We start from the raw sequence: 142,384 nt of genomic DNA, 5'->3' as shown, positions 1-142,384 counted from the left end.
CAGACACAGCTTTGGAGCTCCCAACCATACTCTGGACCACGTCTGGGAATTACTTCCCCCTTTTTCAGAGGGATTTCAGCTTTCCCTGGTGCAGGAGCCCTGTTTTACCAGCTGAAATAATTATAATAATTAACATAATTATGAAATAATTCACCTACAGGCTCCCTGCAGAACCTAAAGTTTCCCGTCCCTCCCTTTAAACACGGCTTTGTTCGCTGAGGACTGAAATCCTTTATTCCAACAAAACTCCTTGGGCTCTTTAAAGGGTCATCAAGTGAAACCTGAAGACCTGAGAGAGACAAAGGGATCCAATTCCACCTTTGGGACTGGAATTTAAGACCACCTACAGGTGTAAGTAGTTCCAGCTTCCTCACATCCCGGGAATTTATTGTCTCACTTGGAATTTCTTCGTACGTGAACATCCTTCGGTTTCTTCCTGCAAAACCTTTGTAAGAATTCTGCTCTCAGTTGAGGCTTTTCTGAGTTCCTTTCAAAACCATTCCTATCCCTCAGTTTCTGGTCATTTAGGGAAATAATTGGAGGTACCTCGATTTATTTTAGACGCTGTGGAGTATCCTGGTTTCCAGATGCTGCTCCAGAAAGGAGGGTAAGTTGAGGGAACAACTCTCCAGAGTTATCCCTCACAGGATTCCTGGCTCCTGGTGGGATTTCTGATGGAATTACTGGTGACCAAGTCGTGGAGCTCTGCTGGTTTAATGCGTGATGTGTGTGTGGGGAGGGAGGAGATGGAGAGAGAAGGTCCTTTGGAAATCTAGGGATTCTGGGCATATGGGATCTGTCTCCAGGAGTATTAGTGCCTGCAAAAAAGCTGGACAAGGGCTGGAGGGACAGGACACAGGGAATGGCTTCCCACTGCCAGAGGGCAGCGATGGATGGGAGATTGGGAAGGAATTCCTGGCTGGGAGGGTGGGCAGGGGCTGGGCTGGAATTGCCAGAGCAGCTGTGGCTGCCCCTGGATCCCTGGCAGTGTCCAAGGCCAGGCTGGACAAGGGTTGGAGCAGCCTGGAATCGTGGGAGGTGTCCCTGCCCATCCAGGGGGTGGCACTGGATTATCTTTAAGGTCCTTTCCAACCCAAACATTCTGGGATTCTGTAATTCCATTATTTGGGCACCCCTCCTCTATTTAAGTATCGCAAATCCTATTGGTATTTCATTTCCTTCCCTATTTTCCTTTTCCTTAAAGCTTTTACGCCTTTAATATCATTCCATGCCAGATCCTTTTATGCAATCCCTCAGTAGAACTGAAACAAAACAATTCCATGACTCAAGAAATTTTAGGGCAGTTCTTGTATCCCAGAACCCCAGAATCCCAGAATCCCAGAATCCCAGAATGCTTTGGGTTTGAAGGGACCTGGAAGCTCATCCAGTTCCACCCCCTGCCATGGACAGGGACACCTGCCATTATCCCAGGTTGCTCCAATCCCATCCAGCCTGGCCTTGGACACTTTATCAGGGTGCTCAATTTTGATCCAAGGCATCATTTATTGAAAAATTTATCCAACTCTGAATTCTTGGGAACGAGCAGACCGGAGAAGTTGACCTGAACTCAAGTTTCTTTCCACCAGCAAGTTTTGCCTCTGATCCACAAGGAAATGTGTCATGGGAAAGGGAAGGAATGGAAAGAAAACAAAGCGAGGATGGAATACACCAGGAAGGAAAGTGGGAGTCTCGTTAGGAGAACACTTGGATTCATCCAGGCCTGATCTGCTCTTCCTGTTTTGGAGTAGGAAGGTGGAACAGCAGAGCCACCAAGAACTGCAGGAGATGTTTTGGAGCTCCTCCTATTTCCAGAGATAACGGCTCAGACCTTCCATGGGCCAACACGAAGTGGAATAAAAGTTGGCAGGATCTGATTCAACTCCAGGGAGTGCCTCCTTCCATGTTTACCTTTTTTCCTGGGATCAGAGAGGCTTTTTCACGGCTTCTTTTCAAGTGGGAGTCACCCACCCTCCCCAGCAGCCTCTTGCCAGCGCGTCCCAGGTGTCCTCCAGTGAAAGCAGGACCATGGAAGTGGCAGTGAGGGATGTGGAGACAGCTCCAAGAATTAAATTTACATCTCCCAGGCTGCCTCGGGGCAGCTGTTTCCTATTTGGGTGTTTTTTTAAGTTGACATTTAGGAGAAATTGGAATATTTTGTCATTTCCCTCCACGCAGATGTACAGGAGGGAGGGGGCCGCTCAGCTGGGAACTCGGGATCAGCTGGAAAGGGGGAATTTTCTCCATTTTAAAGGGTCAGATTAAGGAAAGAGGAACCTGTGTTTGACTCCTTGCTCTGAGGGCAGGCTCAAGTTCAATCTGTTATGGGAAAAAAGGGGAAAATCCCAATTTTCTTGGCTTTTTTATCCAGTGAGTGGTTTGCAGAGGGCTTTAAGGAAGAGCAGCTGGGGCTCTGAGTATTCCCTCTTCCCTACAAAATTTTAGTTCTCAGGGGAAATATCCTAAGTTGGGTTAATTTGATTTCTCCTGGAAATTCTGGATGGCTCCGAGCACGGTGTTGATGAGCCATAAAAATATTTGAGACACCAAAGGGGGAAAAAAACCCCAAGCAAAATCAAAACCAAACCCAAAACCCCAAACCAGTCTTGCAAAAATCCCAAAAACCCAGTATCACCTTGCCAGTGATTCCCAGGATGACCTTGGCAGACTCATCTGAGCTGTAATCCGGGAGAATCCACTGGGAATGAGTCCTTGCACCATCTTGTCCCAGGAAAAAACATTCTTTTTTGGGAGCCCTGTGGCTTCCAGGAAAATCCTTTCCTGTCCAGATCAATGGCCAGTCATGGGTTTGGAACTGGGGAAAAAACCCAGATGATTTAAGAATGGACCAGCTTGGATTCAGGAACGATGAGTTACATGGAGACAACATCTCCTGCTGTAATAAAGGGTTTGGAGAGCTCCTCTTCCCAAAAAATCCCTCGTGGAGCTTTGGTTTATTGAGCCTGGCCAAGGAAAAGCAGCAGGGAAAAATGTTGTGGCTGAACTCCAAGGAACAAGGAGAGTGCCCAATGTCCTACACCAATTCTGGAACAATCTAATGGAAAAATCTAATGGAAAGAAAGGAGCTGGATAGGAGGAAGAGGCTGTGATAAGAGGAACAGGATGGAAAATCCAAGTATTTTGGTGATTAGACAAGAGCATTCGGGGTTTGGGGATCGGATCACATGGAAGAATCTTGAACAGAGCTTGGGGGTCAGGGAGTTCCCTTAAAATTCCCACTTTTTTCTTATCTAATCCATGGGGAAAGGTTTATTTGGGGTTTGATAATCCCAGAGCTGTGACGTCACAGGAATTACACCAAGGGAATGTTACTCCAAGGGAATGTGGGGACGGATAGGGAGAGAAACAAAATCCTACAGTCAGACACCATTTCAACTCCCTCTGGTGCCAGAAAATCCAGGAGAAAAAACTTTGGGACAACATGGGAATGAAAACAGGGAATCAATACCATTCAAAATCAAAAGCAGAGGGTAAGGCATTAAATGAGAATCATTTTTCCTCAATGGATCCGGACTCCGAAGTGGGAACAGGCTCTGAGCTGTCCCAGCAGATTTTTTGACCCAGAGCCCCAAATCCCAGCAGTGCCTTTGGATAATGGAATATGGAGCACTCCTTATCCCAATCCCTCCTCCCCTCCCGTGCATCTTCCCTGGTCTCTGCCGTGTTTAGTCTAGACAAGATAATCCCATTATGTTCCCTAATTCCTGAGCCTTGCTAAAATCAACCTGGATAAGATTCTGTGCCAGATAAGGCGGAAAATCCACCCGAGCCCGTTTGACCTCATTAAATGATGCCTTAATTCCTATCTCAGCTAATTAGAGGGATGTGTTCTGTGGAATCTCAGGAAGGCAAATTCCATCGGTTCCTTCCCCATCTCCTGATTTCTCATCTGGCTGCAGCCAAGGATTTTCAGTGATGAGGTGGTTAAGGGTGAAAGTCACACTTTAAAGGGATCCATCCTCATCTCCAAGGCCTTTTTTCCCTTCCTTCCCCACAGCTGGGAACTCCTCCAGATGCTCATCTTGTCAAAGAGGATTTTCTTCCTTTATTTCACCTGCTGGGAACGTACTCTGGGAAAAAATGGGATTTTTCCAAGGACATTTTTGCTCTGTGCTAAATGAAGAGGGTGTAAAAACCTGACGCACAAATAGACAGACACATACGTGGCATTCCCTGTGTCCCGAGCCAATTCCACCTTGGATTCAACACTCATCTGTTCAAGCACCCCTTGCACAGACTCCGAGGATAAATAGGATCAATCCCAGGATAAAGGGATGAGTTTACACCGTCCTGGAAGGGATAAACAAACCCCTCTTTATCCAAAGCTGTGAATCAGCTTTAAAAGTGCAGAATCAATTCCTGCTCCGAGGGGAGAATCAGGATCCAGCTGTCCTGGCTGCTGCTCAAACAGGGAGCAAAGAAACCTGGAAAAACTCCAGGATTTGCCTGAGACCGTTTGCTCCCAGAGGGCTGTGAGGGATCAGAAGATCAGAGGGAGGAGAGAAGGGCTTAGAGACACTAAAACCACTTAAATTCAAGAGCTGTCAAAGCTCAACATCTTCAGCGCCGAGTAAAAAATCCGATTTATTTCCCTGTGGCTGCTGAGCGAGGAGGATTTTGTGCTGCAAAAATAAAAGGGGTTTTGAGGGAATTTCGGTTCGAACACTTATGGATCATGACAGGTCCAGCCAGGGGCTTAGGGAGAAGGAGTCCCCTCTGTTTGGAGCCTAAAGGAGGTTTCCAAAGGGAGCAGGTTTGAAAGGAATACTGACTTAGAATCACAGAATCGTCACGGAAAGGTTTGGGTTGGAAAGGGATTAAAGCCCATCCCATTCCACCCCTTCCACTATCCCAGGTGGCTCCAAACCCCAATGTCCAGCCTGGCCTTGGACACTTCCAGGGATCCAGGGGCAGCCATGGCTTCTCTGGGCACCCTGTGCCAGGGCCTGCCCACCCTCCCAGCCAGGATTTCCTTCCCAAAATCCCATCTAAATCTTCCCTTTTTCAGTTTGAAGCCATTCCCTGTGTCCTGTCCCTCCAGGCCTTGTCCCCAGTCCCTCTGCAGCTCTCCTGGAGCCCCTTTAGGCCCTGCAAGGGGCTCTGAGATCTCTCTGGATCCTTCCCTTCTCCAGGTGAACATTCCCAGCTCTCCCAGGCTTTAGCAAAGCCTTCATTCTCTACCAGACATTTGGAACAAACCAAACTCTTGCAGAAGGAAAATCTTTTAAATTCAGAAGCAAAAATGAACCAAAGGAGCCCCAGAACCAAGTTCTACATGATGCTAACGTGGCCAGTTTGAGCCTCCGGGCCAAACTTTGCTCCTTTTTAATCACCAGAGCCAACAGCAGCTAAAAACAGAGCCCTGGGAAATCATTAATCACCGTGGGACACGCGGGGGGTGGGAGAGGAGGTGGCTGGATGGAGCGGGAGGCAGGTAAGTAAACACGGAGTTATCAGCACCGTATCATTTCCCGGAGCGAGAACATCCGTGCTCCTGCCTCCTCTAAAATTAGCAGGGAAAGGGATGCCAGGGTTGCTTGGCTACCTGGAGGTGGGAACAGGATGGAGATGGCATTAATGAACTTCTCCTTCCCTGGATGTTCTGGAGAAAATAGAAACTCGTCATTAACATCCTGCTGGGCCACAGGTGCCTTTCCTTCCCCACAAAAAAAAAGGACAACGTCGTCCCACAGCGGGATTTGAGGATATTGCAAACTGAGAACTCACAGCTCGTTGCATGCAGGATTGGTAGGAAAACCAGGATGTTTCACCTGGATAAAGGCTCCCCATCATCTTCACAATGCCTTGGGCTGGTCGTTGTGTTCATTTAGAAATCAGAACAACCTGCACGTGATTTTAGGTTTGTTCTGAGCAATAATTGTGGGGTGCACAGGAAATTCGGGGAGAAAGAAGGAGAGAATTGCAGGAAATCAGTATTTTTTTAGTCACTATCAAAGATAAGAAAGGAATAAATTTAATGTTGATGTCTGGACGAGATCTTGCCTTGCTGTTGATGGAAAATGCACAAAAGGCAGGACAGAGAAATCTTTTGAATAACCTGCACATGATTTTAGGTTTGTTCTGAGCAATAATTGTGGTGTGCACAGGTAATTTGGGGAGAAAGAAGCAAATCAGAATTTCTTGGAGCCACTACCAAAGATAAAAAAGGAACAGATTAAATCTTGGTTTCTAGATGAGATCTTGCCTTGCTGTTGATGGAAAATGCAGTGGGTGCACAAGAGGCAGGACAGAGAAATCTTTTGAATAACCTGCACGTGATTTTAGGTTTGTTCTGAGCAATGACTGTGGTGTGCACAGGTAATTTGGGGAGAAAGAAGGAGAGAATTACAGGAAAGCAGAACTTTTTTAGTCACTATCAAAGATAAGAAAGGAATAAATTTAATGTTGATGTCTGGACGAGATCTTGCCTTGCTGTTGATGGAAAATGCACAAAATGCAGGACAGAGCCGGGGAGCAACGAGATCCTGGAGCTGCCTCCTGCCCCCACGGAGCTGGAGGAGCCTGGGCAGGGCCTGGCTGTGCCTCTGGAGCTGCCTTTTGTTGCCTACGGAAGGAACGGGGCTGATTTTCCCTCATTTCTGAGGACTCATCTGAGGTTTGGGCCTCGGGGGCTCGCTTGGGATTTGTTCCCCCCCTTCCCTCCACCCCTTGGGAATTCAGACCACGAAATGCCTCCTCTTCCCCAATAAACCCTGATATCAAAGAGGAGCCAAAATCTCCAAATCCAAGGCTCTGGCTCATTCCTGCTGCTCCCTCTGCATTTCCAGGAGCCACCGTGGCCCCTCCAGCTGGGATGTGCATCCATCCCTCGCCTGATTTCATCCCTTTTCCATCCAGCACCTCTTCCCATGTGTCCTGCTCCAGGTTTTCTCCGTGTTTATCCTCATTCCATGCACCAACAAACAAAGGAGGCACTTCAAAGCCAAGGATTTTTTAATCACCCAAAAGTGAGGGACAAGCCCTGCCCTCCCCCCAGGGGGAGCAAGAATTGTTGACAGGACTGGAAAAAATGTTCTCCTTGGGAATATAAACAGGCTGGAAGGAATTCACGGAGCCAGATGTGGCTGGGAAGTGTTTAGGAGTTGGGACAAGGCGAAATTTCCATCCCATTTTTATTAATAGGGAAAAGGGGTTGGGGAGAGGATTTTTTTCTTCTCCTGGTCCGTACAAAGCTGGAAAACTGATGTCCACAACATTCCTCATTTTTTTTTTTTTGCCTTTCTTCCTGTCTCTCTGCCCATTCTCCAGTTTTAATTGGGATTTAAAGTGAACTGGAGACAGTCTTGGGAATGTTCTGGCGGAAATAATTTGCTTTTCCCATGTTCTGGTGGTTTTCTTCTCCTTTCTCCAAGCTGAGCATTCCCTGTGTTTTCAGGCAGTTACACCCCCCCCCTTCCTTGACTCATTCCCCAAGGGAATGGATCCCAAGAAGTTCCCCAAGGAAATGGATCTCGAGAGTTCTCCTTTTACACTATCTGGGATGCAATGCCAGGACTCCAAAAAAAGCAGTGGGAATGGGAGATGGATTTAGTCCTGCTCTGTTCCAGTCTTCTGGAAAGGTTTCAGGTTGTGAACTCGTATTCCCTGGAGATTTTGAACTTCTGGGATCACTGTTCCCTGCAGTAAAAATTGGGAAATGCAGGCACAGAGAAGAAATTTTACTCATCCTGCCCTCGGAATTCATCCTGACTCCATAGCTTGGAAATCCTTGGACTGGGAGAGCTTTGGAGACCAAGGCGTTTAAAAGAATGATCCCCCATAAATCTTATCCTTTGGGCCAAAATTTTGGGAAAAATCATGGCAAAATGAACTTTTGTTTTCCTTGGAAAACAGTGCAAGCTGTGGAGAAGAGCCTCCGGATTCGTGTGGTGTCCTCAGGGAACACGGAATATTGTTCCCTTTAACAATTCCACAGGAGCCAGGTGCCACATCCCTGTTTGGAGAAGGACACTGCCATGAAGCTGAGGAACGTTAGCTTGCCAAAATTATCCAGGAATCTTTCCCGCTGCTCTTCTTCCCTCGCTGCTGGGATAACAACAGATGAGGGCGTGAGGGCTCAGCACATGGAGAAAAAGAAGGATACACGTGGGATAACGAGTGGGTATTGTTTCCCACATGGTGGGAATTGTGTTATCTTTGCAGTGGGTTGGGAATTTCCCATGGATTATGTGTGTTGATTCCTGCCGTGCTTTGTCCTCCCTCTCCAGCCTTGTTAGGAATGGCAGAGGAGCTGAAATATCCTTTCCCTTGGACTAGCCCCATATCCTAATTTTTATAAGGATCCTTCCTTCTTTCCAGCACGAATTCTTCCCAAGGTCAAGGATTGAAGGCCGGGTTTGCCTCCGCTTCTTCCCGAGTCAGAGAGCTCCGAAAATCCCTCTGGATCCACTTCTCCAATGAAAGAATTCCCACTGTTCTGCTTTGGTTTGGAAACAGTTCCCAAATTAAAAGCGGGGTGTTCTCCGTGTATTTAGGAACAGCAGCTGCCCCACCCAGCTGAGCATTATTCCATGGATATGAAACTTTCACTATTCCTTTCGATTTTCATGTTCCATCAGATTTCAAATTTGGATTATTTAAAAGAATCATAATTATTACTTATTATTATTTAATTATTATATTTATTTATATTATATATTATCTATATTTATTTAATTATTATATCTATTATTATATAATTATTGTTTAACTTATTAATTATTATTTAATTATTATATTTACTTATATTATATATTATTTATATTTATTTATTATTACATTCATTATATGTAATTATTACTTAATTTATTAAAATATTTATATTCTTTTTATATAAGTAACAATAATTATTATTTTTATATAAAATATTTTATTATATAATTATTTAATTTATTATTATTTAATCATTATAGTTATTTATATTATATATTATTTATATTTATTTAATTATTATACTCATTATTATATATAATTATTGTTTAATTTATTAAAATTTTTATATTATTTTATATAAAAATACTTATTATTTTAATGTATTACTTAATTAAGTATTTTTTGCATGTTTTATTTATCTTTAATTGTTTAATTATTTCATTCTTTTTAATTATTTTAGAATTTAATTAGTGTGCCAAAGTCTGTCTGAAATAAGACACCAACGGCTTATTTTCTATAATTATACAAGTAATTACTATGCAAATTGATTTAACAACCAACTTTAATCATAAAACAGGAAGAAAAAAAGATAGGAAAACATATTCCATGTTTTATATTCTGGACATCATCTTTAAATCAGCCTTTTTTTCCAACAATATCCAGTGCAGATGAGCAAAAGTCATCCCAAATTTGCTTTATTCCCACATATCTGTCCCCCTCCATTTCATTCCTACACCCCCTGGTGAAATCCTTGGAAAACCAACAAATGCTCTGAGACCGGAGAGATTCTGCTCCAAATCCTGAAGTTTGGAGCTGGCATTAGCAATATCCCAGAGAAATCAGGGAGGATGGAATAGGTCCGATTATTTTTATCTCCAACCCAAACCATTCCAGGATTTGAGATTTTTCCATTCAGATTTTTCGTTCGGATTCCAAGACTGGAGTGATCGGAAAAAAAAACCTGATATTTCCCTTCAGATTTTGGCAAAGCTTACACAAAATTTATGGAAGATACAACAGGAACATCCAAAGATTTAGGTGACCACATTTCTGGGAGAGTTATCCCAGAAATTCATTCCACACAAAGCCTGGAAAATCAACTTGTGTCTCCTAAAGTCACAGGTACACAATAATTGAATTGGCTCCCGAAATTCCTCTCTGGCTCCTGAAATTCCCAGCTGAAGTAGGCGCTCCTTGGGGAATTTTAATTCCTCTGCCATTGGAATGGCCAATCCACACATTTGGGGCTTCGGTTTTTACTTCGGCATCATAAACCTGAGGCTGGAGCAGCTGAGGCCTTGTAAAGGCAGATTTGCGACTCACCCCCACGCCCAGGCAAAATATTTATTTAAAGGATGCTGGAATAGGATCCCAGCGGGAACAAATTAAGGGAATTTGTGCCTGTAGAGTATTAGGGAGACAGGAAATGTTGTTTTTGTTTGAGTTGTTTAATTATTTTAATTTGGGAAAACGATGTTTTGAAATGATGAGGATAAATGACCGGCAGGAATAGGGCTCCACGTTGGCAGGAGGAAAAGAAGGAATAACAGGATCTGGTCACACACCAGAAATGGTGTTTTAATTGGGAATTTAAGCATGGAATCCCAAAATTCTTCATCTTTCTTCACAGACGCCAGGTTGGATGGGATTTGGAGCACCCTGGGATAGCAGAATATGTCCCTGCCCATGGCAGGGGGTGGAACTGGATGGGTTTAAAGGTCCCTTCCAGCCCAAACCATTCCAGGATTGTATAATTCCCAGTCTTTTCACATCCTTGGAAACGGCTGTTCTTAATCCACTTTTCCCTTTTCTTATTTATTTATTTATTTATTTATTTATTTTCTCACTTTCCATCCCCATCTGCCAGGACCTGGGGATCTGAGCACAGAACAAGTGACCCATTTTTCCCAAAAGTGAGCATCCCTCTTTGACAGGAGCAACCCAATGGATCTCAAAGATGCTCCAGGGCTGGGCAGGGAGCAGGAATTGGAGACTCCAGCACCTGGAGTAGCTCGTTCAGTGCCCATGGAGCAGGAATGGGAGACTCCAGCACCTGGAGTAGCTCGTTCAGTGCCCATGGAGCAGGAATTGGAGACTCCAGCACCTGGAGTAGCTCGTTCAGTGCCCATGGAGCAGGAATTGGAGACTCCAGCACCTGGAGTAGCTCGTTCAGTGCTGCTGGAACAGGAAATTACCTTCCCATAGTCTGCAGCTCCTTCTGCTGGGCAAACTTGTCTCTCTCCTCCTTGTCCAGGATAAAATTAAACAGAATATCACTGCAAGTCGTATTTATTGCTTAAATTGATGGAATTCCATCATAATCTTTCATCCTCAGAATATTTCGGAATGAGATAAATATTCCTCAGAAGATTTAGGACTTGAAATGTATGGCCAAGTCCAGGGAGCCTTGGGCAGCTGTTTAGCAGCTGTGCCCACGAGAAGAGGGAGGAGATGCACAACATCAGCTCCCATGGTGAGGAAAATCCTTTTTGTTGGGTGCTGAAAGCTCGGTGCATCCCAGGGAATTCCTTTATTAAAAGTTTTCCATGCACTGGCGGCGCTATTTATTCCAGTCCTCATTACCTGCTAAGCCGAGCTTAGCTGTGCTAAGACACATGAACGCATCATTCCCAAAACTCCTAAGAGATGAGGAGAGAGAGGAAAACAACCCCAGAGGGGCTGAGCCCAGCTCCTCTCAGCCCTCCTGGCTCCCTGGTCTTATTTTACACCTTGAGTAAGTCAGGTTCAGGGCCAGCCAGGATTAACAGCACCAAAAAGCTCAGCCTAGCACAAAGAGCAGAAGGGCACCCAATTCCTCCTCTCCCAAAGCAAGGTCTCCATCTGGGCTTTAAACCAGGCTTAACAGGCAGGATCTGTTGGACCTGGTCCCCATCCCACATGGATTAGTGAGGACCTATTGATTTATTTCTACGTGGCCCGGAAGAAGTGCTCAGAAAATGGTTTTTAAGGAGTTTTTTCTCTTGATACACTTCCCTTTTTAAAATGTTTTATCTCCCTGAATAGCTATCAAGGATATCAAGGGCCTCAGCACCCTCACAGCCAAGAATTCCTTCCCAATATCCCACCTAAACCTTCCCTCCATCTTCAGGCCGTAAGGACTTCGGGAAGGGCATTTTATTTTGTCTTTGGAAGGTGAGCCCACCATGGATGCAGCGCCCACGGAGAGAAGGAGAATCAGTGTCGGAATTACCTTCCTGTGCTGGTTTATGATGTCTGCACAGTCCTTCCCTATCCCTGCAGCAGACAGGAGAGAAAGGAATGTCCAATCCCAGATTTAGCGCCCTAACATCCAGGATTTTGGGCAAAAGGGGCTGTGATCCTTCTTTTAGTGGTTTGCCTTCCTTTTATAAAGCCAAAAAATTCTCTGGACAACGGTCACAGGATTTCTCAAGAGCACTGCTCCCAGTGTTGAGATTCCTCAATATTTGATCATCCTCTGGAAAAGAATTGGAGGTGTGGGAAGGCAAGAATCCATCGTGGGGATTTGTCTGGAGTTTCTCCAAATTTGTGGAAGAACACACAAATCTCTGATAAACCTGACACCCAACCTACCCATCAAACACCCTGGACTGGAGCCAAGGTGCCGAGAGAGAGGAAAAGAGGGAGCAGAAGGTTCAGATTCTTCCCAAAATTTGTCTTTTTGTTGCTAAAATCCCCTGCCTGAGCATCTCCTCCCACTGGAGCTAAAAAATTCCTGTTTGGCACTTGTCAGGTTCGAAACACGAGCTGCAGGTGAGCCAGACTCAATTCACTGACGGGGGAAGATCTTTCTCCAAAGCCTGGAATTTTGGGGGATTTAGGACAGAGGAATGGGCCAGGCCAAACCTCCACCTGCCACAATATCCCATTTCCTAAAGCTGCAAATCCCAAATGAGTGCAAGGAATGGATGGAATCAAATACTCTCACAATCAATAACAATTCCTGCCTTTGGGATTTCCTAAACTGGACACAATTTCTGGATGTTTTAATGGTTCTCTCTGTCACTGATTTGGTTTTTTTTTTTACCCAGGATCAGGGAGTTCCACACCCCCGCTACCCAGAGTGACCCCACGTTTGTGAGAAACCCCCTTGTTTTGGGGGTTTTGAGCCTTAAATTGTTGGGGTTTGCAGTGGAATGCTTCCCTTTGCTCCAGACGGGATTCAAATTTATCCTGAATTCAGGGCGTTTTTTTCACTTGGTTGGTTTTTTTACTTCATTGTACCAAGGTCATTTGAATTTTAATCCTGGTTTGGGACATACCTTGAAGTCCAGAGCGGATCCTTCCCTTTTCCACCTCCCCTGTCCCGAATGGACGTGTGAATACCAGCACAGAGGCCAAAATGTCCCAGCTGGATTTATCCTTCCTTTTGGATAACGAACCCTTGGGAGCTGCCTTCAAATCCAATTTTATCGCTGCTCCTGCATCCTACATTCATCTGGGTCCTGTTTTCCCCTTTTCCTTGTAGAAATGGATTTAAAAGCCGTGTGGATGTGGCACCTGGGGACAAGAGGTGGTCTTGGCATTCCAGGGGAATGGTAGGACTCAATCTTTGCCAGTCCCTTCCAACTCAGCTTTTCCCGGATTGTGGATCCTGGTTTTCTCTTACTCCTTATTTATTAAATAAGAACTCCGAGAACTCCCCTCTCCCACTGATGAAGGCAAATTCCTGTGGCTGCTTTGTGACCCAGAAAACACCTTCTGTCCCCCAAAATAAGGCAGATGCTGTCACCTACCTCCTGCAATTGGTCCCTAAGTCACACCCACTCCTCACACCCACCTAGGACATGTTTTTTGCACCAAGGGCTGTTCCCAGTCGTGGTTGAAATTTTTGTGTTTAGATGAAGGTTTGAAGTACCCAAGATTGAGATCCAGCATTCCAAGGGGCTTAAAAAGGGGAAAAAAATTGCATTTACTTAGAGTTTGTCTTTCTTCCCATTTCCGGGGTGAGTGTGAATTGTGGGGTTTTCCTGGGCAGGAAATTCCTGAAAACCTCTTCCTATTTGTAACTTTCACAGCCCAGTGTTGTCACCCTTCCCCAGTGTCCTGGATGGGGACAGGCTGGGGCTCAAGATTTGGGGTGAGCTGGGGCACCAGAGGGTGGCTGGTCCAGATTCCCTGTGAGGGTGGGCAGGCCCTGGCACAGGGTGCCCAGAGCAGCTGTGGCTGCCCCTGGATCCCTGGCAGTGCCTAAGGCCAGGCTGGACAGGACTTGGAGCAAACTGGGATCAGAGAAGGTGTCCCTGCCCATGGCAGGAGGTAGCAATGGATGAACCTTGAGGTCCCTTCCAGCCCAAACCATTCCAGGATTCCATGAGAGGCTCATCTCAAACTCTGTATAATCAGTAGGGACAAAAATTCCCTCTTTAATGGACCTTTAAACCAGTTCAGACAATTAGAGATTTTTAATAGGATTATTTTTCCTCAACAGACCCATAAACTGTGAAAATCCACCTTTAAGCTGGTCGAATATGGAATTTTTCAGCTCATGGATTCTCCTAAGAGTGTTTTATGTGCCCTGACTGTCAGCTGAGATAGTTTTACAAACCAGGAGCGGGTCCTGTTTGGATCAGAGCCGAGCTCAGCCACGAGGAGAACCTGGGCTCGAGTTTAGTGCCACTCCAAACAACAAAATCCAGGAGATGTGTGAGATATTCCCCCAGAGAGGAAGGGAAAAGCGTCAGAAACGATGAAATGATTCCTCCAAAATGTGCTTCCCATGGCTAAGAAATGTCAAAGTGCTACGAGGCCTCGTGAGCACGGAAAAGGAAAGGGACAAGATACCAAATTCCTGGAAAAGCAACAAAAAAATCCCCTGACCCGGAAGCCCCAGCCAAGGCTGCCTGCGAAGTGTTTGAAGGAGAGATCTGGTGACAGGCAATGGATACTGTGACATGATTCCTCCTAGGTGCCACTTCCACGATGCTTTGGATGGATCCCAGAAAACCGCCGGGTAGGAGGGACAGGAGAATGCGTGATGCTAAAAACAAAGCGCTAAACAATGGGAGGAAATGCCTCGGAGATAATCCTGGGAGCTTGGATATCTCCTTACCTAAGGCAATTCATTTCCCTGGCCTACACGCGTTCGCTGAGCCCCCTTTTGTCCTGGCGCTTGTCCACGCCTCGGGAAAAGTATCCAAAGGTTGTTGACACAAATGGTTTTCCAAAGAAAGCTCGAGGCTGCCTCCTGTCTTTGCTCGGATTATGATTTCCTATTCATTCCGTGGGAATCCACGTGGGAAGGCCTTTCCAAAGGAGGTGACACAGGAAGCTGCTGACACTGATCTACCCCAGGGTCTTTAATCACTCAAATCAAGGAGCCCAACATCTTCCCTTGCCCCAAAGTCTGGATCTTCAGCTCCATCGGGATTCTCTAAGGTGGAACACACGGAAAATATTGGAATTCCCAGCAGAGCCAAACATGACTCGTCAGTGGAAGCACTCCTGTGATTTGAATCCATTGATGTCAGAGCTTTTCCTTTCATTTGCTGCAATCTGGAATGAAATTCCATTAAAATTTTCCATCATTGTCCAGTAATTTTGAGGACGGGTTCCGCCTCCAGTATCTTGAATAAATATGGTCAGAACGAACAACCTCCAAAGTCCATTCCTGATTTTTTTTACCATTCTCTGGTAGGAGACGATTGTGTAAAAACGGATTTGGGTTCTTTTCCTGCTGCCACCTGGAAATTCCGAGCCATACGCTGACATCCAAGACATTCTTGGAAAGGTCAAAACTTGTCACAAGAGTCTAACAAAATATGACTTAAATCCAGCTTGGAAAAGCCACGGAAATGTGGCTGTGATCTGTCCTCTTGAGTTGGAAAAGATGAGCACACCCAACGCAGGCATCCTAAAAATTTAGGGATAAGAAAGCTTCTTCATTCCCACTGACTAAGGAATGTCTTGAGTTTTGCTTCTCTCCCTGTATTTGCCGTTTTTCCAGGAATCAGTGGTTTATTTTGGAAGCCACCTAGATTTGGGATAAATTCCATTTACTTATGCGGGTAACAACTGAAATCATGGATTTGCCATGTCCAGGGAATGATTCAATCACATCTAAGCACATCTACCTTAGATCCAGCACATCCCACCTAAGCCTGACCACTGCCAGGCTCTGTCCCTTTAAGCTGGAATGGCCACAAATCCATGAATTTCTGCTCCCTCAAGCACAGAAATACGCACCCGGTGTCTACCTGAAATGAAGGAAATTTGGCACAAAATGGGGTTTTCCTCCCATTGGAATTCGGCTTTCCAAGACCCCCTGGGCTGGCCAGGAATGGGGGGTGCTGGCTCTGCTGGAGGGGTGGGAAAAGAACAAGGGAGAAAAGGGTCTGGGCCCTTCTCAAGTCATGGCGACTCAGGTGATTTTGGAATCATGGAATGATGGAAGGGTTTGGGTTGGAAGGGACCTTTAAGGATCAGTGAGTTCCATTCCATGGGCAGGGACACCTCCCACTGTCCCAGGCTGCTCCAAGCCCCAGAACCCAGCCTGGCCTTGGGCACTGCCAGGGATCCAGGGGCAGCCACAGCTGCTCTGGCAATTCCATCCCAGCCCCTCCCCACCCTCCCAGCCAGGAATTCCTTCCCAATCTCCCATCTAACCCGCTCTCCTTCTGTTTAAAGCCATTCCCTGGGAGAATCCAACAGAGGACCTGAACTGGGAATCTGGGACATATGGGCCGTGCAACACCAGCTGTTCCCAGGATTTAAAGCAATTCCTTCCAAACAGAAGCGGCTGCTGAATCCCAGCCAATATTTGGAGGGAAATCTGCCTTGTTTGGGGTTAAACATGGAAAAGCATTCTGGGATAAATGTGAAAAACTGAGTTTTAGGAGCTGTGGATAAATGATATTTCCATCCCACCTCCACATGCTCTCACATCCAATCAGTAAAGCCGTTAATAAGGATTTATTGGATAATTAAATCTCTTCCAGTGTGCAGAGAGGGGCAGGAGCTCCCTGGTCTGGGTTTGAAATCCTGATTCCAGGAAAAGTCAGCGACAAAGTTCCAAAGCACCGGGGGCTCCCCGCGAGATAACGGGGCCAGTTCGCACCTGCTGAACATCTGTCCCTATAAACACAGCCAGGGATCCTTGAGGTCCATCCCACACTCCCCCCAGATATCACACCCCCAAATATAATTTTTAGGATCAAAAATAAGGAAAAGCTCCCAGCAGTGCTGAGAAGGGATTTTCGGGAGGGGGATTTTTGAAGCCTTAGGGAAATGGTGTGCAGGGTTTCTGCTCCTGATCACAGAATCATGGAATGGCCTGGGCAGGATGGATGGACCTTAAGGATAATCCAGTTCCACCCCCTGCCCTGGACAGGGACACTTCCCACTAGAGTCAGGCTCACACTGGAGACTTAAGTGGCAGAACAGATCCCAAGCCCTCGTCCATAATTTTCCACGATTCTGGGATTATCCAGGATACTCCCTTATGCTCCTCGCCCACCCAGAGATGTAATCCTCCTGCCTCGGGAAATTTCCAGCATTCGGAAGGAATATTCATGTGTGAAGCTGTTATCTGGAGGATAGGAAAAAAGCCCCAAACAAAACCCCACAAGTTCTCAGTTCCACCTTGTGCTCACCTCAAGCCTTTTGAATGTTCCAGATGTTAAACTCACTCCCTTTATGGGATCTGAATTTATCAGGGATTTATTTAAACCAGCAGCCTGTCCTTCCTTTCCGTAATTCCAGGGATGTCAGGATGGCTGTAGGGTTCTGTTCACACAATTTATTTCCATAAATTGCCAATATCATTCCCAAATCCAGATGCCCTGGAAGGCTTTGGATAGACAAAGCACAATGATAATTCTCCAAATATTCTCCCAACTCCCAAAATTTTACAGCTCAGGTTGTCCCTAGAATACAGGGGATGTCTTTTTCCTCAGTAAATCCCTTGGATGTTACTTCAGTATCCAAAACATCCCTTGGTGAGGATTTGGGATCTTAATAATACATTCCCTGCTCTGTCTAGGATTTAACTGCAGGTGTTCCTCCCCTCTATCCAGGTATGTAAGGAATAACTTGAATTCCTCAGGGATTTTGATGGCATTAGAAGACTCTGAAGACTGATTTTCCGGATTCCAGGAAAAATCAGCAGCAGCGTAGATGTCATTCCAACCAGCAGATTCCATGATGGCCATTGGAACGTCATCCCCATTATTCCTGCAGCGAATTCCCCAGCACGGGATCTGCTCCCGTGGCTTTTCTGCAGCTCTGCTTCCCCTCCTTCCCGATGGAGGTGCCAGGGATTTGATAAGAGCTGTATCTCAGGAAACACGGACACACTTTGCCTTTTCCTCCCTCCTTGGGAGCGGCCGCCAGGGAAGTGATAAACAGGCACAACGAGCAGCCTCCCACTTGGATTGGGATCCTGCAGGAATACGGGAAAATGCTTCCCCCACCCTGGGAGAAGAGGGGTGTGAAGGTGGGAGGGAAAGGACACGTTCAAAACCACACACGGCCAGATCTCCACGTCACCGCTGCAACCCTAAAACACCCGGATCGGGATCCTGATAAGGCACCAAACACGATCTGGTTTAAACCCAGAAAAGCAAAGCAAGCTAAGTCTCTGTGCATAAACCGGAAAGAACTTAGAAGGTTCAAAATATCCCCAGAAACGAGATTAAAACCAAACGAGGTTAGATGTTGTTGCCAAAAAATTGATGTATTTTATTTAATAGTAGAGAGGCAAACAGAAGGGAAAAGAAAGAGAGAAAGAAATAGAAAAAGAAGTGTGCTTGGGGGGTGGGGGAACAGGGAGAGGTGACAGGGCTTAGGTGGAAGCAAATCACCCATCCCAGGGTCCCGTGGTTCCCCTCCATCCGGTCTGCTGGTGGTGAGGGTTCCCTGTTGCTGCCATGGCCACACCGCCACACCACACGCCGCCACACGCCAAAGGGTGCAGAATTCCATGGATTAATACACACTTCGGGCCAGCTGGGAACGCCCACGTGCCTCCTCTTGCAGGGGCTGGCTTGACACTGTCCCTTGCAACACTGAGGGTCTGCTGCATCATCTCTGGTGCTCTGTGCAGGGTCTGGGGACCCTTTTGAGGGGAGCCCCTGTGCTGGGCCATGTCACCCCCTCCTGCTGTGGATAAGCTTCCCTCTCCTGGTGAGGATCCCTCAGCTGGGCTCTGCACAGTGGAGGATGGGCGCTCACTGCACCTCTGACCAGAGGCTTTCCAAGATACCCAAAGCCTCTCCTCCCTCCACCCCTTGGTGCAAGAGTCTGTGCAAGCCTGGCAGCTGATAGCCCTGGGGATGTGGTCTCCACCTTGGAGGTGTTAAGCCTGTGCTTTGTGAATGTCCCCAGCCCTGAGTGGTTACTTTATCTTATCTTCATCATCAAGCGGTGTCAGGCCTCACTCAGGGCCCCATTCAGGGTGTGGTAATCTTCTCTGCAGCTTTTGTAATGCAGTTTTAAAAGTCCTTCAAGAAAAGGTTTAAGTCATAAATTATAATGTTTCAGTCTCTGACACACGGAATCCTGGAATATTTTGGATTGGAAGGAACCTTTAAAGGCCATCTGGTCCAACCCACCTGCAACGAGCAGAGTGAAGCATGCGCTGCTTCCCTCCTTCTCCTGAGGGTGAGGTCCCTCAGCCCAAGGCTGTAGGAATGGGAATTGGGGTTCACATCAGGCCCAAGGTGATGGTGGAGCAGAGGGGATTCCTCCCTCTGCCCCCAGCCAAGGGCCGGAAACAGAGGGAGAGAACCAGGCCATGGTGCCAGGAGCACCTGGGATGGTGCCAGCCAGAGCCTGGAGGTGCTGCCTCCCTCTGTGTGAAGAGCTGACCTTCAAAACTGCTCTGCTGTTCCTCCTCGGAGAGATTGGAGTCTCCCGGAAGGATCCTGGCACCTCTCAGGGATGGTGCCAGCACTGGGATTGGGAAGTTCCATGAAAATCCAGGTTGGACGGGGTTTGGAGCAACCTGGGATAGTAGAAGGTGTCCCTGCCCATGGCAGGGGTGGAACTGAATGATCTTTAGGGTCTCTTCCAACCCAAACCATTCCAGGACTCCATAAGCTGCACCTCTGGCACCTCTTTCAGGCCTGTAGGAAGTGCAAAGCGCCTCCAGCACCAGCTGTTGGAAAAGGGAATTGGAGGAATCCCCACAAGCCGGAAGAGTTGGAGTAAATCAGGTGTCAGAAGATTCCAGCTTTTCCCACCTGTCCTACCCCTTCCCTGCCAGCCCACAGCCCCCACAGCACCTCAAGGAATGGTGTCCAGATGTCTCCTCCTTGCCCAGGAATAACAAACACCTCCAGGGCAGTCTCTTTCCCAGCCCTCTGAGGGCAATTCCTCATGTGAGTCTGTGTTTCCGTGCCTGACTCATTTCCTGTTTTGCCCAGATGGAAAAGAGGCACCTGGTGCCCGGCAAGTGCCAAAAGTTGCATCTTTGGGGTTTGGGGAGGGTGTGGGGATGGTTACTGGGTTCCCTGGATCACCAGACCTCTCCATTTGCCAGGAAAAACACCACCTGATCTGCTGGAAAGCAGGACAGGAGCTGGGATGTCTGTAGCTCTTTCCAGCCTCCTGGTTGTGTCCTAACCTCTGCTTCCTGGAGGCTGGATACCCTAAATCCAACTTCCGGATATACCACGGGTTAGGATGGAATCCTGGATGCCCCTCCCCAGCCCAGAGAGGGGAGGTGATTGGGAAAACCGTGAGCCAGAGGTGGATAATCCTCCCCAGAGCTGGGACATCCATCCCCAGCCCATCACCACGGTGAATATGTCAGAGGAGAACTGAGGAGCTCCATGGTGATCCCCAAATCAGGGATCTCCTTGAGGGATATGTGGTGGCAGGGAATGGGATGAGGGGGACATCACTGACCTCCTGACCCAGCAGAGAGGGAGGAAACTGCTCCTCCTTCCTCCCCATCGTTCCAGACATGTCAGAGGAGGAACAACGTCCAGGGAAAAAACGTCACCGAAGAACTTCTCCTTCTTTTCCAGCTGTTCTGAAAACACCCCCGATGGATCCAGCTTGGACACCCCGAGGAGGATCCAAGGAAAAGGCAGAATTCCCCAGGATGGCTGGTATTAAAGCCTGTCCCACCATGTGATTCCCAGCAGACATCCCCCAAGCCTCCCGACTAACAAGAGGCTGTTAGTGCCAGCTAATTAGCAGCCAGCTAATGAGTGGCTTCTGGAGCCGCTGGCTGCAGGGAAATTAAGTCAGAACAAAGGGAATGAAATCTCCTGAACGGAAAATTATTGTGGGTGGGAGCCCAGGACAGTTCCAGGAATAAACTTAATAGGCTTAGTAGTATTTAGGTGTAACTAAAGCAGAGCAGGGCTTCACATGCTGCTCGTTCATTTATTCCATCCTGGAGGGACAGAAAGGCAAGAAATCCATGGAGTGGAAGAAAAGCAACCGGGAAAACGTCTTCAAAGGGAAGATAAAACATTTCAGGCGGCCCTAAAGATTTACCCCCAGACAGGGAAAAGTGAAGGATTGGAAGGGAGGTGGTTCCATAGTGTGGGCACGGCTTGAGGTGACAAAAGGTACAGAGGTGTCTTTTGTCACCTTCTGCTCCTGCCCAGCTGCCTTGCAGAGACCTTTTCCATGTATTTCATGGAAGTGAAGAGACTGACCAATGCAACCCCTCCCAAAGTGAGGATGCTGGAATTTCAGGTGGATTTCTTTCCTCTTTCTTGGTGCTTTTAAGCTACAATTTCGAGGTATTCCTGTTCCCGGCTTAGCTGATTCTGTCCTAATAAGTGCCCATCCTTTGTCTCCTGGAAACCACAGGATTTTGTAAAGCGTTGGCACAGGACAATTTTTGGCCCAATTTTTTAAGCAATTTAAGTTCCCGACCCCCCTGGCCTCCAGGAGCTCCTGGTGTTCAAATATTCCTGGTCAGATCCCTGTGAGCTTCCAAGTGGGAGGATGGGAAGTTAGACCCAGGAATCTTTCCCCACTTTTAGCCCACAGGAAACTGAAATAATTTCTTTTTTCCATGATTTCTACTCTTGTTCAGGCTCCCGAAAAATAAAGGATCCTGCAGATATTCCCCAGGCAGCAGCGGTGAACTGCCTGCACTTCCAATCAGCAGCTTTTTATTCCAGATTCCCTCGTTTCAGTGATCACTTATCGAAGGAAAATCATCTCGGGAGATGCTTTCATCCCAAATGCTCCCCAGCTGCAAAATCAAATCCTGAAGGATTCGCCTGGAATGGGAATGGGTCGTTTCCAGAGTGGAATTTTCCCTGGACAACTACAAAATTTCAGCCCGGTTTTCCCGGTCAAACAGATGACAAAGCACCAGGAAAAGATGGAATTCGAAACGTAGACAGGACATTGATTATAGCAGAAATCGTTTTGATAGCAGAAACAAAATACGGGGAGGTAAAAGCTGATGAAGAATTCCAAGAAATTCATTTTCCTTGGCCATGCGAGAGGAGCTCTAATTAAGCCCAGTGGATTAATGAGTTCACAGCTTAAAGCTCAGCTTTAGTCCCTGCCCATGCGCAGCATCTCCAGGGGAAAGATGAGCTCCGGTTTAGCTAAGCCTTGGTGGGACAGAGCTAAGCTTAGACCTTAGGAGTCCCTAAAGGGTTTCAGTCTCATCTTTCAGCTCAGTTGACACTCATGGGATCCCACAGGCAGCACAAAAAACCTCACCTTTTTATTCTCGAGGAGATCAATTAATTAATTAATTAATTTAAAAGGTCCCATTGCAGGACCTTCACCGGGTGCACAACAAAGGGACCCACTGGGATCTTCCCTGAAATTCCCACCCTTGTCCATCCTGCAGGAGAAATAATCCTTGGTTGTGTCCTGGTTGGCTGCCCCAGGAAGAGGATGGGCTGGAGCTGAAGATTCACCCAAACTTGGGAGATTTCACATTTTCCCTGTCATTTAATGATTTTCCAGAGGGAATTCAGCAGGAAAAGGGGAGTTGGATGATCCCAGAAGTTCCTAATCCCAACTCACCAACCCAATTCATAGCACAGCTTCATCATATTATTGATTGTATTGGGATATCAGCACATTCGGGGGTTTTTTCGGTCCAAAATCCACAGGGCTTATTTTAAATTACCAGTGGAACCAGTTTAATCAAATTTCCTGGAATTTACACTCCCAAAACCCATCAGGTTCTTGCTGTAAGAGATTTTGGCCAATATTAATTGGATGGAAAGAGTCAATTAAATCATTAAAAGTGGCTCCACAGCTCCTCAAACCTTCAGGACATGGAAGATTCCTCTGCTTTCAGAAATGCAGGAAAACTGAGGTTGTTAAAGGAGATTTTTCTCCCTGGAATCTCGGATAAATGCATTTTATGGGGATAATGGATATTCAGGAGTTAGAACTTGTCTTTATTTCATTTTTATTGGTGTGAGAGTTGAACAGAGGTAAAACCCAAATTAAAATCATTATTTATCCCTTATCAAAGCAGCAGTCAGGGAAGAGCCTCAGGATTTCCACAAGGATCGTTCCTTTCTGATATCCACACATGGATTTGGGCAGCTCTCCTCAGTCATCTGAGCTGGAAGAATAAAATAATAAAGAACTAAATTAAATTAAAATAAAATTTTAAAATAAAATAAAATAAAATAAAATATATAAATAAAATAAATAAAATAAACAAAACAAAATAAAACAAAATAAAATAAATAAATAAATGAAACAAAACAAAATAAAATAAAGTAAAGTAAAATAAAGTAAAATAAAATAAAATAAAAATAAAATAAAAATAAAATAAAACAAACCAAAATAAAATAATAAAATAAAAAATAAAAAATAAAAAATAAAATAAATAAAATAAATAAAACATAAAATAAAATAAAAATAAAATAAAATAAAATAAAAATTTAATTAAATTAAATTAAAATTAAATATATATAAAATAAAATAAAATAAAAATAAAAAACAAAACAAAATAAAATAAAACAAAATAAAATAAAATAAAAATAAAAAATAAAAAAAATTTTAAATTTAAAATTAAAAGTTAATAAAAAATAAAATAAAACCCATAAATTAAATTAAATTAAATTAAATTAAAATATATATAAAATAAAATAAAATAAAATAAAATAATAAAAAATAAAATAAAATATCAATAAAATATCAATAAATTAAAATGAAATAAAATAATAAAAATTAAAATAAAATAAAATAAAATAAAATAAAATAAAATAAAATAAAGCAAAATCAGTCATGGAAAGCTCTCCCAGGTAATCCTGAAGACTTCCAGGCCAGAGGGATTCACCTCTGGTACCTATGAGCAAAGCTGGGTGGGTGGGGACAGCATTCCAATGAAAAATCTGGCAATTCAGGGTGGAATGGGAAGTTTGAAGACAGCTTTCCCACTTTTCCAAGTGCTTTAATCCATGTTTCAACTCCCCCTGCTCATGGCTGATCAATTCCTTGTTTTCCTCACAATTCCCGATTTAAGAGATGGAATTTCTCTCTGTCCCGAGCCAGACAGGGACAGTGTGGGGAGCCAGAATTACCCACCAGCTTGTCCCCCTGCCTCGCAGGAAATATTCCACATCCCATTTTTCCTTCTCCCTCTCTGGCGGCAGCAAAGCAGCCCCTGCTCAGGAATGTCATTAGAGAGGGGCTTTAAAATAGAGCAGGGCACACAAAAATGTGATGACTTGCCAAAAGCGCAGCCTGCAAGGTGTTTAAGGCATGAATTTCCTCCTCAGGAAGCCTCGCCGAGGGAATATTGGATTTGGCCCAGAATGGGAGCGATGATGTGGCACAAATTTATGGCTGTCCCCCCGTGATTCCCAGGAAAAGGGGCAGGAAAAGAGCCCCACAAGGAAGGGCTTGTAAAATAACCCCCAGCCAAGCCTTGCCTTGGCTCTGAGCCGCGTCTGCCAGGGGGTTCCGAAATTTGGGATGTAGCACAGCTCAGCAGGAGCACGGATCTGATGTGGATTTACCCTTCGGATAGGAAATCCATAGGAGTGGGTTTGGATTGAAGAATTGCAGGGGGTTAAACATCATGAGCTGTGTTGGAAAGGAGCTGGGAATGTTCCCCTGGAGAAGGGAAGGATCCAGGGAGAGCTCCGAGCCCCTTGCAGGGCCTAAAGGGGCTCCAGGAGAGCTGCAGAGGGACTGGGGACAAGGATGGAGGGACAGGAACCAGGGAATGGCTTCCCACTGGTTAGATGGGATATAGGGAAGGAATTCTTCCCTGAGAGGGCGGGCAGGGGCTGGGCTGGAATTGCCAGAGCAGCTGTGGCTGCCCCTGGATCCCTGGCAGTGCCCAAGGCCAGGCTGGGTTCTGGGGCTTGGAGCAGCCTGGGACAGTGGGAGGTGTCCCTGCCATGGAATGGAACTCAGTGATCCTTAAAGGTCCCTTCCAACCCAAACCCTTCCATCATTCCATGATTCCAAAATCACCTGAGTCGCCATGACTTGAGAAGGGCCCAGACCCTTTTCTCCCTTGTTCCTTTCCCATCCTTCCAGCAGAGCCAGCACCCCCCATTCCTGGCCAGCCCAGGGGGTCTTGGAAAGCCAAATTCCAATGGGAGGAAAGCACCAGTTTGTGCCAAATTTCCTTAATTTTCAGGTGGGCACCAGGTGGGATTCACAGAGCAGGAAAAAAGTTGCATTTATGGGATGGGAATAGGAGAAGGTTTTGCTTTGGCAGAGCCCTAAAAAAACGGAATTTCTCCGGAGGCGGCAGCATCATGGACTCATCACATCCCAGAATCCTTTAGGTTGGAAAAGTCCTTGAAATCCATGGAGTCCAACTGCTCAAATCCACCACTGAGCCACATCCCTGAGCGCCACATCCACAGGTCTTTAAAATCCCTCCAACCTGCACCTTCCAGGAGGATGCAGATCCACAGGGATGCAGCTGAATTCCCCAAATGAAACAAGACATTCCCTATGTGTCCCTTCTGGAATCAAGTCAGGGCATGGGAGGATTCGGAAAAATAGGTTGGATTTTGCAACGTTCGGGAAGCTCCCTCCTTCCCGCAGCCTCTCCAATTCCAAAATTGTGTGAGGTCAGAGCTGGGCCGAGCACTGAGAAGGACGTGAGAGGACTTGTCAGATCAGGTGGAGCTCCTGGATTGGTTTTCTTTGGGATGAGTTTTCCAACTGGCCGCGTTTCAGCGCAGGAAGCGGAATGTACACGTTGGATCCCGTCCAGGAGCACTTGGCATCAGCAGAGCTGCAAAAGGGACAACTTTGACCCTGGAATTCTTAAAGTGACTCCAAAACCTGTTTCTTTGCCTATTAAATAACCCTTTTTTCCCATTTTTTTCCCATTCTTTAAGGAGGAAAATCTGTTCTGCTGTGTCTGGAATTGTGGGATCATCCTGGGAGATAAAGGTTGTGGAGAAAGGAGCTTTGTATCCCTATTTTATCCAGAGGCATTCCGAGGTCCAAAGAGGTCACCCATCAGGTCACTGGGATTAGAATCCACATCTGTTGATTCCCAGCCTAAAATTTAATTTGGAGTCAAATTTGACTTGACAGGATCCTTGTAAGCCTGGAATTTTACAGGATATAAAAGTAAAATGATCGGTTCTGACTGGAGCACCTTTCAACTTCAACAAATAAATTAAAAAATGAAGGAAAAGGGAAGAAAAATGGCAGAAATTCAGTATTCAGTTCCCAGATTGATCTCAATCCAAAGAGATTAAAAAAAAAGGTGGGAAAAAATCCAAACCTACAGAACATTTTCCCTCAGAATTTATCTCCCAAACCCCCCAGTCCTTTGGGATCTTTCCCAGGTAATTTGAAGCAGCTGACACTTCCCCTACATGAAAGAATAAACATTTAATTTGCACCGCCGAGTTGGGAGGAAGAATTCTAATCCTGTTTGCTCCGGCTCGGCCAAAACCCAGGGAATGGGAGCTGTCCCCTAATTACTGCTCCACACGGAGTGAGTAATTCAATTAGGGATCCCAACGGCGAGGATCAGGCCAAAACAATCCAAACCCAAGATTTCACAAATGGGATTTGAGTCCCATCCACTCTGCCGGGTCAGCGATTCCCAGGTGGGAATGGGCCAACAGCATCAGAAGGTCGGATCCGGGAGATTTCTGGGATTGATGGCTCCCGTAAGGTTCTTCCCAGGTGGACCCGTGGTTGTCCAAATCATTCCCGCTCTTTTGGAGCCGCTCGTCATCTCCTTGGCAGCCTCTGGGGAAAAGCCAAGGGTTAAAAGGGTTTCTGAGGAAAGGAAAATCTTTCTTATCCAAAGGTGTCTCCTATGGAAGAGCCCAGCAGGAAAAAATTCAGCCAAATCCACAAAATCCAGGATTTTGTGGCCTTTTCATTACATTTTATGTCCCTTTTCTCTCACTCTGACTCCCGTTTTTATCATTATTTTTCCTTGTACCACATTTTTGGGATCAGCTGGGGATGGGGTGTAGCAAAACTGCTCAGGGATACGAAAAATGTCAGGATCAAAGGCAGAAGGAAAGAAAAATTATTCTGCAAGCAAAAATATGGAAGGAAAATTAAAGAAAAGTCTTAAATATGCGAGAGATTTTTGCAAAGACCACGGGCACATGGAATATTTCGTCCAGGGAAGTGCCAAAATAACTGGGGTGGGATTTCTTTGTGCTGCTGAAGATACAGAAATGGAGCCAAGGAGGGAGCAAATTACCCTGATGGAGAAATTTGGGATGAATCCAGGGAATCTTTCTTTAGAAATCCCTAGATTGCCTACAAAGGGAGCCCAGGGCGGACAAGCTCATCTGCAGGGGCTTAAAGAGAAATTTCCAGAGATTTGACAGGAATATTATCTCTGGGAGAACTTTCCAGTGGCACCTGTAACACGAGGGAGGGATTTGTCCCTTTGGAAAAAGCTTGGAGCCTTTGTTTTTAGGGATTTAAGGACAATTTACATCAGTGTTTGCTGGGAAATTTCTGAATTTGATGCCACACTCGGATTACCAAGGAATTACGGATTATCATCTTCGAAAGCTCTTTCAGGTGGTTCCCCAAAGAATATTCCCGGGGGTAGAGGCAAGTCCTCCAAATTTGGCAGGAATGTTCTCCATCCAAAGCAGGATATTTCTTCTACAATGCACAGTTCCTGTTCGGAGCTTGGATGGAAAATCAAACAGGATCTGTGCTCCAAAGAGGTGCCCGATCTCCACCTGGAATGTCACATCTGCCCCGCGTCCCCGTGCTGTCACCGTCCCCATGGCAGCAAAGCGACGTCACCTGGGGAGGAGAGTGCCTGGGATCAGGAATGGGATTTGCAGGTTCGTTTGGAAAAGCAATCAAAAGGAAAAGAGGAGTGAAGATAACGGATCATCAATCAAATGATGTCCACATGCTGTGTGACTGTTCACGGGAATGAAAAGTCCCAAGTGAAGGGACATCCTGGAATTTCTGGCAAAATGAAGTCTGGCTGAGATGGAGAAATACAGAGGAAGAGTTGGAGAACAGATTTGAAATCATCACATTTTCCCAGGCAGGATCCTAAAGGATGCTTTGGGATGGACAAGACCTTAAGATCCATCCCATTCCACCCATTCCATGGGCAGGGACACCTCCCACTATCCCAGGATGGTCCAAGCCCCATCCAACCTGGCCTCGGACACTTCCAGGGGTCCAGGGGCAGCCACATCCCTTCTCCTCCTTGCTTTTATACATTTCTCCTACAGCCCAAACTGTTTAAAATCCCATCCCAAAACGGAGTAGAATCCTCCTTATCCCACAGTTCTGGAGAAAAAGCGGGATACGTTGGAAAGCCCAATTTGGAGGATTTTTCTCTAAAATGCAGGGACCATCCCAACTATTATCCAGGCTGGATTCCTTCTTTCCTCTCCACAGGATCCCATCCTGTTCTCTATCCCAGAGCAGGGAATCCAGGATTTCCACAGGGGTTTGGACACACTGAAGATGGTTGTCTGTATCCCGGGAGCTCCGTTATGGTCAGAGGTGTTTCTCCAAGCCCAGATATTTCTGGACTCTAGTGCCGAAGGAAGAGGATTTTTCCAGCTGATCCAAGCCTCTTTAGGTGCCCAAGCTGTGTATTCCATGCAGGATCAGGCTGCCCATCCCTATGGATGTAGCTCAAGGTTTTAAATGTACACCCAAGATACTTCCGGGAGGTTTTCTCTGTATTTATAGAATTGATTTTTATTTCTTTATGCTTTATCTAAATTGTGTTTATAAAAATTATTTCTATTTTCCATAAATTTTATTTATAGAAATGATTTCTATTTTATATAAAGCATGTTTATACAAATTATTTCTATTTTATATGAACTATATATTTTTTAATTGCATTTCTTTCGATTTTACAATTATTTATGGACGGAAAAAGCAAATTCTTTGCCAACACTGCTCCAAAAAGTGGTACCAAAAATAAAATAGAAACACACAGCTTCCAATATAAAACTTGGTTTTTCGACCACAAAATCCAAGGGAAGCTGCTGCAGGAATTGGCCAGGAAGTGACGGATGGAAGACACTTCTGTAAGTTTTGAAAGGAAAAATGTGGGCACAGCTGCAGAAAAATCAGGGATATCCATGAAGTGCCATCCTATCTTTAATCCCTTCCCAAATCCAGACAATAATCCTGCTTCACTGCCTTGTTTCAATCATTATCCAAGTCAATCCATCTTCCCGAAGGAAATACAGCTTCTCGGGGTGCAAATCACCTCTGCTTCTTGTTGTATTTGTCCCAAGCCCTTCCCAAAGTCTGGGAATGGAGCGCTGGAATGTGTAAATGTGGGATTGAACTCCCTTCATTTCCTCTGGGCTAATTAATTTGCAAATTTACACCGAAAAAGGTGTGAAGAGTCAGGAAAAGTCCAAATTAGTCCAAAAGTCCAAATATAGACCAAAATTAGGGATTTAGGGTGACCTGGACAATTATTTGGGATACACTGGTGGTACTGATCAGGGGTTTCATGGATAGGTCCCTCATGCATAGAGGAAAATTGTCCCACATGGACGTGGAGCAGGCAGGAAAAGGATCCTTGACCACATGGATCAGCAGCTGGAATCCAGGACGCCTCAGATGTGTCCACAGACAGCTCTGATCCCCACGGAGACACGGACCTGGGAGCTCTTCCTTTGGGAAAAGGATCCAGGTGCCAAAGTGCATCCATGGGGAGCTCTGGAGTGTCCACAGGACCTCAGCTCCAGAGGGATGTGTTCCCTGGGAGCCTTGTGTCCCATCCTCCAGACCTGTTCCAAACTCTCCTGGCTTTTGGCACCTCCAGTGACTTTTGGCAGCTGATTCCTGCCCGGTTGGGACTTCCAACACATCCCAGATGATTCCTGTGGTCCGTTCCTTGCTCAAGTCACCTGAGAGAGAGGCAAGGAATGGAATTTCAGCTCTTGGCCCAGGCTATGGATCCATCCTGCTCCAAGCTCTCTCGGGTCACATCCCAGGATTCTGGGCCTGCCCGTTGCCCTCAAAGCTTTCCCATCCCACGCAGGGCACTTTGAACTCATTCCAATCTCCCCAGAAGGAGACAGCATTTCCTGTTTCCAGAGCCAGCCGGCTCCTTAATCCTTTTATCCAGCCCCGAAGGTGCCAGCGTGTCCTTGTGTTCCTCTTTGACCTCACCCTGATTCCTTCTTCCGCAGGCTCCGTTCCCACTCCCTGCACAAGGAATCTGCTGTAAGGCAGCACTGGGAGAAAAGGAATTCTGGGGGTTTTAGGGAGAGAAACTCCAGAGCAAATGGGCCTAAACACAATTCAACCTTTTCCATTCCCCACCCGGCTGTGAGCCAGAAAAAGTCACTCAACCTCTCCCTGCCGGAGTTTTCCCAGCCATAAAACCGGGATAAAAACACTTCCCTACTTCAGACAGGCCATGGTTTAATTCCTTCATATTTCCAAAGTGCTTTGACTTCCTGAAATGGAGAACTGGCTTAAAGTTTCTCAGGGAAGTCATTTTGGGATGCCCAGTTTGGGATTAAATCGGTCCTGCTTGTGCTCAGTTGATTCCTTCACCACCAGGAATTTTCAGGGAATCTTCAATAAGTGGATTGTGGTTTTACATTAACTATGGAAAAGGAATTTTGCCACAGGAGGGATGGATCGAAAAAAATCCAAAAAACTGGAATTTCCTGCAGATCACTGAAGTGCTCCCTGAATTTGTGTTTAAAGATCCAAGGCTCAGACAGGAACCATTGGTTTGCGCCAGGAAAAAATCCAATTTTCACTGATTTACCCACCGATTTTCATTTTTTAAAATGAAATAATCCTCTTTTTTTTAGACAAATCCCTGCCAAAAACTGCAAAAACAGTCCCTTTATTTCAGACAAATTCAGATTCCTGAGATTTTCCGCCGTGTTCCTTTTGTCCAACCACCGGCGGATCCTGTGGCTTTATCAGGAGGAGAAACACCAAAACCCAACGGTACGGAATTAAAGATTTCCAGATTCAGCTTAATTAAATCCCTGATTTTTTTAGATCCAGGGGTCTTGGCCTCTAAAATAATTCCCCCAGCGCTTTCCATCTTCCAATGCCTTTCCAAAAGGATGACCCAGCCCAGCCAGGGGTTATTAGAGGAATTTTGGGGATATTGAGGGAAATACTCTGCTCCAAACTCTCTTCCTACTTTATTATCAAGTTCAATGGTTGTCATAGCTCCTCCCCTATTTCCCACCTCCATTCCAGGCTGGAAGTTCAGGGATTCCATGAGGAAATTTGGCATTTCCACCAGGTGACCCCTGCTAAGGTGCACAGTGAGCATCCGAACCATATTAAGATGACACCTCAGACGTGGCAAGTGAAAGGGTCTTGAAAAAAGAAGTCATTCCCTATAATTCACCAAAAAATAAGACAGGAGCTGGCTGAAATCCTAATTTGCCCTCTGTCCTTCCCATTTTTTCCTCAGCAGCTGCATGGATTTCGAAGGCTATGCACACACATCCTTTTTTGTTGTTGTTCTCCTTAAAATTTCCTTTAAAAAATCTCCTTTTAAAATTTGGCTTTAAAACTTTTTTTGGCCTCTTCTCTTCACCTCCCCCCCTCACCTTCCCTACCCCATTTTCCAATCATTTTCCAGTGCCCTCCCAGCAAATCTGTCACCCGGTTCCAAAGGCAACATCACCCTGGGCTGGCTCCTTCTGCTTCCAGCCGTGACCTTTGGAAACCAAACAGCCCAAGGCAAACACCGGCAGATAAGGAATGGTTCGGAGCACAGCTTTTATTTGCTCCAGGTGGGATTGATAAAGCTGTCCCTGAATTCTGCCGGCAGCTGCGGATGCAGTTGGAAAAGTTCTGGAAAGGTCCTGTCTCCCGATGGGAAGGGGTTTAACTCTTTGGCTGCATCCAAGTAAGGATAAGTGGGAATTGTTTGGATTCTTTCTTGAATAGCCACAAGAAAAGGCTTCGAGTCCAGGGTTTTTCCAGATGAAAACATGGGATTTAAGCATCCAGCTCCAGCTGATGGCAATGCAGGAGAAAATAGGGATTTTCTGCCTTTGTTATCAGCTTGATAATTTATTTTGGATCACTCACATCGTTTCTCTGTTCCATGGTTTCCTTATCACTGCTGTGAAAAGATGACTCAGTGCTCCCACATAAATCAGGGAATCCTGGAATGTTTTGGGTTGGAAGGGACCTTAAGGATCATCCTGTCCTGGGAAGGGACGTCCCATAAAATCCTTGGGGATTGACTGATGGCGAGGGCTATGAAACAAAAAGAACATCAAGTCTGTAAATCCTGAATTCCCAAGGCCACCACTAATCCATGTGCCAGGCTTTGAAGGAACCTTCCCATGAAGGAATTTTTTCCTCCTTTTTAGTCTGAACTTCCCCCCTCAACTTTTGCTCTCCAGCTTTCCAAATTCCCTGTTTCAAGTCCTGCACTTAAAGCAGCTTTTTTTTTCCATTGAAGGAATCCAAGTTGAAAATCTGTATCTGCCAGAAATGTCCCAAAATCGGGAAATGAAGTAATTCCCTCACTCTGCTATGTGTGGGTGCCATCCTTTTCCTCCTGGATGAAACTTCTCTCCATGTGGAGACACTGATCCTTCCTGCCCTCGTTTGGTGCCTCCAGGATCCAGAGATTGGAGACTCCCATCCCGAAAAACATGGGCTCTGCATACACTGGCACAAAGTCCCAGTGGGACTCAAACTTTGGGATGGGATCATAAAGGCATTTCGAGGCATTAAGGGCATTAATTCCAGACAGCAGGACGGAGAAGGGGCATCATCAACCCAGAAAAGTCCCAAAATCCTGGGAAAAATTAGTTTGTAACACAAGCACAAGGAATGGGCTCATTTCTCTTTGGGACAGCCACATTCCAGCTGATTTCGGGCTGGTCCTATCCACAGGATAATCCAAGATCCTGCAGGATCCATGATTTCCTGGCATGTGGAGTGAGGCTATTGCTACACTGGCACAGGGACAGGAAGATCCCTGGGATCCACTTCCAGCTTTGCCTACATGGAAGCCCTCAGGTTGTTGATTCCATGGATGGAACGAGGGGAGAGGGGGATTATGACCCTCCGGGGATCCATTTCTGCAGGAGCAGAGCGGGTGAGAAGCTTGGATTCTGAACTCCATTTTCAACATCTCCTATTCCATGCTGGGAGCTTCCTGATCCCATCCCCTCTTCTCAGCACATGGAATTTCAGTTCTCTTGTGGACCAGCCAGACACTTCCAGCTTCTGGGCACAGCACATCCCTCAGGGGATCCATCAGGTGCCAAACAGCCCCTTCATCCCAAAGCCCCAAATCCCAGAACAGGATCAGAGAAGGTTTCAATCCTTCCCTTAATAATCCACGTGGAATATTCCCACCAGCTCCCCTCAGGTTCTTTTCCCTCAAGAGCATCCAGCTCCTCGGGCCTCACCAACCTCTGGGAGTGATGCCAGAGGGGCTGAACCCTGGGGTATTATCCCAGCGTGCAGGTTCAGTACTTCCCCTTGCCTCACCCGTTTTTCCCATTCCTTTGAGGACTGAGGAGCGGCTGGAGGTGGGAAGTGGCCCTGAGGTTGTTTTTCCAGCCATTATTCCTGTGTCAGTGCGAGGTGTGAAGTGAGGCTGCTGAAAAAAGGGGATTTCGTACATTTATTTCACAGGCGACACAATCCAGCCCCTTTAAAAACGAGGCAGCTTTGGGAATTCTCCTGGGAATCAGCCCTGCAAATCCTGGTGGCTATGGGCTCTCCAAAGTGTAATTAAGGCAGGAGTTGATTGACTGAGGAAAAATGGAACATCGGCAGTGGAGGAAATTAGGGAAAACAGCAGCTCCTTCACATTCCTGCTCTGGTTTGTGCTCCAGCTTGGAAACTTCCTCAAGGAGGGAAGATCCCGTGCCTCAACCTCTCCAAAGCCAACAGCAAACCCCCTCTACGGCCAAGAGCTAAGCCCCAAAATAAATTCAATTCCAGGGAAAGCTCTGGTGACACTGGTTTGGATGATTCTCCCCCAGTGCAGGAATTGGAGCAGCCCAAAAATGGTCTGAAGCGGGATAATCCAAATGTGATAATTGCGGATAATAATCACCTACTTCACCTGCACAATTCCAGCTCCCTGAAATGAGTTTTCATTCCTTGTCCTCGTCCCATCCTTCATTTTCCATGAGCCACCCAGCGCACCTGGCGAAGCAGCTCCCAAAAAATGCCCCAGAGCACATTTTGCCCTCACGGAGAAGTCGTTTCCTCCAGGAGACCTCGGAGCCCCTTCCAGGGCCTAAAGGGGCTCCAGGAGAGCTGGTCCTGGAAGGTCACACTGAGGTCACCCCAGAGCTTCTCCTCTCCAGGCTGAACATTCCCAGCTCTCCCAGCCTTTCCTCCCAGCAGAGCTGCTCCATCCCTCGGATCCCCCTGGAGCCTCCTCTGGGCTCTCTCCAGCAGCTCCAGCTCCTTCCCGTGCTGGATCCAGGGCTGGGGCAGCTCTGCATGTGGGGCCTCACCTGAGACAGGTCACGAGCACTGTGACACCACCTGTGGTTTGAAAAATCAGAAAAATAAATAAATTTTTCATAATTCATTGAAAATACGGGAAAATGAGAACAGCAAAATCCTCTGAGGAGCTCAACCCTTGTCTCCAAAGCCAGCAAACCAAATTCCAGCTTTGAGCATTCCCATTTTCTTTCTCAAGAAGGTGACACTTCCATCTGGAGGTTTCCATATCTCTGATTGAGAGCAAAAACGAGCCAGTGGGAGACATTTCGGAAGGTGCCACAATTTGGTGTAACCCCACAAAAGTTCATTTACACCAAATTCCTCAAGCAGAAAGTCAAAACCATTTTATTTGTATCGAATAATAAAGATATTTCATGGAATCCTAGAATCACAGGGGGGTTTGGGGTTGGAAAGGACCTTAAAGATCATCTCATTGCAACCCCATTCCAACCTCATTCCAACCCCATTCCAACCCCATTCCGTGGGCAGGGTATGGACGCAGCCACCCCAACATTAACGTTTATTCATGACAAATGATTTCTACGATTTGGCAACTGATGAAATAAATAAAATAATTAGATAATAAGCTAAAATAATCAGATTAATCTGCTACTTTCCCCCACAATACCCAGGCAGGTCTTCTCCAGTTTCTCAGCTCTTCCCGACCGACTTTCCCTTCAACCTCCGTTATTTTTCCCACTTGGACACCAAACCTCCCCCCAGCTATTTGCTCTTAAAACCACCGAGTTTTCCTCTGAGGGGAGCAAAGCACGACAAGTTGAGGGAATTAGGTCATGTTTTACCCCATAAAATTTAGGATGCCGAGGGGACTGGGAGCTCATTCATCTCCTCAGCCTGGGCTGGGCTGCTCCTGGTGGAGTGGAGCTCATAAACCTGGAGATGGGATGAGGGAGGGGAGGAGTCTCCTGATTTTTCTTTCCCTTCAGCTTGGAGGGGGTAACGTAAAAACCCAAATGGTCACCAGACACCTGGAGCAGCACCTAATTAAGCAAAGTGGGATTTAATTGGGCAGGATTAAATACTCCGGGCTCTGTGGGTCTGGTTTGCTCAGAGCTGGCATAAAATCCTGCATTTCCCAGCCTCTTGGGATAAAGATTTGGGGGAGGTATGAAACAACAATGGCTTTGATGCTTGATTGTCCCCGCGTGGATAACTGGGATTAAAATTCATTGGGAAGTGGGGGGCTGTTGAAAGTTCGGCTGGGCTGGGCTGGAGTTCCACTCCAGTTCCGTGTGGTTTATACTGGGGTGGGGGTGGCTCGAAGAAGCTGCAAAAAAACCCCATTAAATTCAAAATACGGAGCAGGGAAAAAGGGATTGAAATAGGGAATTTAATGCTGGTTATTTCTCCTGGGAAGTTCAGGCAACACTGTGGCCTTACGGAAATACAAAGCTGGAAAAGAAAGAATTTATGGCAAGTTTAAAAATTCACATCAAATATTGAGATTTGGATGTCACTACCGATACAAAACTGAGAATAAACCTGTGGAACTGTGGAATCCTGGGATGGTTTGGGTTGGAAGGGATCTTAGGGAATATTCCTTAAGGATCCAACCCCCTTCAATTATGGGGGAAGAGAATTAGCACAACTAATGGGTATTAATCATATCCATAGATATATATCCATATATAAAATCCGTATATAAAGTCCATCTTTATCTCCACATCTAATCATATGTGGATATAATTAACAATTCTGGTTGATTGATTGATTGATTGATTGATTTAAAAAGCGGCCCAAGAGGGGCAGAAAATTAGGAATTAACAGGGCTGGAGGAGCCCTGCCAACACTAAAGACAGAAACATTTCCAAGGATAATTTCCTAGATTATCCAGATCCTTAAAAAGCTGCCAAAGAGACACCACTTCGTCCTTTCCAGGCTGTCATTCCCAGAGCTTTTTATCCTCACGGCTGTGGGGGCATTTCAGTATTTCTTGCTCATTAGGATAAGGAATAAATGCTAAATATAATTATTATGATGGAAATTAATGATATTGATATTGATATTGAAATTGATATTGATATTGACATTGATACTGATACCGACACTGACATTGATATTGACATTGATATTGATACCGATACTGATGTTGATATTGATATTGATACTGATACAGACATTGATATTGATATTGATATTTATTGATATTGATAGAACTGTAGCTTAGGGCACCTTCCAGAGCCTAAAGGGGCTCCAGGAGAGCTGGAGAGGGACTGGGGACAAGGATGGAGGGACAGGACACAGGGAATGGCTTCCCACTGCCAGAGGGCAGGGATGGATGGGAGATTGGGAATTGGGAATTGCTGGCTGGGAGGGTGGGGAGGGGCTGGGCTGGAATTGCCAGAGCAGCTGTGGCTGCCCCTGGATCCCTGGCAGTGCCCAAGGCCAGGCTGGACATTGGGGCTGGGAGCAGCCTGGGACAGTGGGAGGTGTCCCTGCCCGTGGAACTGGATGGGCTTTAAGATCCCTTCCAATCTCAACCATTCCATGATTTTATGGTCTGTGATCCTTTGCAGGCACCTCAAATATTCCCAAAGGAATGTGCACCTGCAGCCAGGTGGGATTTTCTTACCTTTAGCACCAAAATCTGTCCCAAACCCAAGGAACGTGACATTCAAATAACGCCACATCCACAGAATGCCGGGACTCCCAAATATCCCGAGGCTACTGTCTCCGATCCTTAGTTTTTGCACTTCCCTGCTGGATCACTCTGGGATGTAACTTGGATCCATCCAGCTGAATCCTTCTGTCCACAGAAGGATCCTCAAAACTTTGGATGGATGTCTCCAGCCCTTGGCTGCTGGAGAAATATGGGAATATTGTTTAGGAATGTTTTGGCTTCCCTGTTTTGGGAAAGGTGGATGTGTTGAAGCAGAACATTTTCTTGGGAATGTCAAGATCCCGAGGGAGCTTTTCCTCACCGGAGGTTTTTCCAGCTGAGTTTCTGAGCATGGTGGAAGAACAGAATTCCCTCATTTCCTGCATGCCAGGGATCCCAGGCATTTTCCATGTCAGCCATCCCTGTCCAAGCCCTTCCTCTGCCAAATCCAGATGAATTCCCTGAAATTCGATCTCTTGGGACTTGGATCAAGATTTTCTTCGCCAACATGTTGGAAAACTGGCCTTTTTGGTCAATTCCAGGTTGTTTTTCAGTTTCTTCTGGTTTAGCTTTCCTTGGTTTAAACTCAGCATGGATTGAACATCAAAGGAATTCCATCCCCGTTCCCAAACAATGTTCTTAACCTCCATATAGCACAAAAAGCTGACAGAATCCATTGTAGGTAGAGTTGATCCTATCCTGGAAGGTTGAAAAACAAGGAAAACACATCCAGGAGAGCTCAAATATTTTGGGTTTAAGGAAATTCTGTTCCGTTTGAATTCCCGGTGCTGAGCTCTGTCCGTGCTGGGAAATGTTCGGAGGAAATCCCTCAGAACCTACAGGAATTATGAGTGAATCCTGAAATTCTCTTAAGGGGATGAGCTGTAGATTTGGAGTCACCTGACTTCCCACTCACGTGGGAAAATCCAGAGGAAATTCAGATTCCCAGAAATTGGTATTATCCAAGGATAAACCAAGGGAATTCAGTCCCATAAGATTTTTGTCCTTCAATTCCAAGGAGGGGGAGAAAATCAAAGAAGTCCTCTCCTTTTTCAAATTCCCCAAATCCTCAGATTATCCCTCTCCCCTTTGCTTCCCTGCAGAATTCCCACGGTTTGCGAGGCCGCAGACAGACCAGGAATCTCCCAAAAACTGCTCCCTCCCTGCTGATTCCTCAGCTGGAATTTCAGTCATTCCAAGGTTCCTCCTCACCAACCCCCTCACTCGGCTCCCGATCCGCCGCCAGAGCTTTTATTTTCTTGTGGTCAACCACTCTTCCCTGAAAATTCCCTGGAGGAAGGATTGCGTTTCCTGCTCCAGGCTTTGAACTCCCGGATTAGCACTTTCCTTTGCAGCTCCAGCACTTCCTGGCAGAAGGAATTCGTTCCGCAGCCTTTGGGGAAACTTTGGGATAACACAAATGAGGGAAATCTGACAGCAAGAGGCTCATTCCAGTTTCCCTCATCCCAACAGCTCCCAGATTTGTCCTAATTCCAGGTTAAATCCCGACTCAGGGTGAGCTTTGGGAGGCTCCTGCCCTACGGAAAAGGCAAAGCAGCTTTAATTAAAGCTTTTAATTAAAAGAGTTTCATTTCGTTTGTAAAGTCTTCGTTTAACATTCCCATTCCTCGATTTTTGTTGTATTTTTAGAGACCTAAAAGCCCCAAAAATAATTCTCCCATCCTGAATTTTCCACAGATTCTTGGGCTGCAAAAAAATTCCCATATTTTGACAGGAAAATTTGTGAAAATTGAAGTTCTCCCCTGGCAAAAGGAAGTTTCACCTTCAGCCCTATTCCAACATTGGGATTATTTTCTCTGTGTGTGGATTTTATGGAAATCTGACTGAAAAATGTTCACTGGATCCAGCCACTTCCTGAATTTTCATCCCATGGCAAATCCAGAGCGATTGGAATAATCTTCACGTCTTTGAGGGTGTGGGGGGAGAAACAAGAGCAGAATGATTTGTCATGATAGGGAATGGCTTTAAAATGCCAGAGGGCAGGGATGGATGGGAGACTGGGAATTGGGAATTCCTGGATGGGAGGGTGGGGAGGGGCTGGGCTGGAATTGCCAGAGCAGCTGGGGCTGCCCCTGGATCCCTGGCAGTGCCCAAGGCCAGGTTGGATGGAGCTTGGAGCAGCCTGGGATAGTGGGAGGTGTCCCTGCCCATGGCAGGGGTGGGAATTCGATGATCCTTAAAGGTCCCTTCCAACCCAATCCATCCTGGGATTCCAGCTCAGACAACACCTGCCCTCCAAATAAATGAAGATTTATTTGCTTATTCCCACATTTTTAGGCTTTGTGTGGAAGCCCAACTTTTCCGCACCCCCATTGAATTTTTATTTATTAAGCAACCCCACATCCGTCCTCCAGCCACTCCAAGAGAACCGAAGGAACGACCGAAAAAAAAAAAAGGGAAAAATGAGTGATTTGTCTAGAAATTTATAGGGCACAAAGCCCCAGCAGCTCACGGAATGAGAGAGGGTTTAAACTCCACCCTGGGACTCGTGAGGGGAAATCAGAGACAAATCAGTGCTGGGAAATAAAACCGGGCATTTTCTACCTGCGCATTCCACAATCTCCCGCCGTCCCCGCTCCATCCGAAGGCTCCAGGTGTATTTTATAAGGCTCGTAATGGATTTGGAGCCTGGAGTCAGGAGTTGAATTTCCATGGCAGATGGGATTTGGACAGCCCTGAGGGGAATCCTTATTAAAATAACTCGGAGGCAGCAAAGCCACACGTGGAGCTTTACAGCTCCTGAAAGGAATCAGAGCCATCCAGCCGGGAAGAAGGATTGCTCCGTGCTGGAATGACAAATCCGCTGTGTTGTAGAGCCTTTGGAAGGCCAGCCTGAGCCGGTGATAATTAACGCCATGAATAATTAATTAAGTGCTGCCACGGGGCTTTGTGATCCTCTGAAACACTTTGTGAGGAATGTGATTCCACTCAAGTTGTCACTCGCTGCTCCGAGGCTGGAAATCTCCTGGAAATTAAAGGATTTCGAAGCTTTCACACCAAGGATTCCTCTCCCAGGAAGGGAATTCAGGCTGGAACAGAGTCGGGAGTCGCGTTTGTGGCATTTAAGCTGCAACGCAGACAGGAGCATCCCAGAGAATCATCCAGAGCTCCCCCAGCATCCAAGGGAATTCTATCCCAACCAGCCTTGGGACCTGAGGAATTGAGGGTGCTGCTCCTGGAGCTGATGGATGACATCAAACTAACGGTGTCCCAAAATTTCTGTTTTCTACACCGAGGTAAACGAAGGATCAAACTTTGGGGATTGGGCTGCAGATATCCCCGATTTTTAGGGGAATTTTTTGTGCTGGAATTTTTAGCCAAAAATCAACCTTCCCGAATCCTCCGGATGCAGCAGCGGGGTGGGAGCTGATTTTTATTCTTAAATTAAAAATAATTGAGAGGGTCCTAAGGAAATTCCGGAGATAATTTAATGACCAATTTTAATTTCTTACAACAAAGCTCCATGAATTCAGCCAACATTTGAATTTCCAGTTTTCCAGCCTGCTGGAAGGAATTCCTGACTTTTTTGTGAAGGTGGGGAGGGGCTGAAATGGATTTCCTGGCAAAGCTGTGGCTGCCCCATACCTGGAATATCCAAGGAAAGGTTGGACGGGGCTTGGAGCACCCGGGGATAGCAGGAGATGTCCCTGCCCATGGCAGGGGATTTGGAATTTAACAATCTTTAAAATCCCTTCCAACCCAAACCATCCTGGGATTTATGACTCTGTGATCTTCAAATTTTTCCTGACAGAAACTAATTACAAAAATAAAAATATTATTACTTTATTATTATTTATTGTTATATTTATTATTTATTTATTTATTATTTATCACTTATTATTATTTATCATAATAATATTTTTATGGATTTAATAATGAATAAAATTAATTAATAGAATGTAAATTATTAATATCACAAAATGATTAATTTAAAAGTCTCCAGTCATACTTTTCCTCCGAGCTCCACTTCGGACTAGAATTAAAAATTAAGAAGCGTTTGACCACTTTATTCCACACAGTGTGAAATCCTGAAAAATAATGAGGGACGGTGAGGAAAAGTTTTGGACTTCTCTGAGCCTTTTAAACGGGTTTGTTACGTTAATTAATCTCCGCACAGAGATTAATTAATACCATCCCTAACCCGGAGTGCTTTGGACTTTTTGTGCCATTTTTGGGCTGTCCAGCCACCCATGGAGGAGTGGGGTCCCCATTCCTGAGGGATTTAAATCTTGGACGTAGCACGTTGGGACACGAGGCGGTGGTGGGGAATGGTTGGAGGTGATGATTTTAAAAGGCTTTTCCAGCCTAAACAATTCCATGATCCTTTGTTCCCTCCACAGCCAGGACTTGTCCCTTGTCCCACGACCCAACTCAGGTTTTCATGGGCCACCTGTGTCCCATCCAAGCAAACCAGAACAAAATCTGGGAGAACTTCTGGCTCCAGAGGAAAACCCCTCCAGCCCCGTTCCCTTTAACGAGGCAACTCGAGAGGGATTGTGGCTGCTGTCGGAATTCCCAGGGAATTTTACAGGCTTCACTCCCACTAAAGGCCAGGAGAATTCACAACCAGCAATAAGAATATAAAATTCGCTGTCTAATCATCCTGTTCCTGGCAGGAATATGGAAGGATGGAGGATGTTTCCTGCTTCTTTTTATGGATGCGGAAGGTCTTTCCTCCAAAAGGTGAAACCGTTTGTTAAAATCCATAAATCTCCGTGGCAACAGGAGGGAAAACCCCTGAATTTTACAAAGATAACATCATTTTTATAATTATACCTTTGCTCAGGATTTCCCTTAAATTCCACTTGCTGGCACATGGGAATATCCCTGTACCTCTTCCTGATTTTAATTCCATGAGATTAAGTAGGAATAAGGCACCTAAATAACCTTTAGACTGAGTCCGGGACATTTGCTAATGCAAATCACTGTGATTTGATTGGTTTAGGGGATTAATTAAAGCATGCATTCCAAATTCCCAGGTTATTAATGGAAATTAATTATATTAATTAATTGTTAATTAATATACCGATCATTTGCTCTCCTGTAATTAGAAGTCCTCAAGGTCCAATCAACACCTTCTCACTTCCTTCTTATCAGTCGGCAAATGATCCTTGGAACATTTTTGCCTCCCTATATTAATCCCAAAAATTCCGTATTTCCTTTAGATAAAATCTCCTCCCAAGAGAAGTCAAAACCAGGATGGTTTTGTCCCAAACAAGCACAGGGAAAACCAGGAAAATGCTCCCCTTTTCCAGAGCTTTTTCTTACACTTTGGTGTCCAATGAGAATTGAAATTCCTTATATTTGCCACATCATCTCCATGGGATTTGTGGATACACCGGAAGATCAAGAAGAAATCTCATCCCTCTGGCAACTGCCAGGAGTGCAGATGGAATAGCCCAGGGAGATTTAAATCAGGGAATCATGGGATGGGTTGGGTTGGAAGGGAATTTAAAGATCCTTTAATTCCAAATTCCCTGCCACGGGCAGGGACATCTCCAACTATCCCAGGGCAATCCAAGCCCCATCCAACCCGGCCTTGGGCACTTCCAGGGATGCAGGGGCAGCCACAGTTTCTCTGGGAATTCCCAGGCCCTCCCCACCATCCCAGCCCGGAATTCCTTCCCGAAATCCCATCTAAACCTCCCACCTTTCAGCCTGAATCCATTCCCTTTCTTCCTGTCGCTCCATGCCCTTGTCCAAATTCATCCCTGTTTCCTGCTCGATCCAGGCTAAAATCCAGCGAGGGAAAGGGGGAGAAGGCACAGGGGGCAACGGTTTTGAAGGCATTCAAGGGAGGAATCTGATGAGAGGAGTTGCATTCCAGAGCTGTCACAGCCCCTGGAATTCGCTTGGAATATTTTTAGAAAAGACAGACATTGGAATGAAAATAAATGCCCATTTCCAGACATGGATGGGCCAACTTTAAGGAATGACGGAGGGGGGGAGTTTAATCCATATTTATATTCCGTACTTAACAGGAAATGGGAGTCATATCATGAGGAACAATTTTCCAACCCATCTGGAATGAAAAAGGGGGTTGAAAATCATCCCGTAGGATTCGGGACGGCAATCAGGAGTCCTGGATAATTCCCTGGAGAGTTGCCAGGATTGGGGCTTTGGATGTTTCCTAAGGAAGTCATTCCCAGACATTTGCAACTGATTTCAGGATTCATAAATAGATCCCTGCTCTCCTGCCTTTTTTTTTTTAACCTGGGATTAATCCTGGAAAACCACTCTGGTCGCTGCTTCTCCATGGGGATGAGTGGTGCAATCACGGTGAAGAAAAACATGGAAATTATCCGATTAATATAAATTTTCCCTATCCTTACATGGGATTTGGGAATTTATACGCTGGGATTTGGGACATGGGAAATACTAAGCTGGTCCCAGAACGGACAGATTTAGGATTTTATATTAAATATGGATTTCTGAAGCTTCCTCTCCTCAATCCCAAAGGACAAGTGGGATAACGGGAGTAAATCTGCACTAATTAATCTGATGTTAATCCAGGAATATCCAAGGAAAAGCCAGCACAGGTTCAACAGATAAGAACTTCCCGTATGGGAACGCCATGATTTTAAAGAAATGGGAAAAAAGATTCCCCGGCATTTTCAGGTTGGGTTTTCCAGAAGATGGAGATGAGAAAAAGTGACATTTTGGGGTCCAATATGGAAATAATTGGGTGAAATTAGAAAATTTGGGTGAGTGAATCAGACAGGATGATCCACGGGCACTTTCCCACCCTAAAACCTGGAATGAGAGGAATTAAATTCCTGGATCTCTCCCATCAGGTGTTACCCAATCAATGTCTATTCCAACTTCTCTGGGTTATTTTAAACAGGATTCATTCCAGGAATTTTTTTTTCTTCCTTTTCCCTGTCACTCTCCACTGGAATAAATATTGGAAGCTGTCGTTGAAGCCTTCTCCAGTGTCTGGGATGAAAATTCCTCTCCTGGGGATGTTGAGGGATTTGTGTGTGTTTAACCCCATCGGAAAATCAACTCAATCCTTGATTTTCCTGCTGGTTTAACTTAGTGATGTAAAAATATATTTCTATATGTTTTATTTACCACCTCTGATCTCCACAGTGCTGGGAAAAATCCTGTGGATCAACTTGGATCCAAAAATCCCTGGAATCACCGCATCGAAAGGCTTCTCTTCCAAAGATATTCCAGGTGCTGTTATTGGGATTTTATTGGGATTCGCAGCAGTTTAATCAGATTTGATTCTGCCTGCTTTTTCCAGGTTTAGACTTGGACAATTCCCTCCATGTTCCCTTCATCTTTCCATTGGTGTCATTCAAAACATTGGGAATTTTGGGTAAGTTTCACCCATTCCCAGAGAAATATTGATTCCACGGATTTGTGCTCCATGCCTTCATCCCAGACACTTCCCAACACCTTCCTGAGGTGGAGGTGTCCCAAGTTGGAACCTTCTCCATCTGGGCAGGGACCTGGATCCAGGTTTCCCAGTTCTGTTCCAAAAGTGGCACCTCCTTCCCAATCCTTTTCCACCGGAGAAATTAGCAATGGATTTGGTCTTTTCCAAGCTTGGAGTTCGACATCCAAACCTGAGGTTTGGGAATTTCCTTCCCCCGTATTTGATGCTTCTTATGGGAATGGCTGAATAGGAATCTGGCTTTTCCAAGAGGAAAAAAAAATGATAAAAATAAAAGAATTAAAAATGGTAAAATGGTAAAAATTTTAAAAATGGTAAAAAACAAAAGCAAAAAACGGTTAAATGGTAAAAATAAAACCCCAAAAATGGTAAAAATCAAAGTAAAACTTGTAAAGTTGTAAAAATAAAAATAAAAAAGGTGAAAATGGTAACATGGTACGACTAAAAATAAAAAATAAAAAATAAAGATAAAGATAAAAATAAAAATAAAAATAAAAATAAAAATAAATAAATAATTGTAAAATGGTTAAAATTCCATCCATGCCATTAAATCAGCCCCGACACTGGGATGAAAATCCCTGTGTTATTCCTGGGATATTTTTGGGACAGGTCAATCCAGCTTTCCCAAATATCACCTCGGCACAGCTCCAAGGACAGTCCCCATTCCTGGATGGATTAGGTCACGTCACTTTGGTTTGGAACACAGCGATATTGTCTGGAAAAATCCAGCTCGTCCAGTGCTATCCAACCTCCAACCCCACGAATTCCACGTTTATGTAATGCTCGACACAGTAATATTTTTATAACCCTGTTGGCACAGTAGGTTCTCCAAATCCCATTTAATCCCAGCGGTGCCAAGATCCAACAAATCCTTGGATTCCGGGTGCTGAGTGCTCAGGAAGCCCTGCAGGATGCACGGATTTAGCACAATCCCATCTTTTAACTGCGAGAACTCCGAATTTCTCCCAGAGCAGCATTAGCAGGAACTGTCTCATTGCCAGTTGGATAATCCAGGCCTAAAATATTCCATAAAATGCAGAAGAGCTGGATTTAAACCCCCATCTTTGCTTATTTGGGGCAGAAATTGGGGGTCCCATCTCACACGGGGATGGGTCAGGTTGGATGTGGACAAGGAATTTAAGATAAGAAATATTTGAAGGGAATAAGAAAAATCTGGGAAGCAGAAAAATATTCCTGAAGAGGAGCGCAGAGAGATGTAGGACTCGCTTCGTGGCTTCATCTTCTCATCCATGAGAGAGGGATTTTTCCTTAAATCCTGTTTTTTCCCACTGAAGGTGGCAGGAATTTCATCTCCATCAATCCTGGTCAAGACAGGACTCCCCATTGTATCAATGGATCAGGGGGGACTTTCTCACTCTCCAAAATTCCCTGACAAGAGGGCGGATCCAGGAGGGGATTGGGATCTTCTCCCAAGGAAAAGGGGGCAGGATAAGGGGAAACAGCCTCAGGAGAGGTTCCAGAGGAGATTTAGATTGGAAAATTGGAACAATCTCTTCATGGAATGTTTTTATTTTTATTTTTTAATTTTACTTTTATTTTTTTTTATTTTTTTTTTATTTTTTTTTATTTTTTATTTCATTATTATTTTTTATTTTTATTATTTTTTTTATTTTTACTTTTTTTTATTTTACAATTTTACCATTTTTAATTCTTACTTTTACAACTCTTTGCTCTTATTTTTACCATTTAACAGCCTTTTATTTTTTTATTTTTACAATTTTCTAATTTTTACCATTTTACCTTTTTTTTTTTTCACCATTTTTTTCCCCTTGGAAATGCCCAGCCCAGAGCAGTGATGGAGTCCCCATCCCTGGGAGGACTTAAAATCCATGGGAATAAATCTCCGCCTGGTGGGACACAAAGTGTTTCCCATTTAAAGGCTGAGCTCCCACTCCAAGGTCTGGGGCCCTCCTCCAAATATTCCAGGGATCCAGGTGGATCTGCTGGAACTGGTTTCTAATTCCACCTTTGAACAGGAAGCTGCTTTGCCCTTATATTTTTGTTTTCCTAATCCAGGGGATACATTTATTCCTTGGAATAAAAATGTTTAGGCACAGGAAAGAAGAAGTGTTTATTTCCATAACCTTTTCCAACTTTCCAGTAGGAAAACTGAACCCAAAAAAAACCCCTCAGTTCCAATTACACTTTTAATTTGCTTTTTTCTTTTTTTTTCTTTTTTTTTTTTTTTTTTTTAATTAAAAGCATCAATTTTGGTGGTGTTTCCAAGAAAACTTGGTTACGAGGCTTTGTTCCCTGAAATGAAGGAATAAAGGAGTTGGAATCCGATTTTTAGGATTCAAAGGCTGCCAAAATGTCCCACAGCTGACACAATTCGGATTTTTCTCATTAACCACTTACAATTTCCTTGAGATCCAGACAGACCCCATGGGAGCTGCTCGATGCCAGCCAAAACCAGGAAAATCAGAGGGTGCTCAGTGAGGGGGTCAGGATTTGGATGAGAACTGAGGGGGAAAAACCTCGGGAAAACATCATCCATCCCTGTTGGAATGTGGAAGGATCCTGCTTCCCACTGCCCGGCTTTGGTCGTGGTTCATGTTCAATATTCCAAGCATTTCCATGGTTTTCATCTCCATTCCGAGTTTTGGTGGAACCGTGACGTCACAACCTGGCTGTTAATCTCCATGGAATCCTGGAATTGTTTGGGTTGGAAGGGACCTTAAGGATCATCCAGTTGGCCACGGGCAGGGACATCTCCATGGAGATCAGGTTGCTCCAAGCCCATCCAGCCTGTTTCCAGTGCTGCTCTACCAACCCACAAAGAGAATTCCACTCGTTATCCACTGGAAAATCGGCCATTCCAAGGGCGAGGGTTGTCATTCCCCTCTCCAGGCAGAGTTTTCCCTGAAACCACTGGATTCTGGGCAGCAATGTTGAAAAACTTGGATCTCATGTGGATCTCTTCCAGTCTGGAGAAGAGAAGCTTTGGGGTGACCTCGCTGTGATTTTCCAGGACCTGAGGGAGATACAAGAAAGATGGAGAGGGAATATTTCCAAGGATATGGAGGGACAGGACAAGGGGGAATGGATTCAAACTGACAGAGAGGAGGTTTCAATGGGATTTTGGGAAGGAATTGCTGGCTGGGAGGGTGGGGAGGGACTGGAGTGGAATTCCCAGAGAAGCTGTGGCTGCCCCTGGATCCCTGGAAGTGTCCGAGGCCAGGTTGGACACTGGGGCTTGGAGCAGCCTGGGACAGTGGGAGGTGTCCCTGCCCATGGAATGAGATGATTGAAGTCCCTTCCATCCCAAACCATTCCATGATTCCATGACTTGGAGCTGGACCCCCTTGCACAGGCAGGATTTACCACGTGCCTGTGGACGAGGCGATCCCATTTTTTCCCCCTAAGGATGGAGCACGTGGCCATAAATGGATGCAAATCCTCCTGGATCTTGCAGAATGCAAACACTGGGAATGTGCTAAGCTCTTCCCGAGATAAATCAGTGAGGAGACGAGACACACACCCCAAACCCCCCTTCCCAAGCGGAAATTCCTCATTATCTCCCGGCTGGATTTGCAAATCTGGAAAAAACCAAACAAGGAATATCGCAGAGGACAAAACTCTCCGGCGTGAGGAGCAGAGCCAGGAATTCCTTCCTTCCTTCCGAAGGCAGTTGTGGATGTAAACCACCGGCAGCAGCTCGTTCCGAGCAATAACAGCTATGTCATGTTTCCTGGAACGCGGGCAGTGCGGAATATCGTTGGAAAAGGAAAATAAACACGGCTCCGCTCCGTGAATCACCGGCCATAAATTCTCACCGAGGAGAAAAAAACAACTCGCACAGCCCAGGGAGCTCACAACTCAGTGGTGTCCCGAGGGAATCAATATCCCGCTTTTCCGAGCGGGGATGAACCTACCATGGGATAAAACAAGCCACGTCCTCCTCCAGTTTCTGAAGTGGGACAAATCAGACATTCAGTCTGTTTGTTCTGGGTTTAAATTCCACTTTATTGGGTCCTTTTTCCTTTTCTTCCTCTTTTTTTCTCCCTCTTTTTTTTTTTTGAAGTTGCTTGCCTTGGAAGAAGGATGGCAACTCCCCCCCAAATCCCATAAAGGTGCCGTTCCCAGTGGCCAAAAATTCCATTTAATTTCTTCTAAAAATATTAAGGATCGAGTCTCAATGGGTGAAAATAAACTGAGCCCAGGAGAAGCTCTCCAAACACACATCTCCCAGCTCCTGTAGGATCTTGGGGGAGAAATTTGGAATCCTGGAGTGGTTTGGGTTGGAAGGGATCTTAAAGATCAGCTCATTCCTATCCCCAGGACAGGAATGCAGCTGGAACCAAGAGAGTTGGGAATTTGACTGGAATCTCATGTTCTGCATTAGAAATAACCATGGAATTAGGGAATATCCTGAGTGATCCATCAGGATCATCCAGCCCAGCCCCTGGCCCCGCACGGACACCCCAAGAATCCCAGCCTGGGCATCCCTGGCAGCGCTGTCCCAACGCTCCTGGAACTCTGGATGAGCTGTGCCCATTCCCTGGGCAGCCTGGGCAGTGCCCAGCACCCTCTGGGGGAAGAACCTTTCCCTAAATCCAACCTAAACCTCCCCTGGAACAGCTCCATAAATCCGGGGGAGTCTTCTGTCAAGTCATTCCAAGCATGTAAGACCCCCAAGGAGGTTTTCATCCTGGTGGAAGGTGGAACCTGTCCAAGGTGGGAGTTTTTCTGGAGCAGCACAAGGATTATTCTGGTTCTCCAGCCTGGCCTTGGACTCATTCCAGCCAAGTCAGGACCAACCTGGATAATTCCACAGGGAATTACACCCCTAAAACTCTCACCTGGCTTAAGAAGTAGAAAGAAAAAATCCTCAGAATGAGGAATTCCCCAAAGAAACTTCTGCCTGGAGGGATTTTTGGGAATTACATCCCTGCAAGTTAGAGCCCGGTGTCTTTATCCAACACCTGCACAACTGAACCTGATGTGGAGCCGGAGCTGAGGAAATTCCAGGAGGCTCCACATCCCTTTTGACATCCGACGCCCTCTGAAGCCATTCCAGCAGATTGGAGGAGTCCCGGAGGCTGGGATGGCTCTCCAGAGGGGTGGGAGAGATCCGTATCTCCCTCCTTCGGAGCGACAAATTGTTCACCTGGCGACAAGCAACAATGGAGGCTTTGAGGCCATCGCTGACCGAGGCATGGAAAAATTCCTTGCCGGACACTTCCCTCCTTTATATCCCTGCTAATCGTCCCTCTGCTGTCAGCAGGGAATGTCATCAGCCTTCAGCAAGGCATCAAAGAGAGACAGAGCGATCCCTAATCCCGCTCCGCCCTTCCCAGCCGCATGAAAGGGAACGAGAGAAAACCTGGGAAAGGCCAGCGCGGAAATCCGGGAGCAGGGAATCCGAGAGCAGGGAATCAGGGATGAGAGGATGTTGCCTGTCTTCGGCTGCTGCCAGCCAGTTTTGCTCTTGTCCTCGTTATTTATTTCTTGATTAACAAATTCCATTCTGCCCCAGAGTTTTTGGGAAATGCTCCATCAAAACCGGCTCCCGATGGGAAACAGGGGTTTGGGATTCTGGGGTTTTGACGTGGGGATGCACCTGCTTCCTGTGAGGGGAAAGTAATAATTTAAAAAATATATTTTTAATTAATAATACGAGAAATGCGTCATGGGAATATTTTTATAGGATCATGGAATGGTTTGGGGTGGAAGGGACCTTCAAGATCATCTAATTCCATGGGGAAGGGACACCTTCCACTATCCCAAGGGGCTCCAAGCCCCTCCAACCTGGCTTTTGTTCCGGACCTTGACTGATCCAGTGAAAATTCCAACATTCCTTTACCTCTCCCTGCTCCGAGTGGAAGGTTGGATTAGAGATTTCCCGGGAAAAATTCCAACCAGCACATCCATATTCCTGTAGCCCTGGCGTTCATCAGCCGCAAAGGAAACTTGGGAGACACCGGGATAAATCCCCGTTCCTCGTGATCAATCATTTTAAATCATTAATTCATATTTTACCAAGGCAAAATTGATCGGGAATATCCCTTCCCGTTTTTCGCTTTTTGCTCTCCTTCTCCACTCCCTGCTCCTCTTTTCCAGTTGTATCCCAAACCAGATCCACAAAAAAACACAAGAAAGAACCAAAAAAACACCCCCAAAAACCAAAATATAACCCCAAAGCGCTGCAATTTACTTCATTTTTTTCAGCAAAAATCCTCACTGGTGGGAGAAATCAGGATCTGCAAATTCCTTAAAAAATAGGAAAGGAGGTTAAAAACAAAGGTTCTTCCAAAACCAGACATTTTAATGGAGGAAATTGGGAATATGAATCTTGGAATGATCCTTTTCAATAACTCGGTGAACTTCTGTAGCTGAATCACCCCCGGGATTTAGGAAGACAAAGATCCAGGAGTCATAGCTGATATTCCAGGTGGTTTTCCATGCCATTGAAAGGGAAACTCTGGAGCCCAGCTGGAGAGCTGATGCATTTCCTGTGCACAAAAGCACAGAGAAAAGCCTAAATTTTAATTAATTTTAATTAATTTAAAGTTAATTTTTAAATAATTTTCAATTAATTTTAAATTAATTTTTAAATTAATTTTTAATTTAGCTTCGAAATAAATCAGTGGGAACAGAATTCCAGGATGGTTTGAGTTGGAAAGGACCTTTAGGATCATCCAGTTCTATAGGCAGAGACACATTCCACTAAAACCAATATTAATTAATCACCCTCCAGGTTCTCAATTTGTTCGATTTCCCTTTTTTCATGGAAAATCCCAAAGCGTGGAATTCTTCCCTCGCTGGATTGTGTGCAGGGGAAACATTCGAAGGGAATGGGATTAAGGAAGTGGAGCTGGATCAGCTCCTGATTCGCCCTCCTCACACCTCAGTGTTACACAAGAATCCCACTGGTTTCCATCCCGGCAATTCCTTGGCTTCCCACTGTTTATATTCCGCAGGACTCGGTCCAAGAGTGGAGGTGGTGGTGTCGGGAGATGGAATTGCTCTGTTTTTCGGGAGCGGAATTCTCAGTGGGTCATTTACAGCTGTGCAATTCAGCTCCAAATTTTGGGAACTTTTTTAAAAGGAAGTCAACGATCCGGGATCAGATTTGGGATGTGCAGTGGATGAGAATCAGAACCCCAAAATTCTGAGCAGAAATCCAGAAATCCTTCACTAGAAAGGGGTCTCCTGTCCTGGAGCCGAGGTGAGTATTCCCGGTGAGCTTCCAGGATGATCCTGGTGGATGGACACAGCTGTAACTTCTCCATCCCAGAGATCCATGGAGCAAAGCAATTTTCCTTAAGAAAATCATATCCCAGGAACAAAACCTAGAATGCTGTAAGCTCAGATGGCGACAGCTGTTTCATCCCAGGATTCCATGATCTTCTGAGGTGGATTTGGGAATACTCATCTCCTGGAGGTGTCATTCTCCGTTAAGCACAGGGAAGTATCAACAATTTATCGTAGAATCCCAGAATTCCAGAATGGTTTGGGTGGGAAGGGACCTTAAAGCCCATCCCATTCCACCCCCTGCCATGGCAGGGACACCTCCCACTGTCCCAGGCTGCTCCAGCCCCAATGTCCAGCCTGGCCTTGGGCACTGCCAGGGATCCAGGGGCAGCCACAGCTGCTCTGGCAATTCCAGCCCAGCCCCTCCCCACCCTCCCAGCCAGCAATTCCCAATTCCCAATCTCCCATCCAGCCCTGCCCTCTGGCACTGGGAAGCCATTCCCTGGCTCCTGTCCCTCCAGGCCTTGTCCCCAGTCCCTCTCCAGCTCTCCTGGAGCCCCTTTGGGCCCTGCAAGGGGCTCTGAGCTCTCCCTGGATCCTTCCCTTCTCCAGGTGAGCATTCCCAGCTCTTCCAGAGCAGAGGGGCTCCAGCCCTTGGAGCATCTCCATGGATTCCTCTGGACTCTCTCCAGCAGCTCCACATCCTCCTGATGTTGGGATCCAGGGCTCTGCAGGTGGGGTCTCACCTGAGTCGGACAGAGGGGCAGAATTCCCCCATTCCCTGCTTCCCACACCATTTGGGATGAGCTCAGCACATAGGGGGATTTTGGGCAGCACCTTCCTGGGATGCTCCCAATCCCTTCATCCCAGAGATTCTATAGATACCTGAGCTTTCCCTCATCAGGTGCTTTAGTGTCCCAAAGGACAATGGGGTGAAGGAAATCCCAGCAGGGACAGCTGGCCGAGGTCATGGAGCACAGCAGGACACGCGTCCCTCTGTCCCAGCGTCCCAGCAGGACACGTTCCACCACCAGCAGCTCCGTGTCTGCTCCCAGGGATTTGGGTTTCCAAATACGGCAAAGAGCCCAGCTTTTCCCTCCTGCCCATGGATCCCAAAACAGCTCATCAGACCAGACATCCCGTTGGGAAAACTCCCACTCCCAGCGTGGGGACGGAGCAGCCGCTTGCTGTGAGTCGTCACCACGAGCGAGGATCCTCTTCCGGGGCCCAGCTTTCCAGAGGCTCTCCCAGGCCCCATCTCCATCTTTCCTTGGGATCTGGGGCTTGTTGACCCTGGCAGCCCACCTGGGAACAGGCAGGAGTCCAGCCTGTTGACATGTTGACAGCAGATTGACATGTGAGGATCTGCCTGGGAATTCCAGGACTCGGATTGCTCGGATTTCTCTCCCAGGGTGCTGATGGGAAAATCCATGCGGGATGCAAGGGCTGCTGAGGGAATGGGATGGCTCTGAGGGATGTCTTGAGAAGATTTCATTCCTGAGGGATTTCCTTGCTGCCACCTCCTCATCACAGAGCCATGAAAATGTGGGGGAAACGGAATTCTCTTGAGACCCAAGGGAATTGTGGGCAGAAGTCAGGAATCCCTTCCAGAGCCTAATGGGGCTCCAGGAGAGCTGCAGAGGGACTGGGGACAAGGCCTGGAGGGACAGGACCCAGGGAATGGCTTCCCACTGCCAGAGGGCAGGGCTGGATGGGAGATTGGGAATTGGGAATTGCTGGCTGGGAGGGTGGGCAGGGGCTGGGCTGGAATTGCCAGAGCAGCTGTGGCTGCCCCTGGATCCCTGGCAGTGCCCAAGGAAAGGTTGGACGGGGCCTGGATCACCTTGGGACAGTGGGAGGTGTCCCTGCCATGGCAGGGGGTGGGAAATAAATGATCCCTAAATCCCTTCCAACCCAACCCATTCCATGATTCCATGATTCAGTGATAACCCCCCTGCAGATCCTCCAGAAAACAGGAGCGAGACAAAGGAAAACTAAAAATTCCTCAGGAGAAAAAAGCGGATTCGCTGAGGGGAGGGAATGAATCCGGCTTATCCCCGATTTCCCTCACTTTGGATTCGCTGGACATTTTAAGCCGGTCCTTTTGGCTCCCTCCAAACCCCAGGAAGTCAAAAAGAAAACCCTGGAATTGTGATGCTCCTACAAACAGATGAGGCAGATCAGCTCCTGAAGTACCCGTGTCCCTTGGCTCCGATTTTCCATGGATATCTGGGATGGATCCTCGGCAGGATGAAACCCACTCCATTTTCCATCAAAAATCATCATTTTCTCACCCATTTTGGCAGGATTTGGCTTCATTAAAGAGTCTGAGACCCCAAGACAAGAGATTTCATGGCAAAATAGAATCCAGACACGGCTGTCCCGATGATTTTGCTCCTTCCTGCTCCAAAGGGTTTTCCAGAGTTCCTAAGGAACGACAGATGGGATATTTAATAGCTTGGCTTCTGTGGGGGCAGCTGCTAAATGACATCACTATTCCCCATCCCAAACGGAACCATTTGCTGTCACCACGGAGAAAAAAATGGGAATATTTCTGTTTATTCAGAACTGATCGGCAGAAAAACTGTGGGATTGAGGGGAGGCCCCTTCCTCATCCCAAAAATTCCAGGGCCATCTCCTCTATTCCTTTGTCTGTGGTGAGAATGGATCTGGTGAGAAGCCAAGGAATAAAAAGTGTTTTTCCTGAGCTCCTCACATTTTAGAGGGAAAGCGGGAAAAGGGAAAACGGGTTTCTTCGGAATATTTGAGCAGAAAATTCCAACATGGAAGGTTTTTCATTGGAGAGAAGTTGATGGGAGAACACAGCCAAAGTATTTCATCCCATAAATACCTTTTTTTTTCATTTGTACTTGCCAAAATTAAATAAAAATAAGAAAAATTCAGTATTTTCGGGGTAGAAAATGAAACCTTTCACGTTGATCCCAAAAAGCTGTCCCGAAACAAAGGATATTTTCCAAAGCCTTTTCCCTCCTCAGCCTTCGATCCATGCCCTTCCCATGAGATCATCTTCCCCTCAGGAATGAGCCCAACTGGAAAAGCAAACAGCAGCCGTAAAACGCTTGGGAATGGCGCTGGCACCGCAGCAGGAGCTGTTCTGTGGGCAGTTTGTGGGATTCAGGAGCGAGTCTGGATGGTCTCTGTGCTTCCCACACATACGGAAATTGGCGGGATCCATGGATCCAGCTTTTCCCTCTGGCTCTCCCAGACGTCTGTGGTGTGATTTTGGATGGATTCCCACCCACAAACCCTTCCCCAGCCTGTCCATCCTTTGAGAGTTGCTCCCTTTCTCCCGCTGGAGATTCCTGAGGGTGAGGAGAACAACCGGACTCCATCAATGCTCCGTGAGGATCTGCATCCATATTTTTTCATGGAAAAAGCTTTTTATCAAACCCACATCTTCTCAGTGTCCAAAGCCATCCCTGCAGCTTGAGGAAGGAACGTGCTGTGAATAATTCGGGTGCAAGTCAGGTTATCCTTGAAAAAAAGACCTTTTTCCCAATTTCCACTGGATTCCATGAGATATCTCCCAGGGTGGAGTCCAGAGGAAAAACTTGATTAAAATCCTAAGGTGAGGGAAATTACCCACACGGCAGCACATCCTTCTGTCCTGAGGAACGTTTGTCCTGGAAAACAGATCCAGACTGGAAATATCCAAGTGAAGGTGTAGGAAAGAGAGCCGACACCTCTTCCTTCCAGAGCCTGGAACTGGAATTACCCTGGGGTTTATCCCCGGGGTATAAATACCTTCAAATCCACACGTCCTTGTGCGGCCACGGGTGTGAGAAGATGGATGAGAAGATTGCAGGATCACAGGATCATTTTGGTTGGAAAAGAACCTCCAGGATCATGGAATCCAACTTGTGACTGAAGGTGGCTGAGGACATGAAAAAGGTGGATGAGAACATGGAGGAGATCACAGAGTCACAGGATCATGGGATCATTTCAGCTGGAAAAGACCTTCAGGATCATCAAGTTCAACCTGTGATGAAGATGGCTGAGAACATGGAGAAGGTGGATGAGAACATGGAGAAGGTGGATGAGAATGTGGAGAAGGTGGCTGAGAACATGGAGGACATCACAGAATCACAGGATCACAGAATCATTTCAATTGGAAAAGATCTCCAGGATCATGGAGTCCAACCTGTTATGAAGATGGCTGAGGACATGGAAAAGCTGGATGAGAACACGGAGAAGGTGGATGAGGACATGGAAAAGGTGGATGAAAACATGGAGAAGGTGGATGAGAACATGGAGAAGGTGGAGGAGAACATGGAGAAGGTGGAGGAGAACACGGAAAAGGTGGAGGAGAACATGGAGAAGGTGGATGAGAATGTGGAAAAGGTGGAGGAGAACGTGGAAAAGGTGGAGGAGAACATGGAAAAGGTGGAGGAGACCATCACAGGATCACAGAATCATTTCAGTTGGAAAAGATCTCCAGGAACATGGAGTCCAACCTGTGATGAAGATGGCTGAGAACATGGAAAAGGTGGATGAGAACACGGAGAAGGTGGATGAGAACATGGAAAAGGTGGATGAGAACATGGAAAAGGTGGATGAGAACATGGAGGAGATCACAGGATCACAGAATCATTTCAGTTGGAAAAGATCTCCAGGATCATGGAGTCCAAAATCTGAAGGGCCAGATAAGTACATGGAGAAGGTGTCAGAACTTCGAGGAGATCACAGAGTCACAGGATCATGGGATCATTTCGGCTGGAAAAGACCTCCAGGATCATCGAGTTCAACCTGTGATGAAGATGGCTGAGAACATGGAGAAGGTGGCTGAGAACACGGAAAAGGTGGATGAGAACATGGAGAAGGTGGATGAGAACATGGAGAAGGTGGATGAGAACATGGAAAAGGTGGAGGAGAACATGGAGAAGGTGGATGAGAACATGGAAAACTTGGCTCTTGTTTTTCCCAACCCGACGTTGGTGTCACTCCCACACCTCGAGATCACGGAGATGCCTTTCCAGAACATTCCCCCAGGCAGGACAAGTTTCCAACCAGGAAATTTAAGCCCCAGCACTGCCAGTAGGAGTGAGCTCCTCCAAAGCCACCCAGGTGTCCATGCTCCAAATGTCAGAGGAATTCGGACACCTGGCTCCAGGAAAAGTCACTCTGGGATCCCTGCTCCACACGGGATTGGGAAGGTGTTATCCCAGGAGCGGGGCCAGGTCCGAGCTGGGTGCGGATCTAACTGCGGCTAAAGGGAAGTGTCTGTTGTCTTCAGGAAGGGCCTAATCCCAAAATTCCTGTCAGTGGTCTCATTCCCGTGTGTTTGGGGTCTGTCACAGAACCATGGAATATTCTGAGTTGGAGGGACCCACAAGGATCATCCAGTCCAACACGGACACCCCAACAATCCCACCCTGAGCATCCCTGGGAGCATCATCCAAACATTCCCGGAGCTCTGGAAGCCTTGGGAATGTGCCCATTCCCTGGAGAGCTGTCCCAGTGCCCAACCACCTTCTGAGGGAAGAACCTTCTCCTAAAATCCAACCTAAACCTGGCACAGTTTGATAGCAAAATGTGGGAGCTAAATTTTGGCTGGTCCTTGAACAGCTTCTGGCCTGGACGTGTGGATTGACTCCAAGGAGCTTTGATCCCGTTCCTCTGGGATGCGTGCCAGGGTGTTAACAGACCGTTGGAGCTGCAGCTCCCCAGGGATGGCTCTTCCAGGGACAGGTGGCTCCTGGAATGTTGTCACCAGGCCAGCAGGGTTCAGCTGAGAGACCTTTGCCACCACCTAGAGAAGGAACTTCACCTCATCCTTCTTTTGTCCAGGGAAAACTCTGCAGGCAGTGACAACTTGGTGATGCCCTCCTCCCTGACAATTCCAGGCACCGGGAAAAGACTCAAGGAAAAGTAAGAAAACTGAAAGAAAACCAGAAAACTCGGAGGGAGCCCAAAGGAAGAGGCAGCCATGTTCCTCCTGCTCAATGTGAGAACCTCACCTTGGATAATTATCCCACTTGCCTCCCGCATCCAGCACATCCCAATTCCAAGACTTTCCTGGCTGCGGGAACGTGCCGGGATCTTCTTTGTGACCAACCAGGCAGGGAAACAAAGCCGAGCTCCCGTTTTCCAAGAGATGCGGAAATTTCTACCCTTCGAAAAGCTCCCGACATCAGCCGGACAGCCGGAGTCAAGGACAAGGAGCTGGAATCCGGAGGGAATTCCCGCAGGAGTGAACTCACAGGCTGTAAAGCAGCAAGCGCTTAAGGCCAGACCCCATAAATCCCCTAAATGAGATGCTGGTGACATTATAGACCCGGGTTGTTGGTTTTTCCAGCTGAGCTGCAGACCACAGCAGATGATTTCTATTCCAGGAGTTGGGATGAAGGGGGGAGAGGGAGAATGGGATGGGGGGAGGGGAAAAGGGGAGTGACTGGTGGTGCTTAAATTCCTAATTAATTCTTTTCTTCGGGAAGGAGGAGAAAAAGGAAAGAGTGACTCGGTCTGGGTGCTGGGAAGGGAAAACTGCAAATTCAGAATGAGGGGGAAGAGGCAAAATTCCTCTTTCCAAGCTGCATCCAAAGCGGAGAGAGGCACCGGCTCTCCTGAGAGGGGTAGGGCACAAACTCTGGGAAGGAGAAAGGGAGGCAGTGCTAATTCCCAAGTCCTGGGATTTCTGAGCATGATGCTCCCATTTCTGTCTCTTCTCACTCCAAGGCAGTGCTAATTCCCAAATCCTGGGATTTCTGAGCACGATATTCCCATCTTTTCCCCTCTCTCACTCCAACACAGTGCTAATTCCCAAATCCTGGGATTTGCGAGCATGATGCTCCTATTTCTTTCCCTTCTCACTCCAAGGCAAAGCTAATTCCCAAATCCTGGGATTTCTGAGCACAATATTCCCATCTTTTCCCCTCTCTCACTGCAACACAGTGCTAATTCCCACATTTTGGGATTCCTGAGCACGATATTCCCACCTCTTTCCACCAGCTCGCTCCAAGGCAGTGCTAATTCCCAAATCCTGGGATTTCTGAGCACGATATTCCCACCTCTCTCCCTTCTCACTCCAAGGCAGTGCTAATTCCCAAATCCTGGGATTTCTGAGCACGATATTCCCATCTCATCCCCCTCTCACTCCAAGGCTAATTCCCACATTCCAGAATTATAAGGTCAATTATTTGTCACATTATCCAGGTGAGTTCCCCACCTCCAATGAGCTCGATTTCACCTGAGGCTGCAGCTGCTCCTCGCTATTCCCGACTTTTATCCACCCAGGCTTCCCTTTGGAAGAGTCGGATAACCCCCCACAAATCCTTGGGAAAGACTGACCCCTTCTGGGAAGCCAACCCGCAGCTGCTCAGGGAATCTGGAAACGCCTTTTGTGCCCTGGAATTTCCCCCGGGAGTTTCAGGCAGCAAAACCTTTGGCATTGGCCGTGAAACCTTTCCAAGAAATTGTCTGGAATGTTTCCCTAGGGATGCTTTTTCCTCTTGGCTTCCACCAGTTAATTTTATATTCTCCCTCACATTCCCTGGTTTTTAAGTTCGGTGATGTTCCCTCAAATTACCCAGTTCTGCATCATCCTCCAGCTTCTCCTTCCTGCTTCTTCCCTAATATTCCAACCTTTTTCCTGGTTTTATTTGGCATAATCCCACGTCCCGTGGGATTTTCTCCTGTTCCAGGTTCCAGGACAGCCGGATCTGGGATAGAGCTGGGATATGCTGGGATTTGGGTGGGATCGGGTCCTTGGCCACACCAATGACTGGTCATTGTCCTTTCCGGCCACTTTGGGGATATTCCCATGGATCAGGCTGAGCAGGAGCAGGATTTGGAGTTTGTATCCAGCTCCTGGATTATTGGGCTGATATTCAGGGAGAATCAAATCCTTTGGTGAATTCCTGACCTTGGAAGTTGTCCAACAGAGGATCCCTGAGCCGGGATTTTAGGAGAGACTTAGGCCCTCTGTGGATTTGCCTTCGCAGGATTGACCACCAAAACCACGGAATTTTAGGATGATTCCATTTGGAAAAGACCCTTTAAACCATCAACTCAACATTCCCAAGTGTCTGAAGGATGTTTGGGAATCAAAGCATCCCCTGACCCTCCAGAACCACCTGATTTTTGCTCTCCAATACTATGAGGAGAAAATTCCAAGTGCTGCGTACATTCCCAGTCACGGATGATTTTCACACTTCCTGGATTTTAAAAGCCCGGATTTGACCTTTCGTTGTCCCTTTTGGACACAAACTCTGCAGGGGGACAAGTGACTGGTCTTGGAATGTGGTCCCTCTCCAACCGGGAGCAATGCCAGCTTTTCCAGAGACTTTGGAAAAATCCACCACCTGCTAAGGCTTCTCCCAGGGCGGTCATGGATAAAGATTCCCTCAAATCTGAGGGAATAAAACCTTTCAACCCAGTCCTACTCAGTGATGGAGTGGCTGTTTCTCCTGGCTGTGGAAAATCCCATTCCTTGAATCCTGTGACATTCCCATGTTGGTGCTCTCTCCATGGTCTGCTTCCATAGGGTGTGGAAAAGCTTTTCCTTCTCTCAGGGTTTCATTTCCCCATCGTTTTATTTACGGGTTAAACGCGAGTGGTGTGTCCAGGATATTCCCTGACTCCGGGATTTCACTCCTTATCCCAGAATTATCAAATCCCAGAATGGTTTGGGTTGGAAGAAGCTTCAAGCTCATCCTGTTCCACCCCTTGGATGGACAGGGACACCTCCCACTAGCCCAGGTGGATCCAAGCCCCATCCAACCTAGCCCTGGACACTTCCAGGGATCCAGGGGCAGCCACAGCTTCTCCAAGGCCTCACAGGGAGGAATTTCCTCCCAACTTCCAATCGAAATCTTCCCTCTTTTCATTTAAAACCATTCCCACTTTTCCTATCAGCACCTGCCTGTGTAAAAGTCCCTCTCCCTCTTTTTCTAAGCCCCCTTTAAGCATGGGAAGACCACAAATCTCCCTGGAGATTCCTAATTCCATCTGTTCCCTCCAGCTCTCAAATCCATGGAGATCCTTAACTCCAGCTGGAATTTCTGGCCAAATGAGGAATTATCACCCACCGGAATCAAAAATCAGAAGGAGAGGGGGGAGTTTGTGGTTGATCCAAGGGGAATAAGAGGAGAAGGAACCACCCAGGATCATCTCCATGATCCCTCCAGGAGCTCAGGGAATTCCAGGAGCATCGGACAAAGCCCCTCAGAGGTCGCAGGTGATGGGGGGGGATAAATGGAATGCAAGTTTTCCCTGCATGGAAAACAAAGCTCCATGAAAAGTGGCTTTTTCCACATTATTGATACGAAAGCACCAGAAGTTAATTAAAACCAAAGGTAATTAACGCCAGATGCAAGAAAGGATTTTTGTTGCCAAGACTCCCTGCATGACTCCCAGGGAGACTCCAGGTGACTGGGAACATTCCCAGAGTGATTTTCTGGGATCATTAGTGGGGCTGGAGAGGCACAGCCATAAACTGGGAGCAGGTTCTGCTGAGGCGCACGGCCTTTAATTCCTCTGGAAGGTAATGGGAGCTGTAAATCTCCGTATTCCCGGGAATGCCGGGGGGATCCAGCAGCCTCCCTTTGATCCATGACATCGAGGGAAGAGAAGGAAATTCATCCACCAGGATCTGGGAGACCTCACGAAATGGGAATTATGCGCAGAAATATGAGGGCTGAAAAGTCAGCTTCTGGTCTGAAGAGCTTTGGTGGGAACCTTGAGGAATGGCACAGGATTCCAGGGATTTGCACCTCCAGCAGCAGAGCCTGGAGTTTCGGATCTCCAAGCCCTGAGCTTGTCCACAGCCGTTCTCTTTCCTTTCTGAATATTCCAAGTGTTTCACAGAGGACACGGGATGTTCCTAAGGAGCCACAGCACCGGGCTGGCCTGGGGTCATCCAGGTGGGAAATTCATGTCTGGAATGACCCCCATGCGCAATGATTCCCATTCCAGGCCTGTGGTGATCCAGGTAGGAAATCCTTGGGTGGGATGGTGTCCATGTGCAATGATTCCCATTCCAGGTCTGTGGTGATCCAGGTGTGAAATCCATGTCTGGAATGGTGGCCATGTGCAATGATTCCCATTCCAGGTCTGTGGTGATCCAGGTGTGAAATCCATGCCTGGAATGGTGGCCATGTGCAATGATTCCCATTCCAGGTCTTGGAGATCCAGGTGTGAAATCCATGCCTGGAATGGTAGCCATGTGCAGTAATTCTCATTCCAGGCCTGTGGTGATCCAGGTGTGAAATCCATGTCTGGAATCACCTCCATGTGCAATGATTCCCATTCCAGGTCTTGGAGATCCAGGTGTGAAATCCATGTCTGGAATCACCTCCATGTGCAATGATTCCCATTCCAGGCCTGTGGTGACCCCAGCCTCCCTGACCTTAAACTGGGGCTGCTCATCTTCTCCGGAGGGGTTGGATCATGAAAATTAATTAAAACATGGCTCATTTTCCCTAATATTAATTAATATTTACCTGATATGAAATTAAACTGCTCAGGGAAGAAAAGTAGGAAGCAACCCAGAATTGTTCACAGACACTTCCACCCTCCCCCGTAAAATCTATTCTAATTCTTGAAAATCCTGCTTTAGATGCTTCTGCAATTATTTAAAAGCTCATATAGCCCAAATTAATTGCATTAATTTATTCACCTAAGCTCGGCTCACTTAGGAGCAGCTCAAAGATGAGTTTTCCGGTGCCGTCCACTGAGCTGGACACCGGGATTTCCATTCTCCTGGAGAATCAGGACAGTTAAAAACCCCCAAATCTGAGACCTTCTGGCATTTCCCACTCTCCTGGACAACCATCCCTGAACATTCCTGGTGTAACAGCTCCTGCCTCTGGCAACAGGAGCATTCCCAAGATTTCCTCCGAATCATTGCCTTCAAATGGAGCCCATCCCTGGAAGGAACTTCCAGCTTTTCTGGGCACGGAGCAGGAGCTCCTGAGCCATCTGCAAATCCAGGCTGGTTCCGAGCTCAGCGCCTCTCCGAGCTATCTCCATCTAATTCCCAGCCTTTTCCCCACTTCTGGAATCACCCACATTCCCCAGTGCCCACTTCCAGGAGCCATAAATGGGTTTGTGCCTCCATTTGTTTTTCCCATGTCCCAAATTTTTCCCCATCGGGGCCAATATCCTTTTTTATCCATCCTTTATTAAATATCGAGCAGCCTTTAAGCTCCCAAAATTCCCTTCTATGCTCAAGCCCAAGGAAAAAATTCCATGTAACCTTCGTTCCTCCACATTTTTCCAGGCAACTTTTCCACTTTATCCATGTTCCCTACCAAACTGGATGAGTTTTTCCCATAAAAACCCCAGACAAAGAGGGTCAGCCTTGATAAACTTTAAATTTCTTTCATTTTTTTCAAGGAGTTCCTTCTTTTCTGAATATTCCCAGCACATTCCCATGAACAGGAATGCTTTTGTTAAGTTTTTATTATTTCCAAGCTCCCCCAATTTTCAGGATAAATCATTTTTCCCATGGTTCTCCCTTGCTGGCTCCCTTTGGAATTGTTTTGCTTTCTGCAAAGCTCGAGGCTTTTTCTCCTGGAGTTTTAATCCTCTTTTATGAAGTTTTGGATGTTTGCACATTCCCAGGACTTGCACCATTATTTCCTCCTTGGAGAACAAGCCACACTTTCCCTTTTTGGACACCGCCAGTGCCAACATTGGGATTTTTCACACCAGGAAAGCAGCCAGGATTTGGGATTTGGAGAAAGGAGCATCAGGTACTGCAAGGATGAGATTTGTGAGTCGAGAAATTCCGCTGAAATTCCATTTCTTACAACGTGGCAGCAAAAAAATTCCTTTCCCGAGTTGAAAATCTCTTCTCCCCTTTAGGTTTTTTTTTCCCCCTGTTTCCTTGGCATTCCCGAATCCACCCCTTCATTCCTAATTCCACCCAAACCAACCCTGTTCAAACCTCGTGAAACTTCAGCCTTAATGAGGAGGGCTTGGGCATTCGACCCTTTCTTCTGGAATGACATTTCCTGCATATTCTTTTGCATCCATCCCAAAAGGTCGATGAGTTTCCCTAAAAAGAACGCCCTGAGAATGGCTGATGGAATTCAGGAGTTCGACCTAAACATGGGAACAATCATGGAATTGTTGAGGTTGGAAAAGCCTTTAAGACCTTTGGGTCCGATCATCCAGCGCTGCTGAGGCCACCACAAATCCCCAAGGGCCACATCCACATGGATTTCCAATCCTTCTGGGAATGGGGATTCCTGGATTGGGCAGCTGTGCTGGGGCTGGACAACCTTTTCCAAATTTCCCTTCTAGGGAATAGTCCATGAGAATATTCCCTAAAATCCAACCTAAATGTCCCCTTGAGGCCGTTCCCTCTCCTCCTGTCCCTGTTCCCTGGGAGCAGAGCCCGACCCCCCCGGTTGTCCCCTCCTGTCAGGGAGTTGTGGAGAGCCAGGAAGTCCTTCCTGAGCCTCCTCTGCTCCAGGATGAACATTCCCAACTTCCTCAGGAATTCTCCAGCCCCTTCCCAGCTCCATTCCTGTCCCTGGACAAGCTGGTGGACACTGGAGGTCCTGCTCCTTCCCGCCTCTCCCATTCCTTCATTGCCTCAAGAAGGACCTCGCTGTGTTTGTGGAAAATCTCCGGTTCCACTTTTCCAAGTCCTGCAATTCCATTGGGTTGTCCCTCTCTTCAGTACTCCTAAGGTTGTCTCTTTTTTAACATTTTTAGCAATAAAAGTCCAAGATTTTGGATTTCGGTGGCAGCATTCCCAAAACTTCCTTGGCGATTGCACCAGCCTCCCAAAACAATCTGAGGTTTTCCTTGGATTCTCAGAGTTGGAATTTTCCCAGAAAAAAAGAACAAAGAGAAACATCAATATTCCAACCTTTTTTTGTAAAAAAAAAGGGGGAAATTCCCTTTGTTTCGTGTTTGCTTTGTCGTCCCTGCTCTGTTTGGGATCCCGAGGGTTTGAAGTGCTCCAAGCCTTGCTGATCTCGGAACATGCGGTCCCAGGGATTTCGATGGGAATGCTGATGCTCTCCCATGAGCTTGGAAACGCTCGGATGGAACAAAGATAAAGGGAAAATCAAAGGGATCGAGGAGGAATTCTGCTGTCTGCAAAGGGCTTCAGGACCTTCCACCCCGTGCCACCCGCGCGCCCATTGAAATGGAAACTTTTATTCCCATTTCCCACTTTTTAATCCCTTTTCCTCTGCCAAAATTGAGGGGAATTTTCTTTCTCTTTTTGTTTCATTTTTGGTTTGGTTTGGGGGTTTTTCGTTTGTTTGTTTGGGTTTTTTTTATTTCTTTCAATGAGGTTAAACTTCAGGAATTTTTATGGATTAAGGCCTGGCTTCAGGAATGTCATTCCCAATTTTTTTCATTCTAAGGAAGCTGCAGCAAAATGTGCTGGGGAAAGGTTTGGATCAGATTTAATCCCTGATGACTGGGAGAGGGTGGTAAGGCACTGGAAGAGATTCCCCAGGGAATGGGCACATTCCCAAGGCTGCCAGAGCTCCAGGAATGTTTGGACGACGCTCCCAGGGATGCTCAGGGTGGGATTGTTGGGGTGTCCGTGTTGGAATGGATGCTCCCTGTGTGTCCCTCTACCTCAGGATATTCCATAGTTCCATGTTTCCACAGTTCCATGATTCCATGACTCCAGGATTCCATGACAATCATGTTCCCATTCAGTTTCTAACTCACAATCCCTGGGCACAGCCACCCTGAGGTATTTCGGGAAGTTGTTCATTTCCAGCCCTGCGTGTGGATGGATTGACTTTGGATCCCTTTGGATGCACAAAGCCGGAACTCAACACGAAGCCAAAGCCTGGAATATTGTCCTTCCCTTATCCAATGCCGTGCTTGTTCCAAAGGAGTTTTTTTTCCTTTAACTTTCTTCAATTTGGAACAATACAAAAACGGTGCTGCTGGTTCAGAAGCCTTTTGTGTATCCAGGGGGAATTCCACCCTGGCATAATTCCCATAATTCCCACCTCAAGGAGGGCAAAACGAGAGAAGAACAGAATTCCTACACCTCACTGCATCTCCTGCAGGCACGGGATTCTCATCCGAGGAGTTACAGGTGATGGGACAAATCACAGAGCTGCTCCAAGGGCTGGAGCCAGGCTGGGACAGCTGGGAATGTTCCCCTGGAGAAGGGAAGGACACAGGGAGAGCTCCGAGCCCCTTGCAGGGCCTAAAGGGGCTCCAGGAGAGCTGCAGAGGGACTGGGGACAAGGCCTGGAGGGACAGGAGCCAGGGAATGGCTTCCCAGTGCCAGAGGGCAGGGATGGATGGGAGATTGGGAATTGGGAATTGCTGGCTGGGAGGGTGGGGAGGGGCTGGGCTGGAATTGCCAGAGCAGCTGTGGCTGCCCCTGGATCCCTGGCAGTGCCCAAGGCCAGGCTGGACATTGGAGCTTGGAGCAGCCTGGGACAGTGGGAGGTGTCCCTGCCCATCCAGGGGTGGGAATGGGATGGGCTGTAAGGTCTCTTCCCACCCAAACAATTCCATGATTCCCTGAGCAGATTAAAGTCTCCTCTGGCTGCCGCTGACATTTTAATCAGATGAAATCCCAAATGTTGGGGATATGGGATGTAACCAGCCTTTAACCCCTTCACCAAGGGCTCCCTGAGGTATCCATAGGGAATTTTAAGGAAAGGACTTTGTGCTGCTCATACTCACCAACTGATGGATCCGAGGAGGAGCCGGATCTTTTCCATCCTCAGCCAAAAGTCTGGACGGCCGCAGGGATTTTAGCAAATCGTTTGTGCCAAGGAATGTTCCCGGACACTCCACTCCAGCTCAATCCCAGCAAACTGTGAGAACAATCCATGGCACCGCTTTCCTCTCAGTCAACAATCCCCTCCACAAACCATTCCTGGAAAATCTTCGGGAATTTGTTGCTCCTGCCTCCAGGGGATCCAGGCGTGTGTACAAGCAAAGAAAACAATGGACTTGATTGGGACAGAACATTTTTATTTAATTAAGCTTAATTAAAGGGTGGGGCTCTGTGCCTGCTCCATTAATCTGATTAAAGCAGGCTGGAATTTTGGGAATAGGGGCCAGTGCAGGTGTGAGCGTGTGAGGCCGGCATTGGAACAGGCACCGGGATGAGGAAAACATCCCCTTTCCTGTCAGGATATCGCTGCCAAACCTTTCTGCTCACGGCAGCTCCGAAAGCCAAACAAGGCCCGAAAACCACAACAAAGATGGAAAAATCCTTTGGGATAAAGGCAAAGATCAAAAAGGAAGGGATGTGAGGAATCATTAGCAATGGAAGTACTGAGGATGGATCGATGGGAGATGATGGAGGGCTACCAAATCCAGGGAAAAGACAAAGGGAAAAGGGATTGGCCGTTCCTGGTTCCAGTGGGAGAACCGGAGAGGCTCAAGTGAAATCAGCAATTGGAGTACCCAGCACAAATTCCTTGCCAAAGAATCCATGGATGCCTGACACCAGCAGGATTCCACAAGCAGATGGATCTACAGCTCTCCCACCTCCGGACATGGATTATTTGGGAGAAGAGCAATGGACACCTGCCCTGTTCCATTCCCACTTCCAGGAGGCAGCAGGGAAGCAAGGAGGGGCTTTGGGCTGGCCCAGTGTGGCCATTCCATGGTCAGACATGGATTTGGGGAGAGAAATCCATGCCAGGGTCTGGATTCCAGGACATGAAATTCCAGTCACTCATCACAGGTGCTCCCCACTCCTCTCCAAGGCTGGAGAGGGACTGGGGACAAGGGAACACAGGGAATGGCTTCCCAGTGCCAGAGGGCAGCGATGGATGGGAGATTGGGAATTGGGAATTGCTGGCTGGGAGGGTGGAGAGGGGCTGGCACAGGGTGCTCAGAGAAATTGGGATTCCTCATCCCAGAAAATGTCCAAGGCCAGGCTGGACGGGGCTTGGAGCATCCTGGGATAGGGGAAGGTGTCCCTGGTTGGAGCAAGATGATCTCTAAGGGTCCTTCCAACACAAACTTGGAATTCTGGGATTCTGTGATAGTTCCCATCCCACCAGGAATGACATTTTCCTCTCAGCCATCCGATCTTCCGAGCTGCTGTTTTGGGGTGACGCCCCAGAGATCCCAGTTCCCATTCGCTCCAGCTCCTCCATTCCTCCCCCTGCAGACGGACAGGGTGGATTTGACCTCCTGGGAGCACAGGAGACCTCAAGGAGAACCTGGGATCAGCACAGTTGGCATCTTCCCTGTTTGCCCTTTTCCCCCTCTGGATGAGGTCGAAGCCTGGAGGGAAAAGGCTCCCTGAGCTCTCCATGGAGCCATCCAGCCTTCCCACCTTTCATCTGGAGAACGCGAGCGCTTCGTGGCGAACGCCGGCCACAATTCCCCATTTTGCCGCCGTCGTTCCAGCCGACGCGGAACTCCCTGGATTTCTACTTCCCATTTATTAGACTCCATTCGAAAGGCAAACAGAGCAACTCCCCTTCAGAAAGGCTTCCTTTCCCTCTTCCCTTTTAATGGACCATTTCTCCGAGGTAAAACTTTTCATGCGCCAGCCAAACACCAGCATTAATTAGATTAATTAGCAGGGGGAGCCGTTAATGAGGCGGGGTTGTTTTTTTTTTTTTTTCCGAGGGCTATAAAGCAGAAACGAAACAAAACTCACTTTCTGCTCCCAGACAAGCATGCGTGTGTTTATATATTCCCGAATTCCTGCCAGCTCTGCTCCTTTTTTCTCCTTTCCAAGCCCTCCGAGCCATAACCCCGGGGATGAGAGAGCCCTTTCTGTTTATCCCTGTTTTCCTTCCAATCAGGAACGAGCTCCAAGGGCATTATTTTAACGAGGCCCTCGTAATCCTTTAACGGGGCTTGTTGAAAATAAGACCCAGCGCTGCCAGGCACCGGGCAGCCAAAAGCTGCTTAGTGCCAAACTCCTTGGCACCGGAGAAGCTGGGAATTGGCTCCGTTTTCCTGCCGGTTTCTGTCGGAATATTCACTTTCCTGGGAGCCCAAAATGGTGGAGGGGGGCGGGGGGGAAGTTCAGACAACACCTGGAATGTGCTTAAGGAGTGACCAGGATAAAACTTTCTCTGTCTGATTCCAGGATGGGATGAGCCGGCAGGAATTGGAGGATGTTGGTGCTACAGGGATGGAATTTTTGCCTGGAATCCCACAAAGATGCGGATCCCAGATCCCGGCGGAAAAATTCAAGGTGCCCACGCTGCTCTCCGTGGAGAAACAGCTGAAAGCACTAAGTGTGAAAGTCCTAAACCAGAGAGAAATGAAAGGACGTCAAACTCGGTATTAAACGTGATCCTACGAGGGGCTCAGGCAAGTTTTGTTGGAAAAATGAGGATCCAAAGGAAATGTGGCTGGGAGATTCAGGAGGGAATTCTGCCCCTGTGCTCCCTCAGGTGAGGCCCCACCTGCAGAGCTGCCCCAGCCCTGGATCCAGCACGGGAAGGAGCTGGAGCTGCTGGAGAGAGCCCAGAGGAGGCTCCAGGGGGATCTGAGGGATGGAGCAGCTCTGCTGGGAGGAAAGGCTGGGAGAGCTGGGAATGTTCAGCCTGGAGAGGAGAAGCTCTGGGGTGACCTCAGTGTGGCCTTGCAGGGCCTGAAGGAGCTGCAGGAAACCTGGAGAGAGACTTTGGACAAGGCCTGGAGGGACAGGAGCCAGGGAATGGCTTCCCAGTGCCAGAGGGCAGGGCTGGATGGGAGATTGGGAATTGGGAATTGCTGGCTGGGAGGGTGGGGAGGGGCTGGGCTGGAATTGCCAGAGCAGCTGGGGCTGCCCCTGGATCCCTGGCAGTGCCCAAGGCCAGGCTGGACATTGGGGCTGGGAGCAGCCTGGGACAGTGGGAGGTGTCCAGGGTGGATTTTCCCCTTCCCAACAGCTCCAGTGGTCGTTAACCAATATTCTCCCTGTGATCCTGGATTTTCCCCACCTCCACCCTTCCAAATTTGAGCCAAAAATCCAAACCAGTCCTCACCTCGCCCTGGCTGCTCACAGCCCTGAGCCAGGGAGCTGCCGAATCCGCCTGATCCTTTAAATCCAAAGGAAAAGCATCCCTGAGGGCCGGATGAAGCCCTCGATCGATGCCATCCCACACGGATAACGAGGAGTGCTGATAAAGCTTTTACAAAACCCAGATAAGCTCCCCTGGCCGCTTCCCCTCTGCTGGGAGCTCATCCCAGCGCTCACATTTTCCATCGGGAAAAAGGGCAACGGGAAGGAGCCACATGGGAAAAACCAACAAAGCCTGGAGATAAGGGAAAGTGATAAGGGAGAGACTCCAATGCTCTTCCCTGCTCCTTTCATCCTCTCCGTTTCCTGCCCTCCCACCTGTACTTCAGGGGACAGTGGAGCTGTTATTCATGCCAGGAATGGTTTTCCTGAGGTTTTCCTGAGGTTTTCCAGGTTTTCCGAAGGCACCAGCCCTGAAAACCTAAATTCCCATGTTCTTATCCAGTGGTGAAGGGCCCCAGGTCTGTCCCAGGAGATGCCATGGGAATTTTGACCCTCAGGAACAGGGTGGTCCCTGATCCAGCTGGCAAAGCCACCCAAAAATTCCAAACGTTTGAGGTTTTCCAGGTTTTCCACAGGCACCAGCCCTGAAAACCTAAATTGCCGTGTTCTTATCCCGTGCTGGAGGGTCCCAGCTTTGTCAGGAGATGCCACGGGAATTCCAAACATCAGGACCAGCGTGGTCCCTGATCCAGCTGGCAAAGCCACCCAAAAATCAGCTGGAAAAGCTGATCCAAGCCCCAAAAAAACCCCAAAAGAGTTTCAAGTCATCCCTGCTCCCTCATTTCCGGTACCCCTCAGGGAATCTCATCATGAAATCCTGGAATTGGAAGGGACCCATCGGGATCACCGAAGTCCAAGTCCTGGCCCTGCGCTTGCGTTTTCCACCCCTCTTCCTACGGACTGGACTTCAGGAGTCTCAGGGATGGCCTGGAATTTCCAGGGAGGTGACCCCGGCACTTCCACCGCTCCAGGAATGTTCCATCCAGATTCCAAGGCGGAGCCGTGAGGGGAATTGGCTCCTCCACCATCCAGTCTCCCTCTTTCTTCGAAATTCCCGGCTTTTGGGATCACAAAACCCAATAAGACCAACATTGGCACATCCGGGCAGCTCCGGAAAAGAGGGAGTTTGGAATTCTGACACGGCTGGAAGTGGAGCTGTTTATCCGGAGTTGCCAGGGACGAAGCCTGAAATGGATCCCGCACATCAGCACGGAACAAACGCACGGAATCCACCACCAGCACTGACAGAAACGAAACCATTTCAGAGCTGCTCCGCTTCCCGAGGAAATCTTTTCCCTGAGGACAAAGCTCATGGAATTCCTAAAAAGCCTTCCCGGTTTATAAAACGGGGATTCCTGGAGATTTTGTGGGATTGTTTTTTCCTGTGGGGCAATGGAAAGTGGTACAAGCCAAATATCCCAAATTTCACCTGGGCTGAGGAGAATTGGATTCTGGGAATTCTCTTCCTGTTTAGGAAAACTAGGGGGGGAAAAAAAAAAAAAAGGGTATTTTCATGGGAATATTTTCATTTCACTGTTCCTTAAAGGAATTCATGGAATGGTTGGGTCGGAAGGGACCTCAAGGATCACCCCATTCCAAGGGCAGGGACACCTCCCACTGCCCCAGGGTGCTCTGAGCTCCGTCCGACCTGGCCTTGGGATCACAGGTGGGATGTTCCTGCTGGGATCCATCCCACAGAACTCCAGCTTCAAATCCCACAGGGATTCTCCCAGAGCTGGAGCCAGGCTGGGAGAGCTGGGAATGTTCACCCGGAGAAGGCAATGTGCCTTGGAAACACCTTTTTGATGGGATCAGAATTCCTGCTTGGATTTGGGGAGCAGACGGAGCTTCACGTGGAGTTTCCATGGCTTGGTTCTCCAGCCAAATTCCATCCGGGCACGGGAGGCAGAGTTGGAGCATCTAAAAACAAGGAGCTGCTGGAGCAACTCCAGAGGAGGCCACGGAGTTATCCCAGGGCTGGGAGAGCTGGGAATGTTCCCCTGGAGAAGGGAAGGACACAGGGAGAGCTCAGAGCCTCTTGCAGGGCCTAAAGGGGCTCCAGGAGAGCTGCAGAGGGACTGGGGACAAGGCCTGGAGGGACAGGACCCAGGGAATGGCTTCCCAGTGCCAGAGGGCAGCGATGGATGGGAGATTGGGAATTGGGAATTGCTGGCTGGGAGGGTGGGGAGGGGCTGGGCTGGAATTGCCAGAGCAGCTGTGGCTGCCCCTGGATCCCTGGCAGTGCCCAAGGAAAGGTTGGAGCAGCCTGGGATAGTGGGAGGCCTCCCTGCCCATGGGATGATCCCTAAGGTCCCTTCCCACCCAATCCATCTGGGAATTCTGTTATCCCACAAACAGCGGTGCGTGTCCAGCTCCTGGCACGGGAGAACATCTGAATCCCAAATCCACGCTCCCATTCCCGCCGATCCGGCCGTACCCATCCACAACTCCCACCCACCTTCCTTTTTTTGTTTCCTCCTTGTTTAATATTTTTTTCAGGAATTTTGCCCAAGGGATTTCCTCCTAAGTTCCACCAGGATTTGGAGTTTTTTTCCCATGGATTTTAAAAAGAGGTGAAACAAAAAAATCCCCAACCATGGAGAGAGGGAGGGAAAAACCTCCCCCCGTTCTCCAGCCGTGGTTATGAGCTCAGGTTCTTCCCACTTTTTTTTTTTTACGGAAAAGTGGAAAAAGCTGCATTCCAGGAGCTTTCCCCTTTTTCTCCATCCCTGCATTCCCACCCCATTCCCTACCAGCTCTCCCAAAAAAACCCCATCCCGTGGGCATTTGCTGCAAGGAACACAATCCCTTCCTCCGGACGGGGCCCAACTGCCCCAATCCCAACCCGGAATGGGATTTTTCTCACTCCGGGAATTTGCTGTGCTTGGATCCGCCAATTCCAAAAATCCCTAAATGTGTGGAAAAACCGGCAGCCCTGCGGATATGGGGCAGAGGTCGGCAGCGGGATCGGGGAGTTTCGCTCTCCGGGATACGACAGTCGTGCCTGCCAGGATGTTTCCTTTCCTTTTGGGATGAGTTTTCCAAGCTGGACTCACCTCAGGGAGCTGGGAAGGCTCTGGAGAGGATTGGGGATAAGGAAGGAATCCTGAATCCGGGAATCTCCGGGCTCCTTTGATGATCCATGGAGAAGGGCAGGTTGTTCCAGAGGGCAGCTCCCCCTCCGGAGGCTCCGGAAGTTTCGAGTCCCGTTTCCACATTTGTCACCCAGGACATGGAATTCCCCTTTGGAACCCTTCGAATCCAGCAGCACTTGGGAATTTTGGGATTCCCCTGTGGAATTTCTACCCCTGGCGGAGCAGGGGGCCTCAAGCTGGCACTGGATTCCACGGAGCTTGGGATCTACAGGCAACAAAAGGAGTCGGGAATACGGCACAAGGAATCCCAGAATCCCAGAATGAGCTGGATTGGAAGGGACCTGAAAGCTCATCCAGGGCCACCTTCCAGCAGGGAATTTTTTTGTGTTTTTAATCCAAAACAAACCCAAGCCCGCAGGATCCAGGGAATGCCATTCCACAGGAAGGCAGGGATGGACTTTTCCCGCTAATTCCCAGCCAAGTGACGACAGGAGAGATACTCACAATTCCAAGACGTTTAATAAGAAGGAATTACAGGTGGAAAAATCCTTCTGGCACATGGAATTCAGCCAATGTACAGCTCCAGGATGGGTTTTCCAAGGAATGTTCCAAGGTTTTTTTGGGATATGTTGGACTCGCTCAACCCACAAAAGACGGAGTCGGTGCTAAAACCCCCACGACAATAAAAAATATGGCACAAAGAACACCCCAAACCACCCTCAAATCCCAAATATTTCCTTCTGGGAATCCTACTCTGGACTCATCCAGATCCCAGATCCCATCCCAGCCTCAACAAACACGGACTTGGTGCAAAATCCACTTGGAAATCCATGGGAAAACGAGGTGCGGGAAGTTTCTTTTCCTCTCCCGGTAAAGCAGCAGCGATTTGGGGGCGGGAAACAACAGGAGAAGCTCGGAGAGGATTTCATTCCCGAGGAAGAATCGATGGATATGGAATTCTCACCAGATTATCCAGTAAAGTGCATGCCAGGAAAAACTTGGGAGTAAATTTCCCTCCGATCCAAACTAAAATCGAGGAATACGAAGGCAGGGAGAGCCAGAGCTCACCAACAACACCCTCGGCGCGGTGTCCTTTGCATCCCAAAACAAGGCCGGATTCCTCGGAAAAGGGGAAAAATTCCCAGTGGAAGCGAGGATTTGAAGCTTCCCCGTTTATAAATATTGCACCGGAAGTGTCGGATTTGAGAAAAAAACCCCCGAAAGGATTGAAATCAGAATTCCAAACGAATTCAAAAATGGCATTTTCCGAGAGTTCCTCAGAGCTAAAATAGCTGGGAAAACGTAGGGATTGATGAAATGGGAACTTCCATGGATGATCCGGAATTTTTGGATATTTATGGATAATTAAAGAGGGGGAATGTCTGCTCTCAAGGGAGCCAAGCATAAATGTAAGAGTTGAAATGAAGATATTCCCTTTTTTCCCCAGGAATTCTGGGAAAAGCCTTGAAATGTTTCATCAGTGCTGAGTGCAAATAAATTAAAAAAAAAAAAAAAAAAAACCAGGAAAAATGGGATGTCCCGGGAAAAATGGGATGTCCTGGGAGCATCCAATAATTCCAGCTCCGAGCACAGAGCCTTCCCGACTCCAATAAAATTCCAGGAAATTAAAAGCAGGATTGGAAGCCGTTAAAACTCAGGGAATGCGAGGTTTTGTTAGCGTTCATCCCAGTGTGGAATTCCCAAAAAAACAAAGGCTCCAAGGATTTGCAGTCGGACAGGAGGCCTCCAGTTCAGCTGTGCAGGATTTTAGGGAAAGAGCTGGAGAAGGGAATTCATGGGCTGGAATCGGCTCGGATGCACAGGAAAATCCCAAAAAACAGCGAAAGAAGAAAGGACAGGAATGAATAAATTAATAAATAAATTAATTAGTTAATTAGTTAATTAAAATTAAGTCAGGTTTTGGCGCGTCCCTTCGTGCTTAGAGGATTTTGGAGTGGAGAATCCATGAGTTTGGTTTCATCCTGATTGGAAATTTGGACCTTTTCATCCAAAAAAAGCTTCCAACCGTGATCCACGATCCAAATGGGATCCACGATGCAAATGGGATCCAGGATCCAATCATGATCCATGATCCAAATGGGATCCACAAAGCAAATGGGATCCAGGACCCAACCGTGATCCACGATCCAAACATCCAAGATCCAGCCATCATCCAAGATCCAGCCATCATCCAAGATCCAGCCATCATCCAAGATCCAAACCTCATCCAAGGTTCAAATGTGAACCACGATCCAAACATCCAAGACCCAACCATCATCCAAGGTCCAACCTCATCCAACATCCAAATGCCCAAGATCCAACCATCATCCAAGATCCAAACTTCATCCAAGGTCCAAACCTCATCCAAGGTCCAAACCTCATCCAAGGTCCAAATGTGATCCAGGATCCAAATATCCAAGACCCAACCATCACCCAAGGTCCAACCTCATTGAAGATCCAAACCCCATCCAAGATCCCAACATCCAAGATCCAAACACCACCCAAGACCCAACCATCATCCAACATTCAACCCACATCCAAGATCCAACCATCCAAGATCCAAACCTCATCCAAGATCCACACATCTGTGATCCAACCATCGTCCAAGACCCAACCACCACCCAAGATCCAACCATTATCCAAGATCCACACATCCAAGGTCCAACCATCCAAGATCCAAACCTCATCCAATGTCCAACCATCCAAGATCCAAACTTCATCCAAGATCCAAACCTCATCCAAGATCCAGCCATCATCCAAGATCCAGCCATCATCCAAGATCCAAACTTCATCCAAGATCCAAACTTCATCCAAGATCCAAACTTCATCCAAGATCCAACCATCACCCAAGGTCCAGCCATCACCCAAGGTCCAGGAACGGCTTCAAACCCCTCAGGAACTCGACGCCAGCAGCGCCGTTTTCCAAACATCGTCCCAAACACCTCCCAAAGCGTCTCTGGAAAAACCAATCCCGAAAATCCTGGCTCCCCCGTCCTCCCGCTCTTGCCCGCGCTCCTGTTCCCGCCGGGATGTTACGTCAGCTTCCTCATCCTGCGGTTCTGCCGCTCGATGTTGAGCGTGGCGCGATCCACGGAGCTGCTGATGGAATCCAGGGCCTCGTCCTGCCGCTCCAGCTCCGCTTCCGTCTCCAGGGCCAGGCCCTTGAGCTTCTTCAGGATCTGCCGGAAGGAAACGCGGAGAGCTCGCAGCGAGGGGTTGGGAGCAAAGGGATAATTCACGGTTTTAAATCCCGGAATCCCTGGAATGGGTTGGGTTGGAAGGGATCTTAAGGATCATCCCATGGGCAGGGACACCTCCCACTGTCCCAGGTGGATCCAAGTCCATCCAGCCTGGCTTTGGGCACTGCCAGGGATCCAGGGGCAGCCACAGCTGCTCTGGCAATTCCAGCCCAGCCCCTCCCCACCCTCCCAGCCAGCAATTCCCAATTCCCAATCTCCCATCCATCGCTGCCCTCTGGCACTGGGAAGCCATTCCCCGGGTCCTGCCCCTCCAGGCCTTGTCCCCAGTCCCTCTGCAGCAAATTCCATTGAAATCCCATTGAAATCCCACTGGAATCCCTTAAAATCCCATCAAAATCCCACTGAAATCCCAATGAAAATCCCATTGGAATTCCTTGAAATTCCATCGAAATCCCACTCAAATCCCACTGGAATTCTGTGAAATCCCATTAAAATTCCATTGAAGTCGCACCAAAATCCCAGCGGAATCCCACTGGAATTCCTTAAAATCCCATTAAAATCCCACTGGAATCCCACTGGAATTCCTTGGAATCCCACTCAAATCCCACTGGAATCCCACTGGAATTCCTTAAAATCCCATCAAAATCCCACTCAAATCCCACTGGAATCCCAGAAAAAAGTGGAATTTTTCCCTTGAAGTTCTGGGAGAGCAATTCCTCCAAAAGCCGTTCAAGGGAAGCCCCCAGCCAGGATCCCCTGGGATACGGGTTTTGTTTTCCCAGTGGGAATTCCTTCCATGGATCCCACACCGATTTCTTCCATCCAAAATCCCCTCTGGCTGCATTCGGAAAACATTTTGGGGGAATTTTTCCGGAATACGACAGCAAAGGGAAAACGCACGGAAAGCTGCAACGGATGGAATTGTTCCAATTGGGATTTTCCTTCGGTCACATTCCAAAGGATTCAAGGAGGTCGAGAATTCCCTGATTCCTCCCAAAAAATCCCCACCAAATTCCAACCATTCCAGAGAGGGGGTGGAAGAGGAACATTCCAAACGTTCCCATGGCAACGGATTCGCGGGGAATATTTCGGGAAGACGCCGATAAAACGAACGGAATGAAGGCGCTCCTACCCCGAAATTCCTGCCGGATTTTACCTGTCGGAGCTCCTTGGCTTCTTCCCGGGAAACCTCCTGGTGCTGCTGCAGCTGCTCCGTGCCCATCCCTTCCCGGTTTCCCGCCGGAACTCCGGGATTCAGCGCCGCTCCCACAATCCCGCCGGCTGCAAGAGAAATTCCACACTCGGAACGCTTTTCCCTGCTTGGATAACGAGGAAAAATTCCCACCTGGAAGCCAAGAGGGAGGGCTCGGATCAGCTGGAAAAGCTGGGGCTGCTCCTGGATGGACGCCAAGGAAAGCTTGGAGCAAAGTGGGATTGCGGAAGGAATTCCAGCCGTGCCTACGGAATGGGATGAGGTGATCCTTAAGGTTCCTGCCGAGCCAATCCCTCCTGGGATTCTGGGATTCCGGGATTCTGGGATCAAAGCGGTTGAGCTGTGAGGAATGTGGGAGTTGGGGATCCTCGTTTTCCCATGGAACGGGGCTTTTCCAGGAATATCCAAGGGGTGTTTCCCATCATTCCCAAGGGGCGGCATCTTTCCGTGCCTGCTTTTGCCCCCTTTGGAAAACAGGGAGAACACGGAATGAATTCCTTGTTTTCCGCTTTGATGGACGCTGATTTCCAGGGATGATCCCGTAATTGGGTAATTCCAGGGATTTGGACTTTCCAGGGATTATTGAGAGGGGATTTAGGCTTTGGTGCTTCCAGTTAAGCTTTTCCCAGGGAAGGAATGCTCAGGATAGACGGGATTTTGGGAAGGAATTCCCGGCTGGGATTCCGGGATTCTGGGATCAAAGTGGTTGAGCTGTGAGGAATGTGGGAGTTGGGGATCCTCGTTTTCCCATGGAATGGGGCTTTTCCAGGAATAGCCAAGGGGTGTTTCCCATCATTCCTCTCCCGGAAGTGCCTGAGCTGCCAGGAGAGGATTTCTTGGTAAAGGAAACCTTGGGAAAAATGGGATCATTTGGGATGTGGGAATGATGGGAGCAAAGGAGAAGCAGCAACACATTCCCAACCCAAAATCCAGGATTATCCCGGAATTCAGGCTGGGATGGAGCTTAAGGATGATCCCATTCCCACCCCATTCCACGGGCACGGACACTTCCTGCTATCCCAGGGTGATCCAACCTTTCCTTGGACACTTCCCAGGGATCCAGGGGCAGCCGCAGCTGCTCTGGGAATTCCAGCCAAGGAATTCCAGCCAAGTTTTCCCAAGGTTTCCTTTACCAAGAAATCCTCTCCATCAATTGACACAGAAACTTGAGGGTGAAAACAAAGGATCTGGAGAGGTTTGAGGGAAAATCCATCCTTTTCCAGGCATTTCCAGGGATATTTCTCCCAGAAATCCCCGGATCGGTTCCCAATCGGAAAACGGGGAGACGGGAACACAGAACTCCAGGTTTTGGGGTTTTTTCCCCCATCCCGCTTTGAGGAAAACAGGAAAAGAAGGAAAAGAAATGGGAAAAAGTCCGTTTTCCATGGAAAAATCCCCCGAAATTCCCACGCGGTCGGCGAGCGCCACCTTGTGATGGAACGGGAGCGGCGCCAAATGCAAGGAAAACACGAAACCTTGGGATTCGCTTCCCAAGCTTTTCCAAGGTCAACAGGGAAAAGGCAGGAGGGGAAGGAGAGCAAAATCCAGCTGGGGAAGAAGAAAGAAAGTCGGAAAAGCTCTGGAGATTCCCGAAGTTTCCCGGAATTCCCGCAGGAAACGCCTTCCAATCTCCGGGAATCCCAGGAGTTGTCGCGCTGAAATTCCAGCGGCCTAAAAGGAATTCCTTCAAAAAACCCCAAGCGGCTTTTCCAAGCTGGAATTCTCCCCAGTAACGGGATATTCCCGTTCCCGCCGGAATTCCGGGCGGAGGAATGGGGGAATTTGTTGGTTGATCCCGGTTTTTTCCACTCGGTTTTGGCGCCGGATCCATCCTGGATCGGATCCTCGGGCGTCAGAAATGCGGGAAAAAAGAGGATTCGGGGATGGCGGGAGGAAGGAATTCCAAAGGGTTGGAAATTCCCAAAATGGATTCAAAAAGGTCCAAGCCAATCCCGGAATTTTATAGGGATCAACAGCCGGGATCCATATTCTAAAGGCTTCTTGCAAGGATTCCAAAAGTTCCGGAATTCCGACACCTGGAATTCTGTGCTGTCAAAATCCTGGGGGTTTTTTGGGATGGGAAAATTGGGGTTGTCCCAAGGGATTGTGAAAAATATCAGGGAGGGATGTTCGGTATTTCAGGGAATTACAGGGTTAACGGGAATACGGGAATGTGGGATTTGGGATGTGGGATTTGGGGATATGGGATTGGGGATAGGGGGATATGGGGATATTGGGATATTGGGATATTGGGGATATTGGATATTGGGATATGGGGGATATGGGGGATATGGAGATACTGGGGATATGGGGATACTGGGATATTGGGGACATTGGGGATATGGGGGATATGGAGATACTGGGGATATGGGGATACTGGGATATTGGGGACATTGGGGATATGGGGATATTGGGGATATTGGGGATATTGGGACACCGAGATATGGGGATTTGGGGATACTGGGATCTTGGGATATTGGGGATATCGGGGATATTGGGATAGGGGATATGGGGATATTGGGGATACTGGGGATATCGGATGTTGGGATATGGGACACGGGATATTGGGATAGGGGATATCGAACACTGACTGTTCAACATTGGGTATTGGATCTGGGATATTGACCACTGGCTATCGGATATGGGATATTGGATATTGGATATTAAATATTGGATATTGACTATTGGATATCACTTATTAAATACGGGATATTGACTATTGGATACTGGATATCAGATATTGGATATTAAATACTGGACATTGACTACTGGATATCAGATACTAAATATTGTACACTGGATATCAGCTATTGAATATTAGATATTGGATATTGGCTAGTGAACACCGGACACTGGATAATCCCTTCCAGCTGGGAATTGCCACCAGGAAAAGCAGCAGCGCCAAAGGCTCTGAAGCCACCTGGGGGTTGGTTATTCCCAGGATTTATCCTCACCATGGACTCTCTGTAGGGACAGCACGGAGACTTGGAAACATCCCTCGGGAAACACCTGGAAACCTCTGGAGCCCGGAATTCCCTACCACCACCCACCTGCCTGCCAGATGGACGTTCCCAAATCCGCCTGTGGAGACTTCCTGGCTCCGGCAAATCCAAGGGCATCCTCCAAGAACTGCATCTTCCTGCTGAACTGCATCTCCAGGACGGGAATCACCTCCGGCATGCGGGCGGACAGGAGCCGGAAGCAATTGTCGGGCTTCCCGATAAACCTCTGCCGGATGCTGATCTCGTAGGGAGTGTGCACCCGGATATCATCCACATCCCGGGATTCGAAGCGGTGCAGGAGCTGGGAATTGCAGTCCCTGATCTCCAGGCCCGAAGGGAGGAGGGTGAGTTTTCCAGGTTTGGCGTTGGAATCTGTCCGGTGGGTGATAATCACGGGAATGCGCAGCAGGATTCCTTCCTGGGTTTTGGGATCGGGAGCTGCAGGGGTTTCCTTCGCCTTCCATTCCAGCGGCGTTTTCCAGAGTTTGCTGCTGAAGGGCCACCAGGAAGGAGATTCCAGCTCCGTCAGCAGCCTGGAAGAAGGAAAGGAAGGTGAGGAGAGGGAAGAGCATTGGGAAGCTCCGGATATTCCAGCAGCTCCAAGAAAACCCCCGCAGATTCCTTCAACCCAAATCCCGCTGTTATTCCCTCCTCAAACCCATCCCCAGCTTCCCAGGATCCATCCAGTTCAAAACCTCATAATCCAGCGGAAAAACTCCCAGAATCCTGGCTGGGATGTCAGCACTTGGAAGCGGATTGATCCAGGCCCATTCCCGCTGCGGGCTCTGCTCTCCAGGAATCCGGAATTCCAGCAGGAATACCAAAGAGCTTCCCACACCTCAGGCCTGGCTTCCTTCCAATCCAAACAATCCCAACCTTGGAATGGGAAATTCCACCCCTGCAGAGGCTTCTCTCCATACTTCCAGAGGTTTCCTGGACTCAGGCCTTGGAATTTTCCTGGACTATCTCCCTCATTGCTGCAGTTCCCATCACCGAGGCCTGCGTGCATCCCACAATTAATTTGGGAATGCTGATAACGTCACTGGGATTTGATTGCTCCCCAATCCATGAGCTTCTCCGAGGTTTTGCTGTTTCATGGGATCCCGCACGGATTAATCCCAGCCTGCGAGCTCCAGGGATTCCCACGTGTCTGTTCCTCAGCTCCCGCTGCCTTTCCCTCAATATTCCCACTCCTCCCCACCCACCTCCACTTCCAAAGCCTTTTCCTGCTCCTTTTCCTTCCCCCCTCCCACCCTCAGCCTGATGCCAACTTTTCCTTTGCTCCCACACCCAAATTCCCAGGAAGAACTCAAAATTCCAGGTTGAGGCTCCAAAATCCAGCAGGGATTTCCCAGAAGTATCCAGAGTCCAACTCCCCAGCAGTGCTGGTGCAGCTCCCTAAGGAAAACATTCCCTGTTCCCAGGGGCTTTTCCCAAGGAAGGATCATGAGCACAGATCCCTGGATTTAAGCCTCACCGGAAAAAAAACGGGAATGAGAGGGAAGGGGATGGTTTGGGATGGATTCTCCAGGGGTTGTGCTGCTGCTCGGAGCATCCCTCTCCAGGGATAACCAGGAATCATGGAATGGGTTGGGATGGAAGGATCTGAAGGATCATCCCATTCCATGGGCAGGGATCTCCCGCTATTCCAGGCCTTGGGCACTCCCAGGGATCCAGGGGCGGCCCCAGCTTCTCTGGGAATTCCAGCCCAGCTGGGAATTCCTTCCCAAGATCCCATCCAGCCCTACTCCCCTTCAGTTTAAATCCATTCCCTGTTTTCCTGGCACTCCAGGCCTTTGCCCAAATCCCTCTCCCTTTCCAGAGAAGGCAAAAAGATGGAAAACTTCCCCCTTTTTCCCTGGATTCTGGAAATCTTTCTCCTCTGCTTCTCTGGAGCAAAGGGAAAACTTTCCATGAGCAGCACATGGAATGGGATCCATGTGGGAGTGTCCAGTTCTGCTCGGGATGAGAGTTCAGGGCATCGACCCCTGATTTCGGGAGCACTCGGGAGAAACGGAACCGCTTCCGGTGGAAGAGAAATCGGGAAAACGAGGAAAAGTTTTGTGCTGCGGAATTTCCTTCTCAATTAATGGATCGGGAGGGAATTTAGGGATCATCCCATTCCATGGGCAGGGGGAAATTCCATATCCTGGGGTGCTCCCAGCCCCAATGTCCAGCCTGGCCTTGGGCACTGCCAGGGATCCAGGGGCAGCCACAGCTGCTCTGGCAATTCCAGCCCAGCCCCTCCCCACCCTCCCAGCCAGCAATTCCCAAGATCCCACCCCAATCTCCCATTTTCCACTGGGAAGCCATTCCCTGGCTCCTGTCCCTCCAGCCCTTATCCCAAATCCTTCTCCAGCTCTCCTGGAACCCCTGGAAGAATCTCCGAGCTCTCCCTGGATCCTTCCCTTTTCCAGCTGAACATTCCCAACTCCCTCATCCTTTCCTCCCAGCTCCATGCCTCCAATCCAAAATCTTTCACTTCCTAAAAACCTCTGTGGATCTCCCTCGGAAATTCCAGGCCCACCAAAGCATTCCCAGCTCCGGGAACATTCCCATTCCAAACCTGTCAGCCACATCCATGTCCCCCTCGATCTTATGGAGTCCCCTCATGATGTTGTCGAACTGTTCCCCTTGGGAATGCAGCACCTTGGCCGTGTCCTCCAAGCGTTTCTGGGATCCCTCCAACATTCCCGTTAATTCCTTGCCCTTGCTGGATTCCAACGCCGCTCCCGCTCCGGCTTCCGGGCCGGAGAACAGCTGCTCCCTCCAGAAATGCTCCAGGATGTTGAAGACCACATTCCTGTTGGGATGCAGGGAGCTGAACCAGTGCTTGGTGCTCTTCTCCAGGATGGTCAGGGAGCTGAAGATTAAATGAGAAGATTCCTTCTTGATCTCGCTGATCCCAGAAAGGTGGGAATCCACCAGGAGCTCTCCCGTTTTGTCGGCTGTGAATTTGATGGAGCCGGGAGTCAGGGAGAGCTTCCCAGAAATCCATTGCTTGGTGGTGTCCAGGTAGTAGGAGCAAGGCCAGGAATGGATCCGGATGTCCTCGTTCATGGGCTCGCTCTTCCCGGCCTCCGCTCCCAGGGAAATGTTCTCGAATCCAGTGGGAAAGGCTGAAATCCAAGGGAAAAAAGCAGGAATTCTTCATAAAGACACGGTAATTAATGCCAGCCATGCTTGGCTCCGGCTCTTTTCAGCTCCGTATCCAAGGGAATGGGGTTTGGGATTTTTTCCCTCAGGGAGGAAATTTTTCCCTCAGGGTTTTTTCCCTTCCAACTTTTCACCAAGGAAAAAATTCTGAAGGAAAATACAATGCTGGATACTCCCAACACAAAAATTCCTTAAAAAACCAACGATTTCTATTAAAAATAAGTTAAAATAAGCTCCCAACCTGGATTTGTATCCATGGAATTCGCAGGGAACAGTTTTTTCCCTCAGGGAGGAAATTTTTCCCTCAGGGTTTTTTCCCTTCCAACTTTTCACCAAGAAAAAAACTTTAAAGGAAAATACAACTGTGGATGCTCCCAACATGAAAATTCCTTAAAAAACCAAGGATTTCTATTAAAAATAAGTTAAAATAAGCTCCCAACCTGGATTTGTATCCATGGAATTCGCAGGGAACAATTTTTCCCCTCAGGGAGCAAATTTTTCCCTCAGGGTTTTTTCCCTTCCAACTTTTCACCAAGGAAAAAATTCTGAAGGAAAATACAATGCTGAATGCTCCCAACATGAAAATTCCTTCAAAAACCAAGGATTCCTATTTAATTCTGATTTAAAAAAGCTCTTCCTGAGCCTTATCCCAAGTTCCTTACCTGGATTTGTATCCATGCAATTCTCAGGGAACAATTTTTTCCCTCAGTGTTTTTTCCCAACTTCTCCCCAAGGAAAAAAATCCAAAGGAAAACACAACCGAGGCTCTTTCCAAAATGAAAATTCCTTCCAAAAATCCAGGATTTCTATTTAATAAGAAATACAACCAAGCCCTGGCAGGGCAGGGCACGAAGAGCTGTCACTTCCCTGGATTTTTATACCTGGATCAGCTCTCGTGATTCCTGACTCACCTGAGAGCTCCACCCTTTACTCAGCTCTTTCTGTGCCTGAGGGCAAATTTTCCAAGGAAAAATCCAGCTGGGAATTAAAACCCAGCCATTTTTTCCCAATTTATTGTTATTTTTGCCAGCAACAGAGCTGAGGACTCTTTTATTCTCTCTCAGAGAAGAGATTTTCATTTCAAATTAAAACATAAAAGGAGTTTTCCCAAACATAAAAGGGAGTTTTCCCTTTAAGCCACGGCAAAGTCGGAATTCTTGGAAAAGCAGTGGTCAGAAGTATCCTGGATTTCTGGGTTGGAATCACGGAATGGAAAGGATCTCAAGGATCACCCCATGGGCAGGGACACCTTCCACTATCCCAGGCTGAGCCCCATCCCTTCTTTTCAACAATTCCAGGGATTTTCTATCCACAGACTCCCCGGAATATTTATGGAACAAACCATTCCAGCATTCCAAAAAAAAAAAACAAAAACCCCAAACCAACCCCAAGAGACACAAATCAGTCCTTCACTAATCCATGGAAAATCAGCACTGGCAGAAGAATCAAATAAAAACCCCAAATTGCTCCCGATTCCTTGCAAATAGAGCCAGGAATAGGCTCAGAAAGTTGGGAATGTCCCAGTCCTTCAAGCAGGAGACACCTGAGTGATTCCACAAGAAATTCCTTCCATTTTTTTTTTTTTCCCCAAAACGCTCCCTCACAATTTGTTCCCACACCGTTCTTTCCCTACGGGGACTCCCCCATTATCCACGCTCCTTTTTTGAGTAAATAAAGGGAATTTTGGCCCCATCTGCCCCCCAGAATCCCGGAATTCCATCCACAGCAACACCTGGATTAGTAACAGGGAGATGTGGATTTTCCATCCGGCAGCGTCACGGGGATTGCGCAGGAATTCTTCACCTGGAACATCATCCAGTGGCTGCTTCCATAAAAAGGAGCTGATTCACCTTCGGTGACATCACCCAATTAACTGGGAACGTCACTAATTAGTTAACGAGGGAGGAGGAGCTGCCACCATCGCTGGGGGATGTTCCCATCAAAACTGAACTGCCAGGTTTTTCCCATCCCGCAAGATGGTCCAGGGAATGGCCCTTGGGAATGATGTCCAGAACGTGCTGGAGTTTCACAGGCAAGGATTCCATAGGGTGGTTTATTCCCAGAAATAAATCTGGGAAATATTGAGCTCCTGGGAGCTCAATAAAGGAGTTTAGGAATCCCACAAAGCCGCTCTCCTTCTTTTTTAAATTCAGACTCCATTCCAGGAGATTCCAAAATTCACCGTTTCCCAAGACAAAAAGTACTCAGGAGTGACTTCATTCCTTCCTTCTCCAACATCATTCCCAAGCCTCACCTCTGTTTCCTCACCCCAAGCTGGAATTCTCCCTCCCTGGAAGGATTTCCAGCCCTTTTTCTCTCCCTTTTTCCCGTTAGTTTTCCTCCTCCTCACCCCACTCACAACCATCACCTGCTCCACCACAGAATTCCAACGGTTTGGGATGGAAGGGTCCTTAAGGATCATCCCATTCCACGGGCAGGGACACCTCCCACTATCCCAGGGTGATCCAATCCAGCCTTGGATACTCCCAGCGATCCAGGGGCAGCCACAGCTGCTCTGGCAATTCCAGCCCAGCTCCTCCCCACCCTCCCAGCCAGCAATTCCTTCCCAAGATCCCATTGAAATCTCCCCTTTTCCAATGGGAAGCCATTCCCTGGGTCCTGTCCCTCCATCCCTTATCCCAAGCCCCTCTCCCTTTCCTTGAGGACTCCCTTCAGGTGCCGTCAGGATCTTTCTCTAACCCCATAAAATCCCCCATTTTTTCCCAATCCCACCTGGGAAAGCCACAGGACAATCACCCAAACCCCTCCTGTGTCCTTCATTGACAGGCCAGGCTCCTCCAGAACCTTCACCTCTCCCCACAGAATTCCAGAACCACTGAGCTTGGAAAAGCCTTCCAGGATCACCGAGTCCAACCTGTGCCCGATGCCCACCTTGTCCCCAGCCCAGAGCACCAAGTGCCACATCCAGGAATTCCTGGGACACCTCCAGGCACTCCAAACCCCCCTGGGCACTTCCCAAGGCCTGACCACCCTTTCCATGGGGAAATTCCTGCTGCTGTCCACCCTGAGCCTCCCCTGGTCATTCCCTCTCCTCCTGTCCCTGTTCCCTGCGAGCAGAGCCCGACCCCCCCGGCTGCCCCCTCCTGTCAGGGACTTGTGCAGAGCCACAAGGTCCCCCCTGAGCCTCCTTTGCTCCAGGCTGAGCCCCTTTCCCAGCTCCCTCAGGAATTCTCCAGCCCCTCCCCAGCTCCGTTCCCGCCCCCCCACGTCCACACTCCCACACAACTCGGTGTTATCCATGAATTTATTGACGATCCCCCCCATCATTGATAAGGCATTAAACACGGTTGGCCTCAATCCAGAGCCTCGGCAACACCGCCCCTTTCCCTTCCTATCCATAAATTTCCTCTCCAAATCCCTGCTCCGCTTCGGAGCCCAACCCGGGCCCGCTTCCAGCCCACCCAGGCCCCGACCCGGAGCCCAACCCAGCCCCGCTCGGAGCCCGCTCAGCCCCCGGTTCGAGCCCAGCCCAGGCCCCGACACGAACCCCCGCCCCAGCCCCGGGTCGGACCCGCCAGACCCGGGTTCGAAACCCGCCCGGTCCCGGTCCGAGACCACGCCGGCCATGGGTCAGAGCCCCCCATTCCCGGTCCGGAGCCCCCCCCCCCCCCAAGGCCAAATTTGTGACCCTCCAGCCCCATTTCCAACCCCCAAGCTCCACCTCGAGCCCCTCCCGCCCCATTTCGAGCCCCCCCGGTCCGGTCCGAGCCCCCCCGGCCCCGCACGCACCTCCCTTAGCGCGGCACCGGCCCCGCTCCGCGCCTGCGCCCGCCGCGCACTCCCATTGGCTGAGCCCCGCGCCGCTGCGTGCTCCTATTGGCTGAGCCCCGGGCCGCTGCGCTCCGCTTTTCACCTCCCCCCCGGCCCCCGCCCGCCCGACGCAGAGGTTCCGGCGGCGCCCGCCATAACCCTCACCGTCGCCGCCATTCGCGCCGAGGGGCTGCCCCGTGGGAGCCGGCGGTGAGTGTGGGTCCCTCGGGATGCTCCCGGTTCCTGCGAGCACCGGGGGTGCGGGTGGAACGGGAGGGCGATGCAGGGATGGGGTGTGCGACGCCCTGTGGTGTCCGGGTCCGCCCCTCCACACCTGGGAGGTCCGTGAGGGGAGTCCCGTCATGGAGGTCTCTTAATGCGGGTGTTGCCTTGGTGCTCTGTGAGGGGGGAATTCCCTCATGGAGGTCTCTTAATGCGGGTGTTCCCTTGGCGCTCTGTGAGGGGGGAATTCCCTCATGGCTGTCCCTTAATCCCTCTGCGGTGTCCCTGTGTTCCCTTGGAGCTCTTTGAGGGAGGAATTCCCTCATGGAAATCCCTTAATCCGGGTGTTTCTTTGGCGCTCTGTGAGGGCGGAATTCCCTCATGGATGTCACTTAATCCCACTGCCACATCCCGGTGTTCCCTTAGAGCAGTTTGAGGGAGGAATTCCCTCATGGAAATCCCTTAATCCGCCTGTTTCCATGGAGCTCCGTGAGGGGGGAATTCCCTCATGGCTGTCCCTTAATCCCACTGCGGTGTCCCTGTGTTCCCTTAGAGCTCTTTGAGGGAGGAATTCCCTCATGGAAATCCCTTAATCCAGGTGTTCTGTTGGAGCTCTGTGAGGGGGAAATTCCTTCATGGAGGTCTCTTAACGCGGCGATTTCCTTGGAGCTCTTTGCGGGAGGAATTCCCTCATGGAAATCCCTTAATCCTGCTGTTTCCTTGGAGCTCTGGGAGAGGGGAATTCCCTCATGGAAATCCCTTAATCCGGGTGTTCTGTTGGAGCTCTTTGAGGGAGGAATTCCCTCATGGAAATCCCTTAATCCGCCTGTTTCCTTGGAGCTCTGGGAGGGGGGAAATCCTTCATGGAAATCCTTTAATCCCACTGCGATATCCCAGTGTTCCCTTAGAGCTCTTTGAGGGAGGAATTCCCTCATGGAAATCCCTTAATCCGGGTGTTCCCTTGGAGCTCTGGAAGAGGGGAATTCCTTATGGATGTCCCTGAATCCCACTGCGGAGTCCGGCAATTCCCTTGGAGCTGCGTGAGGGGGGGAATTCCCTCATGGAGATCCCTAAATCCCCTTTTTCCCTCGGTGTCTCCCAAATCCCATCCCTGCAGCCTGTTTGGTTTCTTTCCCTCCCTCTCCGTCTGTGCTCAGCCTTCCCCTTCCCTGGTTTTTTTTTTCTCTTTTTCCCAGTTTATTTGGCCTATTTTTATCCCAGATCCATGGAAAAAGCTCTGCAAAATGGGAGGTGCCAGACCTTGGAACAAAGGGATGATCCCAGAACAGTCCCCGGCACTTCCCCAAATATTTTGGGGATTTCTTCCCCTCTATTCCCCCACAATTAATGAATTCCATGGGAATATCCCACTAAAATTTCCCATTCCTGCTTTTTTTTTTTTAGGATGCAACCAGCCCTGGCAAGGAGGTGACGAGGGAAAAGCATCCATAGGATGATTTCCCAGCTCTAGAAACCATGGAAAATCCTAACTCTCCCACCACGCTGGGATGCTCCTGCAGCACTCCTCCTTTTCCCTCCCTTTTCCTGTGACTTTTCACACTTTTAGAACCTCAAATCCCAATTTTTTTTTTTTTTTTTTTTTTTTTTTTTTTTTTTTTTTTTTTTTTTTTTGCTTTCCCGAGCACCGTTTTTTGGGATACCACCACCCACTCCAAACTTCCTTGGCTCCGCCAGGAATTTTTTTGTCCTGCTTTTCCAGCCTGCATGGACAGGGCAACTTTTGCCCGTTCCACCGCTTTTTTCCGGGATTCTGGGAATTCCTCTGCAGCTTCCGCAGCTCTTCCCGGGGGCCAGGTGGATTTTATCGACAAAGCCGAGTCCTTCACGTACTCGGATTTTTTCCGGGATTATCTCCTGCCCAACCATCCCTGCGTCTTCTCGGCCAAGTTCACCGAGGACTGGAGCAGCAGGAGGAGTTGGGTGACGTGCCATGGGAAGCCCAACTTCGAGCATCTCCTGCAGGAATTCGGTAAATCCCGGGATTTTGCTGGAATCCTAAAGGATGCAGCTTTTTTGGGGGTTGGTTTTGGGGAGGAAAGGGTTAAAAAGGGGAAAAAAAAAAAAAAAAAAAAAATCCAGTTCTAAGGGGTTTTCCCTGAATTTTCCCATTTTTTTAGGGGTTTTTTTTTTTTGTAGATTCCAAGCTCGGCGTTTGTTCCCGTGGAGTTAATTAATTCCTGTTGTTCTTAATGAAGTTAATGAAAATGTTGGATAGTTTAATGGTCCCCATTTGTTTCCCTGCTTAGCATGAATTCCCATCGGTTCTTAATAAAATTAATTAAAATACTGGATAATTTAATTATCCCAATTTATTTCCCTGTTTAGAATGAATTCCCATCGTTCTTAATGAAATTAATTCAAATATTGGATAATTTCAGTATTGCAATTTATTCCCCTCCTTAATATTAATACCCATAATTCTTAATAAAAATAATAAATTTTTGGATAATTTAATTATTCCAATTTATTTCCCTGTTTAGCATGAATTCCATCTGTTCTTAATAAAATTAATTAAAATACTGGATAATTTAATTATCCCAATTTTTTTCCCTGTTTAGAATTAATACCCATAATTCTTAATGAAATTAATTCAAATATTGGATAATTTAATTATTCCAATTTATTTCCCTGTTTAGCATGAATTCCATCTGTTCTTAATAAAATTAATTAAAATACTGGATAATTTAATTATCCCCATTTATTTCCCTGTTTACAGTTAATTCCCATAATTCTTAATGAAATTAATTCAAATATTGGATAATTTCAGTAGTCCAATTTATTCCCCTGCTTAGCATTAATTCCATCTGTTCTTAATAAAATTAATAAAAATATTGCATAATTTCATTATCCCAATTTATTTCCCTGCTTAATATTAATTCCCATAATTCTTAATGAAATTAATTAAAATATTGGATAATTTAATTATCCCAATTTATTCCCCTACTTAATATTAATTCCCATTGTTCTTAATGAAATTAATTCAAATATTGGATAGTTTAATTATCCCAATTTATATCCCTGCTAAATATTAATTCCCATAATTCTTAATAAAATTCATTAAAAATATTGGATAGTTTAATTATCCCAATTTTTTTCCCTGCTTAGCATTAATTACTATAATTCTTAATGAAATTTATTAAAATATTGGATAATTTCAGTATCCCAATTTATTTCCCTGCTTAACGTGAATTCCCATAATTCTTAATAAAATTAATTTAAAATACTGGATAATTTCATTATCCCAATTTATTTCCCTGCTTAATATTAATTCCCATTGCTCTTAATAAAATCAATTAAAAATATTGGATCATTTAATGATCCCAATTTATTTCCCGGCTTAGCATGAATTCCCATCGTTCTTAATGAAATTAATTTAAAAGATTGGATATTTTAATTAGCCCCATTTATTCCCCTACTTTATTAATTCCCATCATTCTTAATGAAATTAATTCAAACTATTGGATAATTTAATTATCCCCCTTTATTTCCCTGTTTAGAATTAATTCCCATAATTCTTAATGAAATTAATTCAAATATTGGATAATTTCATTATCCCAATTTATTTCCCTGCTTAATATTAATTCCCATAATTCTTAATGAAATTAATTTAAAATATTGAATAATTTAACTATTCCAATTTATTTCCCTCCTTAATATTAATTCCTATAATTCTTAATGAAATTAATTTAAAATATTGAATAATTTAACTATTCCAATTTATTTCCCTGCTGAATATTAATTCCCATAATTCTTAATAAAATTCATTTAAAATATTGAATAATTTAACTATTCCAATTTATTTCCCTGCTGAATATTAATTCCCATCGTTCCTAATAAAATAAATTAAAATATTGGATCATTTATTGATCCCCATTTCTGTCCCTTTTCCTTTCCCTGCTCCATTGAATATTAAAGCACAGGAGAAGCCGGAGAATTTCCAAGGAAAACCATGGAAAATCTTCGGGAATTGCAGCAGAAATCTCTCCTCAGGCTGGGAAATCTTCCTGTAATTAATCAGGAAATGAGAACAGAATTAATTGCGAGGATTTTAATGAGCATTTTAAATGAGCAGGACGTGGATTCCATGGAAGTAGAGATCGTGCTGGAAAGAATCAATTAATAGAGGAATGATTAATGGGAAATTAGAAATAATAATAAAATATTCGGGGTCATTTCGAATAATTAATAGAGATTTTTATAAAAGAGTCAATTAATAGAGGAATGATTAATGGGAAATAAGAAATAATAGTAAAATATTTGGGGTCATTTTGAATAATTAATAGAAATTATTATAAAAGAATCAATTAATAGAGGAATGATTAATGGGAAATTAGAAACAGAAATCAAATATTCGGGGTCATTTTGAATAATTAATAAAGATTATTATGAAATAATTAATAGAGCAATGATTCATATGAAATTAGAAACAACAGTAAAATATTTGTGAGCATTTTGAATAATAAATAGAAATGATTATTAAACAATTAATAGAGGAAGAATTAATGTGAAATTAGAAACAGAAAATATTTGGGGTCATTTTGAATAATTAATATAAATTATTATAAAATAATCAATTAATAGAGAAATGATTAATGGGAAATGAGAAACAGGAATCAAATATTCGGGGTCATTTTGAATAATTAATAGAGATTATTATAAAGTAATTAATAGAGAAATGATTAATATTAAATTAGAAATAGAAATAAAATATTCGGGGTCATTTTGAATAATAAATCGAAATTATTATTAAATAATAGAGGAAGAATTAGTGTGAAATTAGAAAATATTTGGGGTCATTTTGAATAATTATTAGAGATTATTATAAAAGAATCAATTAATAGAGAAATAATTAATATAAAAGTAGAAATAATAATAAAATATTTGAGGCCATTTTGAATAATTAATAGAGATTATTATAAAATAATAGAGAAATTATTACTGTGAAATTAGAAATAATGATAAAAAATTCGGGGTCATTTTGAATAATAAATAGAAATTATTATAAAATAATTAATAGAGCAATAATTAATGTGAAATTAGAAATAATAATAAAATATTTGTGAGCATTTTGAATAATAAATCGAAATTATTATTAAATAATTAATAGAGGAAGAATTAATGTGAAATTAGAAAAAAATATTTGGGGTCATTTTGAATAACAAATAGAAATTATTATAAAATAATTAATAGAGAAATGATTAATGTGAAATTAGAAATAATAATAAAATAGTTGTGAGCCTTTTGAATAATGTATAGAAATTGTTGTAAAATGTTAATTAATGTAGAAATTATTAATATGAAATTAGAAATAATGATGAAGTATTTGCGATTATTTTGAATTGTCTATAAAATCAGTCTAAGATAAATTAATAGAGAAATAATTAATGTGAAATTAGGAATAAATAAAATGGTTGTAATTAGTTTGAATTGTGTCTAAAATTATTCTAAAATAATAAATTAATAGGGAAATAATCACGATGAAATTATAAATCACACTGCGTGTTTGTAAAGGTTTTAAATTATGTATAAATCATTATAGAAACAATTAATAGAGAAATAATGAATATGCAAATGGTAACTCATTACAATAGTTGCAATTATCAGTATAAAAGTTACAAATAGGATTAAAATATTGTAATTAATGTTAATCACCTTTAAAACTTCTTCTAAAAATAAGGAATTAATGGGGAAATAATGAATGTAGAAATCATTAATATTAAAATGTTTCTGATTCTTCTGAGTTAGGCTTAAAATTAATTAAAAATAATGAATCAACATAGAAATAATGAATATAGAAATAATTAATATCAGAATAATGAATGTAGAAATAATTAATAGAGAAATAATAATATAGAAATAATGAATATATAAATAATTAATATAGACATAATATCGAAATAATTAATATAGGAATAATTAATATAGAAATAATTAATGTAGGAATAATCAATATAAAAGTTAGAAATAGTATTTTAATATTTTAATTAATTTTAATCACGTTTAAAACTTCTTCTAAAAATAAGGAATTAATGGAAAAATACTGAAAGTACAAATCATTAATATTAAAATATTTCTGATTCTTCTGAGTTCTTTTTAAAATTAATTAAAAATAATTAACCAATATAGAAATAATATTGGAATAATGAATCTAGAAATTATGAATATAAAAATAATTACTATAGGAATAAGAATATAGAAATAATGAATATAGAAATAATATAGAAATAACTATTATAGAAATAATTAATATGGACGTAATTAATATCGACACAATTAATATAGGAACAATGTAGAAATAATGAGTATAGACATAATTAACTTAGAAATAACATAGAAATAACTAATATAGAACTAATACAGGACTAATCAATATAAAAGTGATAAATAGTATTAAAATCTTGTAATTAGCTCGAATTATGTATTAAAATTCTGCTGCAAATAATGAGTCTGGGAGTAATGAGCATGAAATGGTAATGAGTGGAAATAATCTTTGTAATTATGGGAATAGAGTTTGTAATAAGAAAGCTAATAATGAATAAAAATAATTAATGTTAAACTAAAGTAAATTAATTGAAGTAGGTTAATATCAAACGAGAAACATTAAATAATTAATTAATCAAAGGTTAATATAAAACAATAAACATTAAATAATTAATCAAAGGTCAATATAAAACTAGAAACATTAAATAATTAACTCAAAGTAGGTTAATATAAAACTATGAACATTAATTAATTTAATTGAAGTAGGTTAATATAAAACTATGAACATTAAATAATTAAATTAATCGAAGCAGGTTAATATAAAACGATAAACATTAATTAATTAATTAGTCAAAGTAGTTTAATATAAAACTATGAACATTAATTAATTTAGTTGAAGGAGGTTGATATAAAGCTATGAACATTAATTAATTTAATTGAAGGAGGTTGATATAAAGCTATGAACATTCAATAATTACATTAAATAATTAATTAATCAAGGTAGATTAATATAAAACTATGAATATTAATTAATTTAATTGAAGTAGGTTAATATAAAACTATGAACATTAATTAATTTAATTGAAGGAGGTTGATATAAAGCTATGAACATTAAATAATTAAATTAATCAAAGGTTAATATAAAACTATGAACATTAAATAATTAAATTAATCGAAGTAGGTTAATATAAAACTATGAACATTAATTAATTTAATTGAAGTAGGTTGATATAAAACGATAAACATTAAATAATTAAATCAATCAAAGTAGGTTAATATAAAACTAGAAACATTAAATAAATTAATCAAAATAGGTTAATATAAATCTAGAAACATTAAATAATTAAATTAATCAAAGGTTAATATAGAACTAGAAACATTAAATAATTAAATCAATCAAAGTAAGTTAATATAAAACTATGAACATTAATTAATTTAATTGTAGTAGGTTAATATAAAACGATAAACATTAAATAATTAATCAAAGTTGGTTAAATATAAAACTATGGACATTAATTAACTTAATTGAAGGAGGTTGATATAAAGCTATGAACATTAAGTAATTAAATTAATCAAAGTAGGTTCATATGAAACTATGAACATTAATTAATTTAATTGAAGTAGGTTAATATAAAACTGCACATTAAATAATTAATTTAATCAACGTAGGTTAATATCAAACTATGCACATTAAATAATTAAATCAAAGTAGGTTAATACAAAACTAGAAACATTCAATAATTAAATTAATCAAAGGTTAATATAAAACTAGAAACATTCAATAATTAAGTTCAAAGTAGGTTAATATTATAATTATTAAAAACGATGAGTTGAGGTTAATGAATTCAATTAATATCATTATTAACTCACGACTCCTAAATTAATAACTGATGAAACAACACTTATTAATGTGCTAATATGAAATCCTAATCAACACCTCGCTGCCAATGGAATTCAAGGGGAAAATCCCAGGAAAATCCCAGAAAAATCCGGAGAATCCGGGTGCCGTGGAAGGCAAAGCAGGACAGGGGGGGCGGGGGGATCTGCAAGGGGAAAATCCAGGCCCTGGGAATGGACAGCTCCGGATCCCAGTGGTGCTTCCGGAGCCTCGGGATATCCGGAATTCCATCGGGATGAGCTTGGGCTGCCCATTGCTGCCTCGGGATATCCGGAATTCCATCGGAATGAGCTTGGGCTGCCCATTGCTGCCTCGGGATATCCGGAATTCCATCGGAATGAGCTTGGGCTGCCCATTGCTGCCTCGGGATATCCGAAGGGCCGGAATTCCATCGGGATGAGCTTGAGCGAGGGGCATTGGAGGAGCTCTCCTCACTGCCCAGGAGAATTCCCGAGGCCTTTCTCTTCCAGGAGAAGCCGTGGTCCCCGTTGCCAACTGTGACCTCAAGGAATACAATTCCAACCCCAAGGAGCAGCTGCCCTTCAAGGAATTTGTGGAATATTGGCGGGAATACATCGGCAGCGGCTACCGCTCCTCCCGGGGCTGCCTCTACCTCAAGGACTGGCACCTGAGCAGGTCAGAGCTCATTCCCAGCGCTCAGGGATTGGGAATGTTGAGCCTGGAAAACGCAAGCTCCGCACGGATCCAAGCGGGCCTTGAAGGAGCTGCGGGAAACATGGGAAGAGAATTCCCAAGGCATGGAGGGATAGGAAACAGGGAATGGCTTCCCATTGCCAGATGGGGTTTTGGGAAGGAATTCCTGGCTGGGAGAGGCTGGGATGGAATTGCCAGAAAAGCTGGAATCCCTGGAAGTGTCCAAGGCCAGCTTGGAGCAGCCTGGGATAGTGGGAAGTGCCCCAGCCCATGGAATGGCTGCAATGGGATGATCCTTAAGGTCCCTTCCCACCCAAGGCATTCCTTGGCATTCCATGGTATCCCTATGGAACCTGGGACTGGAACACCTCCTGCAGCCACACCTGGGGGACGTTTTAACTGGATTTGGGATCCTTTCGGATCCATTGGCTTTTCTGGGAACATTCCCAGTCCTTCAACTTCCTTTCCCCCAGCTCTGGCCGGACAAACCCCTTGGGAAGGAATTTCACCAGGAATTCCATCCCCCAGTCCCACCTTGGGATAGCAGAAAGTTGGGATCAGCTGCTCCTTCAACTCCCTTGCCCCCCAAACCGTTGGAATTCCATCCTGAAGGATCTCCCTGCTGCTTTTCCAAGCGTTTGTGTTTTCCAGAGCTTTCCCAGAGCTGGATGTTTACAGCACTCCCGTGTATTTCTCCTCGGATTGGCTCAACGAGTATTGGGATGCGGTGGCTGTGGATGATTATAGGTTCGTCTACATGGGACCCAAGGGCTCCTGGTAAGGCTCTCATCCCTAAGGTTCCTTTCCCAGTGGAATATCCCAGGAAATCATCCTGGTAGCCATCAGGATAACCAGGCAGCTTGCAGGAGAAATCGCTGAAAGTTACCGGAAAAAATCCCCCAAAAAATCCCAGGAGAAAATCCCTGGAAAAATCCCCAAAAGTTACAGAAAAAATCCCCCAAAAATCCCCCAAAAATCCCCCAAAAATCCCCCAAAAATTCCCCAAAAATTCCCCAAAAATCCCAGGAAAAATCCCAGGAAAAATCCCCAAAAAATCCCCCAAAAAATCCCCAAAATGCTACAGGAAGAATCCCCAAAAAAATCCCTGGAAAAATCCTGCCAAAGTTACAGGAAAAATTCTCAGGAAAAATCCCCAAAAATTCTCAGGAAAAATCCCCCAAAAATCCCAGGAAAAATCCACCGAAAGTCACAGGGAAAATCCCCCCAAAATTCCCCAAAAAAAACCCCAAAAAATCCCAGGAAAAATCCTCCAAAAAATCCCTGGAAAAACCCCCAAAATGCTACAGGAAAAATCCCAGGAAAAAATCCACCAAAAGTTGCAGGAAAAATCCCCAAAAAATTTCCCGAAAAATCTCCCAAAATCCCCAAAAAATCCCTGGAAAAATCCCCAAAATGCTACAGGAAAAATCCCAGGAAAAATCCACCAAAAGTCGCAGGAAAAATTCCCCAAAAAATCCCAAAAAATGCCCAAAAAATCCCAAAATAATCCCAGGAAAAAACCCCAAAAAATCTTGGGAAAAATCCCAAAAAGTTCTGAGGAAAGATCCCCAAAAAAATCCCAAAAATTCCCAGGAAAAATCCCCAAAAACTCCCAGGAGAATTCCCGGCAGGTCCAGTGTCCCGGTTGGATCCGGATGGGATGGAAAAGGAAAACCGAAAATCCCCAGAATTGTTCCCAAAAAAGTAAAACGTTCAGGTGGATTTGGGGAGAAATTCCCTTGGAATTTGCCCCTTGGAATCCGCAGGAATTCGGGAATGGCAGGGGTGACTCCAGTGTTTTCCCGGTGAAAATTCCAGCGTTGGTTACAAAGTTGCCTTTGGGGGATTTTTATCTGGTGCCATCCCAGAATTCCCTGGCCCGCAGGAATTTTTGGGATCGACTGAAGAGGGGAAGCCCAGAGGATGGAAAACATTCCATAATCCAAGGAAAATTCCAGGAGGAAGGGCTTGGCTGGGATCGGTGTGGATCGAGTGGGTTTTGAATGGCTCAAACTCCGTGAGCCAACTGAAATTCCATGAGGAGGAGAAAGTTTGGGATCAGCAGGGATACAGGGGGGGTTGAAAGGATCAAACTCCATCATGCAACCCAAATTCCAGAGGAATTTTGGGATCAGCATGGATCCAATGGCTTTTTAATGGACCACAGTCCATCATCCAACCCAAATTCCAGAGGAGGAGAAGGTTTGGGATCAGCAGGGATACAGGGGGGTTTGAAAGGATCAAACTCCATCATCCTACCCAAATTCCAGCAGAATTTCGGGATCCCCATCTCAGCTTCCCAACGACTCCAATCCCTCTCAGCCTTCCCAGGATTGACCTCCCACCCATCCCTGCTTTTCCCAGGATGCTGTTCCATGAGGAATTTTGGGATCAGCATGGATCCAATGGCTTTTTAATGGACCAAACTCCATCATGCAACCCAAATTCCAGAGGAATTTCGGGATCAGGATGGCTTTTTAATGGCTAAAACTCCATCATCCAACCCAAATTCCAGAGGAATTTTGGGATCAGCATGGATACTGTGACCTTTTAACAACCAAAACTCCATCGTCCAACCCAAATTCCAGAGGAATTTCGGGATCCCCATCTCAGCTTCCCAACGACTCCAATCCCTCTCAGCCTTCCCCGGAATTGACCTCCGTCCCATCCCTGCTTTTCCCAGGAATTGACCTCCCTCCCATCCCTGCTTTTCTCGGGATTGACCTCCCACCCATCCCTGCTTTTCCCAGCATTGAATTCCCTCCCATCCCTGCTTTTCCCGGGATTGAATTCCCTCCCATCCCTGCTTTTCCTGGGATTGACCTCCCACCCATCCCTGCTTTTCCCAGGAATTGACCTCCCTCCCATCCCTGCTTTTCTCGGAATTAACCTCCCTCCCATCCCTGCTTTTCCCGGGATTGACCTCCCACCCATCCCTGCTTTTCCCGGGATTGAATTCCCTCCCATCCCTGCTTTTCCCAGCATTGACCTCCCACCCATCCCTGCTTTTCCCGGGATTGACCTCCCGCCCATCCCTGCTTTTCCCAGGACCCCGTTCCACGCCGACGTCTTCCGCTCCTACAGCTGGTCCGCCAACATCTGCGGGAGGAAGCGCTGGCTGCTCTATCCCGCGGGCCACGAGGAATTCCTGAAGGATTGCCACGGGAATCTTCCTTTCGACGTGACGGCTCCGGATCTTCGGGATAAGCGGATTTATCCCCGTTACAGCCAGAGCCAGCCCCCTCTGGAAATCATCCAGGAATCTGGAGAGATCGTCTTCGTTCCCAGCGGATGGCACCATCAGGTTTATAACCTGGTGAGGGAATGTGCATCCCACTGGGAATCGTTCCCGCTTGGATCAGCTGCTTCTTGGCTGGTGGAAGTGGAATTCCAAAGGTTTTCTTGGGATGTCGAGGATTTGGGGAGGTGGAGAGGGAAAAGCGGATTTGGTCTCTTAGGGGGTGTTGGGAAGGAGTTGAGGCACTGGGATGGAATTCCCGGAGAAGCTCCTGGATCCCTGGAAGTGGCCAAGGTCAGCTTGGAGCAATCTGGGATAGCGGGAAGTGTCCAGCCCATGGAATGGTTGGGAATGGGATGATCCTTAGTGTCCTTCCCAAGCTGAAACATTCCAGGAATTCCATGGTGTGGAACTGAGGGGAGGAGGAGGAAAATTATGGGAAAAAGGAAGAGGAAAGGATGGAAATCCTTCCCAGGAGGGAGAAATTCCAGCTTGGAGCAACCTGGGATATCAGGAAGTGTCCCTGCCAGTGGAATGGGATGATCCTTAAGATCCCCTCCATCCCACACCATTCGGGAATCCTGGGATGTTAAACCATCAAAAGCTCCTTGGAACAGTGGGATGTAGGGGAGGATTCCATGGAAAAAGCTGCCTGCATCCCATTTTCCCGCTGTTTTGCCAGGAAATGCTTCCAGCCCCTCAGGAATGGGATGGTGCATGAGCCGCACCCAGGCTGGGGTTGTTCATCCCGCTTCCAAGTGGGAATTTTAATGGAATCATGGAACAGTGGTAAAGGATTCCTGGGGGGTTCCATCCCAACATCAACCCCCGCTTCCCTCTGGCCCTGCCGCCTTTGGGATTTGTGGGATTCGGGATATTTGGGGATATGAAAAGAAGCGATTCCCAACCCATTCCGATGCCAAGGAAGCGTTTCCCTTTCTCGGGAAGGGGAATTCTGGCACGGCCGATTCCTTCCAATCCTCCCGACTTCACCGAGCGTTAATTCCCGATTTTCCCGCTGTTCTCCGGAATTTTTTCCCTCAGGAAGACACCATTTCCATCAACCACAACTGGGTCAACGGCTGCAACGTGGCCGTCATGTGGAGCTTCCTGCAGGATGAGCTGGCGGCCGTCCAGAGGGAAATCAACCGCTGGAAAGATCCCATGGATGACCGGCACCTCCAGTGCCAGGTACAGCTGGATCCCGGATCTCCGGAATTCCAGGATTCCATGGTCCGAGCGGAGTCTTTCACCTCCTGCATGGGAATGTTGGTGTTTCGAAGGAAGTGGGAGATGGGGAGAGCTTTGTTTCTGCTGGGAAATATTGCCTCGAAAAGTTTGGGAATGGTGGGGTGGGTTGGACGGATCCAGGTTGGAATGTTGGCTGGGAATCTGGGAAATGACAGGATCCACAGAGCTGGGAATGTTCACCTGGAGAAGGGAAAATTCCAGGGAGAGCTCAGAGCCCCTGGCAGGGCCTGAAGGGGCTCCAGGAGAGGGACTGGGGACAAGGCACCTTTGGAGCCAGAGGAAATTCCAATTCCAAATTCCATTTTTAAACAGAAATTGTGTGGGATTCCAGAGATAGAAAATCAAATTCGGGGGATTTTTCCTGGGATTTTTTTGGGATTTTTTCTGGGATTTTTTGAGGATTTTTTCCTGGGATTTTTGGGGATTTTTTCTGGGATTCTTGGGGAATTTTTTGAGGATTTTTCCTCTAACATTTTGGGGATTTTCCTGGGATTTTTTGGGGATTTTTTCCTGGGATTTTTTGGGAATTTTTTGAGGATTTTTCCTCTAATGTTTGGGGGATTTTTCCTGGGAATTTTTGGGGACTTTACCAGGGATTTTTGAGGGATTTCCCTGGGATTTTGGGGGATTTTTTTCTGGGATTTTTTTGGGGATTTTTTTCCTGGGATTTTTTTCTGGGATTTTTTTGGGGATTTTTCCTGGGACTTTTTGGGGATTTTTCCTGGGATTTTTTGAGGATTTTTCCTCTAACATTTTGGGGATTTTTCCTGGGATTTTTTGGGGGAATTTTTTGAGGATTCTTCCTCTAATGTTTTGGGGATTTTTCCTGGGATTTTTTGAGGATTTTTCCTCTAATATTTTGGGGATTTTTTGGGGGATTTTTTGGGGGATTTTCCTGTAACTTTTTGGGGGATTTTCCCTGGGATTTTTGGGGGATTTTCCCTGAGATTTTTTTGGGATTTTTCCTGGGATTTTGGGGGGATTTCTCCTGTACCATTTCAGGAATTTCTCCTGGCATTTCCCCACCATTATTCCCATTTCATTCCGCCCCCTCCAGCTGATCATGAAATCCTGCACCGGCATCGACTACAAGGAATTCTACAACTTCCTCAAAGTCATCGCCGAGAACCGCGTCTCCATCCTGGAGAAGGGCCTGGACGAGGAATCCTCCTCCCGCAACGCTTCCAAAGCCGCCATCTCCACCTTGGGAATGCTGCACGCCGTGTTCGACCTCCAGAGGACGGTGAAGGTGCTGAGCTCGTTAAGCGCTAACGAGGATTTCCGCAAGCTGGATCTCACTTCCCTCTCTCCTTCTCCCGAGGCTCTGCTCCAGCACCTGGAAGCCGCCATCGACACGGCCCTGCTCTGAATTCCCGCTTTTCCGGCTCTTTTCCAAAGCCTTGGGACAAAATGGGCTCCTCCAATTCCCAAAGCTTCGCTTCAGAGGAGGGAGAGCATTCCCAAAGTTTCGGTTCGGAGGAATTATGGAAAAACCCATCCCAGCCGAAGGAAATCCCAAACTTCCTTAGGATTAGGAGCAGCACTCAGGGAAAAAATTCCCGACGGATCGAGCCTGGCGTCGGAATGCAGCCAATTCCCTGCGCTTAAGCTCAGCTTTGCTCTGGCTCAGTTCTGTTAAAACCACTCCTGCTTCCAGCTCAGCTTTTCCAGCCTCTTTTTTTAGGGAATTCCAGCAGCTGGAGCTTCCATGGAAGCTGGATTTGGGAATGCTGACTCCGTGTCTTCCAAAGCGGCATCTCCAAAGCCGGAGAGGCTCAGGATTAACTTTAAACTCGACCTATGTTCAGCTGGGAGCAAAAGGTGCCTCGAGGCGTCCCGCCAAAAAGCGGGAATGCCAACACGCTCCCACCATTCCCTGCTCCGTATCCCTCCGGGAAAAGATGGGATCGGCCAGGGAATCCAAGCACCTCCTGCATGCTTCCACAGCACAATTCCCAGCCGGAATTCCGCCAGATATTCCCACTGGAACACCCCCCCCCATCCCAATTCCTGCTTTTCCTTGGAATCCAGAACCCCCTGGAAGCACAAACGGCTGCGCACTGTTACCTTCGGGCCCAAGCTGGATCCTCTTCCTCAGGAACTCCCTCGGGAATGAAAGGAGAGGAAATACTTGGGAAGTTTCGGGAATTTTTTCCGAAGGCAAACCTGAGGATCCACGTGAATTTCCAGAGAATTCCTTGGAATTTCCAAGCCCCTGCCCTTTGCATGGCCTTTCCTAGGAGGAAGTCGGCATTTTGGAGTTTGGAATTACAATCCCTTCCCCAGAGCATGGAAAAACGGATGGAAAACCTGGAATTTTTGGAATGAACGCATCCCAGCCGGGAGAATCCCGGTTTTAGGCGCCTCTGGAATTCAATTCCCAGCTGTTCCCGTTTTCCCAGCCGGGCAGTGAATCGAGGGAGGTTCCCCGGAGGCTCGGAACGAGGCTCGGAAGCGGATTTTCGGGAAGAAAAGCCTGGATTTGGTGGTGTATTCCCGCTGTTAAGCCCGGCTTAATCCATGGATCCAGCAGGGAACAGAAGCACAAAATTCCCATTTTCTCGAAAGCTTCGGACTTCCCATTCCTCATTCCCAGGAATCTCAAGGAGCCGCGTTCCCGGAATGTGGAAATTCCCAAAGAAGGAGCTGCCGGCAATTGGAACAAGGAGAAGACGGGGCCGGGAATGGTCGGAATTCCAAAGCTTTATTGAAATAAAAATTCCAGAGGCATTCCTTGATTCCTGTAATCCGTGTGCTCTTTACTAAAGCCGAAAATTCCGGGAAAAACAGCGGGAAAAAGCCTGGGCAGTTTGGTTTTCTGGGAATCACCGGGACAAGGGGAGAATTCCATGGGAAAATTCCCAAAAAAATAAAGCGGGATAAAACCTGTCCGGAAAAGGGATTTTCCCCTAAAAACGCCACAATGGCATCCCAAATATTCCATCTGGAATATTCCAAAGGTTCCTTTTCCCAAGGTGAATTCCAGCCTGGTTCTGCTCCGAGCACGAAGCAATTCCAGGTTTTGACAGGGCACGGAAGCAGCTGGATTCGGGATTGATATTCCTGCTTTTCCCCAGAATTTCCCCAAAATCCCGGAGGAATCCGGCGTTTTTCCGGAATTCCGAAGCAGCACGGGATGAGCCGAGGTGCGGCGCTGCCGCCCCCGAGCGCTCCCAGGGATAAACGGGAATCCTGGAGCAGCAGGAAAGGCGGAAATTCGGGAATAGCAGCTTCCGAAGGGGATGGAGAGGCCCCGAGTTGGGAAAAGGAGGAAAAGGAGGGGCAGGAAAAATCGCCTCTCATTCCAGCAATTTCTGGGAGCGTTGGGATGAGCTCTGCTGGCCCTGCCAAGGAATCCCAAAAATGGGAATTTGTGGCTTTTCCCAACTAAATTCCTTCTTTTTCTGGGAATTCTGCCAAAAAATCCCATCCTAAGCAGGACCAGGAGATTTTTCCTGGGAATTTTTTGTGGGAAACGGAGATCAAATGACAAAAAAACCCCTCGGCTTGGAAAGAATTCCCAGAAAAAGAAGGAATTTTTCTTCCTTCCAACTCGAAGGTTGGCTGAGGGAATTCCAGTGAGTGCTTTAGGATCTGGAAAACCTTGGGAATTCTTCCCTTTGGGAAGGGCAGCAGGGCCGCAATTCCCGCTTTTTCCAGCTGTGTTTGCTTCTGGAATTTTTTGGGGGAATTTTTTGGGATGAGTTCTCCTGGCCCCACCAAGGAAAGACCCCATCCAAAATTGGATTTGGTGGCTTTTCCCAGGTAAATTCCTTCTTTTTCTTGGAATTCCGCCCAAAAATCCCATCCTGAGCAGGACCAGATTTTTCCCAGGAATTTTTTGTAGGAAAAAGGGATCAAATTCTAAGAAGGAACCTCAGCTTGGAAAGAATTCCCAGAGATTGGCTGAGGGAATTCCAGTGAGTGCTTTAGGATGGAGAAAACCTCGGGAATTCTTCCCTTTGGGAAGAGCAGCAGGGCCGCAATTCCGGCTTTTTCCGGCCGCCTTGGCTGCGGGCAGCTGGGGATAGGCGGCTTTTCCCGGCGGATCAGGAGCTCTGGGAATGGCGGCCGCTCTCCCTCGGGTGCAGCCGCAGCCTCTGGATGTGTTCGTAGCACGACTGGGGAGGAACAGAGGGAAAAAGAGGGAAAAAGTTGGGAATTCCGCCACAAAATCGTGGCCGAAGAATTCCTGCGTTGATGCCAAGGTTAATTCCAACCGGATGAAACCGCTCGGAAACCAAGGATGAGGATATTTGCCAGCCTAGCAAGGGAAGAACTTCCCAAAAATTCCATATTCCAGTGGGGAAAAGTTGGAATTTTGCTCGTCAGGCGGCGCTGGAATTGCAGGGCAACATTTCCTCACCTCCAGAGCCGTCAGCAGGAAGTCGAACATTCCACCGTGGGTGGTGGGATCCATGAAATCCCGGATCAGGTGGATTTCCGCTCCCAGGCGTTGGATCCTAAGGAAAAGCAAATCCACAAATGTGGGATCGATCTCCCCGGTGGAATTTCAGGGGGGAGGAGGGGCGGGTTTGGAATTCCAGAGCTGATTCCCGGTTTTCCGGAGGCGGATTCCAGGTGGGAGCTGGTGTGATGGGATGGCAGAATTCCGGAATGCCGGAATGCCAGAATTCCAAAGGGTTCGGGGTTGGGAAGGTCAGGGGTGCTTGGATTTGATGGCCTGGAAGGTCTTTTCCAACCTTAGCAATTCCATGGAAAAAAAAAAATCCATGGATTTGATGGATTTCATGACCTGAAAGGTCTTTTCCAACCTGAACAATTCCATGGAAAACAACCCATGGATTTCATGGATTCAATGACCTTGGAAGTCTTTTCCAACCTCAGCAATTCCATAGAAAAAAATCATGGATTTCATGGATTTGATGGCCTGGAAGATCTTTTCCAACCTCAACAATTCCAGGAAAAAAAAAAAATCCATGAGTTTGGTGGATTTGAGAAGCTGGAAGGCCTTTTCCAACTGGAACAATTCCATAAAAACAACAAATCCATGGATTTCATGCCCTTGACTTGAAATATTCCCAGTTTTTTGGAGACCAAGCAGATCCAGGGAATCAGGGAAGGATTTGAGTTTGAATTTTCCAGGAAATGTCTGGAATATCCCTTGGGATAAGAGACAGACACCCTGGAATTCCGTGAGAAAATGGATCTCATTGTCCATGGAAACCCTGGAATAGGAGATTGGCGCTCAGGAATTCCATGAGAAAATGGATCTCATTGTCCATGGAAACCCTGGAATGTTCTCTGGGCTGAGACCCTGGAATTCCGTGATAGACAGAATCTCATTGTCCATGGAAATCCTGGAATGTTCTCTGGGATAAGACTGGAATTAAAGGAATCTCTTCTTCCATGGAAACCCTGGGATAAGGGACAGACACCCTGGAATTCCATGATAAAAAGGGATCTCATTGTCCATGGAAACCCTGGAACGTTCTCTGGGATAAGGCTCTGGAATTCCGCGATAAAAGGAATCTCTTTCTCCATGGAAACTTTGGGATAAGAGACAGACACTCTGGAATTCCATGATAAATGAATCTCAGAATCCATGAAAACCCTGGAATACCCTTCAAACCGAGACCCCGCCATTCCATCAGCGCTTCAATCCCAAACCCCACCCGCACCTCCGGAAATCCGACCGCCCCCGTCCATCCAACCCCACATCCCAACGCTTTCACTGGGAGCGACTCCGCCTTTTCCGGAGCTATCCCGGAATTCCCGCTCACTTGGCTCGGGACACGACGAAGATCAGGAGAGGCAGGAGGTCGTCCATGGGCAGCGGCGCTTCCCGGTGCGGCGCGCGGCTCACGGCGCTCTCCAGCTCCTCGTACGTCTGCCGCAGGATGGCCAGCTTGGCGCCCGGATCCGCCGTGGTGCTGCCGGGATCACGGAGCCGTGGGAAACCACGGCCGGAAAAGCGGGAATTGAACGGGGAGGGGAAAGGGGAAAGGGGGAGGGAAGGGAAGGGAGAAAGGAAAAGGGAAGAGGGAAAAGGGGGAAAGGGGGAAGGGGGAAGGGAAGGGGGAGGGGAAGGGGAAGGAAAAAGGAAAAGGGAAGAGGGAAGGGGAGGGAAAGGGGAAGGAAGGGAAGGAAAGGGGAAAGGGGAAGGAAAAAGGAAAAGGGAAGAGGGAAGACGGAAAGGGGAAGGGAAGGGAAGAAGGAAAAAGGAAGAGGGAAAAGGGGAAGGGGAACGGAAAGGGAACAAAAGGGAAAAGGGAAGGGAAAAAGGAAAAGGGAAAAGGGGGAAGGGAAGGGAAGGGAAGGGAAGGGAAGGGAAGGGAAGGGAAGGGAAGGGAAGGGAAGGGAAGGGAAGGGAAGGGAAGGGAAGGGAAGGGAAGGGAAGGGAAGGGAAGGGAAGGGAAGGGAAGGGAAGGGAAGGGAAGGGAAGGGAAGGGAAGGGAAGGGAAGGGAAGGGAAGGGAAGGGAAGGGAAGGGAAGGGAAGGGAAGGGGAAGAGGAAAGGGGAAGAGGGAAAAGGGAAGAGGGAAGATGGAAAGGGGAAGGGGAAAGGGGAGGGAAAGGAAGGGAAAAGGGGAACGGAAAGGGAACAAAAGGGAAAAGGAAAGGAAAGGGAAGGGAAGGGAAAAAGGGAAGAGGGAAAAGGGAAAGGGAAAAAGGAAAAGGGAAGACGGAAAGGGGAAGGCGAAAGGGGAAAGGGGAAGGGGAGGGAAAGGAAGGGAAAAAGGAAAAGGGAAGAGGGGAAGGGGAATGGAAGGGGAACAAAAGGGAAAAGGGAAAGGAAAAGAGAAGGGAAGGGAAAAAGGGAAAGAGAAGAGGGAAGAGGGAAGTGAAGGGAAAAGGAAGGGGAAGGGAAATTCCAAGGAGCTCATGGATGGAATGGATGGAGCAGGGAGGAGGCAGCGCGGTGGGGCCGGGAGGTGTTCCCAGGTGGGGTGGGGCATTCCCGAGTGGCATGGGATATTCCCGGGATCTCCAACATGGAATGGGACATTCCTGATGTCTCTGATAGGGAATGGGACATTCCCGGGATCTCCAACATGGAATGAGACATTCCTGGAATTCCAAGGTGGAACGGGACATTCCTGGGATCTCCAAGCTGGAATGGGACATTCCAGGTATTCCAAGATGGAATGGGACATTCCTGGGATCTCCATGTGGAATGGGACATTCCTGGAATTCCAAGGTGGAATGGGACATTCCTGCTCATTATTCCAAGATGGAATGGGACATTGCTGCTCCCATCTTCCCTGGGATTTCCCATCCCACGGATCCCTGAGTGCTCCCATCCCATGGATCCCTGGGATTTCCCATCCCAAGGATCCCATTCCCGGAGCTCCCCTCTGAGTTTGTGTCACTCAGGGATGATCCCGGCATAATCCATGAGGAATTCTGGGAATTTTAGATCCGATCCCTCGAATTTACTTCCATCGGAATCAGACGGAGATTCGGGGGCTGCTGAAACCCCTGAGGAGAATTCCCGAGTGGAATGCGCCATTCCCGGTATTCCAACGTGGAACGGGACATTCCTGCCTCCACCTTCCCTGGGAGCTCCCATCCCATGGATCCACTGCCAGCGATCCAGGGGCAGCCCCAGCTTCTCTGGGAATTCCAGCCCAGCCCCTCCCAGCAGGGAATTCCCGGATTCCGACATCTCTGAGGTGTTGTCATGGAATTCTTACAGGGAAAAATTCCGTGGAAATCCGTTTGTAACGGAAACAACATCCCGAACAACTTCTCCTGGAATCACGGACGGAACGGCCCTGGAATGGCTTTTAAATTCACGGGAATTCCCGGAAAAATCCCGGGATTTCCCTGGGAATGGATGGACAGGGATTCACAGCATTTCCCGGAAGAATTCCAGGATTTCCCTGGGAATGGATGGACAGGGATTCACGGCATTTCCCGGAAGAATTCCAGGATTTTCTTGGGAATGGATGGACAGGGATTCACGGCATTTCCCGGAAAAATCCTGGGATTTCCTTGGGAATGGATGGACAGGGATTCACAGCATTTCCCGGAAGAATTCCAGGATTTCCTTGGGAATGGATGGACACGGATTCACGGCATTTCCCAGAAGAATTCCAGGATTTCCCTGGGAATGGACAGACAGGGATTCACGGCATTTCCCGGAAGAATTCCAGGATTTCCCTGGGACTCACATGAGCTTCTGCAGACATTCCGTGGCAGACAGGAAACATTGATCCTTGATCAGGGAGCGCCTCTGGAAAAGAGACACGGATACCTTTGGAATACCGGGAACAGACATTCCGGAGCCAAAATCCCACAAGAATTCCATGGAAATCCCCGGATGGCGACTCTGGATCAACGCCGGCCAAGGAGCTGGCATTCCTGGGATTCATTCCATGGCGCTCCGTCCTCATCCGAGGCCGATTCCGTGTCCCATTCCCTGCTGGATCCGAGGCGTTTCCGTACCTGCTCGGAGCTCAGGGGGAGATCCTGGAGCGGCCACAGGTGCCTGGAAGGAGAAAAGCGGAATTTGGGATTGCCGCCATCCGAAATCCCCACGGATCCTCCGTCTCCTGCTCCAGAGCTGCCAAATCCTCGGAAGCTGCGTTCGCTCCTCTCCCGGAGCCGCTCCGGGTGGGATTTGCCACCGGAACCTGGGGGCTCCCATCCCATGGATCCCTCAGGGTTCCCATCCCGTGGATCCCTGAGAATCCCAATCCCATGGATCCCTGAGAATTCCAATCCTATGGATCCCTCAGAGTTCCAATCCCATGGATCCCTGGAGGTTCCCATCCCATGGATCCCTGAGAATCCCAATCCCATGGATCGATCCCTGGAAGTTCCAATCCCACAGATCCTTGACAGTCCCCATCCCATGGATCCCTAAGTTCCAATCCCATGGATCCCTGGAAGTTCCCATCCCATGGATCCCTGAGAATCCCAATCCCATGGATCCCTAAGTTCCAATCCCATGGATCCCTGAGCGCTCCCATCCCATGGATCCCTGGGATTTCCCATCCCAAGGATCCCATTCCCGGAGCTCCCCTCTGAGTTTGTGTCACTCAGGGATGATCCCGGCATAATCCATGAGGAATTCTGGGAATTTTAGATCCGATCCCTCGAATTTACTTCCGTCGGAATCAGACGGAGACTCGGGGGCTGCTGAAACCCCTGAGGAGAATTCCCGAGTAGAATGCGCCATTCCCGGTATTCCAACGTGGAACGGGACATTCCAGGGATCTCCAAGCTGGAATGTGGAATTCCTGGGATTCCCAGTATGGAATGGGACGTTTTGCCAGGAAATGCCCTGGAATGAGCCGCAGTCCTTTTCCAAGAGGTTCAGAAATCCGGGATGATTCGGAGCAAAGAATTTGGGGAGTTAAAAATGGGATTTTGCACCTAAAAATCGGGATCAGTGGGGATAACAGCAGTTTTCCATTAAAAAATCATCCTTCCAGGCAAGAATTCCAGAGAAGGAATTCCTCCGGCAACCAGGGAGAAACCAGTGGCAAAGGGGAGAAACTGGGAAAAACTGGGAAAAAACCAGGGAATACCTGGGAAAAAACTGGGAGAAACTGGAAAAAATTGGAAAAACCTGGGAAAAACTGGGAAAAGCTGGGAAAAACCAGGAAAAACCGGGAAAAACCAGGAAAAACCAGGAAAAAAGTTAAAAACTTGGAAAAAACAGTGAAAAACTGGGAAAAAACAGTGAAAGTCTGGGAGAAACTGGGAAAACATTGAGAAAAACTGGGAGAAAATGGAAAAAAATGGGGGGAAAAGTGAAAAATTGGGAAAAGCTGGGAAAAACCAATGAAAGGCTGGGAGAAACTGGGAAAAACTGGGGAAAAATGGGAAAAACTTGGAGAAACCAGTGCAAAACTGGGAAAAACTGGGAAAAACCCCATCCAAGCATTGATCCACCACCAGCTCATCCCTTCCACGATTTCCCTCGGCAGCGCAGAGCCCTGGGCCGGCCCCACCCTGCCCGTGAACATCCCGGAATTCCAGAGCCCCGCCTGTGCCCATCCCGGAATTCCCGAGCCCCCCGTGTCCCTGGGCACATCCCAGAATTCCAGAGCCCCGCCTGTGCCCATCCCGGAATTCCCGAGCCCCCTATGTCCCTGGGCACATCCCAGAATTCCGGAGACCCCGCCTGTGCCCATCCCGGAATTCCCAAGCCCCCGTACCTGTGCACATCCCCGAATTCCCGAGCCCCCGTACCTGTGCACATCCCGGAATTCCCGAGCCCCTTGTGTCCCTGGGCACATCCCGGAATTCCCAAGATCCTGCCTGCGCACATCCCAGAATTCCCGAGATTCCGCCTTTGCACATCCCGGAATTCCTGAGCCCCTGCCCGTGCAAATCCCAGAATTCCCAAGACCCTGTACCTGTGCATATCCCGGAATTCCCGAGCCCCTGCCTTTGCACATCCCAGAATTCCCGAGACTCCTCCTGTGCACATCCCGGCATTCCCAAGACCCCACCTGTGCACATCCCGGAATTCCAGAGACCCCGCCTTTGCATATCCCAGAATTCCAGAGCCCCCATACCTGTGCATATCCCAGAATTCCCAAGACCCCTCCTGTGCAGATCCCAGAATTCCCGAGACCCCGTGTCCCTGTGCAAATCCCAGACACCTTTGCATATCCCAGAACTCCTGAGCTGCCTTGGAATTCCCAAGACCCTATACCTGTGCACATCCCGAAATTCCCAAGACCCCGTGTCCCTGGCACATCCCGGAATTCCCACTCCCCTATACCTGTGCACGTCCCGAAATTCCCAAGACCCCGTGTCCCTGGCACATCCCGAAATTCCCACTCCCCTATACCTGTGCACATCCCGGAATTCCCACTCCCCTATACCTGTGCACATCCCGGAATTCCCGCGGCCCCGTACCTATGCACATCCAGGAATTCCAGGAGCCGGATGTCCGGGAAGCGGCTCAGCTCGGCGATGCCCTGCCCGTAGAGCTCGTCCTGCCGCTCGTGGCCCAGCATGTAGAGCATGGAGAGCTCGGGGTAGAAGCGGGGCAGGATCAGCGGCACGATCACGCCCGAGCCCTTCCCGATCCTGGGAGAGCGGCAAAAAATCCGGGATCCTCCATGGGAACGCAGCCGGATATTCCCAACCCCGCCCAGCAGCCCACGGAAGAGGCATTCCCGAGGTGTTGTCCGTGTTTTCCGCTCCCTCTTCCTGAATTTCCAGGACACGCTCGGGCTGCCCCAAGAGGATCCGAGAGGGTTTTGTGCTCCAGGAGAATTCTGGAGTCACCGGAAAAAAACCTGGAATGCCGGAGACTGATCCCTGTTTTTCCCAAGAGACCGATCCCTGTTTTTCCCAAGAGACCGATCCCTGCTTTTCCCTGTTTTTTCCGAGATATTCCAATGGAATCACGGGGCCACCCAGCCCAAACCAATCCACGTCGAGCCCTTTTCCAGCTTCCCACCCTTCCAGGCTCTCCCGGATTTGTGGGAATGGCAGCGGAAAAATCAGCGGGAAACATTCCCGGAGCAAGCAGGGAACGGCAGGAGCGAAATTCCCGGACCGGGATTGCCGCGGTTATTCCCAGTTCTTATTCCCGGGATTCCGCGTTTTCCACCTCCTCTGCTCCGGAACGCGACGGGAAGGAGCGGCTTCCGTGCTCCCAGGAAAACTACGGAAAAGCTGGCGTTCTGAGCCGAGCCTGGGCGCTAAGCCTGGCTCAAGCATGAAGGTCTGGGCGCTAAGCCTGGCTCAAACACGGGACTCCGGGCGCTAAGCCTGGCTCAAACACAGGACTCCGGGCGCTAAGCCTGGCTCAAACACGGGACTCCGGGCGCTAAGCCTGGCTCAAACACAGGACTCCGGGCGCTAAGCCTGGCTCAAACACGGGACTCCGGGCGCTAAGCCTGGCTCAAACACAGGACTCCGGGCGCTAAGCCTGGCTCAAACACAGGACTCCGGGCGCTAAGCCTGGCTCAAACACAGGACTCCGGGCGCTAAGCCTGGCTCAAACACAGGACTCCGGGCGCTAAGCCTGGCTCAAACACAGGACTCCGGGCGTTAAGCCTGGCTCCAAGCCCCCCGCTCAGGAGAGGCCCCGCAGCCGCTGCAGGGGCGCTCCCGGCCCCGCACCCACCTGGGCTCCGCATCCCCCGAGGGGCCCCGGCCCTTCCGCGCCAGCGCCAGACGCAGCAAAGCCCTGGAAGAGCGGAAACAGGGATGAGCTCCTTGCCGGGATTCTTAAGGATAATCCGTCCTTCCCGAGGGAGGAGCTCAGCTGGGCCAGCAGCCGCTGGGATTTTAGGGAGAGCCTCTGGAATTCGTGCGGGGTCGTTCCAGTGTCGGAGGGGTTTCTCCTGGAGCAGCAGAAGCACCGGGAATAGCTGAGAATTCCCGGATTTCCGTGGATTCGGAAGAGCAGAGCGGTCACCATTCCCTGATCCATCGGTGAGCGTTAAAGGATGGAAAAGGAGCTGGGCTCGGGCTTGGTTTTCCAGAGAATCCCGGAATGGTTTGGGGTGGATATCGGGAAGGAATTCCTGGCTGGGCTGGAATTCCCAGAGAAGCCACGGCTGCCCCTGGATCCCTGGGAGTGGATCCAGGGAAAAGGGATTGGAACTGCCTGAGCTTTCAGGCCTCTTCCAACCCCAACCTTTCCATGATCCCGTTTTTCCTTCCACCACGGATCTCCAACCCCATGGATTCGGGCTCTGCTGGACATCATCACCTCGAGGAAGCAACTCAATTCCCAAGAATTCCCAAGAATTCCCAAAAATTCCCAAGGATAACACCAACCTAAAACCACCACCCCAAAGCTCCGCTCCATGCTCCCGCCCTACGGAAGAAGCTCCGTGTTGGACTTACTGGTAGAATTCCCAAATTTTCTGGGCGTAGAACTTGACCTCCTCTTGGGCCATGCTCAGCAGGTGCCTGGTGGCCCCGATCCCGGAATAAGTGGCCTGGAAAACCACGGTCAGAGCCCTCAGGAGCTTTCCCAAGGGATGCAGGGAAGACTTCAACGCCTGGAAAATCCAACGTTACCGGTCAGGAGTGGAGGGAAATCCCAAAAGGGCTCCCAAGCTCCTCCTGGGAGAAGCAGCCTGGAATGATCAGCTGGAATTTGGGATATTTCGGCTGCCTTAAATCCTTTCTGCTCCCCTTTTCCAGCAGGAATTTGCTGTTCCGATGGGATTTGCTGGAATATTCCAGAGAGAGGGAAAAACAATCTCGGAGAGAGCCTGGAATGCCAGGAATCATTCCCAGGAGCTGCATATTCCCTGCTCCAGGCTGGGAACCGGGAATGGAATTCGATCCTCACTTCCTGGCCTCGGAGCTCTGCTCCAAGTGCCCAAAAATCAGGAAGGAGAAGCTTTTTCTCCACAAATCCTATGGAAAAGCTCTGGAAGTCACCGACAGGGTTTTTGTGCCCACAGTGTGGCCGGATCTGGTGGAAAAACCTGGAATTTTATCAATTTAACCAATCACTGGAATTTTTACCTGCTCCAAATACCTCTGGAGTGACTCCAGCTCCTGGTGCTGGACAAGCTCTTCCAGGATATCTTCGGTTTTCCAGGAGATCTCCTCGGTGCCCCTGGAGAAACGGGAGGTGAGGAAGGAAAACCACGCAGGGAGAAATCGGGATGGGAAATCCAAAGGGAAACGGGGAGAATCGGAATGAACGGATTTTCCACGGATGCGGATGGGTCTCGACATTCCGTGGAGGTGGAAAATTCCTCCTCCCGTCTCCCGAGCGGGAACAGCGGGAGAATCCTTGGATTCGGTGGGAAGGAGGGCCTGCGGTACCTTTGGCAGAACAGGTATTCCTGGGATTTCCTCAGCTCCTTGCTGCTTTGGATGTGGAATCCCGTGAAAGATTCCTCCATTTCCTCCTTGCAGCCGCAGCGGACGAATTCCAGGAATTGCTCAAAGATCCCTTCCCATCTTTTCTCCACCGGGAATTCCTTGAGGCCCAGCTGGCTGGGAAACAAGGCGGGATTAGGATTTTCCATGGCCTTCCTCAATTATTGCGGATTTCCTCATGGGAATTCCTGATGGGAATGTTGTGCGGGATTTGATATCAACACAGGGCTGGGAGAGCTGGGAATGTTCTCCTGGAGAAGGGAAGGATTCCAGGGCGTGAAGGGGCTCCAGGAGAGCTGGAGAGGGATTTGGGATGAGGGATGGAGCGACAGGACACAGGGAATGGCTTCCCGTTGGAAAAATGGAGATTTCGGTGGGATCTTGGGAAGGAATTCCTGGCTGGGAGGGTGGGGAGGGGCTGGGCTGGAATTCCCAGAGAAGCTGGGGCTGCCCCTGGATCCCTGGCAGTGCCCAAGGCCAGGTTGGATGGAGCTTGGAGCAGCCTGGGATAGTGGGAGATCCCTGCCCATGGAATGGAATGGAATGGCATCAGCTTAAAGCTCCATTCCCACCAAAATTTCCCCAATTCCAGGATAATCCTAAATGGAAATTCCATAAAAGCACCTCAATCCTCTCGTCCCAACAACAAAATTCCCTGGGGGAAAAAAATATTCCAGGTGCATGGGACATAAAAAATTGGGATTTGTGCTGATGAATTGATCCCGGGGCTTCCTGCTCCATGCACTGCTGGATATTCCCAAAAATTCCTAAATAAGAGCATTTATCTCGTCGGAGATCCGGCGGAAAAGCCAGATAAGAGGAGTGGAGCGACCGCTGCCAAGAGCTGTTCCTGCCGGGATAACTCGGGAAAAAGGAATTCCTTCTCTCCCACAGAATCCTCGGAGGGACTGGGAATGATTTGGAGAGGAAAAGAAGAGGGAATTCAATTGGGATTTGTGAGGGGAAGTGGAATTTGGGAGCACAGGCAGCTGCTTTTCCCACTGGGAAGCTCCCACTGGAATTAAAGCGGTGAATCCAGGAGGTGTTTAACAACCAGAGCGTCCCAATTTGGGATTCATGGGAATTACTCCATGGGATTCCATGGCAGTCACACATCCATCCCTAATTCCCTATGGAATGAACCCCAGGATGGCCCTAAAACATCCATCCCCTAATTCCCTATGGAATGAATCCCAGGATGACCCTAAAACATCCATCCCCTAATTCCCTATGGAATGAACCCCAGGATGGCCATAAAACATCCATCCCCTGCTTCCCTATGGAATGAATCCCAGGAAAATCCCAGCATGGCCATACATCCATCCCCTAATTCCACATGGAATGAATCCCAAAACAATTCCAGGATGGCCATACAACATCCATCCCCTAATTCCACATGGAATTCCCCCCTTCCCACCTACAATTCCCCCCGGGCTCCTTTCCTCCCTCTCCCCTTGCCCTTAGATCCACGTTCGGATCCATTCCCGGCCCAGCTTTCCCCGATCCATGGCGGGATCCATCCCGAGCTCCTCCGGGAAGGATCCCAACGCCGCATTCCCAAGGCCGCTGTTCCTGGTGCTCACGTTCTGGATCTCGGCTCCTCCAGCTTTTCCATGGAAGTGTTGAGGGTGCCGTGGGTCTGCAGCCCTCGGCCCTTCCTGGCGCTGAAGGTTCCCTCCAAAACGAAGCCGTTGGCAAAGGAGAGCTTTCCCTGCGGAGCGGAAATCTGGGATTAGCTGGGATTAGCTGGGATCATCCAGGATCATCTGGGATCATCTGGGATTAGCTGGGATTAGCCGGGATTAGCCGGCATTATCTGGGATCATCCAGGATCACCCGGGATCATCTGGGATCATGTGGGATTATCTGGGATTATCTGGGATCATCAGGGATTATCCAGGATCGTCCGGGATTATCCGGGATTATCTGGGATCGTCCAGGATTATCTGGGATCATCCAGGATCACCCGGGATCATCTGGGATCATCTGGGATCATCCGGGATTATCCGGGATTATCCGGGATCATCTGGGATCTTCTGGGATCTTCTGGGATCACCCGGGATCATCTGGGATTATCTGCGATTATCTGGGATCATCTGGGATTATCCGGGATCATCCAGGATTATCTGGGATCATCCAGGATCACCCGGGATTATCTGGGATCACCCAGGATCATCCGGGATTATCTGGGATTATCCAGGATCATCTGGGATTATCTGGGATCATCTGGGATCACCCGGGATCATCTGGGATTATCCGGGATCATCAGGGATTATCCGGCATCATCCGGGATTTTTCGGGATCATCTCCATTATTAAATCCTCATTTATTAATAAATTCTTTATAATTTCTCTATGTATTATTAAAATCCCTACATTATTTATTATTAAATTCTCTATCATTAAGTTCCCTATTTATTATTAAAATCTCAATTTATTACTAAAGTCTCCGTTTATTATTAAATTCCCATTACATTTTCTGCTATTCCATTAGTTATTATTAAATTCTCTATTACTAAGTTCTCTGTTTATTATTAAATTCTCCATCATTAATTTCTCATCTATAAATTCTCTATTTATTAATAAATTCTTTTTAATTTATCCATGCATTATTCAAATCTCTACATTATTTATTATTAAATTCTCTATTACTAAATTATTTATTATATAAATTCTCTATTTATTGTTAAATTCTCCATTATTAAATTTTCCAATATTAAATTCTCTATTATTAAATTCCCTATTATTAAATTCCCTATTATTAGATTCCCTATTATTAAATTCTCCATTTATTATTAAATCCTTATTACATCTGCTGCTCTTCCATTCGTTATTATTAAATTCTCTATTCCTAAATTCTCTATGCATTAATAAATTCTTATTAATTTCCCTATGGATTATTAAAATGTCTCTTAATTATTAAATTCCCAATTCAGTTTGGCAATGATCATATCCTGGGATATTCAACACTTTGCAGCAAAAATCTGGGATGGAAACTGACCCCGAAACGTTGGACGAGTCGGGGCAGGGCCCGGATTGCAAAATCCCAAATTTCAGCTGCAACCCTGCGGGGTTTGGCAACATTTCCTGGGGCCCCAAGCGCCCCGAAGCCTCCAAGGTTTCTGGTTTGGGAATGAAAGAGGATCTTGGGTGCAGCTGCACCGGAAAAAGTCCCATAAAACCCAGGAGGAACCCAACAGAAACCCCAAAAAACGCAGCCAAAAATGTCCCATAAACCCCAAAATAACCCAATAAAAAACCCAAAACACTGAAGCAAAAATGTCCCATAAACCCCAAGATAACCCAATAAAGACCCAAAGAAAGTCAAGCGAAAATGTCCCATAAACACTAAAATAACCCAATAAAAAAACCAAAAAACTGAAGTGAAAATGTCCGATAAACCCAGGAGGAACCCAACAGAAACCTCCAAAAAACTCAGCCAAAAATGTCCCATAAACCCCAAAATGACCCAATAAAAAACCCAAAAAACTCAAGCGAAAATGTCCCATAAACACTAAAATAACCCAATAAAAACCCCAAAAAACCTGAAGTGAAAATGTCCCATAAACCCCAAAATAACCCAATAAAAAACCCCAAAAACTCAACCAAAAATGTCCTGAAAAACCCAATAAAATCCCAACAAAAACCCCAAAAACTCAACCAAAAATGTCCCATAAACCCCCAAAACCCCCAAAACCTCAACCAAAAATCCCCAACCTGGAGGAACTGAACCCCGAAAACCCCAAATAACTCCCAAAATTCCCAAACTTCCGTTCCTTCTGGGCTAAAAAAATCCCAAAGCCCAGGCAAAGGGGGATTTTTTTTGGGAAGGACCTTGGCAGATGAATCCACGGGGGAATTGTGGGAGGAGAGGGAGGAGATTCCCACCTTTCCTACAAAGGTCAGATCTTCCGTGAAGTTCCCTTCGTAGACGGAGTCGTCTTCCAGGAGCAGAATTCCGGAACCCTTCGGATGGGAGAGGAAAAGCGCTGAGTTCCTGCCGGGTGCCACAGGTCAGCAAGGAGAGTCCCGGAAGGGATGTCCTTGCTGGGGGGTGCTGACAGCTTCCTCTATGACCTGACAGGACCTATCAGCGGCCAGTTTGAATATGGACAATTCTCTGAGCCACTTAAAGCTGTGAACACCTCTGTGATCCACATTTAAGAATAGGCAAACTCCCCCTCCAAGCTCTCTCTCGTTTCTGGTGCTGGGACAGGCGGCTGCGGGCCCCGTGCGGGGGCCAGCGGGCCCGGCCAGGCCCTGCTTGGGCCAGGCTGGGCAGGGCCACGGCCATCCTGGAGCCATGGACCTGTTCCAGCCATGGAACCCCCCCCACTGCCTTGCCGTGGGCAGCCAGAGCGGCTCGGCTCTCCCCCCTCTCCACTGTGATAAGAAAAATTCAACATTCCAGCTGCAAAGCTGCAAGGCCGAGGTGAGATTAACCCTTTTACTGCTATGAAGAGCTGAAAACCTGAGGGAAGAGAGAGAGGAGATGCTTAAAGCTGAAATTCTGTTGTGAAGCTATGATATATCAGAGTATCCTGTTGTAATTCCATGAAGATATGGGGGGTGGAGTGTTCAACTCGTAAGCAAAAGCACCTGCACTGAGATAGGCAGATGCTGACGCAGCTGTAATTTCATGAGAAGTTTGGACAGGGAGAGATGGACCAGATGAGGACTTTTGCTCCAAACGGGAAAGGAGAAACCTCAGTTCCTAGAGATGAACCAGATGAGGACTTTTGCTCCAAACGGGAAAGGAGAAACCTCAGTTCCTAGAGATGCTCCCAGAGATCGTTCTAAAGATGAAGATGATGAAGACCCTTTGCTCCCAGGGAAGGAGAAGGGCCTCTGTTTTTGTTTCTGAACGGCTCAACCTTAAAATTGTACCCCAAAAAACTTCAAGAGTGGACCCTTGAAAGCAGTTGCGGGAAAAGCTGCAAGTCGGGGGAAAGGACTCACACGCAGGCAGAGAGACTCCTCTTCCTAAATGGACTGAACAATATTTGGAAGTGGGCGGCTGTCTCGTTGTGATAATGTTTTCATAGCACGAGCAAGAAGAGACTTCTCTTTCTAAATGGACTGAACAAGGTTATTATGGAAGTGGTAACAGACTGAACATCTCCAGGGTTGTCTTTTTCCATTGTCAGTGGGAGAAGGGAGGAAGGTGGGGGGAGCAGGAGAGTTCTGAAGGTGGGATAATTTTTTTTTCCCTCTTTTAGGTCTGTTCATAAACTTCTTTATATTCTTGCAAGTTTGGCGCCTGCTTTGCGTTTCTCCTCATTCTTATCTCACAGCAGATAAACAGTAATGAGTATTTTAGACCAAACCGCTACACCACGGAATTCCCACCTGCTCCGATTCATCCCAAAAAAATCCCATTGATGGGATATGGGATCGACTCGTGGAATGCGGATTCCAAGAATTTGGGTTAGGGTTTTCCCGATTTTTCCTGTCTGTGGTCGGGAGAAATGCCTGGAAAATCCATGGAGTGGTGAGGAAGCTCGGAATGACACAAGGATTCCATGGATTTTCCTTGGGAAAGGGACAAAAAAAGCAGGATCCTGTGCTGGGAAGGGAAACCGAGGAATGTCACGGGGTCAAACTCGTGGTGCTCTCAAGTCCGGGATATTTTCCAGATGGTTCTTTAGGAACTGATTCCCAGAAAACAGGAATCTGCGGAATCATGGAATTCCCTGCGGGAAGGGATCAGTAAGGATCGGAATCCAACCGACAATCCCAGCCTCTTCCCGGGAGCGGTATCCAAACATTCCCAGAGCTCTGGAAACCTCGGGAATGCGCCCATTCCCTGGGAAACTGCTCTAGGGAAAGCCACGGGATAATTCCTATCCCTAAGGAATTCTCTTCCCACTGGGATTGAGCCCCAGCTTTCCACCTGGAGCTTTCCTCATCCCCAAAGCAGCCAGGAAAGTTCCCGAGTCACCAGCGGCCACTTCCCAAGCTGGAAGACATTTTCCTCTGGAATTCTTTCCTTCCTGGAAAAGGCCCCCTCTGGAGAAATCCGAGCTTCCCGAGGGAAGCTGCTTGCTCCCGGCAGTTTTCCATGAGGAAAAGCGGAGCGGCTGCTCCCACCCGGAAACTTTGGGAAGTTCCAGGAGCCTCTGGCAAAGCAATGGAGCTTTGCTCGGGTTCTCCGTGGCTGGAGGATTAACGGGAAGTGTCCATCCCGAATGTTTTTCCTTAATTTGGGAAGCAGGGATGAGCTCGTTGGGTTTTTTAAGGATGGGTTTTCCATGGTTTTATTCCAAATTCCTTTTGTTTTTCCTCACCAATTCCCAACCTTTCCGTGAACTGGACTCGTGATGTTGGATCGGTGAATTCCCAATGTTTGATGGGTGAATTCCCGTTGGAAAGGGAAGGGTTGGGGATCTCCAGGAAAGATGGAATGTTGTGGAATCTCGGAATGGTTTGGGATGGAAGGGAGCTCCAGGATCATCCCATTCCATGGGCAGGGACACTTCCCACTGTCCCAGGCTGCTCCAGCCTGGCCTTGGACACTTACAGCTTCTCTGGGAATTCCAGCCCAGCCAGGAATTCCATCCCAAATTCCATCCATCCCTGTCCTCTGGAAGGTCCTAAGAACCAGAACTTAACTAAGCTCTTGTTCTTCAAAACCGTTTCTATGGGAAAATCATGGAATATCCTGAGTGGGAAAGGCCCACAAGGATCAAAATCCAACACAGCCATCCCAACAGTCCCACCCTGTGAATCCCTGGGAGCGTTATCCAAACATTCCTGGAGCTCTGGAAACCTTGGGAATGCGCCCATTCCCTGGGGAATATCCAGTGCCCCACCACCTTCCCAAGGAAGAACCTTTCCCTGATTTCCAACCCTCTTTGTCCTCCAAGATTCATTCCGGAATGAAATCTCCATCTCGTCCTTGGCAGCGAATTCCACATGCCAGGGATTCAGAGATTCCATGGAAATCCTGGACTCACCACCATTTTATCCGCATGGAATGTCCTCTGGAAGCAGATCCCTGACTGGGTCACCACGATGCCGGCTCCGTGTCTGTGGTCATCCAGCCACATCCCGATGTATCTCTCGCCTCTGGAATGTGAGAAAAGCCAAAGTCGGGATTTTTCCCAGTTTTCCCAGCTCTCCATCCATGATGTGCAGGATGTCCCACACAAACTCAGCTCCGGGAATGCTTTCCCAGGAATCCACCCCCTCCATCCCAAATCTCCCCATCCAAAGCTTAGGATTTCTCCCACCCAATCCAAATCCATCCCACCTTTACCTCTCCCTGTCTTCCCAGACCCCATATCCATTCTTTTTGTTGTTTTCCCATTGTCCCGTGGACGTGAAGGAACCCTCGGCTGAGAAGTTCTCCAGGATGTCCCATACAAACTCCACTCCAGGAATGTTTTCCAAGGAATTCAAGCCTGGTTCCATCCCAAACTTCCCCATCTGGGAATGTTTTCCAAGGAATTCAAGCCTGACTCCATCCCAAATTTCCCCATCCAAACACGAGGATTTATCCCACCAAATCCAAGGTTCTCCCACACCTAAAGCCACCTCAGATCCATCCCACCTTTACCTCTCCTTGTCTTCCCAGACCCCATATCCATTCTTTTTGTCGTTTTCCCATTGTCCCGTGTATTTGAAGGGATGCTCGGCCGAGAAGTTCTCCAGGATCCCAAAGCCTTGGCGCACGTTGTCCTTGAAGTAGCCCTTGTAGACCGTGTCATTCCCATACCTGCAGGAAGAGGGATGGAATTCCAGGCTGGGAATAGCTGACAGCTACTCCTGGAGCAGGAAGCCAGGAAAATGAGGAGATCAGGCTGCTCCATCCCTAAAGATTCCCGATATTTGTCTGAGAGCGCTGGATTTGATCCTTGTGCACTCAAGGAATGGGCATCGCCCAAACCGGACATTCCACAGCTTCCCAAATTTTCCAAGGACATAACGCATGGGCTTGGAATTGTCCTGGGAGAGGCCACTGAGTCCATGGCCTCTCACCAGCCTGGGCACAGGGAGCAGTGGGGAATCCAGGCTGGAACATCAGATCCGTAGGAAGCCAGGCTTGGATCCACCTCTTTGTGGTGGCCACCAGCCCTTCCCTGCATTGATCCCTCTGGGAAGAGCAACTCTGAGTTTAAATCAGGAGCAGAACATCCACGTTCCTCTTCCATGGGCCTATCTCAGTTGGAATGTTGGGTTGTCGCTTCTCCTCTGCCACACTCGGCATGGAGAAATCCGGGATAGGGATGAGCAGGATCCGTGGGCAGCCCGGTGTTCCCAGAGGCCAAAGCATTTGGGGTGACCTCAGAAGAGAAAATTCCAGAGAGAGCTCCAAGCCCCTTGCAGGGCCTAAAGGGGCTCTAGGAGAGCTGCAGAGGGACTGGGGACAAGGATGGAGGGACAGGAGCCAGGGAATGGCTTCCCAGTGCCAGAGGGCAGCGATGGATGGGAGATTGGGAATTGGGAATTGCTGGCTGGGCTGGAATTGCCAGAGCAGCTGTGGCTGCCCCTGGATCCCTGGCAGTGCCCAAGGCCAGGCTGGAGCACCCTGGGATAGCGGGAAGTGTCCCTGCCCATGGAATGGGGTGGGAATGGGATGGGAATGGGATGATCCTTAAACTCCCAAACAATTCTGGAATTCTAAAAACCCACAAAGCATTTCCAGACCAGGCTCCAAAGATTTCGGACAACATTTCCCGCTTTCAACCCTTGGAGCCCCCTTTTCCCTGGAACACATCCATGGATTTTACTTACTCACAGATTCCGTAGCCCCTCATCTTGCCCTGGTACCAGTGGCACTTGTAGCAGTCGTAGCGGTCCTCGGAGCGCCGCGGGACCAGGCAGATCCCAAACCTGCCAGGGGCACATGGAAAAGGTCACCATGGAAAGGTCACCATGGAAAAGGGCGGCATGGAAAAGGGCGGCATTGAAAAGGTCACCATGGAAAAGGTCGGCATGGAAAAGGGTGGCATGGAAAAGGTCACCATGGAAAGGTCACCATGGAAAAGGTCGGCATTGAAAAGGTCACCATGGAAAAGGGTGGCATGGAAAAGGGTGGCATTGAAAAGGTCACCATGGAAAAGGTCGGCATTGAAAAGGTCACCATGGAAAGGTCACCATGGAAAAGGTCACCATGGAAAAGGCCAGCATGGAAAAGGGTGGCATGGAAAAGGGTGGCATTGAAAAGGTCACCATGGAAAAGGTCGGCATTGAAAAGGTCACCATGGAAAGGTCACCATGGAAAAGGGCACCATGGAAAAGGGCACCATGGAAAAGGGCACCATGGAAAGGTCACCATGGAAAAGGGCACCATGGAAAAGGGCACCATGGAAAAGGTCACCATGGAAAAGGCCAGCATGGAAAAGGTCACCATGGAAAAGGTCACCATGGAAAAGGTCACCATGAAAAGGGCACCATGGAAATGGGCGGCTCCGTTGTAGTGGATAAAGTCTCAAAACCCAAGGACCTCCCAGATTCCCAATCTTTCCGTGCTCGGAATCAACCCCACCTCGGACATTTTTCCCAGGTGCCACTGGATTTTTTCCAATGGAAAACTCGTCCCCTTGGGAGCGGCATTCCCAGCTCCTCATTGTTCCTTCTCCAGAGTTTCTTCCAGCCTTGGTTTTCCCCCCTTTTTACCCCTTCCCTGAGTGAAATGTTTTGGAACTCCCAACAAAAAGTGTTCGGGATCTTTTTTTCCCCCTTAAAACCCTTGGAAAAATGAGGAATCTTAAAGTCTTCCTTCCAAGAAAATCGAGATAAATAATACGTGAATTTCATGGAATGGTTTCTTCCCTGTGCAAACTCCTGATTGAAGCGAGGTTTTAAAGGGATCTAAAAATGACTTCAAGACACTTCCTATGAATAAATTCCCATGGATTTAGGGATCAGATTCCAGCTGAATGGAAATGTCTGCCCAGAACTGATCCCCTGCCGCTCACTGCCACTCCCCTCTCTCCACGTGACAACCTCCGGGATGAACCATTCCATAGGTTACTCTGAAAAGCGGGAATATCCCGTTTTCCAAGGCTTACCCGTGCTCCAGGCCCTCCTGGAAATCCCCGACGTGGTTGCGTCCATCGCGCCACCTCAGCGTCCCCCTGGAATCCAAGGAATTCTCTCAGAAGGGACATCCCAACATTCCCACATGGAACAGGAGCTTGTAAAGCACAGCCTAAATATTTAGGCCAGCTTGGACGGAGCTTTGAGTCCAGTGGAAGATGCCCACGGCAGGGGGTTGGAATTGGATCTTTCCCCAAGTTCCTTCCAACCCAAACCATTCCCAGATTTGATGGCAAACATCCAAAAAATCCCTTGGAGCACAAGGACACAAAAGGCACCTCCAGGCCTTGGTTTTCAGCGGGAGGAGGATTTCATCCCATCATGTTTTCCTGCTCTGGGATGAGTGGGAAGAATCCATTCCACATTCCCTAATCCCAAAAGCATTTTGTGGAGGTGCTGGGTTGTGCCTTTAGGGCCTTGCATGTGATCCTTGCTTAATTACAGGGATTCAGCCAGAGCCTGGCACATCCCCACGGACACGGTGACACCACAGCCCGGAATTCCAGCGTGTCGGGCACTGGGAAAACAAGAGAGGAACGCCAGGCCCAAGGGATCATGAATTCCAGCTGGTTTGTGGGGGCTGGAAAAGCGATTCCAGGAGGTGACAAAGCAGGGAGAAACGGGAATAAAAAAATGATGGTGGAATTCCTGCTCAGGTCCGGAGTGCATTTCCCATCTTTCCGGTCTCCCACTCCACCCACTCCCGCTGTAATTCTCGCCTCATCCCAGCAAATCCGATCCCTGCGCATTCCCCAGCCAGAGGAAATGGAATGATGGAATCATGGAATGGTTTGGGTTGGAGGCACCTTGAAGACCATCTCACCCCATGGCTGCTCCAAGTGTCCAACCTGGCCTTGGACACTCCCAGGGATCCAGGGACAGCCTCAGCTTCTCTGGGAATTCCAGCCCAGCCCCTCCCAGCCAGGAATTCCATGGCAAAGTTTAATCCAAACCTCCTCTGGGTCAGTTTGACAGGAGATGGTGCAACAGCAAAACCACGACGAGGTGGTTGGACTCGCGCCGAGGTTGTTGTTCCAACACCCCCACGAGGTGGGCTCTTTTCCAGGTTTTCCAAAGAATTGCTTGGATGCGTTCCAAATTTTAAATCTTCGCTTTCATCTCCTTTGGATTTGTGGGCGGGAATGGAAAATCCAAAAGGGATGACGGAACAGCTGGAGCTGAGCCGGGTTTAGGTTGGGTTTAGGAAAAGGTTCTTCCCCCAGAGGGTGTCGGGCACTGAACGGGCTCCCAACGGAACGGGCACATTCCCAAGGCTGCTCCAGGAGCGTTTGGAAAGCGCAGGGTGGGATTGTTGGGATGTCTGTGCAGGGCTTGGAGTTGGATTGGATGATCCTGGTGGGTCCATCCCACTCAGGATATTCCGGAATTCCATGTTTGCTCCAGCCACGAGGACCTTTCAGCCCCATCCGAGTGGGAGTCTGTCCTTCCCCCACCCCAGGTCACCTGGAATTCCAGGACAGACCGTGGAAAACACGGATGTTTTTGCCAAAGAGCCCAAATTCCCACTCCCACAGCTCTTCCCACATTCTCCTCCCTCAGAAATCCCGGAGCAGCCACCAAGGCCAAGCCGCTGCTCTGGAACCTTCCGGCAACAAAATCATGGCAGAGGAATTCCAGGAGTGGGAAGGGAACTCAAATCCAAGGTATTGAACATCCGAAATCCCTTAATTCGGCCCCAGATCTCCTGGGATGCCTCACCCGAGTCACTCCATGGGAAGCAGGAGGGGTTGGGATTAATCCCAATTTTCCAGCCCTAAGGCAGGGGAGGACAAAAACCGGGGCACGGTTTTGAGGGAGTGAAAGTGGCGATGATGCCCAGGGCTCTCCTCACGTGCAGCTCTGCCCTAAACATTCCTTTGATGCCATTCCACAATCTTTTCCGTGGAATCTTCAGGATTCAGCTTTGGATTTGGGGTTGGAACTGAAGGAAAACCCCTCCCAAGCCATTCCTAGTGTGGATTCGTTCATTTTTTGAAGGATCTCTCCAACCAAGTCTCTCCATCCTTTTTGCTTCCAGAGCAAACTGTGGAGAACTCATGGAAAAGATTTCCAGAGGTTTTGGTGGCTGAGGAGGTTGCTCATATTCCATGTTTTTCCCAAAAAAACCCCAGACTCTTCTCTATCCTATATCAAAGGAATTTTGGTTGGGAACCTTTGATTCCCAGACATTCCCTCACTTAAACTCGGATTTACTGAACACTTCCCCTGTTCCAGTCAATGCAGTTTGTATTTAAGCTCAGTTTAATTCCTTGGGTAGAAGTTTGGATGTTTCAAGTTTGGGTAAAGTTTAAGGAGATTTTGGTAGCAGAGAATCAAATTTTTCCCAACAAAGGCTTTTTATGGGGATTTTCCTCATCGTGAGGGTGAGGTTTTCATGTCTTAAGCCAAGATCTTGATTTTAGGCCAAGCCTAAATGCTGATTAGAGGCACCAGCCCACGCAGCACCTTCAGGGTGATCAACACCTCATTTATGGGGCAGCCTTTAGGATTTAATCCACAATAAATCCCGAGTTTTGGAACTCGGGCTTTACTAAGCCTGCTCTCAAGACCAGAATTCCCTCTAGGAACGAGTGAAGCAGGAATCAGAGCCTGGCCCATTCCAGCCCGGATTCCAACCCCCAACCCCCTTAACAACCCAACTCCTCCCTTATCCCCACTCCGGAAATGCCCAAAAAGGAGGAGCCCCTCGGTGATGTCCTTGAGTGACCTTGGGGATCATCCCCGACCTTCCCCAAACCCCAATTCCGGCCTCATTCCCGCTCGGAAAAAGGGGCCCCAGAGGTTCCTTACTTGCCATGGGGCTTCCCCCAGTGCCACTCGCCCTCGTAGGTGGCCCCTCGGAGCCGGCCGGCCGCGCTGAAGGTGTAGGAGAAGAAGCGGTGGCTCGGAGCGGCGCCGCCTTGGCCAGCGTGGCCCCAGAGAGGGAAATCCCGCTTGCCGTGGAGCGCCTGGCGCACGGCCTGCTCCAGCTTCCAGCGCCACGCGGCCTGCGGGAAAACCGGGAAACTGGGAATGGGAGAGGAGGGAGAACGGCAGGAGGGGGTGGAGTGGAGAGGGAAGAGCAAAGGAGGGAGGGATTTCCACTTGGATGGGGAAAAACGGGGGAATTTCGACTTGGATGGGAAAGAAAGAAGGAATTTCCACTTGGATGGGGAAAAAAAGGGGGAATTTCTACTTGGATGGGTAAAAAGGGGGGATTTCCACTTGGATGGGGAAAAAGGGGGGGAATTTCTACTTGGATGGGGAAAAAAGGGGGAATTTCCACTTGGATGGGGAAAAAAGGGGGAATTTTCACTTGGATGGGGGAAAAAAGGGGGGAATTTCCACTTGGATGTGAAAAAAGGGGGGAATTTCCACTTGGATGGGGAAAAAAGGGGGGAATTTCCACTTGGATGTGAAAAAAGTGGGAATTTCCCCTTGGATATGAAAAAACGAGGAAAAGTTTCCACTTGGATGTGAAAAAAGGGAGGAATTTCCCCTTGGATGTGAAAAAAATGGGAAAAAATTCCACTTGGATGGCCAAAAAAAGGAGGAATTTCCCCTTGGATGTGAAAAAAACAGGAAAATTTTCCACTTGGATGGGAAAAAAAGGGGGAAATTTCCACTTGGATGTGGAAAAAAGGGGGGGAATTTCTACTCGGATGTGAAAAAAGTGGGAAATTTCTACTTGGATGGCCAAAAAATGGAGGAAAAATTTCCACTTGGATGTGAAAAAAACAGGAAAATTTTCCACTTGGATGTGAAAAAAAAGGGACGCATTTCCACTTGGATGTGAAAAAAGTGGGAAATTTCCCCTTGGATGTTTAATCAAGACATTCATTAAAATCCCAAGCTGCCTGTGGAAAAGAGAAACTCCAGGAAAAGCAGGAAGCAACCAATGGGCTCCCACCGACATTCCTCAATCCCATCAACTCGGAGCCACCTCCGGCCATCCCAGCCAGGATTTTCTTGGAAAAGGAGTGAAAAATTCCAACCCGAGCCCTCCTGGATGATTATCCTGCTTTAAATCATAAAAAATTGGGAAAATCCCGAAGCCTGACCTTTATTTGGGGCTCCTTGGCGGAGAGGACGAACGTTTCTTCCGGAGTTGTGATGCGCAGTCCGTACCTGGAAGGGAAAATCCGGGATGGAATCGGCATTTCCCAATCCAATGGCAATTCCTGCTCTTCCTGTGCCCCTCCAGGAGCTCCCAGTGCTTTTCCAGGTGCTTTTCCTGGAGGGATCTCAAGTTCTCCAAGTCTGGAGTAAAGAATTTGGGATGAGAGGAGAGGCGGGTGGGACAGCGGCAGGAATTTTTTTCATGGAAAAGGCGCTCAGGCTTTGGAATTGCCCAGGGAGGTTTGGATTCCCAGCCTTGGAGGTGTCCAGGGAATTCCTGGAGGTGGCAGGAATTTTTTCATGGAAAAGGTGCTCAGGCCTTGGAATTGCCCAGGGAGGTTTGGATTCCCAGCCTTGGAGGTGTCCAGGGAATTCCCGGAGGTGCTCTGGGCTGGGCACAGCTCGGATGATTCCAGAGGGTTTTTCCAAGCTCAGAAATTCCGGGATTTCAATCAGGCAGCACATTCCAAGCTGCTGAGATCCCCAATATCCACATCCCAAAACTGCTTGGAAAGGAGACGGGAGCGAGCTTTGGATCATTTTCCCATCACCCTCAACATTTGCATTCCCTGGATTTTTAATTCCCGCTGGGAATTTCTCACTCACGATCCCGGAGCCGATTTCTCTCCGCACTTTTCATCCACCCACACCAGCTTCAGATCGAAACTCTGAAAGCTGCTTCCCTGGAAAAACAAAAAAAAAAAAAAAGGGAAAAGATGCTCCTGGTGTCGCTGCAAACAGCCCTTTGCTCCGGCCTTCCATGGAATTCCCTCCTTTTTGGGATTCCATCCATCCTGCATCGGGATGAGAGGCCTTGGAGATGGAAAACGCACGGGAAAAGAGGGAAGTTCTTGCTTTAAAACCGTTCCGTAATTCCAAGGTTACATCCAGCAGCAAAACCTTCCTGATCTCCACAGGAATTCCTTCCCTATCCCACATTCCCAAATCATTCCCAGAGCTTTGTGGCTGCCCCTGGATCCCTGGAAGTATCCAAGGAAAGGTTGGATGGGGCTTGGAGCAGCCTGGGATAGTGGGAGGTGTCCCTGCCCATGGAATGGGGTGGGAATGGATCGACTTTGAGCTCCCTTTCCATCAAATCCATGCCAGGATTTATTTAGGATCTGCATTCCAGGGGCACCACCAGAAATATCCCAGAAATCCCAGATTTCAGGAGTCGCCTTTTGGATCGGCTGCACCCAAACAGAACAAAATCAAAGGAAAATCGGGATTTTCCCATCTCCCTTCCCTGCCTCACATCCACACCGAGCTGCTGTCTGCCAGGATGGAATTTTCCAAGGAATTCCCCTTTATTTTCCCAGATTTGGGACAACCAGCAAGGCAGGGACACGCAGATTCCCAGCCACTTCAATCCCAATCCAGCTGTCATTCCCAAACCTCCAGAAAACTCGGCAGCAGCAGTGGGTGAGACACGGATGGGAATCGTGGATTCCAGGGAGGAATTCCCATGGAATCTGCTGATCCCGTGCACCCATCCCGGCCGCAGGGTGATGGGATGATCCCACTGATGATCCAACTCCTCCAAAATCGGGCGGATAAACCCCATCCCGGGGCCCGGGTTGCTTTTCCCGGAGTTTTTAGGGAGCCTGGAAGCGCTTGCTCCCATTGGAATTTTCCTGCCTTTTCTTGGGAAATTCCTGCCCTTTCTGCGATTCCGTTGGGATTTTCCTGCCCTTTATCTGTGTTCCCGTCCCAGCCCCTCCGGAGAATCCCGGACTGACCTGGATCAGCACCAGGACGTCGTCGAAGAGCAGGATGCGCTCGGAGCGGGCGGCGCCGGCAGCCACGGGCAGGTTCCTGCTGTCCTCCAGGAGCCTCCTCTCGGGAACGCACAGCATGTCCTGCCCGGGATGGAGCAGCGGGAAAAGCCGGCATTGGAATTCCAGGCGAGAATTCCTGCAGGGATCAGCCGGCTCGGGGTTCCGGTGAAACGTGGGGCACCAAACTCAGCTTTAAACCCTCGGGGAGTTCCTGCAGCTCTGCCGCCCAGCTCTGCTCTGGTGAATTCCAGCCTCTAATCTCTGATCAAATTCCTGATCCCTGTCAAATTCCTGACCCCTATCAAATTCCCGATCCATGGGAATTCCTGATCTATATCAAATATATCTATTCCTGATCTATATCAAATTCCCGATCCCTATCAAATTCCTAATCCCCATCAAATTCCCAATCCCCATCAAATTCCTGATCCCTATCAAATTCCTGACCCCTATCAAATTCCCGATCCCTAACAAATTCCTGCTCCATTCTAAATTCCTGATCCATATTAAATTCCTGATCCCCATCAAATTCCCGATCCCATCAAATTCCCAATCCCCATCAAATTCCCTCTGGCTCGGGGTCCCAGTGGCACCCCTGGACACCAAACTCAGCTTTAAACCCTCGGGGAGTTTCTCCAGCTCTGCCACCCAGCTCTGCTCCGGTGAATTCCAGCCTCAAATCCTTGATCCAGATCAAATCCCTGATCCATATTAAATTCCCGATCCCTATCAAATTCCTGATCCATATTAAATTTCTGATCCCTATCAAATTCTCAATCCAAATTAAACTTCTGATCCCTATCAAATTCCCAATCCCCATCAAATTCCTGAGCCCCATCAAATTCCCGATCCCTATCAATTCCCGATCCATATCAAATTCCTGATCCATTTTAAATTCCGGATCCATATTAAATTCCTGATCCCCATTAAATTCCCGATCCCTATCAATTCCCGATCCCTATCAAATTCCCGATCCATATTAAATTCCCGATCTATATTAAATTCCCAATCCCCATCAAATTCCCGATCCCCATCAAATTCCTGATCCATATTAAATTTCTGATCCCTATCAAATTCTCAATCCATATTAAACTTCTGATCCCTATCAAATTCCCGATCCCTATCAAATTCCTGATCCATTCTAAATTCCTGATCCATATTAAATTCCTGATTCCCATTAAATTCCCGATCCCTATCAAATTCCCAATCCCCATCAAATTCCTGAGCCCCATCAAATTTCCGATCCCATCAAATTCCCGATCCCTATCAAATTCCCAATCCATATTAAACTCCTGACCCCCATCAAATTCCCGATCCCATCAAATTCCCAATCCCCATCAAATTCCCAATCCATATTAAACTCCCGATCCCATCAAATTCCCAATCCCCATCAAATTCCCAATCCCCATCAAATTCCCTCTGGCTTGGGGTCCCAGTGCCCCCCTGGACACCAAACTCAGCTTTGAAATTCCCAGGGAGTTTCTCCAGCTCTTCCATCCCCCAATACCGAGCATTCCTTAAAATCCCAGGGAAACCCTGACATCCCATCCAAGAAGAAAAAGAGGGACAACAAAAAACCCCAAACCCACCCCTTTGATGCTTCCTGGAAAAATAGGGTGGGAAGCAGGTGAATTCCCAAAAAACCAGCCGGAGCAGCCTCCGAGTGGGATCCTTGGAGATGTCCAAGGCCATGGATCCAGCTGGGATATTTTATGGATGCTGGGATAGCGGGAGGAGTCCCTGCCCATGGATGGGGCTGGAATGGGATGGGATCGAAGGTCCTTCCAATCCAAACCATTCCCTGATTCCATGAAAAACATCAGCTCCCGATTCCTGATGTAAATCCAGAACTTTCCTCTCCAAAATTCCACCCGGCTCTGCTCTGTGGAATTCCAGCCTCCAATTCCCAATCCCGATCGAATTCCCACATGGATACGGAGAGCACATTCCCAAAGGGCGCCCCCCATTCCCACCACGTTTCCCAGGGAGGACTCACGGTGAATTTGTATCCCAAGGATTTCCAGAGCTCCTTGGTGAGCCAGGCCTCATCCAGGACCTGGCTGCTGAAAGATTCCAGCTTCCCGAATTCCCGCAGAACCGTGCCCACCACGTCCTTCTCACATTCCTGGGAAAAGAAGGGAAAACGCCAGGAAAGCTTCGGGTTTGGGCCAAGGCAGATCCAGGGTGGATTTTTTGGGAATATTCCTTCCCTGGCACTTCAGCTGGATTTTTGGGAATATTCAGCAGCGTGTCCGTCCTGGATGAGGGGAGATCCAGGTGGGATTTTCGGGAATATTTAGCAAGGAATCCATCCTGGGAAGGTTCAGGCGGGATTTTTGGGAATATTTAGCAACACATCCATCCCGGGAAGGTCCAGGCGGGATTTTTGGGAATATTAAGCAAGGAATCCATCCTGGGAAGATCCAGGCAGGATTTTCGGGAATATTTAGCAACGAATCCATCCTGGGAAGGTCCAGGTTGGATTTTCGGGAATATTTAGCAAGGAATCCATCCTGGGAAATCCAGGTTGGATTTTCAGGAATATTTAGTGACGCATCCATCCCGGGAAGGTCCAGGCGGGATTTTTGGGAATATTTAGCAAGGAATCCATCCTGGGAAGATCCAAGTGGGATTTTTGGGAATATTTAACAATGCATCCACCCTGGGAAGATCCAGGCAGGATTTTTGGGAATATTTAGCAACACATCCTGGACCAAAGGAAGTCCAGGTGGGATTTTTGGGAATATTTCTTCCCACAAAGCCCCTCGGCATTCCAAGGAGATTCCCACCTCTTGGAGCTGCTCCTGGAGCTGGGAGAGGAGCCGGAGGTAGCTCTGGATGTGATTCCGGAGGGGTTTGTGGAGCACGGAATGCAGGGCCAAGGCCAGGGAGCTCTCCGAGGTGAAATCCCTCAGGAATTGTTTCAGCACCGGCTTGTGGAGCTTCCAGGCCTCGCTGGAAAGTTGGGAATGACGAGAAAGGTTCGTGAGTTATCCCGGAAATTCCCGCTTTTCTGTTTCCCAAACTTTCTGTGCGGAGAAAGGCGTGAAAAGTCCGGGAACGAAGCGGGTGGGAATCCAGGTTTTCATTTGTTCTTCCCAGAAAATTCCAGGACTAGTGGCAATTCCCTGCCAGATTCCCACAGAATCCTCTCTCAGATCCCACCCCTTCACTAAATCCCTGAATTCCAAGGTTACCACTCCAGAAGGAGCTGGGCATGCTTGGAAAGAGGAAATCCATCCCTGGAATCATCCCCGGCGAGGTTGGACGGAGCTTGGAACAACCTGGGATAGCTCCCAGGATGGAATGAGCTGAGTTTTCCAAAGCACTCCGGAATTCCGGGATTCTCTCGTGGTCAGAGCTGTCCGATATCCCAAGGATTGCCAAGATTCCCAAGGATTTTCCAAGCCGCTCACCTCCTGCTCTTGGCGGCCTGTTCGAATCCCTGCACGACGACAAAGTTGGCGAAGGTGACGAAATACCTGGAAAAAAATTCCAAGGATACACGGGAGGAGCTCGAGAGGGATATTTGGGATGAGTTCGGGGATCCCAAGTTGTTGGGAAGTTCCCTAAATCCCAAAAAGGCCCCTCTGGAAAAGGGTGTTGGATGTGGTCGGGATCAAAGGTTGGATCGGGTCTTGGAAGCCTTTCCCAATCTTAATTCCAGGATTTTTTGGGAAGGCTTGGATAAGGCAAAAGTGCTGCTAACAGCGGGATCCATCGGATTCTAGGGAATGAAATTCCTGCCTGCAGCCTCGGAGCTGCTCCTTCATGGACTCCTCAGCACAGAATTCCCAGCGGGATTCGGAGAATTCGGGAATTCTGGGATGTAAATGATGGAGTTGTGCCACTCCGGCTCCGAGCTTGGATCATTTTTTCCGAGTAGAACTCGGAATTTTCTTTTTCCATTCAGGATTTTCATCCAAGATCTGCATTTGCCTGGATGAAAAATTCCCAAATGGATGATTTTATGGATCCTGGGAGAGAGGAAAATTCCTGGTGCACAGAGCTGGAAATGAGCTGATCTTGGAAGTCCCTTCCAATCCCAGCGCTCCGGATTTTATTCCCTAATTCCCTAAAAATTTTTTTTTCCCCTTCTTTCTTTTGCATTCCGAAACTTCCCAAAACATGGAAGTTTCAAATTGCAATTCCAACTTCTTTCCTGATATTCCCAAAGGAATTCTTTCGAACCACCAGCAGAAAATCCCTGGATAGTGCAGCTCCCTGCAGGGATCCTCAACTGGGAAAGGAAAATTCCCTTCGAATCAATGGAATTTTTAAAATAAAGGGAAACCGTTCCAGGATTCTGGGATCGGATGAAACCGAATTTTTTCGGCAAATCCCACATTTTCCCAGCAAATCCCAGGAAAAGCAGCTTGAATCCCCGGGATCAGATCCCAAAGGAAAACGCTCCCTGCTCCAAACCCCTCCCATCGAGGCAAAGCTCAGGCAGCAAATCCAAGGCAAAAAGGATTCCCTGTGGAAAAAATCCCTGGAAAACGAGGGCGGATGAGCAGGAATCTGGGAGCCGCTTCCCGATTCCCATTGCTGGGGCGCCAAAGTGGAAAATCCCAGCTGGAAAAGCTTCGGATGCTTTTATGGAGGAGAAAAAAGGGGAAATTGAATGTTGGGGGAAAATGGGGGAATTGCTGGGAAAATGTGGGAATTGCTGGGAAAATTTGCTGGGAGAAACTGGGATGTGGTGGGAAAATGTGGGATTTTCCCGGAAAATGTGGGATTTGCTGGGAAAATGTGGGATTTTCCAGGAAAATGAGAGATTTTCCAGGAAAATTGGAATTTTCCTGGAAAATGTGGGATTTGGTGGGAAAATGTGGGATTTTCCAGGAAAATTGGGATTTGGTGGGAAAATGTGGGATTTGCTGGGAAAATTGGTATTTGTTGGGAGAAACTGTGGGATTTTCTAGGAAAATGTGGGATTTGCTGGGAAAAAGTGGGAATTACTGGGAAAATTTGCTGGGAGAAACTGGGATGTGGTGGGAAAATGTGGGATTTTCCAGGAAAATGAGAGATTTTCCAGGAAAATTGGGATTTTCCTGGAAAATGTGGGATTTGCTGGGAAAATGTGGGATTTGCTGGGAAAATTGGGATTTGGTGGGAAAATGTGGGATTTGTTGGGAGAAACCGTGGGATTTTCCAGGAAAATGTGGGAATTGCTAGGAAAATGTGAAATTTGCTGGGAAGTTGTGGGATTTTCCAGGAAAATTGGGATTTGCTGGGAGAAACTGTGGAATGTGGTGGGAAAATGTGGGATTTGCTGGGAAAATGTGGGATTTTCCAGGAAAATTGGGATTTGGTGGGAAAATTGGGATTTGGTGGGAGAAACTGTGGGGTTTTCCAGGAAAATGTGGGATGTGGTGGGAAAAAGTGGGAATTACTGGGAAAATGTGGGAATTGCTGGGAAAATTTGCTGGGAGAAACTGGGATGTGGTGGGAAAAGGTGGGATTTTCTGGGAAAATGTGGGAATCTCAGCTATCCCAAAACCTTTGTTCCTGCTGGGATCTCACATTCCGATCCACCAGCACAAAATCATGGGAAAACCCCAGCAAATCTGCTTTTCCAATGATATTTTCCATCCTTATCCCTCATCCCGGTTTTCCCTGATATTCCCACATCCAGCTCAAGATTCCCTCTCCCAAATGATCCCGGCCTGGATCAATGGAATCCCGGCAATGGAACATTCCGGCACTCACTGGATGCAGAGGCTCAGGAAAAGGTCGCCTTTCCAGATGATGTAAAAATCCTGGATGCAGCCGGATTCGGAGCTGCCGCATTTTCCCCTCAGGATCCGGGAATTCTCCTCCGTGAAATTCCAGAGGGCTTGGAAGCGCTCGTTGAGGAGCGCCAAGAGCTGGAAGTTCTCCTTTTCCTTCGGATCCTTGGGCTCTGCGAGGGGAAAATAGGGAAAAGCGCGGCGGGAAAGGCGCCATTCCCAAGAAATTTTGTGGGATGCGTTGTCTGGGTCTGATATCCGGCTGGATTTTAGAGTGAGGAAAATTGGGATTTTCCAGCCTGGAGAAAATTCCAGAGTTCCTTGCAGGGCCTGAAAGGGGCTCCGGGAGAGGTGGAGAGGGATTTGGGATAAGGGCTGGAGGGGCAGGAGCCAGGGAATGGCTTCCCATTGGAAAATGGGATTGGGGTGGGAGATTGGGAATTGGGAATTGCTGGCTGGGAGGGTGGGCAGGGGCTGGGCTGGAATTCCCAAAGAAACTGGATTCCCCTGGATCCCTGGCAGTGCCCAAGGCCAGGCTGGACACTGGGGCTTGGAGCACCCCAGGATATGGAATTTCCCCCTGCCCATGGAATGGGATGATCCCTAAATTCCCTCCCGATCCATTAATTGAGAAGGAAATTCCGCAGCACAAAACTTTTCCTCGTTTTCCCGATTTCTCTCCCACCGGAAGCGGTTCCCTTTCTCCCGAGTGCTCCCGAAATCAGGGATCGATGCCCTGAACTCTCATCCCGAGCAGAACTGGACACTCCCACACGGATCCCATTCCATGTGCTGCTCATGGAAAGTTTTCTCTTTGCTCCAGAGAAGCAGAGGAGAAAGATTTCCAGAATCCAGGGAAAAAGGGGGTCCCTTCTCAGATTGGCACCAGCTGGGAATTCCCGATGAAAATTCCCTGGATTTACCTGCCTGGAGCAGAGGTTTGAGGATGAGGGCGTCGATCCGGGCCAGGCAGGAGGAGAAGTTTTCCTCCTCTTGGAGCAGGGATCCCGTTATTCCAGCCTCGGACATAGCCTGGAAAACACAGAGGGAATCAAGGAAATCCTGGGAAAACACGGAAGGAATCAAGGAAATCCCAAATTTTCCCAATTTTCCCCAATTTTTCCCCAAATTTTCCCAATTTTTCCCAATTTCCCCAAATTTTCCCATTTTTCCCCCCAATTCTCCCAAAATTTTCCCAAATTTTTCCCAGTTTTTCCCGATTTTCCCCAATTTTCCCCAAATTCCCCAATTTTCCCCAATTTTCTCCATTTTCCCAAATTTCCCCAATTTTCCCCAAATTTACCCAAATTTTCCCAAATTCTCCCAAAATTTTCCCAAATTTTTCCCTATTTTTCCCAAATTTTCCCAAATTTTCCCTAATTCTCCCAATTTTCCCCAATTTTTCCCCAAATTTTTCCCAATTTTTCCCCAAATTTTCCCAATTTTCCCAAATTTTCCCCAATTTTTCCCAATGGTCTGAGGAGAGCCAAAATCAGGGAATATTCCCATAGAGTTGCGGTATTGGGAACACCTGGAATGGTCTGAGGAGAGCTGGGATCAGGGAATATTCCCATGGAATTGGGAGCACCTGGAATGGTCCAAGGAGAGCCAAAATCAGGGAATATTCCCCTGGAATTCCTGGATCAGGAAACAAGGAAAGCACGGACCGGTCCTGGAGCCAGATCCCTTTCATTCCCTAATTTCCCTGATTTCCAGGAGCTTTTCCCTGTTTCCAGGAAAAGTTGGAAAAGCTCCCGAATCCCAAACTCCACCCGGATTGCTCCTAACGGATCCTTAATCCCATTCATCCTCCTGGTGCCGAGATTCCCGGCAGGAATTCCCAGGCAGGAATCTCATCCTCATTTCTGCTTAAGGAAATCCCTCGAGGATCCCGGGAATGGCTCGGGAAAAGCTCATCCAGGAAAAGCGGCCGAGTCGGGCGGGAAAAATCCCTTGGCTCAAGAAGGACTTGGAATTCCCAAAAAAATCCTCGCAAGGAGCAGAATTCCCGGAGGAAATTCCCGCTCCAGGCGTTTTCCCGAAATTCCGGTTTGGGAAGGCTCAGGTGCTTTGCACGAGGCCGTTTCCAATCCCAAAGGAATGGAACCATTCCCAGCCTGTGGCTCAGCTGGGCTGGGATCAGAGTTAGAACTGGTTTTAGCACACAACTAAAACCCGGCCGCCTGCCGAGGTTTATTCCACTCCCATTCCCAAAAAATCCCCAACCCTGGAATCGGGAAGCTCCAGGTGCCCAAGGTTAATCCTCCGCGTGATCCCGGAGTTTATCTGGGAATGGCTGGGTTTAAACTTGGGTTTCGTTTAGGCTCGGCCTAAAAGGCAGCAAAGGCCGACTTTTCAAGGCTCATCCGGCCTGGATTCCTTGGGGAGCTCCAGAAATTCCCCTTTTCCGGCTCTTTGGGAAGCGCTGCTGGGAATTCCAGGAAGCCCCGGCTTTAGGCCAGGCCTAAATCAACCCCAAGTGTAAACCCAGCCCCGGAATCAAACCCAAGTTTAAACCGAAGTTTAAACCCAGCCCCAAATTCAACCAAAAAGTTTAAACCCAGCCTCAAAATTAAACCGGAGTTTAAACCCAAGTTTGAACCCAGCCCCAAATTAAACCCAAGTTTAAAACAAAGTTTAAACCCAGCCCCAAAATAAACCAGTTTAAACCGAAGTTTAAACCCAGCCCCAAATTCAACCAAAAAGTTTAAACCCAGCCCCAAAATTAAACCCAAGCTTAAACCGAAGTTTAAACCCAGCCCCAAAATAAACCAAAGCTTAAACTGCAGTTTAAACCCAGCCCCAAACTAAACCGCAGTTTAAACCCAGCCCTTCCTGGGAGCTCGAGCTGTTTCTGGTTTCTATAAAAGCCCCAAAGCCGCGCTTTTCCCCCTAAACCCCCGCTTTTCCCCTAAAGCCGCGCCTTTCCCAGCCTTTCCATGGAATTTCTGAGCCACCTTGGAGCTTTCTCTTCACGGATCGCTTCCCCCCTCCCCCCCCCCCGCTCCCGGGACTGAAACCTGATAAGCCGAGCTTATCAGGCCGGCTTTAATGAGCGCGGTATCGATTTCTCGCCTGAGCCAGCTTTTCCAGTTTATTCCATCGGCCCTGGAATTCCAGGCGAGGCTGGGAAATCCCTCCCGGCAGCCGGAGGCTCGGGAATATTCCCGCCTGGAAAAGGCGCGGCGGCAGCAAGGAGAGGCTTTAGTCCAGCCTAAACTCCGCCGGCAGCTCAACTCCTTAGAGGAATCGCCTTCCCTCGGGAAAAGCCGGGATTTGGGGGGGGAATAAACCACGGGAAAAGCCGGGTTGGGCTCCAGGAAAATCCGCTTGGATCCCGTTTCTAGCAGGGGGAAACCATTCCCAAATTTCCTCGGGAGCGGCTTAACTTTAGGCTGATCCCAGCCCTAAGCCGAGCAGTTTTAGGAGCGACCTACCCGGCACGAGGCGAAATCGCGGCTGGAAGAGGCTCCGGCAGCCGCAGAAAGCCGGGAATTCTCGCTCTTCCCAAGGCTGGAGCTTCTCCCTCCCATCCCATCCCACACCTGGAGGCAAAACCCCAAATCCCCGCCGCCCACGGGAGCCGGGATGACCAAATCCCATCGGCGCTGATCCCAAAGTTCCTGCTCCTCCTCTTCCCCTTTTTTTTTTTTTTGTTTGTTTCTTAAGGGCTAAAAATAATCCCGGCTTTCGTCAGCTCGGATTTTAGGGAAGCGAAAGGGAAAAGGTCAGGATGGGCTTTTGGGGCCGTTTCGCAGCTCCCGGCCCTTCCCGGCCCCGCGCTGTTCCCAAAGAAACTTTGGGATTTTTTTTTTTCCTGCTGCTCCTGCCAAGCTCCACATTCCCCTCCCCCCCCCCTCCATCTCCACCCAGAGTTGGGAAGATTCCAGGAAATCCTGGGAAAAGGGAAATTCCTGCGGCTCCGAGGCAGCGGGGGACACGTGACGGCCGAGAATGGCTCAGGAACGGCTTCCCTTCCTCCTAAAAATCCTAAATAACCCCAACATTCCCAAATCTATCGCTCAGGGGATCCCAAAGTCCTGTGCTGCAGCTCAGCCACCAGGGAAAAATCCTAAACCAACCCCAAAATTCCCAAATTCATCCCTCAGGGGGTCCCAGACACCTCAACCCCAGGAATGAATTCCCTTCCTCCTAAAAACCCTAAATCCAATCCCAAAATTCCCAAATCCATTGCCCAGGGGGTCCCAGACACCTCAGCCACCTTTAACTCTTCCCACTCCTCAAAAAAAACCCTAAATCCAATCCCAAATTCCCAAATCTGTCGCTCAGGGCATCCCAGACACCTCAGCCCCAGGAATTCTTTCCCCTCCTCCTAAAAATCCCTAAACCCGACCCCAAAATTCCCAAATCCATCCCTCGGGAGCTCCCGGAGTTCTCTGCTGCAGCTCAGCCACCTTTAACTCTTTCCCCTCCTCCTAAAAATCCTAAACCAAACCCAAATTCCCAAATCCCAAAGTCAGGGGGTCCCAGACACCTCAGCCCCAGGAATTCTTTCCTTTCCTCCTAAAAAACCCTAAAGCCGATCCCAAAATTCCCAAATCCATCCCTCAGGGCTTCCCAGACACCTCAGCCACCTTTAACTCTTTCCCCTCCTCCTAAAAATCCTAAATCCAATCCCAAAATTCCCAAATCCATCTCTGAGGGGGTCCCAGACACCTCAGCCCCAGGAATTCTTTCCCCTCCTCCCAAAAATCCCAAAACCCGACCCCAACATTCCCAAATCCATCACTCAGGGGATCCCAAAGTCCTGTACTGCAGCTCAGCCACCAGGGAAAAATCCTAAACCAACCCCAAAATTCCCAAATCCATCGCTCAGGGATCCCAGACACCTCAACCCCAGGAATGAATTCCTTTCCTCCTAAAAATCCCGAAACCCAACCCCAAAATTCCCAAATCCCTGTGCCAGGAATCCCTTCCCAAAATCCCCATTTTCCATCTCCCCAGCCCCCAGGTCCCGTTCTCCATTGGAGAATTCCCACAAATCCAGGATTTTCCCGGATTTCCCTCAGGATGGCCTCACATTCCCATTCCCTCGTTTCCATCTTCAGCTTCCGGCCTTGGATTTTTCCGACCTCGGAATTCCAGGAGGGCTGGAATTGGATGAGCTTTGAAGTCCCTTCCAGAATTCCATGATTTATTCCAAAAAACTTGGGAATTTGGAATGCTGAGGAGGGAAAACGGGACCATTTTGGATCTCGGAGGCAAATTTTGGGGATAAAATCCAAGGAAAAGCGACCTGAGACGCTTCCAATTAACAAAAACCGGGAGAAAAAAATCTGGGATATCTCGACGGACGCAGGTTTTTTGGGAAAACACCTCTGGAATTTTAAATTTTAAATTTTACATTTTAAATTTCATTTGCTCTTTTTTATCCTTTTTGGAATTTTATTTCCAAAATCTCCCGGAATTTCGTCGGGATGAGCTGCTCCCGGTTTTTAGGGAACAACGGCGTCGCTTTTCCTTGGAATTCTTGATCAGCTCCAGGTCTTTCCCATTATCCCTGGAATTGTCCCTGCATTTGGGCAGCCTGAAATGTGGGATCGCTTCCAGCCGGGATCTTTGGGAATGCCGCGGGAATTCCTCACTCCAGGGTTTTCATGGAAGCGGGAATTCTCCATCGTTATCCACATTCCAGCGGGATCTGTGGGAATTTGGGGAATTTTTTTATCCCAGAGAATCCCAGTGTTAGATCCCATTCCTGATATTCCATTGGGACCAGCTGGGATTTAGGGAATATTTTATCCCAGGGAATCCCACAGTTCCGTCCCATTCCCGACATTCCATTGGGACCTGCGGGAATTTAGGGAATATTTTTATTCCTGAGGATCCCAGTGTTAGATCCCATTCCCAACATTCCATCGGGACCAGCTGGGATTTAGGGAATATTTTATCCCAGGGAATCCCACAGTTCCGTCCCATTCCCAACATTCCCATCAGGACCAGCAGGAATTTGGGGAATATTTTATCCCAGGGAATCCCACGGTTCTGTCCCATTCCCGATGTTCCATCGGGACCAGCAAGAATTTTCAGGAATATTTTATCCCTGAGGATCCCAGTGTTAGATCCCATTCCCGACATTCCATTGGGACCAGCTGGGATTTAGGGAATATTCTGCTCCAGGAATCCCACAGTTCCGTCCCATTCCCGACGGAATCCCATCGGGACCAGCTGGGATTTAGGGAATATTTTATCCCAGGGAATGCCACCGTTCCGTCCCATTCCCATTCCCGACGGAATCCCACCGGGATCAGCCGGGATCCAGGGAATACCTGCAGGGAATGCGGCGCATTCCAGCGGCGTGCAGGCAGGAAAAGCAGGAATTGCCGGAATTCCCAGCTCCCCAAACTTCCCTTCCCAACCCTCCAAAACATCGGGACACAGATTTTTCCCCCCAAATCCCAAAAATTCCCGAGCTGGAACTTCCTGATGTCCGAACCCAATCCCACAGGAGCACGATATCCCACGGGATCAATTCCAGAGCAATTCCATGGAAT

General features: G+C 47.7%; 3 protein-coding genes across 4 annotated transcripts; 1 reads left to right on the top strand and 2 right to left on the bottom strand.

The window, feature by feature from the left end:
- Nucleotides 1–75,145: 75,145 nt before the first annotated feature.
- Nucleotides 75,146–87,140, bottom strand: SNAP47 (synaptosome associated protein 47). Its single transcript, XM_082296930.1, has 5 exons — nucleotides 87,125–87,140; nucleotides 82,785–83,337; nucleotides 80,267–80,751; nucleotides 77,160–77,284; nucleotides 75,146–75,982 (listed from the first exon to the last, which is right to left on the bottom strand). The coding sequence occupies exons 2-5, from the start codon at nucleotides 83,276–83,278 to the stop codon at nucleotides 75,836–75,838; spliced, it is 1,251 nt and encodes a 416-aa protein (XP_082153056.1). The 5' UTR covers nucleotides 83,279–83,337; nucleotides 87,125–87,140; the 3' UTR covers nucleotides 75,146–75,835.
- A 1,880-nt stretch (nucleotides 87,141–89,020) lies between these two features.
- JMJD4 (jumonji domain containing 4) lies at nucleotides 89,021–102,943 on the top strand. Its single transcript, XM_082279872.1, has 6 exons — nucleotides 89,021–89,357; nucleotides 95,738–95,903; nucleotides 96,573–96,698; nucleotides 98,970–99,237; nucleotides 100,204–100,350; nucleotides 101,468–102,943. Exons 1-6 carry the CDS (start codon nucleotides 89,093–89,095, stop codon nucleotides 101,777–101,779), a joined length of 1,284 nt encoding a protein of 427 aa, XP_082135998.1. The 5' UTR covers nucleotides 89,021–89,092; the 3' UTR covers nucleotides 101,780–102,943.
- Nucleotides 102,944–103,095: 152 nt separating this feature from the next.
- Nucleotides 103,096–141,049, bottom strand: ALS2CL (ALS2 C-terminal like). Of its 2 annotated transcripts, none has more exons than XM_082279853.1 (26): nucleotides 140,911–141,049; nucleotides 136,793–136,901; nucleotides 135,850–136,042; nucleotides 133,554–133,619; nucleotides 132,927–133,092; nucleotides 132,134–132,262; nucleotides 130,099–130,218; nucleotides 128,966–129,042; nucleotides 128,302–128,368; nucleotides 127,052–127,248; nucleotides 124,213–124,278; nucleotides 122,933–123,031; nucleotides 121,755–121,913; nucleotides 121,153–121,264; nucleotides 118,085–118,162; nucleotides 115,781–115,908; nucleotides 114,141–114,314; nucleotides 113,835–113,928; nucleotides 113,202–113,359; nucleotides 112,474–112,536; nucleotides 111,252–111,425; nucleotides 108,822–108,864; nucleotides 108,548–108,609; nucleotides 106,155–106,304; nucleotides 104,777–104,873; nucleotides 103,096–104,531 (listed from the first exon to the last, which is right to left on the bottom strand). In XM_082279853.1, the coding sequence occupies exons 2-26, from the start codon at nucleotides 136,896–136,898 to the stop codon at nucleotides 104,460–104,462; spliced, it is 2,850 nt and encodes a 949-aa protein (XP_082135979.1). In that variant the 5' UTR covers nucleotides 136,899–136,901; nucleotides 140,911–141,049; the 3' UTR covers nucleotides 103,096–104,459. The 2 variants fall into 2 exon arrangements, with proteins under 2 accessions (XP_082135979.1, XP_082135978.1); XM_082279852.1 differs by lacking the exon at nucleotides 140,911–141,049 and adding an exon at nucleotides 139,307–139,382.
- Between the last annotated feature and the right edge of the window lie 1,335 nt (nucleotides 141,050–142,384).

Source organism: Coloeus monedula, assembly GCF_965178545.1.
Source record: "Coloeus monedula genome assembly, chromosome: 1".
Lineage (NCBI taxonomy): Eukaryota > Metazoa > Chordata > Aves > Passeriformes > Corvidae > Coloeus > Coloeus monedula.
The sequence above is the reverse complement of the archived record's forward strand: the minus strand, read 5'-3'. Positions and strand labels throughout refer to the sequence as shown.

What these genes read in the sequence shown, in the direction of transcription:
- SNAP47 (XM_082296930.1), bottom strand. Translation starts at nt 83,278, where the DNA reads ATGAACGAGGACATCCGGATCCATTCCTGGCCTTGCTCCTACTACCTG. An exon ending in AACGTCCATCTGGCAGGCAG is followed by an intron (nt 77,285 to 80,266) that starts GTGGGTGGTGGT and finishes TTTCTCTTGCAG; the next exon opens with CCGGCGGGATTGTGGGAGCG. An exon ending in AAGCCAAGGAGCTCCGACAG is followed by an intron (nt 75,983 to 77,159) that starts GTAAAATCCGGC and finishes TCCTTCCGGCAG; the next exon opens with ATCCTGAAGAAGCTCAAGGG.
- JMJD4 (XM_082279872.1), top strand. Translation starts at nt 89,093, where the DNA reads ATGGACAGGGCAACTTTTGCCCGTTCCACCGCTTTTTTCCGGGATTCT. An exon ending in ATGGGACCCAAGGGCTCCTG is followed by an intron (nt 96,699 to 98,969) that starts GTAAGGCTCTCA and finishes TGCTTTTCCCAG; the next exon opens with GACCCCGTTCCACGCCGACG. An exon ending in ACCGGCACCTCCAGTGCCAG is followed by an intron (nt 100,351 to 101,467) that starts GTACAGCTGGAT and finishes CGCCCCCTCCAG; the next exon opens with CTGATCATGAAATCCTGCAC.
- ALS2CL (XM_082279853.1), bottom strand. Translation starts at nt 136,898, where the DNA reads ATGTCCGAGGCTGGAATAACGGGATCCCTGCTCCAAGAGGAGGAAAAC. An exon ending in CAGGCCGCCAAGAGCAGGAG is followed by an intron (nt 133,093 to 133,553) that starts GTGAGCGGCTTG and finishes CCAACTTTCCAG; the next exon opens with CGAGGCCTGGAAGCTCCACA. An exon ending in GAGAAATCGGCTCCGGGATC is followed by an intron (nt 128,369 to 128,965) that starts GTGAGTGAGAAA and finishes TTTCCCTTCCAG; the next exon opens with GTACGGACTGCGCATCACAA.